General features: G+C 34.1%; 13 protein-coding genes across 32 annotated transcripts; 10 read left to right on the forward strand and 3 right to left on the reverse strand.

Annotated features, from left to right (window-relative positions):
- Positions 1–429: 429 nt before the first annotated feature.
- On the forward strand, positions 430–10,088 carry LOC100247720 (peptide chain release factor APG3, chloroplastic). Its single transcript, XM_002269848.4, has 15 exons — positions 430–673; positions 822–878; positions 3,545–3,625; positions 3,756–3,813; positions 3,905–4,008; positions 4,552–4,603; positions 5,834–5,883; positions 7,292–7,357; positions 7,438–7,602; positions 8,011–8,083; positions 8,176–8,308; positions 8,492–8,549; positions 8,912–8,959; positions 9,502–9,585; positions 9,696–10,088. The coding sequence occupies exons 1-15, from the start codon at positions 539–541 to the stop codon at positions 9,765–9,767; spliced, it is 1,236 nt and encodes a 411-aa protein (XP_002269884.1). The 5' UTR covers positions 430–538; the 3' UTR covers positions 9,768–10,088.
- A 755-nt stretch (positions 10,089–10,843) lies between these two features.
- Positions 10,844–17,921, forward strand: LOC100256270 (uncharacterized). Its single transcript, XM_002267067.5, has 15 exons — positions 10,844–11,212; positions 11,446–11,518; positions 11,631–11,652; positions 11,763–11,841; positions 11,951–11,983; positions 12,555–12,703; positions 12,858–13,014; positions 13,927–14,167; positions 14,772–15,013; positions 15,627–15,890; positions 15,988–16,098; positions 16,621–16,845; positions 16,938–17,141; positions 17,236–17,412; positions 17,511–17,921. The coding sequence occupies exons 1-15, from the start codon at positions 10,931–10,933 to the stop codon at positions 17,709–17,711; spliced, it is 2,460 nt and encodes an 819-aa protein (XP_002267103.2). The 5' UTR covers positions 10,844–10,930; the 3' UTR covers positions 17,712–17,921.
- A 1,194-nt stretch (positions 17,922–19,115) lies between these two features.
- LOC104879785 (uncharacterized) lies at positions 19,116–20,317 on the forward strand. Its single transcript, XM_010653857.1, has 3 exons — positions 19,116–19,340; positions 19,415–19,927; positions 20,042–20,317. The coding sequence occupies exons 1-3, from the start codon at positions 19,116–19,118 to the stop codon at positions 20,315–20,317; spliced, it is 1,014 nt and encodes a 337-aa protein (XP_010652159.1).
- A 1,627-nt stretch (positions 20,318–21,944) lies between these two features.
- Positions 21,945–23,150, forward strand: LOC100257975 (transcription termination factor MTERF8, chloroplastic). The gene has a single exon (XM_002269773.4). The coding sequence runs from the start codon at positions 21,945–21,947 to the stop codon at positions 23,148–23,150; it is 1,206 nt and encodes a 401-aa protein (XP_002269809.1).
- A 2,747-nt stretch (positions 23,151–25,897) lies between these two features.
- LOC104879767 (transcription termination factor MTERF6, chloroplastic/mitochondrial) lies at positions 25,898–30,885 on the forward strand. 3 transcript variants are annotated; one of them, XR_786160.3, is made up of 3 exons: positions 25,898–27,391; positions 30,326–30,539; positions 30,611–30,885. XR_786160.3 is itself a non-coding variant. In XM_010653753.3 (2 exons), the coding sequence occupies exon 1, from the start codon at positions 26,182–26,184 to the stop codon at positions 27,367–27,369; it is 1,188 nt and encodes a 395-aa protein (XP_010652055.1). In that variant the 5' UTR covers positions 25,898–26,181; the 3' UTR covers positions 27,370–27,391; positions 30,326–30,885. The 3 variants fall into 3 exon arrangements, 1 of the variants encoding a protein (XP_010652055.1); XR_786161.3 differs by having other exon boundaries at positions 30,326–30,501; XM_010653753.3 differs by having other exon boundaries at positions 30,326–30,885.
- Positions 30,886–32,967: 2,082 nt separating this feature from the next.
- Positions 32,968–37,332, forward strand: LOC100245941 (transcription termination factor MTERF15, mitochondrial). 3 transcript variants are annotated; one of them, XR_002030456.2, is made up of 3 exons: positions 32,969–34,404; positions 35,691–35,867; positions 37,272–37,332. XR_002030456.2 is itself a non-coding variant. In XM_019221134.2 (2 exons), exon 1 carries the CDS (start codon positions 33,186–33,188, stop codon positions 34,380–34,382), a length of 1,197 nt encoding a protein of 398 aa, XP_019076679.1. In that variant the 5' UTR covers positions 32,968–33,185; the 3' UTR covers positions 34,383–34,404; positions 35,691–35,920. The 3 variants fall into 3 exon arrangements, 1 of the variants encoding a protein (XP_019076679.1); XR_009465996.1 differs by lacking the exon at positions 37,272–37,332 and adding an exon at positions 34,649–34,778 and having other exon boundaries at positions 35,691–35,920; XM_019221134.2 differs by lacking the exon at positions 37,272–37,332 and having other exon boundaries at positions 32,968–34,404; positions 35,691–35,920.
- A 1,734-nt stretch (positions 37,333–39,066) lies between these two features.
- LOC100240848 (transcription termination factor MTERF15, mitochondrial) lies at positions 39,067–54,347 on the forward strand. Of its 14 annotated transcripts, XM_059737856.1 has the most exons (9): positions 44,971–45,379; positions 47,322–47,359; positions 48,318–48,381; positions 48,586–50,074; positions 50,164–50,273; positions 50,425–51,828; positions 52,732–52,753; positions 53,538–53,580; positions 53,793–54,347. In XM_059737856.1, the coding sequence occupies exons 6-9, from the start codon at positions 50,609–50,611 to the stop codon at positions 53,867–53,869; spliced, it is 1,362 nt and encodes a 453-aa protein (XP_059593839.1). In that variant the 5' UTR covers positions 44,971–45,379; positions 47,322–47,359; positions 48,318–48,381; positions 48,586–50,074; positions 50,164–50,273; positions 50,425–50,608; the 3' UTR covers positions 53,870–54,347. The 14 variants fall into 14 exon arrangements, 8 of the variants coding, with proteins under 8 accessions (XP_059593843.1, XP_059593844.1, XP_059593839.1 ...); XM_059737857.1 differs by lacking the exon at positions 47,322–47,359 and having other exon boundaries at positions 48,586–48,987; XM_059737858.1 differs by lacking the exon at positions 47,322–47,359 and having other exon boundaries at positions 48,586–48,747.
- LOC109122921 (transcription termination factor MTERF6, chloroplastic/mitochondrial) lies at positions 45,373–46,653 on the forward strand. The gene has a single exon (XM_019221138.2). It carries the CDS (start codon positions 45,406–45,408, stop codon positions 46,585–46,587), a length of 1,182 nt encoding a protein of 393 aa, XP_019076683.1. The 5' UTR covers positions 45,373–45,405; the 3' UTR covers positions 46,588–46,653.
- Positions 54,348–54,871: 524 nt separating the features above from the next.
- Positions 54,872–59,265, forward strand: LOC100266539 (transcription termination factor MTERF2, chloroplastic-like). The gene is made up of 3 exons (XM_059738801.1): positions 54,872–56,444; positions 56,524–56,546; positions 58,981–59,265. Exons 1-3 carry the CDS (start codon positions 55,252–55,254, stop codon positions 59,160–59,162), a joined length of 1,398 nt encoding a protein of 465 aa, XP_059594784.1. The 5' UTR covers positions 54,872–55,251; the 3' UTR covers positions 59,163–59,265.
- A 1,772-nt stretch (positions 59,266–61,037) lies between these two features.
- Positions 61,038–74,168, reverse strand: LOC100244195 (metal tolerance protein 2). Of its 2 annotated transcripts, XR_786167.3 has the most exons (13): positions 73,564–74,168; positions 73,162–73,231; positions 70,242–70,339; positions 69,908–70,062; positions 69,376–69,491; positions 66,802–66,898; positions 66,013–66,097; positions 65,370–65,432; positions 64,018–64,123; positions 62,683–62,825; positions 61,831–61,910; positions 61,639–61,730; positions 61,519–61,537 (listed from the first exon to the last, which is right to left on the reverse strand). XR_786167.3 is itself a non-coding variant. In XM_002269442.5 (12 exons), exons 1-12 carry the CDS (start codon positions 74,050–74,052, stop codon positions 61,375–61,377), a joined length of 1,677 nt encoding a protein of 558 aa, XP_002269478.3. In that variant the 5' UTR covers positions 74,053–74,151; the 3' UTR covers positions 61,038–61,374. The 2 variants fall into 2 exon arrangements, 1 of the variants encoding a protein (XP_002269478.3); XM_002269442.5 differs by lacking the exon at positions 61,831–61,910 and having other exon boundaries at positions 61,038–61,537; positions 73,564–74,151.
- Positions 74,169–74,701: 533 nt separating this feature from the next.
- Positions 74,702–87,227, reverse strand: LOC100249358 (homeobox protein LUMINIDEPENDENS). Its single transcript, XM_010653752.3, has 13 exons — positions 86,858–87,227; positions 86,490–86,517; positions 85,811–85,941; positions 85,275–85,624; positions 85,092–85,185; positions 84,909–85,002; positions 83,906–84,035; positions 83,755–83,806; positions 83,621–83,664; positions 83,440–83,528; positions 79,520–79,951; positions 76,628–77,220; positions 74,702–75,970 (listed from the first exon to the last, which is right to left on the reverse strand). Exons 1-13 carry the CDS (start codon positions 87,029–87,031, stop codon positions 74,945–74,947), a joined length of 3,237 nt encoding a protein of 1,078 aa, XP_010652054.1. The 5' UTR covers positions 87,032–87,227; the 3' UTR covers positions 74,702–74,944.
- A 4,852-nt stretch (positions 87,228–92,079) lies between these two features.
- LOC100261361 (cullin-1) lies at positions 92,080–101,418 on the forward strand. The gene is made up of 20 exons (XM_002265995.4): positions 92,080–92,251; positions 93,227–93,399; positions 93,519–93,618; positions 94,847–95,032; positions 95,212–95,259; positions 95,341–95,544; positions 95,646–95,723; positions 96,460–96,549; positions 96,649–96,729; positions 96,814–96,873; positions 98,867–98,896; positions 98,975–99,061; positions 99,145–99,294; positions 99,385–99,440; positions 99,560–99,680; positions 99,858–100,019; positions 100,108–100,251; positions 100,339–100,557; positions 100,674–100,841; positions 100,980–101,418. The coding sequence occupies exons 2-20, from the start codon at positions 93,260–93,262 to the stop codon at positions 101,079–101,081; spliced, it is 2,226 nt and encodes a 741-aa protein (XP_002266031.1). The 5' UTR covers positions 92,080–92,251; positions 93,227–93,259; the 3' UTR covers positions 101,082–101,418.
- Positions 101,419–102,514: 1,096 nt separating this feature from the next.
- On the reverse strand, positions 102,515–114,604 carry LOC100254466 (cysteine-tryptophan domain-containing zinc finger protein 3). 2 transcript variants are annotated; one of them, XM_010653750.3, is made up of 14 exons: positions 114,017–114,604; positions 112,990–113,062; positions 112,759–112,889; positions 112,224–112,619; positions 110,708–112,062; positions 110,024–110,475; positions 107,960–109,935; positions 107,707–107,864; positions 106,471–106,631; positions 105,102–105,262; positions 103,826–104,664; positions 103,562–103,722; positions 103,332–103,452; positions 102,515–102,780 (listed from the first exon to the last, which is right to left on the reverse strand). In XM_010653750.3, exons 1-11 carry the CDS (start codon positions 114,185–114,187, stop codon positions 104,470–104,472), a joined length of 5,229 nt encoding a protein of 1,742 aa, XP_010652052.1. In that variant the 5' UTR covers positions 114,188–114,604; the 3' UTR covers positions 102,515–102,780; positions 103,332–103,452; positions 103,562–103,722; positions 103,826–104,469. The 2 variants fall into 2 exon arrangements, with proteins under 2 accessions (XP_010652052.1, XP_059593847.1); XM_059737864.1 differs by lacking the exons at positions 112,990–113,062; positions 114,017–114,604 and having other exon boundaries at positions 112,224–112,654; positions 112,759–112,875.
- Between the last annotated feature and the right edge of the window lie 7,594 nt (positions 114,605–122,198).

Consider the following 122,198-nt stretch of genomic DNA (forward strand, 5'->3'; position numbering starts at 1 on the left):
ACTAGAATCACTACCAAACGGGCTCTAAAAAAAGAAGAGAAAATATTTTTATCAAAACAAGGTTAAAAAATAATATATAATTAAATTTATAAAATTGAGTTTTCAACCATCCTTTTAATTACAAACCCTTTTCAATAACACTTTTTAAAATTATTTTTATTTTTTAAGATCTATCTTAAAAAGTAATTATATAAATGTAAAGTACAATTGAAAATAAAATATTACATGTAAAAATTATTTTTAAAATATATTTAAAAATATAAAATAAATTAATAATATTATCAAAATTTCAAAAGAGCAAATTTTTTCAAAATCCTTATTAAAAATTAAATTGTAGAATTATTTTTGAAAACACAATGGACCAAAAGATATTTTTAACATAAGTTCGTGAAAATACTTTTTTTTTTTTCATTCAAGTGGCATATTTTGGCCCAAAACTCTCATTACTCGCCACAGCCTCATTCTCTGTTCTCTTATCCAGTCTCCCAGTCTCCAGTTCGTGTCCTCTTCACAACTCTGCCGTACCAAATCCAAAGCAATGAACAGCTTAACGACGAGCTTCGCAGCTCGGTTCCCTGCACGTGCAGAGCAAGTGTTCTGCAATCGAGTAAGAAGCTTTGCCCTCTTCCGGCCTTCTCGGACCCACAGAACTCCGAGAATCGTTTGCATGGCGGTGGGTACAGTTTCCGATGAAAATACTCATAGGAATTTTATTTTGTTTGAAAAATTTATTTATCTATTATCATTTGGGCGAACTTTTTTGAAACATGTTTTTCGGTTTGAGTAGATTGAAATCTGTGTTGTCTGTGATGGCATTGCAGGAGCCCTATTTGATAACAAAACTGGAGTCTGCCGAGAAAACGTGGAAAGAATTGTCGGTATGCTTTTGGTGATAGAATTAGGTTTTCGAATTGGTAGTTGTAGTTATTATTAATTCTTGAGGGTTTGGTATTGTTCTGATAGTGGAAGCTTGAGAGAAACATACATGCATAGTCATAGTTCAATTAAGGAATGGTAATTTGAGATTGTACTTGAATTAGTTTTTCTAATATACTGTAAGGCTATGTTTGGTTTGGGGGAAATTGAGGGAAAATGGGAGGAGAAGTAAGCGAGGAAAAGTAGAAGGAAAGAAAAAGAGAAGGATAGTCTGGTTCTGGATTTTTATTTTAAATAAAAAATAGATTTAAAGTTTTTTAATTTTTAATTTTGAATAAAAAATAGATTTAAATTTAATAAAGTATTTTTATATGACACTTTAAATTCATTTCACTTATTTGAACTCTTTTATAAAGATTAAATAATTTTAAAATATATAAATTTCTAATTGATTATAATCAAATTTGATTTTCTTTCATATTTTTCATAATAAAATTAATTATGAGAAAATATTTTTTTTAAACATTTTTTTCTTTAATATTTTCCTGGTACCAAATGTACATAAGGGTTTTTGATCTTCGAAGCAGTTTGTGTTGCAAAATTTAACTGTTACACTTGTTGTGCCAAGATTAGAGCCATCTTTCAATTCATAAGTCTCATTGGCATTGTTTATAATCAATTGGCTTCGGAGCCTACTGTCACAACCTGCTCAAATGACCCCGTAGGGATGTTCGTCTGTTTGGCCCGTGTCTGCATGGGGGTGGAGCTATATAAGTATGAACTTCTCGTAACCCTGTAAACACTTTTTTAAAGCCCGTGAAAGTCCCTTTGGATCCAAAGCGGACAATATCTACACCGTTGGGAGCGACTCGTTACAAGAGATATAAGACAAAATTGGCAAATAGAACAATCAAACTCGCATAAAATGAAAAGGCATATGCAGCACAAGGGTGACTTATTAATTGAGAAATTACAAACTCTCTTCTAAAGCTCCAATGACCTGAATTTATTCTTGATTGATGAAAGAGACGATCCTTTTCATCAAGGTCACGGCCCTTTCACAACTAGGCTTGAACAAATGAAACACATGCCCCTCCCCCTCTGTCTCCATAATCTCCACCTCTCCACTCCAACCACTCTTACCCAATGTCTCATAATAAAACCACCCTCTTTCTCTCAGCCCATCCTTCTCTGCAACACAAACCAGAACCTTACTGCACCCTAGCCTCCATAACCTCTCATCAGCCGCCGGATTGTACCTTGGGTCATTGAACCCACTAGTCGTTGGACACACATAAAGCCACCTGTTATCCACACCGGGCCTCACATCTGGTCAACCACCACTGGTTTTGTCATCAGCCTTGCCAACATCATCTTCTGATTTTCTCCCAAAATATGGATGAACTACACAAATTCCTTGCAGCTTCACACCACCCAGCCCTTCAACCCCGGCTTGTATAGGTGAACTTATATAGGTGAGCTGGAATCTCTAGGAGCAATCTACACTTAGCCATTGGTGGAAGAGTGTGGAGGATTTTGGAGAAAGCTAGAGACACCAACACATCTCTACATAAGGGATGGAAGAAAAGAGTGGAGTGTTATAGAGAGTTCCAGATCCATCATGTAAATACTTGTATATAGCATTTGTATGAAGTCTTCTAGAGAACTATAGGTTAGTGGGGAGCCTTTGTGGGTTCTAGAGAGTTCCACTGGTGCCTATAAATAGGTGAGGACCTCATTTGGCCAAGGCACCTAACCAACTAAGCAAGTGAAAGCTTCCTAGAATTATAAGCTTACTTGTGTAATAAAAAGCTTTCTTTCTTAAAGTGTTGTCTTTGGTTCTCTTAGCTTCCAAGTCGTGTGCCTAACACAACCCAACTAGCTAAGTGCGAGGGAAAGATTGACTTAGCAACGTCAAGTGTCTTGAGTTGTCTAAATGTCGCGCGTGAGCTTAAGAAAAGCCTAAGTCCATGACACTACACTCAAACTTAACAGTATGGTCCAAAGACCAAGCAATAGATTTGTAATGGCTTTGAATAGGTAGGAAGAACTTAACAAATTTGAAACCTAGAATATTAGTGAAGAATGTGAGAATGAAAGTAAGAAGGATCTATGGCAAGTTTTGGGCTTGACATAAAGAGTAGTAAACTATATGTATATGGATTTGGACTAGAAAGCCTAAACTTACTCATCATAATGCAAAAGGTGAAGTCTCAAATTGTAAACCTTTTATATTAGCTATATTTTCCTTAATGCATTGAGGTACATAAGTTGAAATGATAAATTACTAATTAGGAGGCAGTCATGTAGAAATGAATCCTTAAGGTAGTATTTAAAAGTAAGAGAAAGAAGCAGTTAAAAAACACACAAAAATGCTAGAATTTTGTTTGATTTACTACATCTAACGTATGGCAAAGACATTCTCTTTAAGTCAACAAAGTAGGTTTAGATAGACTATTAGACCCAATCCAAAACTAACTAGCACATTAGTCGATGTCCTCTTTAAGGTTCTCTAGTTGTTGAAAGTTAATTTTTTGAGGCATTAGGTAGTTAATTTACAACAATGCAGGCTCCCATATTTACCATATGCTATTGTTATTGGGACTACTATGGTAGCTGATGCTGCTATTTATGTATAAGACATGAATCTAAGCAATGACAATTGTAGGTCAAGTTGGCTGATCCGGATATTGTCTCAAATCCTAGTGAATACCAAAAGCTAGCACAATCCATGGCAGAGCTTGATGAGGTACTGCTCCTACAATAAAATTAAGTCCATTGTTCATTTTTGTGCTTTTTAATGTTATTTGCGAATATCCTGCTAGAGTGAATTATGATTTCATTAAAATTTCAATCTCCACTCTTTGAAACGACAACAGGTTGTCTCAACCTTTAAGAGATTCAAGGATTGTGAGAAGCAGTTAGAAGAAGCAAAAGGTTTTTTCTCATTTCACCCCTTCTAGATATTTTGAGAGAGAAAGGGTTTGTGTTAATTATCATCTCTTGTACCTCAAAATCTTTGTGTCAGCTTTAGCAAAAGAGGATGGCATTGATGCAGACATGGCTGAGATGATAGCTTATGAAATTGGAACTTTAACGAATCAGCTAAAAGAACTGGAGGAGAATATTAAGGTTTTTACGTTTATCTATACTTGTATAATGTTCATAGTTTTAACTCTTAATGAATAATTCTGCTTTCTCTTGACTAGTTCAAATGCGTGATTTGTTTCTATGGATTCTCTCCTTTTAACCAGTGTTGGTTTAGCTAGATCTTTCTTGTTTGCTGATCTAATTCTGAAAGAGCTTGGGATGATCTTTGATCTCTTATTGAATTGCTCATGCAACAGGCATTAAATATTATGACCTGAAAAGGACCTGAACCCCAGCCTTTGTTTGTCAGTCTTATCATTATGTTATTTTTAACCTCTTCAAATCATATTCTTGTGCATAATTGTGTTTGGGCATTGTTTTGTTTTTCGTTGATCTTTTTTTACCTTCCTATTCATATATACAATTGAATTTTGCTTGACATCCATATTGATTTATTTATTACATACGAGTTTGGGTTGTTATCTTGTTTTTCATTTTCTTTGATTTTTAGCCTTTCCATTTGCCAATACCTCCCAACCCATATTTTTGTCTCTCTAGTTATGATATCATTTCCGGCTTTGGTAGGTGTTATTGCTTCCAAGTGACCCCCTTGATTCAAGAAATATATTGCTTGAAGGTGAATTCTCTCCCTTTAATAAATTGTACTATATTAAGAAGTCAATTCCTGGTTTTTCTTAATTAAAGTTCTTGCGGATCTAAGGATGGTGTGTTGTACCTCATTAGCATTCTATAGGTTTATCCTTGATAGAATTTACATTGACACCCTTCTAACGAAATAGAACAGTTCATGGACTACCTGGGATGATTACTATTTAATCTGAAGTTCTGCCTGATCATTTCTTTTAATCTAACAATTTCTTATTGCACTTTTCAGCCAGGGAACACAAAATTCACTCTGAAAATTGGAATTTACAAACAGTACTATTTGATAATATTGCATTTACATACCAAATCTTTCATATATACAGGGGAATGAAATGATAGAAAATTAGAAGTTAGAATACCATCTTAAGTCAATTCAGCCATCAAAGCTTGGCCTGATTTGGGATAAACAACTATTGGATCTGAATGCATATGAACTGCTCTCTCCTTTTTATGGATACTTTGGCAAGTTAGGTCTTATTTGGATTGGCTTCTAAGAAGTCAAAATTTCTTTCTTGAGCTCAATGAGAGCTCTTGGATTTGTTTGGGTAATCCCATCAAACAATATCACTTCTTGTTGAAGCCTTTTTTAACTTGTGCAGAAAGTTGTTTCATGTTTAATCATACTTTCATCATATCATGATTGTCCTTTTGAAGTTATGTCTCTTGCTTTAGCTTCTAGCCAAAGCCAAAAACAAAGTTCTCTCCCAAACAAGTCCTTAACATGTTGGAGATATATCTATGTTTGGTTCCCTAAAAATTTGAGGGAAAATGCGATGGAATGAAAATAGAGAGAAAAAGTAGAAGAAAAGAAAAAGTGAAAGAAAATAAAAAATTGAGTTAAAGTCAATAAATTATTTTTATATACTTCAAACTCATTTCACTTATTTTCCTCCATTATATAAAGAGTAAAGAATTTAAAAATGCATACATTTCTAACTAATTTTAATTATATTTGATTTTTTTTTTTTTTGTATTTTCCAAAGTAAAACCAAACATGAGAAAATCATTTTTCTTAATTTTTTTTCTTTTCTTAGTACTTTATGGGAACCAAACATAACCTAAAGTTTTAATGCTGCAGACTTTGCTTGGCGTCGTGACAGAGAAAAGATATTGTGCCAATTTACACATGCTTGATAGATGATGCTATGTTCTTTATGCTCTGTTAGTTTTGACTGAGAAGATTATTTCTTCTCTTTTGCAGTAAGGGCAGGTACTGGTGGTGATGAGGCTGGAATATGGGCTGGTGATCTTGTAGGTACATGTTTCTTTTTGCCTTGCTAATTTATGGTATCTTACCATGCCTGATGCGAACCTCAATCGACACACTTTGAGACCCAACAAGCAGTATTGGAATAATTACCCAAGAAAGCTAAAATATAGATTTTTGATAGAACCCTAACCCAACGTTTATAAGTAAAACGCGAACCAAAAGTATAAGTCACAGACCTTGACCCAATGATTACAATGGAATCACAAACCGAAGGTATAAAGTTGAACGCCACAAGGAAGAATCCCTAATAAGTTCACAGTTCTTGAAAAACCAAAAGAAGAGCAAAGCCTCACCTTTGCTGATTGTTTTATTCAATAAATATTATCCCCTATTACAATGAGTGCATGCTATTTATATGTCATGAAAAAAACTTACTAAATATTAAAACCCTAAATAAAAGTTGATTTGGTCTGAAATTAGCAGATCCAAAATAGGAAAATAGCTAAAAAAATGTACTAAATATTAAAACCCTAAATAAAGGTTGATTTGGTCTGAAATTAGCAGATCCGAAATAGGAAAATAGCTAAAAAACGTTTTAAATAATAAAAGCCTAAAATTAAGGTAGATTTGGCCTGAAATTAGAAGCTCTAGAATAGGAAATAATTGATATGAAGCTGGAAAATCAATCAGTCATTAATTCACGCCATAAATCACGCTCAATCAAGCCAGATTAGCCCTCAATAGCTTGGATTAAATTTATTACACCTTCATCTTCCTTTGGGCCAAACTTGGAATGTCCTGCATTAGAACCAACCCAAATCTCTTGAATTAGCCCATTAAGTGCTTCTTTGATCTTCTTGGATCTTGCTTTAGTAATAGGCCCAACTGGAACATGCAATAGATCCTTGAATGCTTGTTGTTTTACTTGTTGACAAGATTATGACAGTAGAACAGAAAATAAAGATATTTTCATTGAAACTAGATGAGGGCATTAAAATCACAAAGTACAAGGAATATCCTTAGTTCTCAACTTATAGATTGCAACCGTATTTTTAACCACTTATCTATCTCTTGTTCCTGAAATTAGGCCTTCCACCTTATGTTTCTTGCTTTGGTATCTGATGCAACTCAAATATTTGCAATCAATTTATATGAGAATCAATATTCTGTCATAAGCTCGAACAACTGTCTGTTTTGGCTTAATTGTCCTCAATAGATAACCTTAATGACAAAAATGAGCATTCCAGAGTTTAAAAGCGATCTTTTTTGTGAATTCAGTTACATGCTCGTGCATTATTTTTCATCCTTTAGTCTTCCTCTCAACTGGAAAACTGGTGAATTGGCCAAGAAACCATTCTTGTAGCAAAATAAGTTGCTTCCAAGGCATTGTTAGATACCCTTATCGCTTTGTTTGCATACTAAGTGACTGACCTTTTTTAAGTGCTTTAGGTTCGCATGTATCAAAAATATAGTGAGCGGAATTCTTGGAAGTATGCTCCAGTTTCAAGCTCTGAGGTATATATATTTAACATACTACTTAAATATGTCCACTATCAACTTCAATGTGACTAATAGAGTTTTCCTCTCTTGCATAGGCTGAAAAGGGAGGATTCAAAACATATGTGTTGGAGGTGAAAGGAAATTGTGTCTACAGCAAATTAAAATATGAGAGTGGTGTTCACCGGGTTCAACGTGTTCCTCAAACAGAAACACAGGGCCGTGTGCACACTTCCACTGCAACTGTAGCAATCATGCCTGAGGTACAGACTACATTTTGTTTCCCACACAAATCATGCTATCCTCTATTTTAATTTGGAGCTTGGGGTTCAAATTTTTACTTATCTAGGGGTACACTGGCCATTTTGTACTCGATAAATTTTTATGGAGATTTGCGCTACTGAGCTATATTTCTTAAATTCCATCGATTAATCACCCTACTGGCCCCACCCCCAGATATAGGATTGTGGTTTCCAATTTGTAGACCATGCTGTTAAGTCTGCTGGGGCAGGCAGGTATCCTGCCTATTCATATGAATGCAATATAGTTTGTTTGCCTAAAAATGACATGGGAATTAGGTTTCCTGCTGTTCTTTGTCACCTCTATCTTTTCTAATGAAGAAATTATTTCTTTAACCTGATTATTTGTGCTTTTCCTATACCTGGTTTCAGGCTGATGAAGTTGAGGTGGTCATAGATCCAAAAGATATAGAACTTACAACAGCTAGGTCTGGGGGTGCTGGAGGTATCAATCAGCAAATGTTGGAATCATATTCTTATCAAGTGAAAAACATCTCTTTCTCATATGCTGATCTATTCCTTGTGTATATTATGCAGGGCAGAATGTCAACAAGGTGGAGACAGCCGTTGATCTTTTCCATAAGCCCACTGGAATCCGTATATTTTGTACTGAAGAAAGGACTCAGCTTCAGAACAGGAGCCGTGCTCTCCAGTTGCTGCGGGCAAAATTGTAAGGAATATTTAATATTTAAAAAAAAAAAAATCATTTCACTTCAGCATGTTCTTGTTTGTTCTTTGGTTACTGTTTATTATATGTATTAGTTAGTTTTCTATAGCCTAAAATTTTGCAAGTACCTGTTTCTAGCTCACATATTTCTTCAGATAAATTTATGTCTTATGAACTTGCTTGCAGGTATGAGATCAAAGTAAGGGAGCAGCAGGAGTTAATAAGGAATCAGCGGAAATCGCAGGTTTGACATCTTCACTTGGATGATGTGTAGATACACAAGGTTGTAACCTCGAAAGATTGAACTAGGTCCGATTGGCATGCCAATTTGCATATAACCTTGTGCATACGCACAAGCACAATGTTATTTCACAAAATCTTTTATTGGGTCTTGTTTTTCAAATGGTAGATTGAGTTTTAAATTCAAATTATTCCACAAACACTAACAAACTATTTTTAGTAACTTAATTGTATATGCACACTCATTCCACTTTCTGTTCTCACATGATTGTTTCAGTCTCAGATCCCCCCATTTTTATTTTCTTTCGGTCCTACTGTGCATTTATGCATAGAATTTGAGCATGTTGTGTGGCGTTATCTACACAGGTAGGTACGGGTGCTCGTGCAGAAAAGATTCGGACATATAATTACAAGGTACCTTAATAATACTTTATTTAGATTGAACTTATTATGGTTGCATACAATTATGAAGTACTTAAGCAATATTTCATTTACACCGACCTTAATATGGTAGTAGAAACCGGTTCTCTTTGGAATTAGATGCCTCTTTATTACCTCCAAAGGAGTTTGCCATAAGTTCTTTATCTGCAAATTTCATAATGGGGAAAATGTGGGAAATGTGTCAACACCTGAATATCATAATGGAAGAAAAGCAGGGCCAATCATTTGTAAGAGAGAAAAATGGCCATTTAATCGTAGTTTTGAAGAATAAAAAGATTTCATGCAACTCTTGAAATATTTTGAGCCATTCAGTACAATCAACACGACAAACCAATTTCAGGTGGGTTATAACATTGTTTGGTTGGCTTCAAAGTTACACAACTTACAGCCAGCCCAGGGTAAAGGAGGAGGAAGGGTATTATGGTTGTTGAGCAAGTGGGAAAGTCCCATTTCCTATTCAGATTATAATTGGTAGTTCTTGTGAAAGTTATTAACACCTGTTGTTATTTTATCAGGACAATAGAGTTACTGATCACCGGTTAAAGATGAACTTTGAACTCACATCTTTTCTTGATGGTGATATTGAAACAGCAGTTCAGGTAATTCCTCATAGCTTGCTTCTTCTTTGCCTCTATTTTCAGACATGTAAAATTTCCAACATTCTTCTCAAAAAGGATCTTCCTACAACCTAACCACATGTTTCTTGCAGTCCTGTGTTGCTATGGAGCAGAAAGAACTCCTGGAAGAACTGGCCCACTCTGTAGCCACACCAGCTGGCTGATCTTATAGCATCTTGACCACAATCTTTTTGGAAGCTTTAGGCGGTTGATCAAGCGATGGGGGCTAACTTTCTTAGATTATTGGGACAAAGAAACGAAACGATGTGTGGGCTTTTCTGGGTATACCATTTTTTTCAGGACATTCTCTCAGGAAAATGGGTGATTATGTTTTACCATTTGTAACAAGAGACGCAGTGGGTATAGGGCTCAATTCTATCACAATGGAATTATCATCTTGTCGATTGAACCCTTAAAGTTAATAATAGGACATAGAAAAGAACATGGGAAAGTTTAAAATGGGGAGGTTAAGCCCCGTTGAGCAACTGTTTTTTAGAATAATTTTTTGTTTTCCACTATAAAAGAAATGGAAAATACATTAGATAATTAAATAATTGATTTTTATTTTCTGTTCTTAACAACATAAAATAAAATATTTTTAAATAATATATTTTAATTATTTTTATCTATTTTCATCTTTTTTCGAAAATAGTTACCAAACATGGTTTAAGATTGTTTGAAAAGTATTTTAAAAAATAGTTCTAAAAAATGGTTTTTAAAAACCCTTTTTAAAACTTCCTTTTGGTAATTTATAAAATAAAAAGTCTATTTAGAATCTTAAATATTTTTATTTTATTTTTTTATATTTTAAATATGTTTTAAAAATAATTTTTGTATTGGTATTTACTTTTAATAATTTTTTATTTTAAGATATTTTTAAAAAATGAAAATAATTTAAACATGTTTTATGAAAATATTTTGTTTTTTTATTTAAGAACAAAAAATTATTTTTTTATTTTATTTTTTGTTTGTCAAACATTTTTTTTTTGTTTTTTAAAGAATAGAAAATTATTTTTAAAAACTGGGCCAGACCTTAACTAAGCTCGCATGCCAGAAATGGGCTTGGTTCTGAGGGCCCAAGTAATGTGAGAGTCGGCCCAGCTCAAGGTCGTTTTCCAACCCATCTGTGAGACTCGTCCAGTTGCATCACCAACGTCCAAAAGCTAATTCAACGGTCCAAAGGCAATCCTCCAACGAAATCATCCCTAACCTACGTGGCAACGTTTTAGCTTTCCCAACTGTCGACCTATCGTCCGCACCACATGGCAGCGAGGACTCGCCACCACCGGACCGCTCCTCCAATCCCCCCTCCTCCTCCAAAATTTCAATGGCAGTACGCTTCAAATCTTCTCTCTCCACAGCCCTCCTCTCTTCTTCTTCTCTCAATTACTTTCTCTCTGCTTCACGCAAACCTTCGTTTCGATTTTTCCATCTCCGCTTTTCCTCACTTTCTCGTACTTTACCGCTCTTTCCTCGCCGCCACGTTCACACACTCAAGGTCCTCGCCATGGCTGAACGGAGCATGAAGACAGCATCGCATTCTCACAAGTACACCAATCGTCTCGCTGCCGAGCACAGTCCCTATCTTCTTCAGCACGCCCATAACCCTGTGAGTAAAACTCCTATCTTTCTCTCTTTTGTTTGGTTGCTGAGAAATGATAGGACAAGCAAAGAAATTCTTGAATTTCGGATGTTTTAGGAATTAGTGGGACTGTTTGGAAATTGGAAGGAGATAAACACAGGATTTTTCTTTTTCTTTTTTTCTCAGCTACCAAACTGGGAGGATTTGATTTTTGATTGGGATACAATTTGTGATTTTTTTTGTTTTAATTTAATTTGAAGGTTGATTGGTATCCATGGGGTGAAGAAGCTTTTTCTGAATCACGAAAAAGAGACGTGCCAATATTCTTATCAAGTAGATTTTCTTTCCTTTTTCTCTTCTATTTACTTTCCCTATTGCCTGTTTGGTTTTTTCTAATGTATCAGGAACTTATTTCTGATGTATTCGGTTATGGTTTTGTCTGAAGTTGGATACAGCACCTGCCACTGGTAAGAATTTTTGCTCCATGTGAATTGCTTAGTTTTGGTTTTTTGTTTTTTGGTCTTTTAAACTCTGTGCAGCATTTCATGGTGAGTGATGGGTGGAAACCATTGGTTAGGTGTCATGTGATGGAGGTGGAGTCTTTTGAGAATGAAGGGGTTGCAAAATTGCTCAATGATTGGTTTGTTAGTATTAAGGTGATCATCAGATTTAGTTGTTTCATATATGTTCTTGTGTGTGATCTCATTTGAAAAAGCTTATGCAGTATTTGATTCTTTCTTCTATTATAACATCTACCTGTTACAGGTGGATCGAGAGGAGCGGCCTGATGTTGATAAGGTAAAGTAGTAAAATAGTGATACCAATAATATGAACTATGAAGATGTCTTCAGCATTTGTTCTACTGGTTTTTTCTCTAACTTTCTGTTGGGTTTTATTCAGAAAAAGAAAAAGATACAAGTTAAGCCAAAAAAGTTTAAAATATTAAAAAGGACAATCATTCTTTACATCATTTGTCTACTTTCCTGACTCTATCCATGACCCAAAATAAGAAATATTTTTAATTCGGAGAACTCTCCTTGTATATTTTGATTACAATTGTGCAGTAATTAGTAGATTGTTTTGACTTGTTTGAAGCTGCTAATAAGAGAGAAGGTAGGATTCTCTAGTTTAAATGCTGCTAAACTGATTCATGATGTAGATTGAGTTGTTCTTCAGAGGGGCACCTGAGTTTGTCTTAAATATAGTTTTTAAAGTTGAAGTTGAATCCAGTTTAAATCAATCAAACAAGGAAATAATGAAGATCTGTTTTGTTTCGTTTCTTTTGTCACTCTTCAGTTTGCTAACTTTCAAAATTGTTAACTGCTAACTGTTTTCAAGTAAGGCTGAGAAAATTGTTTCATCTCTCCAGGTATACATGACATATGTGCAGGCTTTATATGGTGGAGGGGGTTGGCCATTGAGTGTCTTCCTTTCACCTGATTTGAAACCTTTGATGGGTGGAACTTACTTTCCCCCGGATGATAAGTATGGAAGACCTGGGTTTAAGACTGTTCTTAGGTGAGGACATTTTCGTCCCTAAACTTTAATTTCTATGGTTTTGAAATTTTAGTGACAGTGGATATTCCTTGATTGTTATGTGAGATTTGTAACTTTGTAGAATGTCAATTTTTGTGTTTGTCTTGGCCATTCTCTTATACCTGTATTCTTTCAGAAAGGTGAAGGATGCTTGGGAAAATAAGAGGGATGTTCTTGTTAAGAGTGGAGCCTTTGCCATTGAACAGCTGTCAGAAGCATTGTCTGCAACTGCAAGTTCAAATAAATTGGCGGATGGGATACCACAGCAAGCATTGCATCTATGTGCAGAGCAGGTGGGGTTTTACTGCAGTTCACAAGTACTGCAGTTCAGTTGTTCTCTGTCTCTGGTGTTAAATTTTTTTTATTAATTGAATGTGAATATGTTTCAAGAGACATACAAGAAAATGATGTATAGGACAGAAAAAACAACTGTCTTGATCCCCATCAGAAAGAAATATTAGCTTTCTTCAGTTTTGAGGTACTTATCTAAAATGCTTTATAGAACTGTTGTTTTAAATGCAAGTCAGAGCCTTAATAGAACTGTTGTCTGCTGGTTGCTACGATCTTGAATATGCTCTTGTGCTGGAATAGCTCGGCTTACTTACCTTTGGGTGAAAATCTTTGAGTAGGCCAGGCTCAAATTTATTCTGCACATTCATACTGTTCCCAGATCAAAGTTCCATGTTCTTCCCACATGCATGCTATGTGAGCTTTGTTTTTTCCCAAGCATGTGTAGATCTCTCTCTCTCTCTCTCTCTCTCTCTCTCTCTCTCTTCTGTTCTCTATTTGGTTATTTTGGGGATTCAAGATGGATTATAGCTACTGAGATTCTTCCATAAAGGTCTTCTGGAGCTCCAAAGGATAATCTAGCTTGGGAACCATCCCATTACTTGAGTGAGTTCTAGCTGATCCCCTGTTGGATGGTGGTCATGGTGTCTAAACATGCTGAGATAAAATATATTGTAGCATGACGAAGACAGTTTTATGAGCTTATGTTTCAAATACAAGAATATTTTTGGCTGATGTGTAAAAATGGAACTTTGGTTGATCTTCTTAATCCATACTGTTGCTCTTGTGGTGCCATCAGTTTTCATCCACTTTTTGTGTTGTCATGGACTTCCGTTTCACTTTTTGTTGATAATTTGGTTGTTAATGCTTTCCGTAATTTCCATCTTCTTAATTGTCCTTTTTCATTTCTCTTATAGCTGGCTGGGAACTATGATCCTGAGTATGGTGGGTTTGGATCTGCACCAAAGTTTCCTAGGCCAGTTGAGATTCAACTAATGCTTTATCATTATAAAAAGTTGGAAGAATCTGGGAAATCAGGTGAAGCAAATGAAGTTTTGAAGATGGTGGCTTTTAGCTTGCAATGCATGGCAAGGGGGGGTGTTCATGATCACATTGGAGGTGGTTTTCACAGATATAGCGTGGATGAGTGTTGGCATGGTCAGTTTCTTTGAAAATAGTTATCTCCTGAAGAATCTTTTTGATATTAAAACAATGTTACATCTCTTCTACTGCATCCAATTATTTATAGATCATGTTAGCTACAATTTGGTATTATCTCTCTCAGTCTCTCTCCTCAATGCCCTCCTCCACTCTCCTCCTTTCTCCCCAATGAACTTGGTCTAATAGAGTATAGGATTTTGTTGTTGGGAGCCTGTTGCTGAATTGCTTCATTATAGTTTCTTAGGTCTTAACAATTTAGGCATTATTCAGTTAAAGATGTTACAACTCAAGTGGGTTGCCAATATTTTAGCCTCAAGATATAGATCGTGACATCTTATTTTGAGGAAGTTGGTCCTACATTTATATTTTTGTGCTGCATTGCTGTTGAAATTAAGAAGCATCAGCCCTTTTCTCTTCTCCTTGCAGTCTTTCATGATGTATATGAGAATATTCTTCTTACCTGCTGTATGCTCACTAATCTTGTTGAACTTGTAGTTTGTCCTTCCTTTCTCATTTTTGTTGGATAACTGGCTTTGCTCTGTAGCATTTATCTATGGTTATTGTTTTGTGATAATAGCTAAAGGTTGGTGTTCTGTTGCAGTTCCACATTTTGAGAAAATGTTATATGACCAGGGGCAGCTCGCTAATGCTTATCTAGATGTTTTTTCCATCACAAAAGATGTCTTCTATTCATGTGTGTCTCGGGATATCCTTGATTATTTGAGGAGAGACATGATAGGACCAGAAGGTGAAATATTTTCAGCTGAGGATGCTGACAGTGCTGAATCTGAAGATGCTGCAAGAAAAAAGGAAGGAGCCTTCTACATATGGACCAGTAAAGAGGTTTGTTCCAGTTAGGTACACTGCATTGCGGACACTATATGAGGAGAGAAATTTCAAACTTTAATTTGATTTGTAATCATGTTAGTAATGATGTGACTTCCGATGATTTTTCTGGCAAGAAATCATGGTTTCTTCTTATCTTAATAGTTAGGTTTTTCAAAAATTCCATTCAAGTTGTACACATACAGACACATGCAAATATTATTGAAGAAGATTTGCTGCCAACTTTTGGCAGTTGTGTCATGCTGAAAACAAGAAAAAGAAAAAAGGAAAGGATACAGTGGCATCCTCAGCTGTAAACTCTTATTATTGAGGAGTTAGGTTTTCCAAAATTTCCAGTCTAGTTGTACATACACAAAAACATACAGGCATTATTGAAGAGAGTTTGCTGTCTAACTTCTAGTGGTTGGGTCAGATTTGTTGAAGTGCTGAAAAGAAAAAGAAATAGAAGAAAATAAAGAAAGAATGCCAATGCTGAAACTTTCTAATGATACTTTCTATGATAATTTTAATCATGAGCTGGGAAATCAAAATTTAGAATATTGTTTTTGGGAAATTATTTGTTTTTCTATTAGCTATTACTGTTGTCTAACTCTGATTTTTGTCTTTTAAGGTTGAAGATGTCATTGGGGAGCATGCATCTCTTTTTAAGGATCATTATTATATAAAACCTTCAGGAAACTGTGACCTTTCTCGAATGAGTGATCCTCACAATGAATTTAAAGGAAAAAATGTGCTCATAGAGAGAAATTGTGCGTCTGCTATGGCATCAAAACTTGGTATGCCTGTTGAAAAATATCTTGATATTTTGGGTACATGTAGGCGAAAGCTTTTTGATGTCAGATTGAATCGTCCAAGACCGCATTTGGATGATAAGGTAACATCTTAAACAACCATCTTTTCTGAAGAACTTACCTGATACTCAACCTTCCTCTTACCTGTCATGCACATTTTAAAGATCAGGTGCTTGCTAGGTAATTGTATCATGGAATGGACTTGCTATTTCATCTTTTGCAAGAGCTTCTAAAATTCTCAAAAGTGAAGCTGAGGGGACTAAATTCCGCTTTCCTGTTGTGGGTTGTGATGTAAGATTCCAAATCTTTTGATTTCTTGCATGGATAAATTTTAGAATGCCCAAGGTATTTATGCTGCCTCTACCATTCCACAATCTTTGTATCTCTCCATGCATTCTATATCTTGTTGTCATAAGGGCTTGTTACAGTGCTCTACTAATGTAGAAACACTTGGATGAAGGCCAATGAGCTGGAATGTGCACATCGAATCATTGTAATTGTCAGTTTGCTACATCTTACATAGTGGTTACCTTTTTTTTTTTTTTAATATATATATATATATATATATATTTTTTTTTTTTTCTGGTTTGCACATATTTGCATTTTTTGCCGTAATCATTCTAAAAAACATTATTATTTTCTTGATTGGATGGCAATGCTTTGTTTAGACTAAATAACCTAGCAATTTAAGTTGCTTCTGCCACAAGTACATGGGTCTAGATAGGAAGGTAACAAGTCTATTTTAATTATGTCATAACGTTTTATTATACTTTTGTTTTGATCTTTTTTCACATGATGTTTCATAAATTCTAGCCCAAGGAGTACATGGAAGTTGCAGAGAAGGCAGCATCTTTTATCAGGAAGTGGCTTTATGATGAGCAGACACGCAGGTTGCGACATAGCTTTAGGAATGGCCCATCTAAAGCCCCTGGCTTTTTAGATGATTATGCTTTCCTAATCTCTGGATTGCTAGATATTTATGAGTTTGGTGGCAACACCAATTGGCTGGTTTGGGCAATCGAACTTCAAGACACCCAGGCATGGACTTTATATCCTGTTCCTTCTCCAATATTGGGAGGTCATCAATGGCTCTCTTGTGATTGTGCCAATTTACTTGAATAATTTTCCAGGATGAACTGTTTCTTGATAAAGAGGGAGGTGGCTATTTTAATACTCCAGGGGAAGATCCCTCAGTTCTCCTCCGCGTGAAAGAAGATCATGATGGGGCAGAGCCCTCAGGGAACTCGGTGTCTGTGATCAATCTTGTAAGATTGACCTCCATGGTTGCTGGCAGTTGGTTTGAGCGGCACAGGAGGAATGCAGAGCATCTTCTGGTGTGTTTTGTTTCACTGAAAGTGTTAATCTGTCAAATTGAATCTGAATTTGCAAGAATCCTTGACTTGTCCCCAATTTCTAATGATGGTACAGGCCGTTTTTGAGACGAGATTGAAAGATATGGCTATGGCAGTACCTCTGATGTGTTGTGGAGCAGACATGTTCTCTGTTCCTTCCAGAAAGCAAGTTGTCCTAGTTGGTCATAAATCTTCTGTAGAGTTTGAAGATATGCTTGCTGCTGCTCATGCACAATATGATCCTAACAGAACTGTGAGTTCAAGACTCCTATCTCGAGCCCATAGAACTGTCTGTTCTTTATCTTTTCTGCTAATCCATATGTTTCTCTTTTGTGCTGCTAATAATGACAGGTGATTCACATAGACCCCACCGAAACCGAGCAGATGGAATTTTGGGAAGCAATGAATAGCAACATAGCCCTTATGGCAAAGAATAATTTTGCACCAGACAAGGTGGTGGCGCTTGTTTGTCAAAATTTCACATGCAGCTCTCCTGTCACAGACTCCACCTCACTCAAAGCTCTGCTCTGCCTGAAGCCCTCTTCTGCTTGAATCATGACACAGAAATTGTACTCATGTACATGGAGTTAATATCTGCTCTTCATATACAGGTTGGTGACTTGATGTGTAATAGTATTTGGTGCTTTTGTATTTAATAGAGAGTAGTGATCCTTCGGTACTGGACTTTCAGAAGCTCATGGGCTGTCTATGAAGTTGTGCATTAGTTGTTGGAATGAATGTCAGTTTTGAGTTAGTGGTTCAGATTCTATGCAAGTACCTGAAACGCGCGCACACACACACCCTGTGATTTTAACTGCAGTAATTTAAAACCCAGTGCCTCTTCATGAGAGGTATTTAAGGGGCGAGGAAACTCTTTGATTGTCATGGGAAAGGGAAGGGAACGTGTTGAACCACCACCGCATCATCTGTTTGCCTTCTGTATGTACCCATACACTCTCCATGCCTCAAATCCATCACAGTAATAGATGAATTCAACCCACTTGCAACTCCTCTTTGGTTCTCCATCTCAACTCTGTAACTTTCAATTTTGGAGTGTGTCAAGAGAGTTTGATTATATAATCAATTCTCAACTCTTGAAAATCTTCCTGGAAATTAGTTTCTTTTCCTATCCTGTCCTTTTTCTAGACATTCAGACATTCCATATTCTCTTCTCCAGCCTTTTTATGTTTCTCCTCTCCTTACATCCCTTTAATCAATAATGCGGGGCATCCCATTCAGTTTCCAAACCCATCTATGTAATCCCACCAAAATCCATATTCATTTATGCTCATCTCATAATTTCATCCTATTCAAAGAAGTAGGCACCCTTTTAGGATATTGGGGTGTTAGTTCTTTACCCCAAGGCTATGATGGAATTTATACTAAAATTGTCGATGAAGTTAATGAAATGGAATTAGATCTCATGAAGCATATTGGCAATATATGCCATTGCAGGTAAGAGTCATAAGTTGATTGTATTGGAGGTGGGGTTGGTTCAAGAAGAATATTGTACTGGTAATTTGGTATCAAGGAAGCAAGCACACATTGTATTGACTATCAGAGAAGAAAATAATACAAGACCCCATGACCCAAAAATTGAGTGCTATTCTAGTGAAATTACTCAGGAGCAAGGGAAGTAGTGTTTGTTTGGATACTTACTACTTTCTATTTTTAAAATAATAAATAATAATAATTTCTATAAAAAGCTTGATAATTGGGAAAAATATGCCGCTCCCTTTGAATAGTAAGAAAGAAAAAATAAAGAAAAATTAAAAATAAACAAGGGAAAAAAAGAAAAGAAAAAAAAAAAAGGAAATTTGTAAAATTAATTTTTTGGATTGCGGCGTTCTGGTAGGAAATAGGGTTTTAAGAGTGGCTTCCAGTTTTGCAAATCTTCAGGGCCATTTGAAGTTTGTCGGTCAAGTCCTGTGATTTAGTTCCAAAAATTCACTCAAGATGTTTGATTTCCTCAGTAGAACACTTCGTCGCTCGGCTCCGAATATTCAGAATTCGTCCTGTTTTCGTGAAAATGTGTCTCTGGTTCTCGTCAGAGGCTTATCATCGTCCTCAAACAAGATATCAAAAGCGGCGGACCAACAGAAACAACACTCTTTTACAGTGTCTTACCTTGTAAATAGATGTGGGTTGCCTCTCAAAACTGCTACCTCTGCATCTCAAATGGTACATTTTGAATCCTCAGAAGGGCCGACTCGGTCCTGGCCTTTCTGAAAAACCATGGATTCTCAGATATCCAGATCGCCAAACTCATCACGAGGCTCCCCAGGTTGGTTTGTTCTGACCCTGAGGAAACCCTTCTCCCCAAAATTGAGTTTTTCAGTTCTATAGGCATTTCAGGCCATGATTTCACTAGGATTGTCACTCAGAATCCAAATATCTGGTTCCGGAGTGTAGAGAAACGATTCGTTCCTTGTTATGATTTTATCAAGAGTATGGTTCTCTCGGAGGATAAAGTGGTTACAACTTTGAAGAGAGCACCTAGGATGCTCATGTGTGATATGCAGACAAGTATTGCTCCCAATATTGCATCGTTGAGGAAGTTTGGAGTGACTCAATCGACTGTGTTGTTTTTGGTGACTGATTATCCCAATATACTGCTGCGGACAAGCGCCAAGTTTGAACAACATGTCAGGGAAGTTGTTGACATGGGATTCGACCCGAAGAAATCAGAATTTGTCCATGCACTGAGAGTGTTTGCTGGGATGAGTGAGTTGAGTCGAGAACGTAAAATGGCGATTTTAGGTGGTTTGGTTGGTCGGAAGAGGAGATTCTGTCGGTCTTAAAAACGCATCCCATGTGTGATATTATCGGAAAAGAAAATAATGGATGGGTTGGATTTCCTGATGAATAAAATGGGTTGGCAGCGGGAGGCTGTTGCAAGAGTTCCTTTGGTTCTTTGTTATAGTTTGAATAAGAGGGTAATTCCGAGGTGTTCAATTGTGCAAGTTCTGCAGTCCAAGGGTTTGTTAAAGGAGGCAGATTTTTATTTATCTAGTGTGTTGATACCTCCTGAGAAGGTCATCTTGGCCAGGTTTGTCATCAAATATGAAGAACAAGTTCCTCAGCTGTTGAGTGTCTATAAAGGGAAATTGGGTCTTCCGGAGCTAGGCTTTGGGTCTGAGGGAATGAAACAGTTGTAGTGTATTTTTGACTGCTACAATACAATGACTTCAACCTGGCTCTTTTGTAAGTAATCGTGATTATTTAATGAAGGGGTGTGTGGATCAGTAGCAATACTCTTTCAGAGTTTCTTACTCTATCGACCCATGAGGCTTGTCCCAGAAAATGCTAAATTATGCATGTGAAATTAAGTTCATTATTCAAACCAATCTAAACTTATCAGGTATTCACATAACTCCTTTTGGCTAAACTTGAATTTTGTTTTTTCTTCTGACTTTTGTTCTATAGGGTTCCCTAGGGCTGACCTCTGTTTGCCTCCTGTATACACTCTCCATGCCTCAGATCCATCACAGTAATAGAGGAATCCAAACCACTTGCAACTCCTCTTTGGTTCTTCATCTCAACTCTGCAACTTTCAATTTTGGAGTGTGTCAAGAGAGTTTGATTATGCAATCAATTCTGAAACTCTTGAAAATCTTCCTGGAAATTAGTTTCTTTTCCTATCCTGTCCTTTTTCTAGACATTCAGACATTCCATATTCTCTTCTCCCCACTTTTTGTGCTTCTCCTCTCCTTCCATCCCTAAATCTACCTAGCTTTGTAACCGATAAACCCTAAGAATGTGGTGCATTCCATTCAGTTTCCAAACCCATCTATGTAATCCCCCCAAAATCCATACTCATTGATGCTCATCTCATAATTTCATCTTATTCAAAGAAGTTGGCACTCTTTAGGGATATTGGGTGTTAGTTCTTTACCCCAAGGCTATGATGCAATATATACTAAGATTGTTGATGAAGTTAATGAATGGAATTAGACCTCATGAAGTATATTGGCAATACATGCCATTGTAGGTAAGAGTCATAAGTTGATTGTATTGGAGGTGGGGTTGGTTCAAGGAGAACAGCAAGCACATTGTATTGACTATCAGAGAAGAAGATGATACAAGATCCCATGACCCAAAAAATGAGTGCTATTCCAGTGTAATTGCTCAGGGGCAAAGGAAAGAGTGTTTGTTTGGATATTACTATTTTATATTTTAAAAATAAAAATAATAATAATTTCTATATTTATAGTTATTCTTATATAAATAGTATGAATTTATTTTGTATTTTAAAAATTATTTTTAATATTTTTATACTTTCACCAAATACTCTATATCATGATCATTTCAAATAAGTGAATTGTGTTTTAGTTTTACATTCTATTAGATAATTTTTTTTTATAAAAAAAAACAAATACAAATGTACCATTATTTTTCTATTTTTAGGTAATTTTTCTAAATTAATCTAAAATATAATTGGGAAAAATATGCTACTCCCTTTCAATAGCAGTTCCATTCCACCCACCTCTTCATATTTCCATTTTCTCCTGTCAATGAATAGGGTGAGGATGTGGCATCCAGCTTGAATGGGGGTATTTTTCAGAAAGGGTTGAAGTGTTTTAGATTCAAACGACGCCGTTTAGTTGTCTCTGTGCACTACAATCTGTCAACCGTTGAACCCTCCGAAACTATATGGATTGCGGCGTTCTGGCAAGGAAATAGGGTTCTAAGACTTAAAAAGTGGCTTCCGGTTCTGCAAATCTTCAGGGCCATTTGAAGTTTGTCGGTAAAGTCCTGTGATTTAGTTCCAAAAATTCTCCCAAAATGTTTAGTTTCCTCTGCCGAACACTTCGTTTTTCGGCTCCCAATATTCAGAATTCATCCTGTTTTCTTGAAAATGTGTCACTGGTTCTCATCAGAGGCTTATCATCGTCCTCAAACAAGATATCAAACGCGGCGGACCAACAGCAACAACACTCTTTTACAGTGTCTTACCTTGTAAATAAATGTGGGTTGCCTCTCAAAACTGCTACCTCTGCATCGCAAATGGTACATTTTGAATCCTCAGAAGGGCCTGACTCGGTCCTGGCCTTTCTGAAAAACCATGGATTCTCTGATACCCAGATCGCCAAACTCATCACGAGGCGGCCCAGGTTGGTTTGTTCTGACCCTGAGGAAACCCTTCTTCCCAAAATTGAGTTTTTCAATTCGATAGGCATTAGAGGTCCTGATTTCACTAGGATTCTCACTCAGAATCCAAATATTTGGTTCCGGAGTGTAAAGAAACGATTGGCTCCTTGTTATGATTTTATCAAGAGTGTGGTTCTCTCGGAGGATAAAGCGGTTACTACTTTGAAGGGAGCACCTAGGATGCTTATGTGTGATATGCAGACAAGTATTGCTCCCAATATTGCGTTGTTGAGAAAGTTTGGAGTGAGTCAATCGACTTTGTTGTTTTTAGTGACTGGTTTTCCCAATTTACTGCTGCGGACAAGCGCCAAGTTTGAAAAACATGTCAGGGAAGTTCTTGACATGGGATTCGACCCGAAGAAATCAGAATTTGTTCATGCACTGAGAGTGTTTGCTGGAATAAGTAAGTTGAGTCGGGAACGTAAAATGGCGGTTTATAGCAGGTTTGGTTGGTCGGACCATGAGATTCTGTCGGTCTTAAAAACGCATCCCATGTGTTTGATGTTATCGGAAAAGAAAATAATGGATGGGTTGGATTTCCTGATGAATAAAATGGGTTGGCAGCGGAAGGCTGTTGCAAGAGTTCCTTTGGTTCTTTGTTATAGTTTGAATAAGAGGGTGATTCCGAGATGTGCAGTTGTGCAAGTTCTGCAGTCAGAGGGTTTGTTAAAGGAGGCAGATTTTTATTTATCTAGTGTGTTGATACCTTCTGAGAAGGTCTTCTTGGCCAGGTTTGTCATCAAATATGAAGAACAAGTTCCTCAGCTGTTGAATGTCTATAAAGGGAAATTGGGTCTTCCGGAGCTAGGCTTTGGGTCTGAGGGAATGAAGCAGTTGTAGTGTATTTTTGACTGCTACAATACAATGACTTCAACCTGGCTCTTTTGTGAGTAATCTTGATTGTTTTTCTACTTGTTCTTTAAGATCAAGGTGATCATGTATTCAAGATTGTGAAGCATTTCTGCGACCTAATTGTGTTCTCTTTGAACTGTATCTCCTTCCAAAACATTTTCACTGAAGGGTTGTGTGGACCAGTGGCAATACCCTTTCAGAGTTTCTTACTCTATTGACCCATGTTGCTTGTCCCAGAGCCAGCTAAATTATGCATGTGAAATTAAGTACATTATTCTAACCAGTATGAAGTTATCAGGGTACTCGATTTGGCTGAACTTGAATCTTTTTTTTTTCTTTTTACTTTTTGTTCTAAATCCCTAGGGCTGACCTAGCAAGATTTTCTCTTCAAATCCAAGGAGTTTGGAGGACCAGCTCATGCCCCTGGTTCTTCTTCTGAGAAAAACCGCTCCCAACCGTGTAGATATTATCCGTTTTGGACCCAAAGGGGTCCTCACGGCTTTAAAACGCGTTTACTTAGTTAAGAGAAACCTCAACATATATAGCGTCGGAACTTTCTCCCCTATCCGATGTGGGATGTCACATATCATTTGTTTGATTTTCTTCAAATGTATAGCTCTTGTGGTGAAAACTTCATACTCGCTTTGAAGTGCTCTGGAGGGTTTCAATAGTGGATCTACATGAGTACTGCTCCCAGCACCTGTTCTGAAACAGCTTGGGAGTGTCTCAGTCCTCTATCTCGTTTTCTCGTATGCTTTCGTGGTTGTTATCACAGTGAAGTGCAGCAAAAGTCACGACAGGTCTCATAGATGTTTCAAAGAGCTTATTGAAATAGAATTCAATCTGTTAGGGATGTGTTTTTTCCTGCAATCCTGGTATATTCTGCAATGATTTAAGTAGCCTAAGAACACAAGATGGAGGTGTATAAAAGAAAGTGAGTTTGGTCTGACCGGCTGACAGAGAAGAAGTATCAAATGAGATGGACTTGCTGGGGAACAAGATGGCTGGATACTGTCATCTATTGTCAGTTATCAGGATGAATTTACAGAGGAGGATAGTTCTTAGCTGTTCTGTTACCAAAGATCTTCTCCTGAAGTTTTTGATTTGTTTCTGGGTATTTTTCTCATTAGCCTTATTCTTTGTACTGCAGAAAGTCTGAAATTTCAATTGAATTTCAGAAAGACAACTTTCAATTGATGTTATAAAAAGTGTGGTGTATTTGGAATTAGTTTTAAAAGTGTCATATTTTAATAAATATTTTTTAGAACTATTATATTTTTTTTTGCAAAAAAAATCCATGGGATGGGTGTTTCTAATAACCCATGAGCAGAATTTGGATTTTCTTTTCTAAATGGACCTTTATCAAAACATCAGAACTGTTGTGTTTCGTATCTGAACTGCTGCTCTTCCTTGATTGTTTCTCTTCTTACATTCTTCTGAGTAGAAAAGCTTTAGGGGGACTGAATGGTTGAAGTCATTAAAAAAATGTCAGTTTACTTGATAGTGATTTTAGAAAACGTTTTTAATATTTGTAATACTTATTTAATTTTTCAAGTATTAAAAAACTTTCTCAAAATCATTACTTCAATAGTTGAAATGGGCAAAAAATAGATTGAAAATATTTTTCCTCCTGTTTGATTTATGAAAATATTAAAGAAAAAAATTATAGTAAGAAAAATTATTGTGTGTTTTTCCTTTTTCCTTTTCTAATTTGAATTCCATGGAAAAATGACGAAAAAAAACAAAAATGCAAGGGCTTACTTGTGTTTTTGTTACATGTTTGGTGATAAGAAAAATAGAAAACAAAGTATTTTTCAAGGGTATATGTAATTATTTTCATTTGTTTTTGCAAGGTTATTTTAAAAAATGATGGGTAAAATATGAAGAATAATTGAAAATATGACACTATATATAAAATTTGTTTTTTTTAAAAAAAGAAAAAGAAAATAGGTTAAAAATATTTCAAATTATTAAATAAATTTTTATTTCAAAAATAAATTTTTATTTTTAAAAACATGGGAAATAATTGAAAATTAATATTAAACATACCCTTTCTCATTACTCATTAGATTCTTCAATTCTTTGGAAAAATATTATGAAATTTTCTTATATTTTTTTAATGAAATTTTTTAAAGCCAAACATGGTCTCATTAATGTGGGAAGTTTTTTCATCAAATATTTTTTTTTCTTATAAAGGAAGGCTTCTAATTCATTTAAAATTAAGAAATTTTTTATATCACCTATATAGTATTATATCAAAGTTCCATATAAGATTAATATTATTAGGGTGGTATTAAAGGTTTATAAAAAAAAAAAAAGGTTTTTCTAATTTAAGTTTCTAAATAAAATTTGATTTTTGAAATCAATTAAGAGACTAAAATATACTTTTTGAATTGAAATTGATCGAGAGGCCTAATCATAGTTTTCAAAAAATTGATGATTGTGGATTAGATTTTATTCCTTATGTTTTGGATGTATATAATTAGGGCATAATTAAGGTCTTATTTGATAATTATTTTTGAAAATGATATTTTATTCTTTAAAGTAAAATAAGAGAACAATGCGGAGAATTATTAAAAATAAAATATTATAAATAAAAATTATTTAAAAAAGAGACAATTTTTTTTTGAAGTTACGGAATAAATGTTTATTTTACAAACTATTTGAAAATATTTTTCAAAAAATATTCCAAAAACGATTTTTAATACCAAATATACCCTTGGTTTTTTCGAAAAGTCTGCAATTCCTTCAGCATGTATACATTTTTCATAAACTTCGGTGGAGTAGGAAGAGAATCTCCGGGCTCTATTTGTTTAGAGAGAAAATGGGCTTTGCTTAATCTTACCCTTCTTTTGGTACGGTGATTCGTATGGAAAGCTATCTAGCTGCTGCTGATTCGTTGATATTTGGCTGCCTTGGCGATTGCTCTTCTGCAATTGATACTTACAGAGGAGGGCTGATCAAGTTTCGGAGCTTTACGATCTTCAATAGTGGTGAGAAACGCTAACGTCATTTACAAATGAGTACTGATCTCCTATCTAAAAAAGTAATGTTGATCTCAAATGTAAGGAAGATTTTGGGAAATCCAAGGACCCAACTGCGTTTGATTGAAAATAGACAACTGTTTATCTTCAGATCTTTCTGTTCGCCCAAACAACAATCTCTCTCGGTGTCTTACACAAGTGGGTTGTCCCCACAAAGTGCTCTATCTGCATCAAGGAAGTTACAGTTTGAAACCCCAGAAGGAGCAGACTCCGTCCTCGCACTCCTTAGAAATTATGGATGCACTAATACCCATATCGCCAAAATTGTAAGCAAGTATCCGGCCCTGTTCACAACCGATCCTGAGAAGACCCTTTTGCCGAAACTTGAGTTTTTCCGTTCTGTAGGCTTTTCAGGGCCTGACATTGCAGGTATTCTCTCTTCAAACCCTTATATCTTGAAAAGGGGCCTACAAAATAATCTCATTCCTACTTATACTTTCCTCAAGAGTGTAGTGATGGTCAATGAAAATGTTGTGAGGGTTTTAAGGAAGACACACTGGATTACAGTTCAAAGTGTGCAAAAAGCCATCACCCCAAATATTGCAATTCTGACAGAAATTGGAGTTCCCATGTCAAATATTTTGTTTTTGGTGACATGTCACCCTAATGCAGTGATCCAAAACAGGGAAAAGTTTAGTACAAGTGTCAAGAAGGTTGTTGAAATGGGATTCGATCCTTTGAAAGTTAGCTTTCTGAAAGCAGTCCAAGTGATCTGTGGAATGGGTGAATCAATCTGGGAGCAAAGAATGGAGGTTTATAAGCGGTGGGGTTTGACAGATGATGAGATTATGTCGATGTTCAGATTGGATCCCTTATGTATGAGGTCATCGGAGAAGAAAATAATGAGTGTGATGGATTTTTTGGTTAATAAGATGGGTTGGGAACCTGCAACTATTGCTAGATATCCAACAGTCTTTATGCGCAGTTTGGAGAAGAAGATCATTCCACGGTGTTCAGTGGTGAAAGTTCTTCAAATGAAGGGGTTGGTGAAGAAGGATCTGTGTTTGGGTATTTTAGGCTGCAGTGAAAATAATTTTTTTGATAAGTTTGTGCTCAAATATGAGCAAGAAGTTCCTGAGCTTTTAAATGTTTATCAAGGAAAAATTGGTATTTTGGAACTTGGCTTTGTATCTGAGGAGATATGGGAGAAGAAAGAGTTGTAGCATCTCAACTTTACAATTCCATGTAATTATCCTTTTTGTCCTTTTTCCTATTTGAAACTTGGTTTGCAGGCATGTTAACTTCTCTTTGCTCTGTTTTTAAGTTGATAATATAATTGCTTCAACCAGCTTCAGCTGGGGGTTAATTTTGATTGCTTTTTTGTCTTGTTTAGGATGAGTAATGTAGGATGCCTTAAAGTTCATGGAGATGTATATATTCTGGGGTGAAAGTTGAAACAAGTGTGTAGTCAATAAGAACTGATTATTTTGCATTGATGGTCTTTTCAAGCCCAAATCCCCATAATTTGGTTTGTGGAGTGCTTCAATTTATCCACAATCCCTTTTTCCTACATGGGAAGTTGCAAGCTGCATCAAGACTTAAGAATCAAAATAGGGTCTAAAAGGCTTACTCTGTTATTGGCCAAGCAATATTTGAAATGTTATAAATTACTGAAGTATTATGAACTTGGCATCATTTTCTCATTTTCATAATATTTGCAGTGAATTAGTTACCTGATTTTCAACATACTATTGGGGGTTATAGGGGCATAGTTTGTTCTTTATTTTAAATAAAAGGAGGACATCTCCAGATCGTGCAAAATATCCCAACTCCAAGTTGTGGGTAGTCCTCCTCTTTAATTCATTAATGCCTCCTTGCCTAGCACTAAGACCTCCCTTTATCGTTTACCTGTCTTTATTGTTTATCTTCATATTTTTGTGAAGAAATATGGTTTCCTCTGCAAAGCACTTCGATCACTACAAATGAGGAGCGCGCCAATGGATTAAAGCCACCACTGAACTCTACTTTCTTCAGACCATGTAACCTATCAAATCTTTCTGATAATCACCAAATGAGGCATGGTTCAAAGTAGCAAAAGATGAACAATATTGATCTTTTATAGTTTGTTTTGGAGAACTGCGCATCTATGTTTGTTTTGGATTATTTATCTCAGGGGAGCTGTAGATACTCCAAAGATATGAAGTGTAGAAAATCAATCACTCAAATTTCTTTCATCCATACTGCATGCCCTTGGTCTAGCAATTCCCTTGGCGTGGGATTTGTCATTATTAGATTTCATTTACTGCTTCAACTCTTGTTTAGAGGAGGGTGTTCCTCGTTTGTTTGCCTTTCTTTGCCGCCTTTTGGCACCTTTTATACTCTTCCAATGTCCTTGTGTCTTGCCCCTCTTTTGTTAGGCACTGCTTAATAATTTTATCTTTTCCAACTTCAGGCTCATGTTTACATCCCCTGAAACTTCTATCTCTACTTCCAAAAGGCATATTTTATTTAATCTTCAGGGGACCGGACTTGGTTGTCACCATCTTCAGTAACCATTAATTCACAAACACCCATATCCATGAACCTTACTATTTACTAATGTTGATTAATTTCTAGTGTTACAGTTTAGTTTACTGGAATTTTGTCCTTCTGATGCAACAAGCAAGTTTCTCAGTGATTTTAGTTCTACTTTCTAATTTTCAGCACTAATTATGTTTGTAATTGACATTGTTATGAATGTGGCAATGAGCTAATGACTCTAGTTTGTTGCATAAAACATTATTATGAATCATCCCTCATTGTTTCACTTTACTTGGGATTTGATGTATGGAACATTATTTCTTAGATTGCATCTTTCCAGGCATTGGTTGTTTTTTCCCTTCCCATCCCAATTTTATTTGCACCATATCTCCATAATTTGGTTTTTCTGACTGTTGTAGGTCCTAGATGAAAAATAGACAAGCAAGAAATCTGGACTCTTTTATGTTTTGAACTTTTGGAAGTGATGGTTGTATTGTAACATTTCTCTTGCATGTGAAAAATGATGGTAATTTTACATTCCTCTTACATTTCCCCCTTCCATCTTCTGCCTTTCATGGTTCTTAAAGTTCTGCTTTGAAATGGTGAGTTTTGGATTTTTAGTGGAAGAAAGGAGAAATACAAATGGCAAGGAGATCTCCTTCAAAAAAAAAATCAAGAAAGCATATAGAGATTAAGCATGATGTGAAAAAATGAAGAGAGCATATCAAGATGATTGTGCTGTAATTTTAGCAGGAACTAAGTCAAGAAGAATTTTTGCTAACCCATAAAACTGAAAGTTCAACATGGTTAGGTGATTTTTTTTTTTCTTTTTTTGGATAGGTAAAATGGAATTAAATTAAAAAGCCAAAGAAGGCAACACTAAGTACACATGAAGTATACAAGTGAGCACCAAGCAGAAACAAGAAAACCCTCCCCTTACATGCAGCCTAACTAATTGATGAAATCAATCATAAACAAGGAATCAACCCTTAGACCTCCTTTGGTCCAATTTAAAAAATTACACAAAAAAAAAAAAACTTTTAACTCTTAGTCTGAAAGCTCAACATTACCCTTCTAGTTTTCTCTTTCCAAACAGCCCAAGGCAAAGAGGAGCGACATTCCATGCTTTCTTTCTCTTCTTTCCAACACAACAACCATGCCAACCTAGGAGCATTTCTTTGACTGAGGAATGCACCACCTAAACCACTCCAAACAAGTAGAATATCAACTGCCATAACAAACTTGCCTTGGAGCAGTGGAGAAGAATGTGATCACAAGATTCCTCTTCACCATTGCAAAGAAAACACTCATCATCAGATGCAGCATTTTTCTTGAATTATTCCTCTTTTGCATGGATCCTGCATTCCCGGGGCATCTGCTAGGTGCTTTCTTCACATCCTCCCTCCCTGATATTGTTGAATTGTTCAATGTCTGTCATGGGATAATAGGTTTCTGGATGGAAACAATTGCGAGTAATTCGAGGTCCTCTATGTATAATCAAAGGATTCTAGGGGGACATCATCCCTTGATCGGTTCTTGTATCTTCTTCTGATTTGTGTACCAAGTACTTGATTGATTATTGTTAGAATTCCCTTAGTTTTTATTTTTACACGGCTTTGCCTTGTCATAGCATATTTCTTTTCTGTTCTGTTGTTGCAGGGCCTCTGTTCTTCCAATGCCCCTTGTTCAGTTCCTTCTCACATGGAAAGGAAAGTTCTTTCAAATCTTCCCTGACAGTTCTTCCAAAGCAGGATGTGCAGTAAGAATCATATAGGGCCTTCTACTGAGTGACCCCAGGAGAGGAAAGTCTCCATTGCCTTGGGAGTAAGACTTTGGTATGGATTGGATGTTTCTGTTTGATGAGGAATAGAAGGTATGTAACCCATAGGCAGACTTTGTTTTTTCTTTTCTAATCTGATTTGGTTGGCAAATGTATTTCTACAGGGGCAGGCAAACCTTTGAACCCGAGTTGTAGCTTGCCCAGAGGCCTTCAAATAAGAATGAAGTTGGGTCCCTTGCTTATAGCTCGCAGGAAATGAAATGGTTCTTCCTCAAGCATTATCATAATATCCCAAGTGTTGGGTCTTGGAACTTACCTGGCTTTGCCTGTTTCTTTCAAAAACTGTAGGTTATTGGATCAAAAACCCATAGGTAATGTTTGGTTATTGGGAAAGTTATCAAGGAAAGAAAAAAAATACAAACGGAAATGATTTTTCTTGTATTTGGTTGTATTATGGAAAATAAGAAAGAAAATCAAATATAATTAAAATTATTAAGAAATTTATTCATTTTTAAATTATTTAATCTGTATATTAGAAAAGTTTAAACAATTTAAATGAGTTTGAAGGAATATAAAAATTAATTTATTGACTTTTAATATATTTTTTATTTTCTTTTACTTTTGTTTTTTCTACTTTTTTATTTATTTTATTTTCCTTTAATTTTTTTTTGAAAATCAAACATAGCAATAATATTTTCTTATGGTTGATTCTAAAATCTATCAATAAAAAAAATGGTCGTGTTAACTTTTCGTAAATTAATTATATTGGATTTAACTTTTTTCTAATTTAGAAAAATATATATATTTGAGAAAATGAATTTGTTAGGATTTTAGTTACATTAACTTAACGTAATCTCTAGGAGGGTGAATAGGGCGGTCACTTTCTGAAGAATTAAATTATATGAGTGCAAATGATAATTATATGTGATTATATAATAAATATAATGAAAAACAATTGTATATAAAATAAAGAGAGTAAGGAACAAACTCAAGATTTTATAGTGGTTTGGGGCAATCCGATCTTTGTCCACTTTTCTTAAGCTTCTAACTGTATGGAAGTTTCATTAATCTAAAACTTTCAAATATAAGATTTTTAAACACTTTACATTTGAATTTTTGCTTCTAGGAGACTTTCTACTATCCTTAAGAAATACTTTATTCTTGAACAATTCTTTAAGTGACACCTTACATTTAAGAATCCTAAGTGATATATTACATATAGATTTTTTTTTTTTTTTTTCAAGTGATACTACACACTAAAACTCACAAATTGAAAGGAAATATAATTTCACAAAATCCAGTATAAATTTAAGTTGAAAAAATACCAAGAAAAACTAGGATTGAGGTGGACTAAATGGATATGTAAGTTTTGAATCAAAGTGCATTCACTATTTGTTAGATACAATCTGGGTTCAACTAGTTGATTAGCCAATTGAATCAACTGCTATTTGTTGGACATTAATTGCACTAGTAGAGGACCATTAGGGTGTTAGGACCTCAATTGGTTCTCGATTGGTCTAGGCTTTACCTCAACCAACCAAACATATGCTACTAGAAGTGTGTGGCAAAAATGCACTTAGATTGATCAAGCCCAACCAGTTTCTCACATCCTCAACCAATTACACAATAAAATGCTTAAGTAACTCAATTTGAAGTGTAAAACCTTCAACAACTTATGTTTAGCTTCTCAAAACATTTTAAAACAAGTTTATAAAAGATTTGATTGAAGGTTTTAATTAAAACATAAAATCATTCAATTATAAAAGAATTTAAAACAATTTAACATTTGGATGCTTTTTGGTGCTTAAGTAAGAATTAAATGCAATATGAACCTGGTGTATTAACAATATTACAAACAGATCCTAGAAAATAAGTTTTGATTTATCTTCTTTTTGAAGTTTCCTTCTTTTTCATGATTTTCTTTTGGCTTGATTCATTTTTGTGATTGTCACTTTAAAAATCATTTTGTCTAAATATACTTAAAATAAATTATCAATTTCAAACCTTATTTCATTATTATGAAAACCGAGATTAATGAAACCTTAGTTATAGAAATTATTATAGATATTTATTTCATATAATCTTTTGTTTTCATTTGTATTAGCAAAAGAATTTGAAATATATGTATGTATATAAACCAAGGGTCATTTCTTGGATTAAAACAAAAAATCCAACAAATATAAAAATTAAAGGTCTAGATTAATCTATTAAAAAAAAAATTAAGTGGAGAAAGATAAAATGCTTACTCCTTTAATTTTTTTAATATTTTAATAATTTTTTCAAATATTTTGAAAATTTTCTATCTATTAAAAAGACAATAAAATTAATTTCTTTTTTAAAATAATTAATGTCAATTAATTCTCAAGATAAAATTCAAAATTAAGAAAAATTTAACATATTTAGTTTTGATCATATTTATAGAAAATAATATACAATGTGGAACTAAAATTTTAATTTTAATTCATTAATTAAAATGCAAATAACAAAAGATAATGTGATTTTATTTTTGTAATAATAAAAGAAGAGAGGTGAGTAGGGGTTCTGTTTGTTTCGATAGAAAATGATTTGGGGAAACATCTTTGGGCAGGGTGGTACATTTCCAAATCGACGTATCTGCTTCTGATTTGTCGATTGTTCGCTGCCTTGCTTTTCTGCAACGGATGCTACAAATTAGGGCTGATCGAGTTTCGGAGCTTTACAATCTTCAAAATTGGTGAGAGAGACGAACATTCTCTAGAAATGAGTACAAGTTTCCTCTGTAAAAGAGTAGTGTCGCTCACAAATGTGGGGCAAATGTTTGAAATTTCAAGGACCCAAATGCATTTTCTTCAAAATACCCAACTTTTGATTTTTAGATCTTTCTCTTCGTCCAAACAACATTCTTTCACAGTGTCTTACCTCATAAACTCATGTGGGTTGTCCCCAGAGAGTGCTTTATCTGCATCACGGAAGGTACAGTTTGAAACCCCAGACGGAGCAGACTCCGTGCTTGCACTCCTTAGAAATTATGGATGCACCAATACCCATATCTCCAAAATTGTAAGCAAGTATCCGCTCCTGCTCATTGCCAATTCTGAGAAAACCCTTTTGCCCAAACTGGAGTTTTTCAGTTCTGCAGGCTTTTCAGGGCCTGACCTTGTCCGTATTGTCGTTGGAAGCCCAAGTATCCTGAAAAGGAGCTTGGAAAACCATCTTATTCCTAGTTATAATTTCCTCAAGAGTATGGATATGGTCCATGAAAATATTGTGAAGGCTTTCAGTAGGTCATACTGGCTTACCGGTAAAAGTGTGCAAGATACCATCGCTTCAAACGTTGAAATTCTGAAAGAAATAGGAGTTCCCATGTCAAATATTTCGTCTTTGGTGGCAATGCACCCTTGTGCAGTGTTCCAAAACAGGGAAAAGTTTAGTAGAAGTGTCGAGAAGGTTTTTGAGATGGGAATCAATCCTTTGAGAGTTACGTTTCTGAAAGCAGTTCAAGTGATCTGTGGAGTGGCTGAATCAATGTGGGAGCATAAAATGCAGGTTTACAGGCAGTGGGGTTTTACAGATGACGAGATTATGTTGATGTTCCGATTGGATCCCTTATGTATAAAGTCATCGGAGAAGAAAATAATGAGTGTGATGGATTTTTTGGTTAATAAGATGGGTTGGGAACCTGCAAGTATTGCTAGATATCCAACAGTCTTTTTGCGAAGTTTGGAGAAGAAGATCATTCCACGGTGTTCAGTAGTGAAAGTTCTTCAAATGAAGGGGTTGGTGAAGAAGGATCTGTGTTTGGGTATTTTAGGCTGCAGTGAAGAGAATTTCTTTGATAAGTTTGTGGTGAAATATGAGCAAGATGTTCCCGAGCTTTTAAATGTATATCAAGGAAAAATTGGTATTTTGGAACTTGGCTTTGTCTCCGAGGGGGTAAGGGAGAAGAAACAGTTGTAGCATCTCAACTTCACAATTCCAAGTAATCATCCTTTTTGTCATTTTTCCTATTTGAAACTTGCTTTGCAGGCATGTTAACTTCTTTTTGAGTTGATAATATAATTGTTTCAACTAGCTTCAGCTGGGGGTCAACTTTGATTGCTTCTTTGCCTTGTTTAAGATGAATGATGTAGGATGCCTTAAATTCATGCATATATATTTATATATATTGTGGGATGAAAGTTGAAACAAATGTGTAGACTATAAGAACTGATTGTTTTGTATAGATGGTCTTTTGGAGCTCGAATCCCCATAATTTGGTTTGTGGAGGGCTTTGGTTTATCTACAATCTCTTGTTTCCTACATGGGAAGTTTCAAGCTGCATCAAGACTTACAAATCAAAATAGGATCTAAAAGGTGTGCTTTGTTTTTGGGCAATCGATATTTGGAATGTTATAAATTACTAAAGTATTATGAACTTGGCATCATTTTCTCCCTTTCAGTATATTTGCAGTGAATTAGTTACCTGATTTTCTACATAACTGAACTGAAGTTGAACTCCTGTTGAAGGTTTTAGGGGCATGGCTCTTAGCTTTGTTTTAATTTTTAAATGAAAGGAGGACAGCTCCAGAACAAATGTCCCTACTTCAAGTTGTGGGTAGTCCTCCTCTTTAATCCATTAATTCCTCCTTGCATGGCACTAAGACCTCCCTTTATTGTTTATCCTCATGTGGTTTCCTCTGCAAAACAGTTGGATTACTACAGACGAGGAGAGCACCGAAGGATTAGATCCACCACCAAACCCGACTTTCTTCAAACCATGTAACTTAACAAATCTTTCTCATAAATACCAAATCAGGCATGGTCCAAGGTAGAAAAAGATGAAGAATATTGATCTTTTATGTTTGTTTTGGATTATTTGTCTTGAGAGAGATGTAGATACTTCAAAGATGTCACATCTACAAAATCAATCACTCCATGTTTCTTTCATTCAAACTCCGCTCAATTGGTTTAGAAAGTCCCTTAATGTGGGATTTTTCATTATTAAATTTTATTAACTGGTTCAACTCTTGTTTAGAGGAGGGTGTTTTTTGTTTGTTTGCCTTTCTTTGCCACCTTATATGCATTCCGGTGTCCTATTGTCTTGCCCCTCATTTGTTAGGCACTGCTTAATAATTTTATCTTTTCCCACTTCAGGCTCATGTTTACATCTCCTGGAACTGCTATATTAATATCTGCTAAGAATTAATTCTTGCTTAGTTTGCGTTCAAATATCAGGAACATGTTCCTCAGTTGTTGAATTGTTCAATGTCTGTTCTGTTGTTCCAGGGCCTCTGTTCATCCAATGTCCCCTGTTCAGTTCCTTCAGACATGGAAACTGCTGCAAGACCTTGGATCTTCCCTGACAGATCTTCCAAAGCAGAATGCTTGGTATGCAACATGTTGAGCCTTCTACTGAGGGACCCCTGGAAAGGAAAGTCCCCATTGCCACAGAGTAATGCTTTGGTATGGATTGGATGTTTCTATTTGATCAGTAATATAAGGTCCTGTTTGGTAAAGTTTTCGATTCAGTTTTTGAAAGTTGTTTTCTAATATTTTGTAAAATAAATGTCTCTTTAGGAACTTGAAATGTTTTTAACCCGGTTTCTATGTTTTTAAATATATTTTATAAATTACTTTTATTTTTAATCATTCTCCATATTTGTATAATTTTTTTTAGGTGAAAACAATTAAAAACAACTAAAATTACGATCTTTGAAAATATCATGTTTTTTATTTTTTAGAATAAAAAACTGTTTTCTATTTTTTGATTGTTAAATGTGTTTTTTTATTTTTTTTGTTCGGTAGAATTGAAAACTATTTTAGAAAATAATTAAGACTTAGGTTTGTTTGAAGGGTTTGGGGTCCCCATAGCCCATAGGCAGACTTTTATTTTTCTTTTCCAATTGCTTGTTTGTTTCAAAAACTGTTGGGTCTTGTATCCAAAACCCATAATATTTCTTTTACGGTAGATGCTAAAATCTATCAATAATAATAATTAAAAAAAATCCTAAATTAATTATATTGGATTTAAAAAGAAAAAGAAAAAATATAGGGTCATTTCTTGGATTACAAATAATATTAATAATAATAATAATAATAAAATAAAATAAAAATAAAAATCCAACAAGTATTAAAATTAAAAGGTCTAGAATTGTCTAAATTTCAAAGTGGAAAAAAAAAAATTAATTAAACGGCAATTCTTTTTTGGCATATTTTAAATTAGTTTTTTCAAATGAGCTTTTATTTTTTATTTAAAAATTTAACATATTATTTATAAATTTGGATTTTTTTCGTTTATAAAACCAAAAGAATAAGAGGATTAATTTCTTTTTCAAAATAATAAATATAAATTAATTTTCATGATAAAGTTAAAAATTATGAAAAATATAACATCTTTAGTGTTTATCCAATTTATAAAAAATATGTTTATTCTTGTACTATAATTTTTTTAAAAAAAAAATTATTCATTAATTAAATATTTATATTTGTAAAAATAAAAATATAAGATTGAATGACATTTTTTCAAATTTTAAGAAATTTATTACGTACCTCCTATGGGGTCCATTCTTTTCTAATTTCTCTATTTATTACAAATTTAATTAAGGCAATTTTTTATTAATGATATTTACTTCAATTGTACTAAACTTAAGTATGATTTATATTTTAAAAAAATTAATTAAATGAGATTTTAAATAAAAATGTTTATATGAATATAAATATTATATTAAAATAGATCTAACTAATCTTATTTTCACATTTTAAAAAAATTTAAATGAAAATAAATAAATAAATAAATTGAAAAATGGCAAAAAACCTAAATCAAATTTTAAATTTTTGACCAAATATCTCTTTCCTTTTTCACTGTAGATTGCAGTCTTTGTAAGAAGAGAGATGAGTCCGGGGAGCTTTGACCCAAAATAGTGCGTTTTAAAAAAAAATTCCAAAAAATAAAATTGTTTTTAAAATAATGCCCGATCTAATAATGCGTCTATGTCATATAAGCTATCATGTCATAAAATTGTAGTCGGTGACTACGGTTTTATTTTTTTAAAGTGGTTAGAAACCGTAGTTACCAACCACGATTTTAACTTTAAGTTTAAAGCCGTAGTTGGTGACTACGGTTTTGACTTTTTTTTTAAAATGGTCAAAGCTGTAGTCATCAACTGCGGTTTTAACTTTATATATATATATATTTATATATAACTTTAATTTTTTTAATAAAAATATTATATTATTTTGATTTTAAATATACTTATTTCATTATTTTAAAAATAATAATATATGAAATTAAATAATTGATATTTTTAATTTGATATAAATATATTTTTAAATTTTATTAAAATAATATACTCTATATTTAATACAAATATATTTAGTTAATTATATTTAAATATAAATAAAATATAATAAATTATGAAAGCCTATTAAAAAACAAATAATATAAATTATTATATTAATTAATAATTTTTTATATACTATATGTAAGTGGTATATAATGTCACATGTATATAAGTTCAATTAAGTTTAAAATTTATCATATTTTAATTTAAGTTCATAATATTATATCGATATGATAATAATTTATTTATATATTTAAATAAATATGTTAAATTTTAAACTTAAATTAAACTTTTATATATATATATATATATATATATATATATGTATGTATGTGTATGATATTATATACTACTTACATATAATATATTAAAAAATTATTAATTAATATAATAATTTATATTATTTTTTTCTCCAAATAGGCATTTATAATTTATTTATTTTAAATAAACATAATTTATTATATTTTATTTATATTTAATTTTAATTAAATAATTATATTTATATTAAATATAGTGTCAATTGTTTTAATAAAATTTATTTATATATTTAAATAAAAATGTGATAAATTTTAAACTTAAATTAAACTTTTATATATATATATATATATATATGTATGTGTATGATATTATATACTACTTACATATAATATATTAAAAAATTATTAATTAATATAATAATTTATATTATTTTTTTCTCCAAATAGGCATTTATAATTTATTTATTTTAAATAAACATAATTTATTATATTTTATTTATATTTAATTTTAATAAAATAATTATATTTATATTAAATATAGTGTCAATTGTTTTAATAAAATTTATTTATATATTTAAATAAAAATGTGATAAATTTTAAACTTAAATTAAACTTTTATATATATATATATATATATATATATATATATATATATATATATATATATATATATATGTGTGTGTGTGTGTGTGTGAGGTATTATATACCACTTATATATAATATATAAAAAATTATTAATTAATATAATAATTTATATTACTTTTTTATTTTTTTAAATAGGCATTTATAATTTATTTGTTTTAAATAAATATAATTTATTATATTATATTTTAATTAATTAATTATATTTATATTAAATATAGTGCCTATTGTTTTAATAAAATTTAAAAATATATTTTTATATCAAATTAAAAATATTAATTATTTAATTTCGTATATTATTATTTTTAAAATAATGAAATAAGTATATTTAAAATCAAAATAATATAATATTTTTATTAAAAAAATTAAAGTTATATATAAATATATATAAAGTTAAAACCGCAGTTGGTGACTACGGCTTTGACCATTTAAAAAAAAAGTCAAAGCCGTAGTCACCAACTACAGCTTTAAACTTAAAGTTAAAACCGTGGTTGGTAACTACGGTTTCTAAGCACTTTAGAAAAATAAAACCGTAGTCACCAAATACGGTTTTATGACATAGCAGCTTATGTGGTACAGACACATTAGATCGGACATTATTTTAAAAACAATTTTATTTTTTGGAATTTTTTTTTAAAACGCACTATTTTGGGTCAAATCTCTGAGTCCGGGTTCTGTTTGCTTGGAGAGAAAGTGAGTTGGAGAAACATCTGGGCATGCCGTGGTACATTTCCAAATCTACCTATCTTCTTCTGATTTATCGATTGTTTTCTGCGCCAATGCTTTTCTGCAACTGATGCTACAAATTGGGGCTGATCGAGTTTCGGAGCTCTACGATCTTCAGAATTGGTGAGAGACGCGAACATCATCTAGGAATGACTACTACTTTCCTCAGTAAAAGAGTAGTGTCACTCAAAAATGTGGGGCAAATGTTTGAAATTTCAAGGGCCCAAGTGCATTTTCTTCAAAATACTAAACCTTTTAGGTTTAGATCTTTCTCTTCGCCCAAACAACACTCTTTTACAGTGTCGTACCTCATGAACTCATGTGGGTTGTCCACAGAAAGTGCTCTATCTGCATCACGGAAGGTACAGTTTGAAACCCCAGACAGAGCAGACTCCGTCCTCGCACTCCTTAGGAATTATGGATGCACCAATACCCATATCTCCAAAATTGTAAGCAGGTATCCGCTCCTGCTCACTGCCAATCCTGAGAAGACCCTTCTGCCCAAACTGGAGTTTTTCCGTTCTGTAGGCTTTTCAGGGCCTGACCTTGCCAGTATCGTCGTTTCAAGCCCAATTATCTTGAGAAGGAGCTTGGAAAATCATGTTATTCCTAGTTATAATTTTCTTAAGAGTGTAGTTATGGTCAATGAAAATATTGTGAGGGCTTTCAAGAAGACATTCTGGATTTCGGGTCAAAATGTGCAAAACGCCATCGCCCCAAATATTGCAATTCTGGAGGAAATTGGAGTTCCCATGTCAAATATGAAGTTTTTGGTGACATGTCACCCTAATGTAGTGTCCCAAAACAGGGAAAAGTTTAGTAGAAGTGTCAAGAAGGTTATTGAAATGGGATTCAATCCTTTGAGACTTAGCTTTCTGAAAGCAATCGAAGTCAGCTGTCAATTGACTGAATCAATGTTGGAGCATAAAATGGAGGTTTATAGGCGGTGGGGTCTGACAGATGATGAGATTATGTCGATGTTCAGATTGGATCCCTTATGTATGAAGTCATCAGAGAAGAAAATAATGAGTGTGATGGATTTTCTGGTTAATAAGATGGGTTGGGAACCTGCTGCTTTTGCTAGATATCCAACAGTCTTTTTGTGCAGTTTGGAGAAGAAGTGGTGAAAATTCTTCAAATGAAGGGGTTGGTGAAGAAGGATCTGTGTTTCGGTTTTTTATACTCCAATGACAAGAATTTTTCTGATAAGTTTGTGCTCAAATATGAGCAAGATGGTCCTGAGCTTTTGAATGTATATCAAGGAAAAATTGGTATTTTGGAACTTGGCTTTGTATCTGAGGGGGTAAAGGAGAAGAAACAGTTGTAGCATCTCAACTTCACAGTTCCAAATAATTATCCTTTTTGTCATTTTTCCCATTCGAAACTTGGTTTGCAGGCATGTTAACTTCTCTTTGCACTGTTGACAATATAATTGCTTCAACCAGCTTCAGCTGGGGGTTAACTTCGATTGCTTTTTTTGCCTTTTTTAAGACGAGTCATATAGGATACCTTAAAGTTCATGCAGATATATGTATTCTGGGGTGAAAGCTGAAACAAATGTGTAGACAATAAGAACTGATTGTTTTGTATGGATGGTCTTTTCAAGATCAAATCTCCATAATTTGATTTGTGGAGTGCTTCAGTTTATCTACAAACCTTTTTTCAGACATGGGAGGTTGCAAGCTGCATCAAGACTTACAGATCAAAATAGGGTCTAAAGGGCATGCTTTATTTTTGGGCAAGCAATATTTGGAGTATTATAAATTACTGAAGTATTATGAACTTGGCATCATTTTCTCCCTTTCATTATATTTGCAGCGAAATAGTCACCTGATTTTCTGCATAACTGGACTGAAGTTGAGTTCCTGTTGAGGGTTGTAGGGGCATAGCTTTTAGCCTTTTTTTAAATAAAAGGACAGCTCCAGAGCATGTGAAATATCAAATATCCCAACTTTCTATCTAATCTCATTTTCACATTTTAAAAAAGTTTAAATGAAAATTAATAAATAAATAAATTGAAAAACCCTAATAAAAATCGATGGCAAAAAACCTAAATCAAAATCCCCCCAATGGGAGGGAAATGAGTTGGAAAAAGAGAAAAATTAAATTTTTAGGAAAATAAAAGAAAAATAATAATGTCTTAAATGGTCATTTTCTTAAAGAACCAACAAGGAGGTCATTCTTATTTCCTGGAAGTATTTTAAATCTTTTGACCAAATATCTCTTTCTTTTTTCAGTGTAGATTGCAATCTTTGCACGAAGAGAGATGAGTCCGGGTTCTGTTTGCTTGGAGGGAAAGTGAGTTGGAGAAACATCTTTAGGCATGCCGTGGTACATTTCCAAATCTACCTATCTTCTGATTTATCGATTGTTTTCTGCGCCATTGCTTTTCTGCAACTGATGCTACAAATTGGGGCTGATTGAGTTTCGGAGCTCTACGATCTTCAGAATTGGTGAGAGACGCGAACATCATCTAGGAATGGCTACTAGTTTCCTCTGTAAAAGAGTAGTGTCACTAAAAAATGTGGGGCAAATGTTTGAAATTTCAAGGGCCCAAGTGCATTTTCTTCAAAATACTAAACCTTTTAGGTTTAGATCTTTCTCTTCGCCCAAACAACACTCTTTTACAGTGTCGTACCTCATGAACTCATGTGGGTTGTCCCCAGAAACTGCTCTATCTGCGTCACGGAAGGTACAGTTTGAAACTCCAGAAAGAGCAGACTCCGTCCTCGCACTCCTTAGGAATTATGGATGCACCAATACCCATATCTCCAAAATTGTAAGCAGGTATCCGCTCCTGCTCACTGCCAATCCTGAGAAGACCCTTTTGCCCAAACTAGAGTTTTTCCGTTCCGTAGGCTTTTCAGGGCCTGACCTTGCCAGTATTGTCGCTGCTAGCCCACAGATCTTGAGAAGGAGCTTGGAAAATCATGTTATTCCTAGTTATAATTTCCTCAAGAGCGTAGTTATGGTCAATGAAAATATTGTGAGGGCTCTCAATAAGTCATACTGGCTTAATGGTCAAAGCTTGCCAAACATAATCGTTCCAAATATTGAAATTCTGAAAGACATTGGAGTTCCCATGTCAAATATTTCGTTTTTGGTGACATGTCACCCTAGTGCAGTGTCTCAAAACAATGTGAAGTTTGCTAGAAGTGTCAAGATGGTTATTGAAATGGGATTTGATCCTTTGAGAGTTAAGTTTCTGAAAGCAGTTCAAGTGATCGTTGAAATGGCTGAATCAATGTGGGAGCATAAAATGGAGGTTTACAGGCGGTGGGGTTTGACAGATGATCAGATTATGTTGATGTTCAGATTGGATCCCTTATGTATGAAGTCATCGGAGAAGAAAATAATGAGTGTGATGGATTTTTTGGTTAATAAGATGGGTTGGGAACCTGCAGCTATTGGTAGATATCCAACAGTCTTTTTGCGCAGTCTTGAGAAGAAGATCATTCCATGGTGTTCAGTGGTGAAAGTTCTTCAAATGAAGGGGTTGGTGAAGAAGGATCTGTGTGTGAGTTTTTTAGGCTCTGGTGAGAAGAATTTCTTCAATAGGTTTGTGGTGAAATATGAGCAAGATGTTCCTGAGCTTTTAAATGTATATCAAGGAAAAATTGGTATTTTGGAACTTGGCCTCATACCTGAGAGGATATGGGAGAAGAAACAATTGTAGCACCTCAACTTTATAATTCGAAGTAAATATGCCTTTTGTCATTTTTCCTATTTGAAACTTGGTTTGCAGGCATGTTAACTTCTCTTTGCTCTGTTTTTAAGTTGATAATATAAACACCCATATCTCTGAACTCAACTATTTACTGATATTGACTGATTTGTAATGTTTCTGTTAGTGTTACTGGAATTTTATCAGTATGATGCAACAAGCAAGTTTCTACAATGATGTGGTTCTACTTTCCTAATCTTCGTGTTATGTTTTTAATTGACATTATTGTGAATGTGGCAATGAGCTAATTATCCTCTTTTGTTGCATAAAACAGGTTGTTTATAGTTAGAGGTATTTTATGGGATGAATACCTCAGGTAGTTTCTACAATGATGCTTTCTAATTATCATCATTGTTGCACTTTACTCAGGATTTTTCTTAGAATTGCATTACTTTGTTTCTAGGTAATTGGGAGGTGGAGGTGGTTGAAAGATGAGGTTCCGTTTAGAAAGCATCCTTCACATGCGAGTTATTAAATAAGAACATTGTCACTGGGATGGTTTTGGGGAAAAAAAAAATGGTTGGTAAGCAACTGGCATTTCTGGAGTTTCAATGGTTCTATTTCAGCAATAGGATGGCCTTGAGTTGCTCGATTATTAAAGTTCTGCTGTGGAAGGGCTTTGTAATGAAAACTTCTTGCTTAACTGCTATACTAATACCTGCTAAGAATTAATTCTTGCTCAGTTTGTGTTCAAATATTAGGAGCATATTCAAGTGATTGTTGAGTCGATGTCTGTCACGGGATAATAGGTTTCTGGATGGAAACAAAACAAGTGATTCAAGGTCCTCTATGTATAATTGGAGGATTCTATGGGGATATCATCCCTTCATCATAGCTCGTATCTTCTCCTGATTTGGGTACCAAGTACTTTGATTGATTATTGTCAGAATTCCCTTTGTTTTTATATTTACAAGGCATTGCCTTGTGATAACATTTTTCTTCTGTTCTGTTGTTCCAGAGCCTGTGTTTATCCAATGCCCCTTGTTCAGTTCCTTCTCACATGGAAACTGCTGCAACACCTTGGATCTTCCCTGATGGTTCTTCCAAAGCAGAATTCACGGAATGCAACATGTTGGGCCTTCTACAGTGTGACCCCGGGAACCAGGAAAGTTCTCATTGCCACAGAATAATGCTTTAGGATGGATCGACGTTTCTGTTTGATGAGGAATATGAGGCACCTAACACCCATAGGCAGATGTTCATCCTTTTCTAATCGGAGATAGTCTGCAAATGTATTTCTACAGAGGCAGGCAAAGCCCTTTGAACCCCAAGTTCTTACTTTGCCTGGAGGCCTTAAAATAAGAGCGGTGTTGGGGTCTCTTGCTTAAAGTGGTTCTTCCTCAAGCATTATTATAATACCATAACTGTTGGGTCCTGGAACTCTTTTGCTTTGCTTGTTTGTTTCAGTTCTTCTGTTCTTTTGATGCCTGGTTCCTTTGGAATCAAATGGAGTCATTCCTTTCCTTGGATTCAATGGTTCACTTGAAATTTTAGAGCAAAGAATGCATGGTTCCACACATTTTTGTAGGAAAATCATTCCCCTAAATTTTTTACACTTACATGTTGGTATCTTCTCATAAGAGAACATATTGCATATTTCAATATAGTATCTATGCCCTAAAAAAAAGTTCATATTACTTGTATTATATTCAACTCTTTCTAATTTATAAAAAATATTAAGTTTTAGAAAATTAAACTATTATAAATTTTATTTCGCTTCAAATTTTTATTTTATGATTGGATGTATTAAAAAAATTAAAGGTAAGTTATTCAATTTAAAAGTAAAAATAAATCTAGCAAATTGAAAAATAAAACATAGAATTATCCGTTTAACTAAACTTTAAAAGAAAAAATAATAATATTTTAAATTTGCTTTTTAGAAATAAAAATATTTTATCATAACTCTTAAATATTTTTTTATACATAAAATACCCAAAATACCCTCACCATGCTCATATTCAAAACCCTAATTCTATTTCTTTATTTTTCCTTCAAAATCTTATTTTATTTTGTATTTTTATTTAAATTAGGGTACAGAAAACACTTTTCCCCTTCTTTTTTCACTAGAAAGTGCAACATTTGCTGGAGAGATGAGGTTTTCTGGGCCCTGTTTGTTTAGGTAAAAAATGGTTCGAGGAAACATCTTTTGGCATGGTGGTACATTTCCAAATCTATCTAGCTGCTTCTGATTTGTCCATTGTTCGCTGCCTTGGTCATTGCTTTTCTGCAACGGGTGCTGGAAATGAGGGCCGAGCGAGTTTCGGAGCTTTACGATCTTCAAAATTGGTGAGAGACTCGAACATTATCTAGAAATGAGTACTTGTTTCCTCTGTAGAAGAGTAGTGTCACTCACAAATGTAGGGCAAATGTTTGAAATTTCAAGGACCCGAGTGCATTTTCTTCAAAATACCCAACTTCTTATGCTTAGATCTTTCTCTTCGCCCAAACAACACTCTTTCACAGTGTCTTACCTCATGAACTCATGTGGGTTGTCCCCAGAAACTGCTCTATCTGCATCACGGAAGATACAGTTTGAAACCCCAGAAAGAGCAGACTCCGTCCTCGCACTGCTTAGAAATTATGGATGCACCAATAGCCATATCTCCAAAATTGTAAGCCGGTATCCGCTCCTGCTCACTGCCAATCCTGAGAAGACCCTTTTGCCCAAACTGGAGTTTTTCTGTTCTGTAGGCTTTTCAGGGCCTGACCTTGCCAGTATTGTCGTTGCTGGCCCACAGATCTTGAAAAGGAGCTTGGAAAATCATGTTATTCCTAGTTATAATTTCCTCAAGAGTGTACTTATGGTCAACGAAAATATTGTGAGGGCCCTCAATAAGTCATACTGGCTTCATGGTCAAAGCCTGCAAAACATCATGGCTCCAAATATTGCAATTCTGAAAGAAATTGGAGTTCCCATGTCAAATATTTCATTTTTGGTAACATGTCACCCTGGCGCAGTGTCCCAAAACAAGGAAAAGTTTAGTAGAAGTGTCAAGATGGTTATTGAAATGGGATTTGATCCTTTGAGAGTTCCATTTGTGAAAGCTGTTCAAGTGATCATGGAAATGGGTGAATCAATGTGGGAGCATAAAATGGAGGTTTATAGGCGGTGGGGTTTGACAGATGATGAGATTATGTTGATGTTCCGATTGGATCCCTTATGTATGAAGTCATCGGAGAAGAAAATAATGAGTGTGATGGATTTTCTGGTTAATAAGATGGGTTGGAAACCTGCTGCTATTGCTAGATATCCAACAGTCTTTTTGCGCAGTCTTGAGAAGAGGATTATTCCATGGTGTTCAGTAGTGAAAGTTCTTCAAATGAAGGGGTTGGTGAAGAAGGATCTGTGTTTGAGTTTTTTAGGCTCCAATGAGAAGAATTTGTTCAATAGGTTCATGGTGAAATATGAGCATGATGTTCCTGAGCTTTTAAATGTATATCAAGGAAAAATTGGTATTTTGGAACTTGGCTTCGTGTCTGAGGGGATAATGTAGGATGAAACAGTTGTAGTTTCTCAACTTAACAATTCCAAATAATTATCCTTTCTGTCGTTTTTATTATTTGAGACTTGGTTTGAAGTCATGCTAACTTCTCTTTTGCACTGTTTTTGACTTTGATTGCTTTTGACCTTGTTTAAGATGTAATATAGGATGTCTTAAAAGTTCATGGACACATATACATTCTGGGGTGAAAAAAAAAATGTATAGAGGATAACAACTAATTATTTTGTATAGATAGCCCTTGTAGACCAAAATCCCCATAATATGGTTCATGGAGTGCTTCAGTTTATCTACAATCCCTTTTTTCTACATGGGAAGTAAATCAAAGAAGGGTCTAAAACTATACTTTTTTTTGGCCTAACAATATTTGGAATGTTGTAAATTACTGAAGTATTATGAACTTGGCATCATTTTCCCCCTTACATTATATTTGCAGTGAACTAGTGACCTGATTTTCTACATTAACTGAACTGAAATTGAGTTCCTGTTGGGGGTTGTAGGAGCATAGCTTTTAGCTTTGTTTTAATTAGAAGGACAGCTCCAGAACATGTGAAATATCCCAACTCCAAGTTGTGGGCAGTGCTAAGATCTCCCTTTATGGTTTATCCTCATGTTTTGGTCAAGAAATATGGCTTCCTCTGCAAAACACTTCAATTACTACAAATGAGAAGAAGCACCAAGGGATTAAATCCACCACTAAACTCTTTTTTCTTTTTTCTTTTTTATAGGTCTAAATCCACCATGAACTCTGCTTTTTTTAAACCATGTAAGTTTTCAAATCTTTCTGATAATCGCCAAATTAGGCATCGTTCAAAGTAGCAAAAGATGAACAATAATTTGTTTGGTTTTTCCCTTTCCATCCCATTTTTCTTTCCACCCAGATCTCCATAATTTGGTTTTTCTAGTTGTTATAGGTCCTTGATTAAAAATAGACAGGCAAGAAATCTGGATTGATTTGCGTGTTGAACTTATGGAAATGATGGTTGTGTTGTAACGTTTCTCTTACATGTGAAAATGATGGTAATTTTACATTTCTCTTGCATGTCTTCCCTTCTACATTCTCCCTTTCATTGTGGTCAAAGTTAGTACTGGGGATACCCAAAGTTTCTTTTGAAATGCCAAGTTTTGGGTTTTTAGTTCAATAAAAGAGAAATACAAATGGGCAAGGAGATCTCCAAAAGATCAAGAAGGTATATAGATATTAATTATGTTGTAAAAATATCAAGAGAGCATGTCGAGATAGTTGCTGTAATTCTAGCAGCAACTAGTTCAGACTTCAGAGTAATTTCCTAAATAATGCCCCATAAAACTAAAAGTTAAACATGGTTGAGTGATCTCATCATCAGAAACAACTTTTGTCTTGAATTATTCATCTTTTGCATGGCTCCTGGGGGATCTGCTAGGTGCCTTCTTCACATCCTCCTTCCCTGATACTGATAGTAGCGTTACTAGTGAGATGATCAATTTACCAAATCTTAAGCCTATATATGAAAAAAAGAAGGTTGGTAGGCAGCTTGCATTTCTGGAGTTTCAATGGTTCTATTTTTGGAATAGGACCGTCTTGAGTTGTTCAATTGTTAAATATCTGCTGTGGAAAGGCTTTGTAATGAAAAATTCTCGCTTAACTTATATATTGATATCTGCTGAGAATTAATTCTTGCTTAGTTTGTGTTCAAATGTCAGTAACATGTTCATCAATTGTTCAATTGTTCAATGTCTGTCAGGGGATAATAGGTATCTGGATGGAAAGAACAGAAGTAATTCAAGGTTCTCTATAAGCTAAGAAAGGTACTGTAAGATCAAAGGTTCTATGGGGGCATCATCCTCCCATCATTGCTTTTACCTCGAATTGGGTACCAAGTACTTGATTGATTATTGTTGTGATTCCCTTTATTTTTATTTTGCAAGGCATTGCCTCATTGGTTTTGCCTTGTCGTAACATTTTCTTTTCAAGCCTGATGCTCCATAATTCTGCTCTGCTGTTATTCCAAGGCCTCTGTTCATCCAATGCCCCTTCAGTTCCTTCTCACATGGAAACTTCTCAAGACCTTGGATCTTCCCTGACAGTTCTTTCAAAGCAGAACGTGCCGTATGCAACATGTTGGGCCTTCTACTGAGTGACCCTGGGAAACTCCCGTTTGCCACAGAGCTTTGGTATGAATTGGATGTTTCTATTTGATAAGGAATACAAGGCAGCTAACCCATTGGCAGACTTTGGATTTTCTTTTCTAATCTGTAATAGTTGTTGGCTAATGTATTTCTACAGAGGCAGGCAACCCCACTGAGCCCCAAGTTCTAGCTTGCCTAGAGGTCTTAAAATAAGAGTGGCGTTGGGGTCTCTTGCCTACAAATTGCAGAAAATGTGGTGGTTCTTCCTCAAGCATTATCATTCGGGTTGGTCTATGGTACCGAATTTAGGGCGCTACCTTAGAATTTTCCATATCATATTCAGACTTTAAAGCCTCTTGTCACAAGACTCACAACCAGCAAAGAAATTAGGGTCATGGGACTAGACGATAACCAATCTTTATAATCTATAGGTAGATTGAAGGGCAGAAAATTCATTTCTCTATCATATGTATGGAAATTTAACTATCAAGATAAGTTGGTTTCTTTGCCATTTGATAAATTGTGTAGTTTCATCGCATCTAATTTGTGATGTCCCACATCGGATAGGGGAGGAAGTTCCTGGCGCTATATATGTAGAGGCTCTTCTTAACCAAGTAGACGCGTTTTAAAGCCGTGAGGGCCCTCCTTGGGCCCAAAGCGGACAATATCTACATGGTTGGGTGCGGGTCGTTACAAATGGTATCAGAGCCGATCCCCAACCCCGGTGTGGGGGTTTGTTTGGCTCCGTAAGGGGTGTTTGTCTGTTTGGCCCCACAATCCCATGGGACACAACGAGGACGTTGTGTCTGCATGGGGGGGTGTTTGTGATGTCCCACATCGGATAGGGGAGCAAGTTCCTGGCGCTATATATGTAGAGACTCCTCTTAATCAAGTAGACGTCTTTTAAAGCCGTGAGGGCCCCCTTGGGCCCAAAGCGGACAATATCTACATGGTTGGGAGCGGGTCATTACATAATTTGTACATGAAAAGCAGTTCCAAAACTTTTTTCAAAGAAAAGACATGAGGAATGGGAAAAGAACTTCGAAGTTTTTAAGAAAAGTGAATAATTACAATTAAAAGGGATGAAATAATTCTCAAATTTGTAAATCTCATTTCATACCTAATTTTTTAAAAACCTTCTTAAAAGTATTTTGGGCATTTACGATCGATAAAATGGGCTCATATTCTCTAGAACAATATACAAACTTTCGTTACCACATCCAACCAGATATGCAAAGTTTGTCCACTTAGAGAGGCTTAGAGCCATTATCAACCCCATCTTTCCATCAAATAGAATTGTCCCTAAAAGTAAGAAAGAAAGAACACTACTCTTTATAAAATCGTGTTAGAATTTCTCTCCTTTTAAAACTATGTATGTATAAAGGTTTTTCTCTATGGGTTTTTTTCTTTGGAGAATATACAGAAAGAAGTTATAGTATTTCTCTCACATTTCAAAACCAGGAATGCATGGAAAAGGGTTTTTTCTATACGGGGCTTTCCATGTTTGGAGAACGAGACAGAGAGAGGAGAGTCCATATGAAGTCTACTTGCTAGTTGCTGCCACGCAAAAGGTATTTTATAATTTGAGTTCGAATAATTTAGTTCTTTTTTTATTTTGTATTTTTAATTAAATTATGGCACAGAAAACATTTTTTCCGTTTAGTATAAATGCAATAATATTTGCTGGAGGAAAGATAGATTTTCCGGGCTCTGTTTGTGTAGATAGAAAATGGTTTGGGGAAACATCTTTGGGCATGGCGGTACATTTCCAATTCTGCCTAGCTGCTTCTGATTTGTCGATTGTTTGCTGCCTTGGCCATTGCTTTTCTACTACAAATTAGGGCTGATCGAGCTTCGGAGCTTTACGATCTTCAAAACTGGTGAGAGACACGAACATTCTCTAGAAATGAGTACTAGTTTCCTCTGTAGAAGAGTAGTGTCACTCACAAATGTGGGCCAAATGTTTGAAATTTCAAGGACCCCGGTGCATTTTCTTCAAAATTCCCAACTTCTTATGTTTAGATCTTTCTTTTCGCCCAAACAACATTCTTTCACAGTGTCTTACCTCATGAACTCATGTGGGTTGTCCCCAGAAAGTGCTTTATCTGCGTCACGGAAGATACAGTTTGAAACCCCAGAAAGAGCAGACTCCGTCCTCGCACTCCTTAGAAATTATGGATGCACCAATACCCATATCTCCAAAATTGTTAGCAAATATCCGCTCCTGCTCACTGCCAATCCTGAGAAGACCCTTTTGCCCAAACTAGAGTTTTTCCGTTCTGTAGGCTTTTCGGGGCCTGATCTTGCCGGTATTATCGTTGCAAAGCCAAGTATCTTGAAAAGGAGCTTGGAAAATCATGTTATTCCTAATTACAATTTCCTCAAGAGCGTAGGTATGATCAATGAAAATATTGCGAGGGCCCTCAGGAGGACTTACTGGCTTACTGGTCAAAGCGTGCAAAACACCAATGTTCCAAATATTGCAACTCTGAAAGAAATTGGAGTTCCCATGTCAAATATTTCGTTTTTTCTGACATGTCACCCTAGTGCAGTGTCCCAAAACAAGGAAAAGTTTAGTACAAATGTCAAGAAGGTTATTGAAATGGGATTTGACCCTTTGAGAGTTACATTTCTGAAAGCAGTTCGCTTGATCTGTGGAATGGGTGAATCAATGTGGGAGCATAAAATGGAGGTTTATAGGCGGTGGGGTTTTACAGATGATGAGATTATGTTGATGATCAGATTGGATCCCTTATGTATGACATCATCTGAGAGGAAAATAATGAGTGTGATGGATTTTTTAGTTAATAAGATGGGTTGGGAACCTGCAGCTATTGGTAGATATCCAACAGTGTTTTTGCGCAGTCTTGAGAAGAAGATCATTCCATGGTGTTCAGTAGTGAAAGTTCTTCAAATAAAGGGGTTGGTGAAGAAGGATCTGAGTTTGAGTTTTTTAGGCTCCAGTAAGAAGAATTTCTTCAATAGGTTTGTGGTGAAATATGAGCATGATGTTCCTGAGCTTTTAAATGTATATCAAGGAAAAATTGGCATTTTGGAACTTGGCTTCATATCTGAGGGGATAATGCGGGATGAAACAGTTGTAGTATCTCAACTTAACAATTCCAAGTAATTATCCTTTTTGCCGTTTTTTATTTTTTGAAACTTGGTTTGAAGGCATGTTGACTTCTCTTTTGCACTTTTTTTAACTTTGATTGCTTTTCACCTTGTTTTAGATGTGTAATATAGGATGCCTTAAAAGTTCATAGATACATATACATGCTGGGGTGAAAAAAGAATTTATGGAGGATAACAACTGATTATTTTGTAATGATAGTCTTTGTAGGCCAAAATTCCCAAAATTTGGTTTGTGGGGTGCTTCAGTTTATCTACAATCCCTTTTTCCTACATGGGAAGTAAATCAAAGAAGGGGTCTAAAACCATACTTTGCTTTTGGCCAAACGATATTTGGAATGTTAGAAATTACCGAAGTGTTATGAACTTGGCATGGTTTTCTCCCTTTCATCATATTTGCAGTGAATTAATTACCTGGTTTTCTGAAGTGGAGTCAAGTTCCTGTTGGGGGTTATAGGGGCATAGCTTTTAGGTTTGTTTTATTTAAAAGGACAGCTCCAGAACATGTGAAATATCCCAACTCCAAGTTGTGGGTGGTGCTAAGACCTCCCTGTATTGTTTATCCTCATGTTTTTGTGAAGAAATATGGCTCCCTCTGCAAAACACTTCAATTACTGCAAATGAGGAGAAGCACCAAGGAATTAATCCACCACTGAACTCTGCTTTCTTTAAACCATGTAAGCTTTCAAATCTTTCTGATGATCACCAAATTAGGCATGGTTCAAAGTAGTAAAAGATGAACAATAATGATGGTAATTTTACTCAGGATTTGACATATAGAACATTATTTTTTAGAATTGCATTACTTTGTTTCTAGGCATTGGTTGGTTTTTCCCGTCCCATCCCATTTTTCTTTCCACCCAGATCTTTATAATTTGGTTTTTCTAATTGTTGTAGGTCCTTGATGAAAAACAGACAGGCAAGAAATCTGGCTTGTCTTATGTGTTGAACTTACGAAAGTGATGGTTGTATTGTAACATTTCTCTTTCATATGAAAATGGTAGTAATCATACATTTCTCTTACATGTTCTCCCTTTCATTGTGGTCAAAGTTAGAGCTGGGGATACCCAAAGTTTCTTTTGAAATGACTTAAGTTTTGGATTTTTAGTGCAAAAAAAAATAAAAAAAAGAGAAATACAAACGTGCAACGAGATCTCCTCCACAAAATCAAGAAAGCATATAGATATTAATTACGTTGTAAAAAAATCAAGAGGGCATATCAAGATAATTGCTGTAATTCTAGCAGCAACTAATTCAGACTTCAGAGTAATTTCTTAAATAATGCCACATAAAACTAAAAGTTCAACATGGTTGGTTGATCTCTTCATCAGAAACAACTTTTGTCTTGAATTATTCATCTTTTGCATGTCTCTTAGGGCATCTGCTAGGTGTCTTCTTCACACCCGCCCTCCCTGATTGTAGTGTCTGATCACTTTACCAAATCTTAAGCCTTTATTTGAATTAAAAAAAGAAAAAAAAGGTTGGTAGGCAGCTGGCATTTTAGGAGTTGCAATGGTTCTATTTTTGGAACAGGACCGTCTTGAGTTGTTCAATTGTTAAATATATGCTGTGAAAGTGCATTGTAATGAAAAACTCTTGCTTAACTGCTATACTAATATCTGTTGAGAATTAATTCTTGCTTAGTTTGTGTTCAAATGTCAGTAACATTTTCCTCAATTGTTTAATTGTTCATTGTCTGTCAGGGGATAGCAAGCATCTGGATGGAAAGAACAGAAGTAATTCAAGGTTCTCTATAAGCTGAGAAAAATCAAAGGATTCTTTGGGGGCATCATCCTCCCATCATTGCTTTTACCCCAAATTGGGTACCAAGCACTTGATTATTGTTGCGATTCCCTTTACTTTTATTTTGCAAGGCATTGCCTCATTGGTTTTGCCTTGTCATAACATTTTTCTTTTCAAGCCTGATGCTACATAATTCTGTTCTGCTGTTGTGCCAGGACCTCCGTTCATCCAGTGCTCCTTGTTCAGCTCGTTCTCAAATGGAAACTGCTGCAAAACCTTGGATCTTTCCTGACAGTTCTTCCAAAGCAGAATGTGCAGTATGCAACATGTTGGGCCTTCTACTGAATGACCCAGTAAAGTCCCAATCGCCACATAGCGTTGCTTTGGTATGGATTGGATGTTTCTATTTAATGAGGAATATAAGGCAGCCAACCCATAGGCAGACTTTGGATTTTCTCTTCTAATCTGTGATAGTTGTTGGCTAATGTATTTCTACAGAAGCAGGCAACCCCATTAAAGCCCAAGTTCTAGCTTGCCTAGAAGCCTTAAAATAAGAGTGATGTTGGGGTCTCTTGCTTACGGATTAATGAGGGGGTTCTTCCTCAAGCATTATCATAAATCTTGAAACTGTTGGGTCTTGGAACATTTTTTTGCTTTGCTTGTTTGTTTCTTGTGTTCTTCTGATGCATGATTCCAAAAAGGGAGTCATTCCTTCCTTGGATTCAATGATTTACTTGAAATTTTAGAATCAAAGAATGCATGGTTCTACCTTTTTTTTTTTTTTTCTTTTTTGTTGGAAAGTCATTCCCGAATGATATGACTTTCCTATTTAAAGGGTGTTTGGCACATGAGAATAGGAATAGAAATAATATAGGAATGGAGCTGAATTATACTACCTTGTAGAAGAGAAGAATCATATCTGTAATGTGAATGAGAATTGGTTTCAAGAACAATGAGTTTTTTTATTGATATTTTAATTTTAAAAAACAATACAAGTATATTAATAAGGACCTTTTGGTTTGTTTTTTGAAAATTGTTTTTAAGTTAAAAGAATATAAAATAGCTTTTTAGTATTTTATAAAGATAAAGGTTGTTTGGCATGTTGTTTTAAAGAAAAAAATAAAAAATAAAAAACTTGTTTGGATAAGTATTTTTTAAAATAAATTTTTTATTTTAATTTTGTAAAAACAATGAATATTGGATTAATTGTATATTAATTTTTATTCAAAAATATATGATATTAATTGGTTATTTTTTGAGTTTTAAGTTATTTTAAAAATTATTAAACCTGTCAACCAATCTAATGCATTTATTTTGAAGTAAAAAATTTTACAAAAATATGATTATATGCCATGAAGAAATTAACCAAATTATTTAAAATAAATTTTGGTTTATTGAGTTTCACTTTTCCCGTTACTTTTTTCACTAGAAAGTGCAATGTTTGCTGGAGAGATGAGATTTTCTGGGCTCTGCTTGTTTAGATAGAAAATGGATTGAGGAAATTTTTTTGGGCATGGTGGTATATTTCCATATCTAACTAGCTGCTTCTGATTTGTCGATTGTTCGCTGCCTTGGCCATTGTTTTTCTGCAACGGATGCTACAAATTAGGGCTGGGCGAGATTCGGCGCTTTACGATCTTCAAAATTGGTGAGAGACACGAGCGTTCTCTAGAAATGGGTACTAGTTTCCTCTGTAGAAGAGTAGTGTCACTCGCAAATGTGGCGCAAGTGTTTGAAATTTCAAGGGCCCCGGTGCATTTTCTTCAAAATAGGCAACTTCTTATGTTTAGATCTTTCTCTTCGCCCAAACAACACTCTTTCACGGTGTCTTACCTCATGAACTCATGTGGATTGTCCCCAGAAAGTGCTCTGTCTGCATCACGGAAGGTACAGTTTGAAACCCCAGAGAGAGCAGACTCCGTCCTCGCACTCCTTAGGAATTATGGATGCACCAATACCCATATCTCCAAAATTGTAAGCAGGTATCCGGTCCTGCTCACTGCCAATCCTGAGAAGACCCTTTTGCCCAAACTGGAGTTTTTCCGTTCTGTAGGCTTTTCAGGGCCTGACCTTGCCAGCATTGTCGCTGCTAGCCCACAGATCTTGAGAAGGAGCTTGGAAAATCATGTTATTCCTAGTTATAATTTCCTCAAGAGTGTAGTTATAGTCAATGAAAAAATTGTGAGGGCCCTCAGTAAGTCATACTGGCTTAATGGTCAAACCTTGCAAAACACCATTGCTCCAAATATTGAAATTCTGAAAGAAATTGGAGTTCCCATATCAAAGATTTCGTTTTTTGTGACATGTCACCCTAGTGCAGTGTCCCAAAACAAGAAAAAGTTTAGTAGAATTGTCAAGATGGTTACTGAAATGGGATTTGATCCTTTGAGAGTTAAGTTTGTGAAAGCAGTAAAAGTGATCTGTGAAATGGGTGAATCAATGTGGGAGCATAAAATGGAGGTTTATAGGGGGTGGGGTTTGACAGATGATGATATTATGTTGATGTTCAAGTCAGATCCCTTATGCATGGCAGCATCTGAGAGGAAAATAATGAGTGTGATGGATTTTTTGGTTAATAAGATGGGTTGGGAACATGCAGCTGTTGTTAGGTATCCAACAGTCTTTTTGTGCAGTTTGGAGAAGAAGATCATTCCATGGTGTTCAGTGGTGAAAGTTATTCAAATGAAGGGGTTGGTGAAGAAGGATCTGTGTTTGTGTATTTTAGGCTACAGTGAAAAGAATTTCTTCAATAGGTTTGTGGTCAGATATGAGCAAGATGTTGCTGAGCTTTTAAATGTATATCAAGGAAAAATTGGTATTTTTGAACTTGGCTTTGTATCTGAGGGGATATGGGAGAAGAAACAGTTGTAGCATCAACTTTGCATTTCCAACTTCCAAGTAACTATCCTTTTTGTCATTTTTCCTATTTGAAACTTGGTTTTGCAGGCATGTTAACTTCTCTTTGCACTGTTTTTAAGTTGATGATATAATCACTTCAATCAGCTTCAGCTGGGGGTTAACTTTGATTGCTTTTTTTCCTTGTTTAAGATGAGTAATGTAGGACACCCTAAAGTTCATGGAGATGTATATGTTCTATTGTGAATCGAAAGTGTAGAGGAGAACCCAATATTTGTACAGATAGACTTTTCCTGCCCCATAGTTTGGTTTTCAGAGAGGTCCATTTTATCTGTCATCCATCCCCTCCCCCCCAACCCCATTTGCAATGTTCCTCTTCAAGACTTAAAAAACAATGTAGGCAGTGTTTCACCCAAGCAACATTAGGAATGTTATTAATTATGGTAGTCTTCTGAACTTGCTGACATTTTTCCCTTTCATTATATTTGCAGTGAGTTAACACTTCATGTTTTCTCAACTGAAGTTAAGCTCCTGTTGGGGCTTATCAGGGCCTAGCTTTTAGCTTTGTTTTAAATTGAAGGAGGGCTCCAGAGCATAAGACATGTCCCAACTCCAAGTTGTGGATGGTCCTCCTCTTAATCAATGAATTCCTCCTTGCAGTGCTAAGACCTTCCTTTATTGCTTATATCTATTCTAAGGAAATATGGTTTCCTCTGGAAAACACTTCAATTATTGTAAATGAGGAGGGTGCCTAGAGATTCATTCACCACCCAACTCCGCTTTCTTCGAACCATGCTACCTGTCAAATCCTTCTGAGAATCTCCAAATGAGGGGTGGTTCAGAGTAGCACAAGATGAACAATAACTATCTTTTGCAGTTTGTTTTGTGGCTGTTTGTTTTGGATCATTTGGTAGGAGAGAAATCTTAAATCCCTAGAAGATGTGGAGCATATAGACCCCTCAAAGTCCCTTTCATTTTTATTCCACTCCTCTGATCTAGAAAGTCCCTTGATGGGGGTCTCTCTGTCATTATTAGATTCATTTCTTTGCCTTTCTTTCCCGCCATTTGGTGTTCTCTATAAATTTCCTGTGCACCATGGTTATGCCCCATTTTTTGTTTGGCACTGCTTAATAATTTTATCTTTTCCTATAAAAAAAATAAATAAATAAAGTAGCTTCCACGGTTTCCCACTTGATGCACATGTTTACACATCCTCAATCTCCTATCTCTACTTCAAAAAAAGTCATATTTTATTTCATTTAAGGGGAACAGACTTGGTTGTCACTATCTTCAGAAACCTTTAATTCATAAACATGGTACACTCATATCTCCAAACTCGGTCTGCTTTCTGATGGTTACTTATTCCTTGTGTGTCAGTTAGTTTTCAGTGGAATTTTGTCATTATGATGCAACAAACAAGTTTCTAAAATGCTTGTTTTTTTTTCGTAATAGGTTTTATAAATGACACCTATCAAAAAGGGGGGGACACTCAAGTACACAGGAAGTATATGATAAATGGAGGCAATAACAAAAGGACAAGAACTCCAAAGCTTCTATAATGGTCGATTGTTTTACATCCCTAATTTTCAGCACTTTATATCTTTTGAATCAGCATTGTTGTGAATGTGCCAATGAGCTAAGTATTCTCTTTTGTTGGATAAAACAAGTTGTTTACAATCAGAGGATTTTTCTAGAGAAGTGCTCATTGTGTCACTTTACTCAGGATTTGATGCATAGAAATATTGTTTCTTGGAATTGCATTGCTTCGCTTCCAGGCAATGGTTGGATTTCCCCTTCAATCCCATTCTTCTTTTCTACCAAAATCTACATAATTTGGTCTTTTTAATTGTTGTAGGTCCCTGGTTAGAAATAGACAAACAAGAAAGCTGGGCTGTTTTTTGTGTTGAACTTGAGGAAGTGATGGCAGTATTGTAGCAATGGTAGTTTTACATTTCTCTTACGTGTTGCTCCATCCATGTTCTCCTTTACATGGTCCAAATGTGAGGTTTGGTTTAGAACCATCAACATCTGATTACCAAAAGCTAAACCCCCATTTCCGCTTCAAGATTAGGCTCAACATCAGTGTGAGTTCATTCCTCTGTTTTGATGGAAAATGATTTTGTGGGGCAATTTAAGAGGAGGGATTTCCCAAAACCTGGCTGCTTCTGAACTGTTAAAGTTTTGGATAGCTTGCCCATGTGCTTGGTCTTCTTGAACTCTTACTACATTTTACATTCTTTGCAAATGACTGTAGTTTACTCTGTAAAAGGCTAGTTTCACTGCCACATGTGAGGCACATTTTGGAAATATCAAGGACCCAAACTGCATTTTCTTCAAAGTACAAAACTACTTTTATCTTGAGGTCTCTCAGCTTATCTAAACAACAGTATTTCAGGGTGTCTTACCTCCTGAACTCATGTGGGTCGTCTGCAGAAACTGCCATATCTGTACCCAAAATACAGTTTGAAACCCCAGAAAAACAAGACTCAAGTCATAACCCTCCTCAGATCCCTTATGTATGAAGATATCTGGGAAGAAAATAATGAGTGATCGATTTTTTGGTTAATAAGATGGGTTGGCAAGCTGTAGCTATTGCCAAATATCCACTGGTTTTGCGATATAATTTGGTGAAGAGGATCATCCCTAGGTGTTCAGTGGTGAAATCTTTGCTACTGAAAGGGGTTGGTAAAGAAGGATTTGTGTTTAAGTATGTTTTTTATGCTCAATGAGAGGGATTTCTTGGATAAATATGTGATCAAATTCCAGGAATATATTCCTCAGTTGTTGAATATACATCAAGGAAAAATGAGTTTTCTGGAACTTGGCTTTGAGTCTGAGGAGAAATGTGGGATGAAACGGTTGTAGCATATCCAATTCACAACTCTCCAAGTGATTCATCTGTTTTCTTTCTTCTATTTGTGCTTCTCTTTCAAACACATTAGATTGACTTGATTTACACTTCTTTAAATGTCAGTAATATTATTGCTTTAGAGTTTGTTTGGCAATGATTTTAGGAAGCGTTCTAAACTTTCTATCATTTGAAAACAACTTTTTTGATAAAAAATTTTAAGAATGGCTAGAGGTGCTTCCTAAAACCACTACCAAACAGATTCTTAACTTGCTTCATCTTGGGTACTTATAATTGCTTTCTGCCCTAGTAGTCTTCCCTCCTGGTTTATGTAATATTGGCTGCCCCAAAGCTCATGGAAGTGGGGAGGCCAGAGCTCCAATATGGGGCATGGATAGTCTTTTCTACCCAAATGTTCATAGTTTAGTTTGCAGGGTGCTCTGGCTCCTTCCCCACATGAAAAGTTGTGAGTTGTTTCAAGAGTTAAAAATCAACATGCAAGTCTGATGGGAAGAGTTGATTCCAGTGGCAGACAGGTAACACATAGAAGCCTGCCTTGGGAGGGGAACAACAGCTGAAAACATTTGCTAATGCCCAGTAAGCTGAGAAGCATGCAAGGAGCTAAAGGTGCATTTTGTTTCAACTAGTGAATGTACTTTCAGGTATGTTTTAATTTTTGGTGGTATTCTTAATCTGGCTACATTTTGTCATTCATTACGTTTCAGTGAGTGTGATGTTTAGAGCTGAAGTGGTTTAAATTCTTATGAAGGGTATTGGCTCATGGCTTTTAGGGGTTTTGTTTAATAAAAGAACTCTTCAAGTTGTAGATAATCATCTTTGATTGATAGTCCCTCCTTACAGAGAACAAATACCTCCCTTGATATATAATCAGTTGCTTTGAGCAAAGACAGTTCCTTCTGCAAAATGCTCCCAATTAGAAGGGGGCATGGCATGGAGATATTTGGCTACCACCCAACTCTGTTATCACACTATGTCACCTATCATATAATTCTGATCATTTCCAAAGAAGAAATTGTTCAGAACAAATATCTTTCATAATTTCGTGTATTGGATTCTCAGTTTGTTCCTGAAATTTCTATCTGTATACTACCAAGAAGGCATTCTTCACTCTAAGGGGACCAATATTTGTTGCTCACCCTTTTCAGAATCCATGGATTTACAAACACATGTGCTCCATCTCATCTGTGTGAACTCAATGCTGATTTTTTGCTAACTTTGAGGAAATGCAAGCCTTTACACTACTAGAGCTCAATTAACTATGGCACCCGGTGGAGAAACTATAGGCGAATCTTCTCTTTGACTTGAACTTGTAAGGAGAATACAAATACTGCCTGGATTGCCTCTTTTGCCTCTAAATATTTGACAAACCAAATGAAGATATAGCAAATAATGTCACATTTTGTGTCACAAGGATCTGAGGTGATGGCTTGAATACCTAAGTGCCAGAAAGATAGCCAACAGATTGAGGGGTAATCTTGAGACCAGAACTAGTTCACTGGTCTGAGTTACAGGCATCTAATACATTCCTATCCTAGTGCTTTGGAGTAATTTGAACAGACTCTAAAGATGGAGGTTGATTGCTGCTGCTGCAGCTGCTATGTAAAGCTAGGAGCTAGAGTGACTATGTGCTTGCCTTCAACAATTATAACATGTCACAATTTGACTAATCTTCTATTTGAATTTGAGACCTTTTCTAACACATTCAAATTCCAACATCAGTCAAGCAAGTTTGACATGGTCAAAATATTAAAAAGTAATTAATAACAAATTAATATTGTAAGCATATCAGAGAAAAATTGAACATCAATATTTTAGGAAACTGACTTTTCACAATTTTATCTAGCATTTCAACTACAACCACAGCATAGTAATTTATTGGCAAACTACAGCATTATTTCTTTTCTTGCCCTCAGATTATGCTGCTCTTTTAGTGGGTTTCAACTACAACTACACAGCTCTTCCTTATAGCTGGTAAAAGTATCTCTATTGTGCATAAAGTTTTAAATGCATATAGCACAGCTGCAGCAAAAAGGAAAACTTTATCTAACTGGAAATGATGCAAAACTTTCCAATTATGGGCGGGTATTCTGGCCTTTCTCTGTGTTGCATTCTTGTAATCTTTGGTGAAGCTCTGGAATAGGTTGTCCCAATCGTAGTAGAATACTGACTCGAATAACATCAGAGGCTACTTTCAAAATTTCTTCCTCTGCTTCTTCTGCCACCCTCATTGCATCTCTAAAATGACAATGAGGAAATAATAAAAACTTCATATTATTTGCATTGCTCAAATAAGCATGAAAAAAAAAAAAACAAAGTCTGATTGTCTGGGCTCTTACCGAATCAAAATATGAGGAGGCATGGAAACCTCAACTTGGAGCAGAGTCTTGCCTTGCAACAAGTGCTGTGTTATGCGCTCAACAACCATTTTCTGAAACCCATTTAAAATTGTTATTGTGATCGGTAAAATATGATTAATACATAGCTGCCAGCAAAGAATAACAAAATGGAATTGGCTTCAAAAAACCTACTTGTGCTTTTTGTATGCTGCCATGTGCTTGGGCACTGCCCTTTCTTTTTGTAGGCAATTTTTATTAAATTCTTTCTTTGCCTATATGAAGAGAAAAAATAATTGGAATATTCTTTATAAGCATTTGAAATAGGATTTTTTTTTTTTAGGGTACCCAACCTGACACTCCTCATTCCCAACTCGATCCAACAAATTAAAATGAGTAGTTCATAGAGATTACTGGAGACTCATTAGAACCTTCTATACAGGTCTCTTTTCCTAAAATATTATGCTGTAATCTGGACACTGTTTCTACACGAATCCAGGGTATTCAATACTTGAGCATATTCTACACAATTTCTGAAGTTCCTGAAGAATTCCCTCTATCTCAAGAAAGTTTCTTTGAGGGTATTTGAGAAAACCTTTGCAGTTTTTCAAGCAGACTGATTAACAAGGATGGAAAATTTAAGGCTAATCAATACAACCAAATTACCATTTAATACTTATAAGTTCTATCAACCTGGAATCAAGTTCCTAGGTCCAACTTCCTTGGAAGCATTATGCATTACAAACCAAGGGCTACTGAGCATCAAAACTGAATATATGGAACTAGAGAACAGTCACACCTAGGATATTTTCTATGGAAAAAGTCTTCATGATGGGCAAATAAAATAATTTTAAGTACTCTAAAAAATTTTTTAAAAAAAAATGAGAAAATCAGATGTTTCAAGCATGCTAGGTCACTGCCTTAAAGACATGGAGTGTGGAGGTCATAGACCTTCACCAGGATCATTCTCCATTGCATAAATCAAAAGTTTCCAGTAGATCATATCATAAACTTCATGCTATAACTTTGGAAAGAGAAAAAAGATACCTCTGAGAACTTTGAAGAGAGAACATTTGAAACAATTTCAACCCCATTATGCTCTGAGGAAACATTCCTCTTTTGATAATTCATTTCTTTCAAATTTTCTTGCTGCTCCATTATACTGGGAGAAATTTGTGAAATTGCAGGATCTACAAGGACATTAACAACAAGCAAATGGCACATGAAATGAGATTTGATAGGATATGATAAGAAGTCGGAATCTCTTGTATTTCAATGTGTACGTGCATGTGCAACATGGGCATATTAAATGAAGAACATAAGGGGGCGAAAGAGGGTGATCCATAAGGAATGAAACAAAAAGAAAAAAGACAAAAAACAAAAAACAAAAAAAAAACCAAAAAAAATAAGTAAAATGATGAAGTTCAAGAGGCAGCACATGAAATTAGTGGCAAAATATTTGCTTTAGTTCAATAAATTATCAATCCTTAAAAATCTGCCCTGATGATCATAACCAAATATGAGACAAAGCAGCAGTCCACCAACTTTACTAATTACAACATTGAGGAAAAATAACTTCAACAAAAATACAACGACTATGAACCACCTTTCTATTATGTCATGTTAAGAGAGAGTACAGGACTAAAGAAGAAAAGAGAAAGGATGGGATGGGAAGGAAGGAGTGTACCTTGCAGAATAGCATGTGCATAAGAAGGGTGTGAACAAATGCAGCATATGCAAAACAACAATTTAATGCTAAGTGAGATGGAGAAGTATGAGCTGTGACCTATTTGTGGACTGTTACCAGGCAAGAGCTCAGGGCATGCAAGTGAATGAAAGCATAGTTTAATTGTGGAAAGTGTAGTTTGCAAACAATTCTTAGCAATGGTTCACAAAATACTGATTGGCTGCAACAAACTTCTGATGAAGGCTGAAGCAAGCATAACCAAGGTAAGATTTGACCAACTTCAGTTTGATCAACTGTCCTTCAATAAAACTATCTAAATAAAATAAAATAAAATAAAAAAGAAAAGAAAATGCCAAATATTACCAAAGCAACATCCAAATCTTTACAATATCCCTCAAATGAGCATTGAAATTCACAATGCACCACCAAAAGACAGCTAATTGAGAAATAACTCATAATTACAATGCTCATACTCTAGCAAGGAAATAGCTCTTTTAAGTACTAGGCATTCCAAGTGGCATGAACATCAAGCAAGGAAATCTTTCTACCAACAATTAATCTGTGTGAACTTATATACGTCCATCTCTGTCATTCCAAAATATCTTTAGCATTAATGCTTTCACAGTACCTATGACACTAAAGTCTAGTGTAGATGGTCATGCACCAAAAAAAGGGCCCAAAAGCAAGTATAGTACCAATGTGTATGAAAACTTCAGATACTCCAGGATGGGACTTGTGAATTTGATGACGAACATTTTCACCAACATTATGTGCAGCACTAACACTAGAAAAAGGATCAACCTGCAAGGAAAAAATAGTTAGCAGACCTTTGTTAAGGAGAAATGGCATCAGCTCCAGTGATCACATGTAGATGCAGTTTACAGGCAAACTGAGGACTTTTCACAAGAGTACGGTAATTAAAAAAAATTATTCTTAAATTACCGTAGCAGAAAAAGTTATTCCAAATGTATGGTAGTTTTTGCTAGGTAGGAAAGAGGGGCACGGATAAAAAAAAAATTTAACTAAAATCGTCTTTTCAAAAGTCGATTTTAAAAAAAATTAAATGGAAATCCAAAAAAAAAAAAAAATTTAAAAGGGAAATCATCTCTTTAAAAAAAATTAATATGAAATCCAAACTAATTTTAAAAAAAAAATCAAAGGGGAAAAAAAAAAATCAAAAGGGAAATCGTCTCTTCATTTCCCTTTGAATTTTTATTTTTTTTAATTAGTTTGGATTTCCATTTTTTTTTTGTAATATTAATTTTTTTTTAATTTGAGATTTTATTTTATTTTTTAAAAAAAATTATTTTTTGTAATATTAATTTTTTTTCCCTTTGAATTTTTTTTTTTAAATTAGTTTGGATTGCCCTTTTGAATTTTATTTTTTTTAAATGGGAAAATTGTCTCTACTATTTCCCTTTGAATTTTTTTATTTTTTTTAATTTAGGGATTTCCAATTTTTTGTAATATTTAATTTTTTCTTTTAATTTGGGATTTTTTTAAAAAAATTTACTTTTTGTAATATTAATTTTTTATTTAATGGGAAATCGTCTTTTCAAGAGACGATTTCCCTTTTGAATTTATTTTTTTTAATTTGGGATTTTATTTATTTTTTGTAATATATTTTTTTTATATTAATTTTTTTTTAATGGGAAATCGTCTCTTCAAGAGACGATTTCCCTTTTGATTTTGATTTTTTTTCCCTTTGAATTTTTTTTTTTTTTAAATTAGTTTGGATTTCATATTAATTTTTTTTTAAAATGGGAAATCGTCTCTTCAAGAGACAATTTCCCTTTGAATTTTTTATTTATTTCCATTTAATTTTTTTAAAATCGTCTTTTCAAAAGACAATTTTGCTTAAAAAAAAAAATTTATCCGTGCCCCTCTCTCCTACCTGACAAAAACTACCATACATTTGGAATAACTTTTTCTGCTACGATAATTTAAGAATAGTTTTTTTTAATTACCGTACTCTTGTGAAAAGTCCGGCAAACTGAAGGCTTGACAAAATTTGGTGCAAAACAATGTAATATTCAGGATGACCTACCTCAATGTGTACATCAAGATACAGTGATGAACCAGCCCTCCTTCCCCTTAACCGATGGCATCCCTAAAAATAATTTGAGGAAATTCTTAAGCAAGCATGCCTGAGAGACAATTCAACCAGACACTACCTAAAATTTTCAAGTTAATCAGCAGCCATGAGCAAATAGATGGCAAAGTATGATTTACAGAATACAAATCCTCAATAAACTCCTAATAGATGAAGAACTAGTCATGCAAATCCAGTCCACTATATCCAGTGAATTAGAACAAAAATAAGAGGCATTTAAAAAAATTATAAAAAGGAAAAGAAAAAAATAAGAAAGCAACCATGAATATGCATTTGAGAAGAATAATCATGCCTAAAGTGATCAAGCTGCAAACAAGAAACTAGAAACAGAAAAGCTCCATCCTTGCAATTAGGATAGTTGATGTCTTTCTCACACAAAGATGTATCCATAAATTAAATAATATGGAGAAAATGGATGACTAAAGAAAATTGTCAAGTAGAGGTTGTGTTTAACAACAGAACTACAAGGAACAATCGAAATGCCCATTAACAGGGGGAGATAGGAAGGCCAAATATCAAAAGCTGAACACAAAAAATGGGCTAAGCATTGGTGAAAGGGGAAAAAACTAAGACTTACTTTGACTCCATCAACTTGCAGAATTGTTTCTTTAATAGGATCCAATTGTTGCACAGGAACTGCAGCATCCACCAGTTCCATTACACTATCAAGTTAAACACATGCCAAATCCATGTTAACAAGTTCTCATCTTATATTAAGTCAGATACTAATAGCATTTTTAAACACAAATTTGGGATCAAAATTATTATGGAATTCTTGACCACCAAAAAGCTCACCATGGGCAATCAACACCTCATTATTTTGGGATCATGAGAATAACATCATATTTCCTTTGCAATGATTTGCTCTCCACTTACTCACATGTATCCTTGTTATACTGCCTTAGGTCATTAGATCAAATGAAACTTAGAATTTGTAAGGGAGTGAAGCAACCTTGCTTTGATGCCCTTGGGAGATATGGGCTACAATGAATAACTTTCTTGATCCACCAATTAAGAAGTATTTACTTAAAGTCAAAGACTGACTGTATGAGCAAAGCAATGCAACAAGAAGAAAAAGAAAAGAAAGATTAAAATTCTAGACCTTGAATATGTTTTGACATGGAGACAGTCTACAAGGGCAATAAATGCAGTTCAACCCCTTCAACCACTGAACTAACTAAAACCACGTGAAGTGATCAATAAAAATTTACAAGAGCATCTGCTTAATTATACATGCCTAAAAGCTATCCACTTGGAATAAAAAGCTAAGCCTATCCTACTGAGCATTGAGTCCTAAACTAAGTGGCACAACAATAAAAGAAAACCGATTTTTTTTTGATAAGTTAAAGAAGACCAAATTAAATACCTCTGGTACCCAGTTCCAAGTCCAGCTTTTAGGATCATGCCTGAGACAACTAGTCCAGCAAGGGGATCCAGAAACTTAACTCCAAGGATGGAACCTCCTGAAGTCAAGATGAATGAGCCATGGTTAGTGAATGTTTGCAACATTGAACCATATTTAATGGTACAAGAAAATCACTTTTAATAGCGAAAAAAATATTTTAAATATTAGCCCTGTACCTTCATGGCATTTACACAAATAACTGCAACAGAATTAAAGACAAATGGAAAACATAATAGAACATCAAAACCTTGCCATCATACATATCATCACTGCAATTAAATAAAGATGGGTAAGGCAAGAACAGAAGTTTCAGTTTGACAATTAATGTTGAACAAATTATAGTCCAAGTATCTCACCTCAATCAATTACTAGGTATTAAAAAAAAAGATTTTAGCACACTTAAATTAACCCAATCTAACAACTATATATTCCTTTTTTGTTGGATTCTATTAGGAAGCCTATTGTCGAAGCAAACCAAAAGATCAACAGAATGGACCCAGTTTGACCAAAATATTGGTTCAAAACAAGCAGTGAATTGGTTCAGAAAGTATATCAGACATTCTTTAATAACTGCACTTCATTTTTATTTTCCTTTCTGAATACAGCTACTCAGTTGAAATGTTGAAATAGAAACTACCCTCTTTTACATCAATTATTAACAGACTTTAGCAATGAATTTTGTAATCCGATCATTGTGAATGAGTGACTGATACTACAGGTTTTAATGGTATTGCCCATCAGATGTAAATGATGAATCACCTTCAAGAATGTGCACTCATTTTCCTGCACAGGAAACCCCATAGTCTCCCTTGTTTCATTCTGTCAGCACCAACCAAATCATTATAACCTCTTTCCCTGTTTGCTGCCCTTCACATCTACCATTTCTTTTAATTTTCAACTCTCATAGGTCAGTAAGTGGACATGTGGTCAATTTCATCCCACCCTGTACAATACTAATCACATACATCGTAGCCATAAATTTTCTTATTGCTAAATCCCCAAGTGCTTATTGTATTAAACTCAAAGCCAAGCAACTCATATTGATACTGGATGGCACACAATCATAGTTCGGTGAAATGTTGGAGAAGATAAAGAACTGTAAAGTGGGAAACCCATAAGCTATGCATTACAATGAAACCGATTTATTTTCTGCCATGGACTATTATTCTCTAACAAGTAAAATCATGAACCATCATGTTTGATTCACAAGAAGCCAACATTCAAAGCACAATCACTAAATTTCCCCAACGCCATTATTTGCAGTAAACAACAAACTGAACATAAAAACATAACTGTTTAATATTACAGACTGTTTTGATATATAGTTGCATATCTCTGCCATATATTTGGTTTGCCATATTTATATTATGGTTCCAAATCCTAACAACTTAAAACTTTTGGAAAAATTGATTGTCTAGCATGGAATCAAAGCCTCATTTAGCAGGCGGTCATGAGTTCAAACCTCACCACATGTTTATCCCCAATGCTTTGAGTCATGTGCAAAGTCCAAAGGAGACTTTAGGTGATTCATTTGCCTGCAAACCTGTTTGTCTCTCTAAGTGCAGGTATGAAGCTGAACGTAAGGAAGGGTATTAAGGAGCATAATATATATTATGAGTCCAAATCTTAATAGCTTAAGTTTTTGGAAAAATCGATTGTCCAACATGGTATTAAAGCTTTGTTTAGGGGGAGATCGTGAGTTCAAATTTCAACACGTGTTTATTTCCTTAATTTATTGAGTCCATGGGTATGCTGGGAAGGGCATATTTATTTCTCCATGTAGGGATATGGAGCACATGAGAAAGAGGATGTTGGAGAGCCGAATATAGATTGAGCCTAAATCCCAATGATTTTAGCTTTTAGAAAAGTTGATTGTCCAAGAAAATTTTAGGATGTTTTATATTATTTCTTGCATATTTTTTAATGAAGATCTAAGGACTTCTATTTGTTTTAATGTTTTGAAAACCCCTAACTTCATTATTCGTTTGTTTGTTTGTTCATTTTTTTAATTGATAGGTAAACTTTTGTCCAGATTAGGACTTGAACCTAAAACCTCACATGCCCTTCCCAACACTTCATCACTTGTTTTTAATGCACAACTTGTGATACACATTTCGTTTTCTATAATTAATGATTCTCTTATTTCCAGCCTACTTCAATTTGATTTTATCATAAGCACGATATTGTGTTTTCCCATGATTCCTTCCTATGGTTCCTTCTGTTTTTCTTTTTCTTTTCTTTTCTTTCCCTTTTTTTATGTTTGTGTTATTTTTTTTATTTTTCTTTTGAGATTTCCATTAGTAATTAGTACTATATATTTTATGTCTGCAATAAAGCATTATACCCAATATTATTACAATTTTACAAGTACTTCTAAGATAAATACATAAATAAACTATTATTCCAACATTATTTTAAGTACTGATGAGTTGTAAACAAAACAACCTGATTAACTAGAGATTGGAAGACCATTAATGGAACTATATTTAACCTTATCAGAACTGAATGTTCATTGCAAGAACCAAAGGTTCTTACCAACCCCAATGAGAGCAACTACAGATGAGATAGCATCTACACGATGATGCCATGCATTTGCCATCATCAGTCCACTACCTTGCCTTTCGCCAGCTCTTTTTGTTATCCAGTAAAGCCTGTGGGCAAGGAGAAAAATGATGATGAATCCAAAAGAATAGCTATATCATATGAAAAGAGACAACAGAAGTCCAAATAAAGCATGATTATCCCAGGCAAATCATAAAACCTAATCACATGAGTAAAAGCACAGAGTTACAGAAAGTAGTGCCTATATCTACTGACCATGATCAATTCATCAAGAAAAAACCTCATCCAGTTGAATTCTCAATTGACTGAACTAAAGTAGAAGTGTGTAGGGGGAGCATGAATTAGTAATTACAATGCAAAGGACAATAGTGTGCAATAAACAAATTACAATTGTCGAACGGAGATAATACATAAAATAGAAAATCCAAGCAAAGATAAATTGATCTTAAGAATAATAGAATAAGAAAAAAAATATTTAGCTAAAAGCTAAAAATGACAGGTATACCCTTCTTTAATAGCTATAGATACGACAGTCATACTCAAAGCTAGTACAGGATGATCCACGTCGATTCCATGGTGATGTCCACTATGGTGATGGCTATGCACATGCTCATGTGCCAATGAATGATTAATTACTTCAGGAGCTGCTGAGAGCACGCCCTGCAGATGACAAACAATGAACTCTGAGGAAGGAGAGTGAACGTAGCAGACTCTACTACTTTCTGAGACTTAGTAATTTGTGTTGCTTAACAATTATTCATAATTTCTTCAACTCCTAGATACTGAACCAGATAGATGCCCCTTGGAATGGGAACAGAAGAAAGAAAAATAGTTCATACCAGTAAAACATCTACAGCATGCCATGCAATACCTCCAGCTGTTGCCAAAAGCATACAAGAAATACCAAGGGCTCCTAGAGTCTCAAACTTACCATGTCCTGAAAGATAACAAGAGATAAAAGCAATTAAAGATGTAGAAGCATCAAGCATGACAAGCACCATGATCTCTATCATGGGGGAAGATAGCATTAAATGATCAATACAATATTAACAACCATAACAATTTTATGCCTAATAAAAGAGGGATTTCTGGGAGACAATGAGGAACATATAGCAAAAGGTTCTCTATAGTCACTTATCTTAAGGGAATAAACTGTGATGGAAGTCATGCTCTTTAGATGATGATAGCATCAAACCGGCATATAGCACTAGATGGTGAAGCAGTTCGCCTTGTTTCATCTATTTGCCGTTAATAAAATATTTATTTTAGTTTTGGGGCCAGTTTGACTTCTCAGGTGGAGATAGCTCCAAGTTAGTGGGTTTTTGGTAAATTAACTTAATTACTTAATATGACTTAATGACTTAATTTAAGTCATTAGGTAGATTAAGAATGTTTGATAAAATAAATTAATATTACAACTAAGAGTTAAAAATAACTTTAAATATTAAGTTAAAATAGTTAACTTAGTGGGCGTTTGGTAAACCAACTTAATAACTTAAAGTGACTTAATAACTTAATTTAAGTTATTAAGTAAATTATGTATGTGAGTGTTTGGTAAACCAACTTAATAACTTAAAGTGACTTAATAATTTAATTTAAGTCATTAAGTAAATTAAGTATGTTTGGTAAAATAACTCAATGGTATGACTTAAAGTTAAAAGCAACTTTAAGTAATAAGTAAAAACAATTCACTTATTCTTAAATCTAAATTTTCAGTTCACCTTTTTACTCTCATTTGCCCTAGTTACCTGCATGATTTCCTTTGCTACTCCACAACCTCCACTATTACTCAACTTTTTTTACTTTAGTTATAATTTATGAGGATAAATATGTCAATTTGATGATTTAGAATTAGTTTTTAGTTAATTTTATCAAACAACTTTAATACTTAAAGTAATAATTAAGTAATAAGTTTTTAAATCAACAATTTAAAAATAATTTAACTTAAAGTCAACTTAAGTCATTAAGTAACAAGTATTAAGTTTTACCAAACACCCCTTATATTTGGTAAAATAACTTAATAGTATGACTTAAAGTCAAAAACAATTTTAAGTAATAAGTAAAAACAATTAACTTATTCTTAAGTCCACATCTTTATTTTACCTTTTTACTCTCATTTGTCCTAGATACCTCCACGATCTCTTTTGCTACTCCACAACCTTCATTGCTACTTAACCTCTTTTGTCCTAATTATAATCTATGAGGATAAATATATCAATTTGATGATTTAAAATAAATTTTAAATTAATTTTATCAAACAACCTGAATACTTAAAGTAAGAATTTAGTAATAAGTTTTAAGTCAACAACTTAAGTATAATTTAACCTAAAGTCAACTCAAATCATTAAGTAATAAGCATTAAGTTTTACCAAACACCCCCATATTCTTAATCTCAAGATTCTTTTACTTCATTTACCCACACCCCCATATTCTTAATCTCAAGATTCTTTTACTTCATTTACCCATGTTTGATGATTTTTTTTTTTTTTAATAAGTAAACAGTAACCATGTATTAAAAAGGGAAGCACCAAAAAGCACCCAAAGTACACAGAGAGAGTATACAAAGGGTGCCAAACCATGCCAACCATGTTTGATGAAAATATATTTTACAACCATGACTCTACATTTACAACTAATATTTTATAGTAAATATTTTTATAGTTATCTCATGTTTCTACAATACTTTAAATATGACGGTTTAACAAATAAATCTATTACTTAATATTATTGAAGATATAAATATTAGTTGAGATCAACGAAGGTCAATATCTCAATTTGATGATTTATAATAAAATTTAAGTTAACTTTACCAAACAATCTTAATACTTGAAGTAAAAAATAAGTAATAAGTTTTAAGTCAACAACTTACAAACAATTTAACTTAAAGTCAAATTAATTCATTAATTAATAAGTAGTAAGTTTTACCCTTTGGTGGTGTTTGTTTTTTGGTTGAATAGAAAAAGCCAAATATTTTGGTTTTTTCTATTCAGATAAAAGTAACCTATTGATATCATGTAACATAACTAAAGTGAATTTGTTATCAATAGGTTCAGTTTAGTTATATTGGATGATGTCAACAAATTACTTTTAGCTGAATAGAAAAAGCCAAAATATTTGGCTTTTTTTATTCAGCCAAAAAACAAATACCACCTTAGAATATAACTTAATGCATGAGCGAATGAATCCACCTTGGGTTGTAAAAAAAATTTACTTCCAAGAAGACAATGGCATCTGAGCCTAACCATCCAAAACTATAACTTCAGATAAAACAGAACCTTTTCTCCATCACTGCCCTTTACATCGATATTTACCCCTTCATATAGAGTTATTCTCAAATTGATGACTAACCCAGTATACACTTGCAAGCTGCAAAGACCCAAAAGCACACTAAAAACCCTAAAAAAACCTTCTAAAACAGACTTCTAGGAATTGTATTTGGTTCTGCTTCATGAGTGAAAGCAACTTCCTTACAGGAATTAATCAGTTTACTTCATTCTTTTCACATAGCAAGAAACATCCAAAGTAGCCTACGGAATCATCATATATGTGGCTTCTTCAAAACTATGATAGAAAGATAAAAACCAGGAACAACTTTTACAGGGTCAAAGGGCATAAGCAAACCCTTGATAAGAATAAACTACTCTTCACACTCTTCTACCTTATTAAAAATATCAATAACAATAAAAATGGCAGTAAAGTAAGGCTAAATATGCATAATCAAATCAATGGAGTAGCTCGTAGGTACAAATAAAGAGTGACCATATGGGTGTTCTTTGTCCTTAGGAGCCTTTGCAACTTTATACGACCATAATGCGACACCGCTAAGAACCTGAAACATACAGGAAGTAATGCTGGTGAGCAAAATCAACTTAGTAATTACCACCACAAAAAAAGACCTAAAATTAGAACAAAGAAAAACCTGATCCCAAAATTCTTCCAGCACACAATTCAAGGGAACAAAAGATGCATTAGGTCTACCCAATCATCAAGATGATATTACATTAATACACTCCATCATCAAAATGATTTTGATGAACAATTAAGGAACAATCAATCAAGCAATCAAATCCATACAACCCATTTCAAATCGCTGAATTAAGGCATCGTTTAACTGAATTGAATTCCTAGCAAATTATAAAGAAGAAAGGCAAATTGCATTACCACATCGGAGGCAGAATGCGCTGCATCGGCGATAATGGCGGTGCTGCCAGATAAATAGCCGGTTAAAGTTTTCCCGGTTACCAACCCGATGTCGGCAAAGAGACCCAGCCGAAAAATGCTCTCTCCAACCTCGCTGCTGTGGTGGTGCTGGTGGTCATGGTGGTTGTGGGAGTGGCCAAAATGCCACCTTCTGGGGACTCTAAAAATGGGGTTGTGGGGAAAGATTGAAGAAGGGTCATATGATTGAGGAATGAAGGATCGAGTAGTGGGGTTTGGAAAATTAGGGGTTTGGAGAAGGGTTCCGTGGGTGTGACTTGAAATTCTTGAGACGAGGGTTTTGTGAATGGAATTGAGATTTTGGAACCTGAAACCCATTGCTGCACAAAATCTCAATTGGAAGAGAAAGTAGTTTGCAGATACAGGAGGGCAGAGATCTGGTGCTTCTGTCTTACGATAAACCAGTGCAACAGCCAATGTCTGTACATGCATTGGGTTTTTTATTTTCTGTTCATTTTAACATTTTTGGGCTAAAAATACCAAATTAGAGGTATCGTATTGTAAATAAATTTAATTTCTTTCATTTTAAATTTTGTTTACCAAATTCTTTCTTCTCCTTTTTTTTTTCATGATTTGATTCTAATCAGAACATGGTATTATATATAAAAGCGGTTTTTTCTTAATTGAAAAAAATTTCATGGACACAAATTCGATATTTTGTGATCCACAGCTGTCACTCTTTTTACTTCACTAAGGATTCGAGATCAATTGAGAATAAAGTAAAAGGTCTCAGAAATGGAATAAAACATTGATATATTCCCAAAAATAATTGAATGTCCACTTCATAATTGAGTGGGTATCTGCTCTTGGGCCAGCTCCCAAGCAACTCAGAACCAGAAGATGTGTCAATGGACCCAAGATCCCATTAGGGCCTTAAGTCCAACAGACAAGTCCAGGGTATATGTCCAACCCCCATTAAGTCTTTGAATTCATTTGGTATACTCAGAGGTCAAGCAACCAAGAATGTGAGGTCCAATTCATATTCTTTACTTCTATATTTATCAGTGTTCCATTTAAAGCCATCTGGGACCAACTTTCCAATGAAGCCCAAAGCCCAAATTTTCCCATCAAGAGAAAGATATAAGAAAATTTTTGCAAGTTTTAAATGCTTTTACCAAATGAAATCTCCAAAGAAGGTATTGAATATCCTCACAGTTGCAATTGTAGTTTAAGGAAAAAAAAGGGCATAATCAGCTACTCTTAAATGCTCTCCCATTCAAAGGCTTGAGGCAAAGTTTCATCAACTTTCCAACTCCATTTCTCTGTATTCTGGATACAGCCCTAACCTTTGAGACCCAGTTCCCAAAACACATCTACATAGGCCTCACCGCCTCCGGTCGCGCCACCTCCTGTTTCCATACTTATTATTATGGTCCCGGTACCCAGACGAGTTCCGGTGCTGGTGTCTCAGTCGCTCAGGCCCATAGTTCCGCCCGGAACTCATTCTGGGCTCCAAAGGGTTGTGGCCACCCAACATGTACTCTGGAGTCCTGCTAGGACTGCCCTCAGGACTCCATGTTTCAAAATCATCCTCAAACACATATTCATTTCGTTCTCGGGAAGGAGCTGTCAGCGGGGGATGCTGCAAAGCTCCTCCAACCGGTAAATTATAATTGTTTTGATTAAGAGGATTCGAAGCCAAACCCTGTCTACCTCTCCAGGAATCCGGCACAGGGCCTAGATTTCCCATTGGCATAGTATGGTGTAGAGGATGCGGAGGCTCGGGTGGTAACATGGATGATGGCTGTTGCTGTGTTAACGGCCGTGTTGGCCTTGGCAGCATTTGTGGCACTGAGTATGAAATCGGCCCTCTCTCCGGTGCATTCATTACAACAGATCCGGGTTTATGGTTGCTTAAGGTTTCAACTCTCACTGAAGGTGCTGCGGCTGCCAATAGGCGTGGCAAGGGAATGCCACCAGCAGGGAAATTGTTCATGTTGAGGACTATTTCCGGGGTGGTTGACTGCAAAACCGAAGAGTTGGGAGGAGGGTTCTGGTGTAGAGAGGGGACTGTTGAAGGCAGTCGCTTTTCAGGTAAGACAGAAGTTGTTTGAGGGAGTGAAAATGATGGCAGCATTGCCGAGGGAGGCGGCTGTTGGGACAATGGTGGGAAATTTGCTGGTTGTTGAGGCGGTGGGATGACAGCCGGAGTTTGGGGCGGCAGAACCAAGTTGGTGGCGGGAAGCTGCCTTTGGGGTGGAGGCCCGGTGATATCGATGTTGGCCATTGAAACTTGTCGTGCAGGTCCGGTGAAATCAACTCCTGGTGAAGATGCATACATATCTCTGCTGTTCACCGTTAAACCTTGCCGCGAAAAAGGGTTCTTGGCAAATTCTGGTCTCCATCCACTCTGTAAACAAAACCCCAAGAAAATTTTCATTAATAAATAATTATTATTGATCCATATTAACATAAAAAAAAAATTAAAATTTTCAAATTCGGTTATTCATCATCCCCTCGTCCTTCACCACCATTTATATTTTCCAATGAGATGATTGAAAGGTAATTAAAAATGAAAGCAAAGATGGTCAGTGATCAGCATCAGTCTTGATAACTGTTTCAATGGCACCGCGTATACGCCATTCAAGCTTTAACACAATTCCAGTGACCGGAAATTAACAAAAGCCTCGAAAAATCCCAGTGACCGGAATTTACTGAAACCCATATTTTTCTCTGCAAGTTAGTGGTGGGTTTTGGGCATGGAGAAGAAAAAAGTGGGACCCACAGTCTAAACCCATCATGGAACCTTCACCATTCCAAGTTCTTCAATGGCAGACATTTCCCATTTCCAAAATCACAGTGGTGGTTACCAACAACTCATGAAGAAGAGACCAAAAGACTTGTTAAACAGTTCCATGATGGGCCAAGATTTTCAGGCTTTACCACTTCAGTCGATTTTCACACGAAAATTTTGAAAAGGATGGAGAATGAGAATTTGATTCCAAGAAAAAAGAGAATTGTATATAATATCTGACAAGTGTTGCAGTGTGAGCATTAAGTCACGCACCGGTACAGGTACAGGATTGCTTGATGGAGTGGGCGATGGAAGGGAAACCTCAACCTTCTCCTCCGCCTTTCTACCCAACCCATTCAAAGTACCCAGGGAGCCAACCCCATTTGCCTTGATCATGTCCAACAGCCTCACTGTATCCTCACTTGATAGGCTACCAGCTTGGCCATTCATCAAGGCAAATACTAGTTCAGGGTTCTTGAGCAGCACACTTAGCAACTCAAAGTCTGGTAGAGCTGCAGAACTAATATTACTGCTACTTGCGTTGCCAGCATGTGATGAAGAGCTGGGCTCTGGAGCAACAACAGCAACTGCAATTTTTTCAGTCTCACCCGGGCCAACCACAGGCTCGGGGGGAATCGGTGACTCAGCAGCAGAATCAGCATCAGGGGGCTGCTCAATTGGGATTACAGGAGTCAAGGAGTCATCATAATCCATCTCAAGGTCCCAGGGCTCCTTGGGATTGGGTGGAATATCTTGGAGGGCCTCATACACAGTTTCCTTCTCCCGGCGGATTCTGTTTTTCTGAACTTCCACCTCCTTACTACTTTCTCCCGTGCCCACCCTCCAGGCAGGATTGAATCTTATTTCTGCAGAAACGACAAGGGTAGGAAAAGGCTCAAATTGCAGACAACATCAAGTAACTTCATCCACAACAAAAAGAACTGCCACAAGAAATCAGGAGAGGGAAAGAAACAGCAAAGTAAAGACAGATAGAGCTTTTTGCTTTCACATATATACATGTTCCTGGGTTCTGGATGGTTAGTTTATTACAGTTATTCACAACTGAAAAAACAATTTGGATATGCCTTCCTCCTACTTTCCCCCATAGTAGGATTCCGAGGGCTAATATCTCCATCACAATATACAGAGCCCAGTTGGTAAATTTGGTAATTTTTTAAATTGAAACCAACAAGGTTGGGTCCTCTCATTTATCAAAATAACAATAATACACAAGAAATAACAAATAATAATTTTCAAAAAAGCCCAAAAACAATCAACACTCCGGACATAGTGGGCAGTAATCTGATGCCCGTGTGCCACGTTGTGAATGAAAATATTCAATAGAAGTCTTTTGAGTTGGTCATCCTGAATTCAGTCACAAATTTTTTATTTAAAAAAGAAATTTTCATTTAAAAAACAATAAATAAATATATAGAGAGAGGTCCAATCCATATTCAAATATACAAAATTTAAAAAAATAAAAAAAATAAGTCCCTTTACTTTCGCGTATTTTCTTTATCCAATTTTCTTTTTCTCTGATAGAAGATTTCCAATCTATAAGGCTATATCCATCTGATCAAATCATTCTTGAAATTTGACATCTAACAGAAGTCTAGAATGCTAAGATCTCTAAGACAATACAGTTCTGAACTCCCACAAAACCACAGAACTCTTGCATTTCAGCATTCCATAAAACTTTAAAACTTTGAAGTCTTTACTTCTCAGCAAGTTTCACCAATGTCCATCTAAATTATAAGACTTTAAAGTCTATCCAAATTATAAGACTATAAAACTTTGACGTCTTTCACTTCTCGCAAGTTTCACCAACGTCTATCCAAATTATAAGACCACAAACGTCTATCCAAATTATAAGACCACAAAACTTTGACATCTTTCACTTGTCACAAGTTTCACCAACGTCTATCCAAATTATGAGACTTTTCCATCTCATAAAACTCTACAACTTTATCAGATGTGAAAAACTTCATAAATTTAATGAGACAATAGGCTTTGCAAAGTTTTATGAGCAGTGGAATTTGTAAGAAATTCCCCAAAAATATTACAATATTATAGTAGCCACAATGCCAGCGTTCCATCTGCTCCCCTCCAGCATAAAGAGAAGAAATTCTCAACTTTCTCCACATCAATCTCCTAATGGTTAGATATCAAACTCTATTTTTAAAGACCATCACTCACTTCTACATGATTTTAAAAGACAAAATGGAATGATTCTCGTGGCATAAAAACACCCTCTTTAACTCCTTTCTTTCTTTCTTTTTTCTTTTCTTTTTTTCTTTTTTTTTTTTTTTTTTTGTGCCTCCAAGTTAATGGGCATTCTTTAAAAACTGCCAAGGATTCTATTTCAGCCAAGGCAACCCTTTGATGTAGCTTTGACCCATATCACCAGAATTCTGAGAACAGATCGCTTGGTGAATATTACATGGTTCAGGAGCATCACAATCCCTACCTCAACTGCAGGGTATGGATAAATATTCATGTAGAATTCCAATGGAAGAATGCTGAAAGTTTAAGAACCACATTCAATAATATGATATCTTTTGCATGAAACTCCGAGAAGTATATGATCTTATAATCTGAAAATTCCTTATTTTAGAGTATTGGCTTGATCTGATGAAATGAGATACTATCTACCACATTACCATGGGGCCCAATTATAGAATGCAGTCTGAAAAGTCTTTAGATCTGATAGTTTGCTAATTATTATGATAAAAAGGGTTTCAGAAATCCTGGTATCGTGGCCCAAGCAATCATAGTATCCCGATTCCAAAAAAAGCCAAAAGACACATTTGTATGTTATTAATTGTTCTGGACAATTGTCGTGTGAAAAAATAATTTGTAACTGAACCATTGCTAACTCTTTCCAGGAGAAAAGGAGTTCAATGAGTCATTTCAATACTATTCACCAAAATAATGGGAAAAGGACAAGAAAGGAAAAGAAAAGAAATTTCAGCTTCTCAGTTTTCTGGGAAGCAATTGAATCTGCCTCCATGTATATGTTGCCAAGTATGCAAAGGTTTTCCCTCTTTTTCATTAAATTTCAAAAAGTTTCTTAAAATGGTATTTTAATTTCTATCATTTTTCTACACTGAAATGTGTTCAAAAACAGCAAGGAAACCAATCAACAAGCACTAAAAACAAATGTACCTGGTGGTGCCTGCCATGGGATCTGAACCTTCTTGCACTTCTCAAATAAAGTTTCCATTAGCTCCAACTTTGGCTGTGGCGAGGCTTCCACTTTATTAGAAGCTCTGGGAGGAAGTGTCACAGGTTTCTTGTTTTCCTCAATTTTAGGCCGACCATGAGCTTTGGACACTGAAAGTAAAGTACTTGTTTGTGAAGAGGAAGATTTGCTACTAGGGCCTTCACTATTTGCTTCATGCTTGTCCTTAGAAGATGAACCTATTTTTCCATATTTGCTCTGCATGAATTGCGCACGCATTTTTGCTTTCTGTATATCATCAGCTGACATGGGGCGGCCATGACTCACAGGGACTGCTCTTCCAGGCTGCAGGATCCTGCCTGCTGTTTTTTGGCCTGGCTGTTCTACTAGCTGAACCTTTCTGCGTTCTCTGGTTTCTGTAGCTAGCTAAGGCAATGAATTCCAAATTCTTCCATACACATAACAGAGAATGAAGAGTTGCATATGCATCATTCAGAAATCTATTAAACTATCTAGACATAAGAGCAGAGTGAAACTGCAGAATTTCTAAGAGATATACAAGTCCAGTTGGAACTGGGAATCTTAGAGAACTAGGAATTTAAAATTTTCACATGTATTCTTAAGCATCAAATTTAAAATAAATTAAAAAAATGCTATGTTTCATAAGGGACCTTTCAATTCCACTGGAAATAACATTTCCAAATTTCACCCTTCAGACCTGGTAAAGAATTGGGATAGGGATGTAGGAGATCCCAGGTTTGAATCCTGGCAAGGAAGAAAAAAAAATTGTTGCCAATCAAAAACTTGGAAAAAGGGAAAAAAAAGGTAAAAAAAATATTACCAAATTTGCTGAATTATCCTAGTAGTCAGCTGTAGGACTTAGAACTTTCATTGAAAATTGCCTAATTACCCCTAGTAATCAGAATTATGACCTAGATGTCACAACTTGCTCCAAATGACCCTCCCTTAAGCTTATATAGGGAGTAGGAAGCTTTTGGAAGCTTCTAGAACCCCCTGAAGCAATCTACGTTTAACTACTAGTGAAAAAGTGCAGAAGCTTCTAGAGGAGCTTAGAGATGTCCACACATCTCTACATAAGAATGGAAGGCAGAGGAAGAGTGTGGGGCATTCTAGAGAATTCCAGAGTACTCTTTTACATATGATGTATATAGCCTTTGTATATAGAATTCTAGGATAGAGTGAAACCTTTGTGGATTCCAAATAGTTCTACAGGTGCCTATATATAGGAGGTGGCCTCATTTGGCCAAGGCACCAAACAAGTTGAGAGCTTCTAGCCTTGTAAAGCATTTTTTTTGCAATACAAAACTTTCTTTCTTAAGTGTTGCCTATGTTGTGCATTCCAACTTCTAAGTCATGTGCATTACTTAGCCTACGTTGATTCTCTCACGAAAGTTTTTAATAATATCTTGATTTTTTAAAAAGAATAAAAAAACTTGCTCAAGTTCAAAGCATTCTCAATCATTTCCCATGTCAACCACGATGGAGATCACAACATTGTGATCAAAAGTGAACTTAAAATAGTTAGAACATTTTTACTTCTTTTATATATCTTTTTTTATATGCATTAGGACATTTTTATTAAAATTCAACAGCCTTTAACACATCATGATTTTGAATTAGTTCAAAAATCACACAATAGGTTTAAGACAACCACTAGAGAGAAGTCCAAATCAAGCTCCATATGAATTCATTGGCAATGATGCACAGTTAGGTTGTATAACAAAACGAAATTTTGAAAGATGTGGTGGGAATCTGAATGATAAAGCTTTGAACAAAAGCAGGGGAACCTTGTAAGTTGCTTATCCTCATATTCATCTTCTTTCTAGAATCAAAATGCTACTACAAATAACATTTGCCTTAACTGCTCTCTTAGAATTATATGTAATCATTAACTTCTTTAACAGATTCAAAGTTGGGGACCTCTTGAATATAATCGATTGTCCAGGAGCTTACTTTCTCATTTACTTATACAAATTTCTACTGATTTGGTCAATTGCTAATGTGATGAGGACTTCAAAAGCAGTCCCCCAAAATTGAAGAGCTAACATGAACAAAACCTCATAAAAAGCATGAGGTCATGACATGTGACAAGCCGACAAAAGCAAAACTTGACTTCCCTTCAAGAACAGCCATAGTGGAATTCCATTCATTCAAGTCATGGACATAGATGTAAACAAACTGGTCTATCAAAATAAAGAATAAGAAGATGTCAACAAACTGACATGTCTTTGTTTCGCCAACTAATTCCTTTACTTAAAAATTATCTTAATATTAGAAATTATACTTGACAAGAAACTGTTAATTATTTCTCATGATATTTGCCTCCTTCAGTCCATATCAGGATAATTAGAGTATCATATATTCTCATCTTCTTTTGATTCAATCCTTTGTGGTTAGAATGATAAAACAAGGAGAAGAGAACTTTCTGGGCTTGAGTTAGTTCCAAACATGGTTATTTGGGATGCTCAAGCTTGTTCTTTTCTCATCCTCCACAATGCCAACATACACATACACTCCGACCATTAGATTTCGAGGCACCAACTTCCCTCAGGATGGAAGGTGTTTATTGGTCAACATTCCAGGATAAAACACAGCATTTTTGAATTAGAAAAATAATATCATGACCACTTGTAAACACCACATCCAGCAATAGCATTGTCCATCACTTTTGTTTGTAATGGATTTGCCAAAGGAGTGTCTCTTCATTTATTTGCTCAAAACTGGTTAGCATATTCTTAAAGTAACATATTCTGGGTAGTGGAGCAGCAATGTTCAGAATAAAACTAAATAGCGCATTTTTTCCCTTAGATATAGATAACAACCGCATATAAGTAACGCAATGCCTCTTTAAAGCTTTGTTCCATCCACACCTTTCCTATACAAGGAAACATACTAGCAACTATTTTTCCACATTCACCCTTGAGATTTCTTAGATGTGGGCAAGGAATGAATTAGAAAAATACCAACAAAAAGGAGCAAGAAAACAGCCACTGCAATACTCAACATTCAAAATAATCAGTTTGTACAAAGTAACCAGGGAGAATCTGACGACAGTAACAGTACATGAAAGGTAACAATCAAAAACATTATAGACTACTAATAGAGTTAATGCTGAATCTTTCCAATGAAATTAAGGATAAATAACTGTTTCAAAGGATTAGGGTCCAAATGATTCAACTTGAGACTTCTGACGGCAACATCCTCTATATGACATTTCATAACGCTGATAGCAAGGTCATTACATAATCATCATAATCAATTACCTTGCATTTGAAGAAACTTTTTAGTTGGCAAGAACAAACATTACTTTTCAACCTCCTACAAGGAATTGGAATCTTATCACTCCAATATCAGTTTTCCCCATCACACTCTTTTCTACCAAAAAAAAAAGAAAGATGCTTTATTCATAAGGAACAAAAAATCTCCTTGTGAATTTCAGAACCAAGAAGTCCTGAGACAGTTTGTAGCCACTAGACGGCTAGTCTAGACTACAGAAGAGCAGCATGTTTTAGTTACAGTTTTATCTAAGGTCCCTACCCATAAGTCTAAATCTTCAAACAGGTAGAGGAAAACTAGCACATAACTTCCCTAATTTTTTGTCTTTTTATTTTTTTCTACTGGTCATGGATCTGTTAATGGCAGAAACTAACTTGTATCTTGTCACAGTGGTTTCCTCTAGATTTTCATGCTCTCGACCTCTTATTAGCCATAAATTGCATCTTATTGGGATGATATTTTTGTTCAGTTCATCTAATAAGGTTTCAATGAGTGGTAACAACTCAAGTAAAATTTGCCACCTCTTTTTATTATAAGGCTTGTAAGCTATAATTTCCTTGTTTTCAAAAATGTATGCATTTATATATGTATATATTTTGAAGGATACGGGATGAAGATACACCTCGAATGCTTTTCCTATTTGTATCTTCTGCAGATGATGGGAGTAATTTCAGTGCCTGCAGAGGCTCCAATTTCCTGGAAAAGAAAATGATACTTACTATCTCCATAACAGCAATAGAAAGATTTCCAATTAAACTGAATATTGACTGACAAAAAAACATACACACCTGACAGTTTCTGAATTTTCACAAAAGGGAGCAAGAGCCTGTCCCTGTACAGCAGAAGAGAGAAGATTAAGAAACACAGCACTGACATATATACATGCTTCCAACATGAATCATTGATTTTCTGAGACACTTACAGGAATATTAATTTCGGACTTCCATGACTCATCACCCATAATTTCACCAATACTGCAGATGATTAGGTGAAATAATGAGAAACTTATTAACAGGAAGAAAGAGAGAGGAAAAAAAAAATTGCAGGTAGAGGAGATAAAGATATAAGCCTGCCTCTGCTTCATGATTATCTCTCTTTGTGCATCACTGCTCAATTTTGCACTATTAGATGTCTTGATAGGTTGGATTCTGGCAAGCATTTTGCTCCATCTTGATAGCAGAACCCTTGCCCTGTTTGATATGTCTGATTTTCAAATCAGATAAATAAGTTTCAAAAATATCCCGGAGGCATAAAAGCAGCTAAAGCAAAAAGATCTTTTAGTTTTCATGAAAACCCCCACAATTCACCAAACAAGCAGCAATTATGAAAGAAATAAAAAATGATACAAATATCCTTAAACCATGCTTTCATAAATCTACCTTTTTCCAACCAAAGTTATCTCAAGTAAACCAATGTAAACATGTGTGTGAATATTTTTCTTCCTCACTTCTCTAGTGTACCCTCAAATATTGAGGAGAATACATTTGATAGCAAAAAAAAAAAAATGAGACTTTGTTTCTATCTTCAAAAAGTAAAGTAAAGATCATATAGAAAAAATGATCCATAACAAGCTGGTTAAAAAAAAAAAAAAATCCTAAAAATAGGTTATTATTTTCTTAAAACATGAGCATTAACATTTTAAACACATTCATTGTTTTCATTCACAAACAAGGCCCTTAAATTCCAAAGCATCTCCCCGTATTCTAATCCCTTGTTTACCCATGCTCTAGTTTCAATGACCAGAGCCACAGTGCCAGCAAACAGCATACCATCATCCTCGATGTCTCATCAGTTCAACAATGAAGTACATTCATCGGTATCAAAAATAGAGTTCACGCATCACTATGTCATCATCTTTACAAAGGTTCTCCATACCGTATACCAAGCATTATTTTTTTACTTACAGCTTTGCATATGACCAAAATGCCAAAATCTCCAATCAGGTAATAAATAAACGATACTCAAAAGAATCAAGAAAAGTGGACCCTCAAGTAATCTTGTGTTCAATGATTCAACCATATAGAAGAGAGGCACAGGAAACACAGAAGATGATAAGTATCTGCAGCAAAAACACACCTGATGTCCTGTAAAAACGAAGTCTATTAACACTATGCAGTATGGCTGACATATGTACTGGGAGAGCTTTATGTAGTGGTAGGTGACAAAGAACCTGCACAATGACTAATCAACCATCAAAATCCAGTGCAAGTTTATAAGGTAAAGCATGCAGTTAATCAACATTGCAAAATAACTATATGCCTTAAGTATGACAAGAAGAACGCTAGTTTGCTCTTCGTTAGCGGCTTGACTCAACCATGTTGCTAAAATCATCATTCCACCTTTACTTAAAAACCTGCAAGCATATAAGAGAGTAGTTGTGTCAGGGAAGAGGCCCCGTGATATTACATAATCCCATGCTCATGACAGTGATAAAATGAGTACCAATTTAATACAGAAGAGTTTTGCATCTGCAAAATCCACTCCATCAGTTCCACTTGCCCAGAAAATGTTTCTTCTTTCCGCATCAAAGTAAAGATATTCTCCAGGAAATACCTCTCTGAGTCATCTAACCCATGTAAAGCTTCAGCCTGTGTTGAGCAAGAAGGTACTTCTTCAGCACTGCTAGGGCCTATGGAGTTTAGGGGAGCCTGATCAATAGGTATCATGGGATCAGAGGGTATTAGGACCCCATCCTGGAGTTCTTTGCATACATCAGACCTAACAGATTTTTCCCTGGACAACCGGACAACCTTCCTGACCCTTGAGCGTTGACCAGCAAAAAATTCCCGAACCTTAAATAAATAGAACACCAAAATTTAATCAGTCACTAGCTTACAAAGATAGACTCTTGAAATTCCTAGTTCACAAAGTAACTCTATCATGGGGATACCAAATTCCATCCACACAAGAGAGAGCACTGCCTTTCCCACTTTTTACCAAGAAAGATAGTAAAGACAATAAGTAGGAGTAAAATAAACCTGTGTGACTGTAACACCAAAAAGAGCACTGATTTCACGTGATTCCTTCTTGCTAATTGCATCTTTAATGGAGAAAACTGCTTGCATATACTTTACAGCCTTAGGGTTTAACAAATCCCTTGGTCTTTTTCCTGAAATGTGAAGAACACAATTATAAGGTGACCGCAACAAAATTCAAAACTTACAATTCAACCCTGGTTCTCATAATTTGTCTGATTTTAGAAAATGGGGGGAAAAAATATTCACAGAGGATAGAATATTAACAATATCTATGACATGTTTGGAGAACTTGACTTGTATTACAGTTGGCTGAATAAATTAGACAACACCACTTGAATCTTGAGAGTTGGCTAGATAAGTTTGGTATCCCCACAAATTGATGGTCTAGGGTTTGATTATATATGCATACATCTAAACCAACATATACCCACCTGTATAGGTACAGATAGATTAATTATGAGAATAAAAGATCAAGGATTAATAAGAAAATAAATTAATGTTGTCTTTAGATGTCCAGTGGAAATTGAATTAGCTCGTACAATTTTATACACAATCTAAAGTCACGAAACCATAGGTCCGGAATGAATAAATAGCATTCAATTTTTAGGAACTGAGAACTAATGGAATCAAACCCACTTAAGCATCATCTTCAAACATAATTTCATTACCAGAAACTTACCAATTTTTATTGACAAAGCACCAGCTGCCTGCACATATGAAAAAAAAAATTAGTGGAAGTGGCTGTATATTAAAAACAATTCGCGTAAGGTTTACAAATATATCCAAAAATATGGATTCATAATTTCTAAAAATTAAAAATGCCGCTCCAATTAATTGTGTTGAATCCTGTGAATGTGGGTTTAATGTCTCAGTCCAGACTGATAAAACCCTAAGATTTCAAAAGTTTAACTTCCCTTTCAGTCTCTTTATCGGAAACCAACAATAATTTTTAATTTTAACAAAAATGAGATCAAAAAAACTCATTCTTTTCTATTACTTCCTTTCTCGTCAACCTAACGGAACAAGAATGTGTATCCAGTAACGCACCATTTCTTGAGACAGAGGATTGACACCGGTGAGTTCGCATTGCTTGAGAACGATGCTGCCGAGCTGGTCGACCTGACTGTTGAAAAGCTCGTTCTGCGAATCCACGAACTTCTTAAATGACGCCGTAGAGGTGCCAATGTCGATTTCCGAAATATTCTCTTTCAACACCTCCATTGACAAAGCTCCAGTTTTTGCTTCTCAATTTGGCACGATTCATGCATTTGAACCCAAACTGGATTATTAACAACCCAAAACAAGATCTATCGACATTATTCTCCGGTTCAAATTAAGGGGTTAATTTAGGGTTAGGGTTTCCAAACTCTACAGAGAATTGGGGCGAGGAGGCTCGAGGGGGTTGGATGAGATCCCACGTGAGAACTCGCACGTTCAATATTTATACTCTTTCGTGACCCGCACGTAGACCCGGTTTGGACCGCTTTACAGTGGGCGGCCGGCCCATGGGTTTAGAGTCTTAGGTAATATAATGAGTGGGTTTTAAATATTTTTAAATAATTATTTAATTGTAATTTATTATTTAAGTTCGCATAATAGATATAAATTATAATTAATTTATAATTATATTTTGATCATGAAAAATGTCGTATAAAAAGAAAAGAAAAAAAACATACTAATTAATTTATTGTGAAGAATACTCGGAAATATAAATTATAATTATTTTATATTTTTTAAAAACTTTGTTTTCAAAATTTGTTTTCCAAAAAAACAAAACCAAGGTTATATTTGGTTTCCAAAAAAATTAAAGTATGAGAAAAAAATAAAAAATAAAAGTATACAAAAATATAAAAAATTAAATTAAATTAAAATTGATATTTAAAATTTAAAAATTATTTTTATATACTACTTCAAATATATTCCACATATTTTAACTATTTTATATATAAATATTAAATATTTAAAAATACATAATTTTAGCTATATTTTATTTTTTTCATAATTTTTATAGTAAAACACAACATGAGGAGATAAATTTTTTAGCATTAAAAAATTTACATAATAGGTAGGTTTTTGAGTTTAAAAATAGTTTTCAAAATTAGTAATTTTGTTTAAAAAAAAATCTTAATACATCTAGTGATTTAAATTTTGGTTGTAATGGAAAATTTTGGGGAAAAAAAAAAGTTATACAAAGATGAACAACAAATCATTCAAGGTTGTTTTTTAATCCATAAAATTGTGATATTAATTTGGTTGGTTATTGATCTTCAAATTATTTTTAAAATTATTCATACTCTTTAACCAATCAATTGACCCACATTTTTCACATGGTTCCGACCGAATATAACACTCATTTTTTATTATAGAAAACTAATTTTTGAGATCTTATTTTTGTTTATTTTTAAATGAAAAATAAAATTATAAGGGGACTCATTTTTCAATAAAAAATAAAATTTATGAAAACTGAATCAAGTTCGAGGTTAGATTACTTATCGAACAAAATACCATTGGATAACATCTCTCTCCTAAAGAGATTTATATTAAGCAACCGGGGGAAATTAAGATAATTGGCTATTAAACCACGGATACCAGTAAACCATAATTGAAATAAAACCAAACATGATAACGAAAACGAGAGCATGACATATAATAACAACAAAACCAAACAAATCAAGGAAATAATAAAATGTTCCTAAAAATTGCCCAAAATAAGGCAATGCAATTATATAAAAAAGAATGTGCTAGTGCACAAATATAAAAAAATTATCCAACATCAAAGCAAGCATCAATCAATATGTATAAAATATATATAATTTAAGTCAAATATAAAAAATAATTAAACTAATCGGTAAAAAATAACTAAGTGGTGTTTGTTTTTTTGACTAAATATAAAGAGTCAATATTTTTATTTTTTTCTATTAAACTAAAAGTATCTTATTTATATAAATCAATATAATCAAATTGAACTTATTGATAATAAATTAAATATAATTATGTTGATTAATATCAATAAATTATTTTTAACTAAATAAAAAAATTAAATATTTTGGTTTTTTTTTTAATTCAATAAAAAAACAAACTCCGCCTAAATCATATAAAGATGCTAAAGGAAACATAATAGGATAATATACATGCAGTTACAAAATAAATTTAAAAGTGTGTTTGACAGTGATTTTATGACGTGTTTTTAGTTTTTTTTATACTTTAAATATAAAATATTTTAAGTGTTAAAAATACTATAACACTCTATAAAATCATTGTCAAACGTGTTTTAAATAAAATATTTATACAAACCAAAAACTAAAGACGGGTAAAAACATACTTATTAAGACTAAATCAACAAGTTATGCAAAATGTATAAAAACTGAGTATCCAATGAAAATTTATAAAATAAATATATTTAAAATAATTAGAGATGAGATAAAAATAAAAAATAAAATTCTAAAAATATATAACATGTCTAGATTATATTTCAAAAGACAACAAAAATCTAAACATGAACCATATAATACATATTTCATCGAACATCTAAAAACTCATAGATATGACTGCATAACTTTCATAAAAGTTGAATAAGTGGTGCAAAAATATCATTTATCATAGATTTTAAAAATTCTATTTTGATCATGAAAATGTCATAGGAAAAAAATAATAGAAGGGAATTCCAATAGCCTGAAATATAAACTATAATCGCTCTATATTGTTAAAAACTTTGTTTTTAAGTTTTATTTAACTATTCTTATATAAACTATAGAAGAACAAGGAAAATTGCAGTAATGTATTTTATTCGCTTTTATGATTTTTTTATTTATTATTATTTATAAAAATTTATATTTTCTAAAATATTGTTGTTTTTATCTTATTTAACAAATTGTTATTTGCCAAAAAAACAAGACACAAATATTTATTTTAATAAATATTATTTTCAAAACCAATTTTCCTTTGGTACCAAAAAAAGTAAAGTAAAAACAACCCCTATTTATTTTCTAAAAATTTTTATATTCTATCTTCTTCACGTTTTGTTTTTTTTTTTTTTTTGCCTTAGGCCATACATTTTAAAAATCAAATATTTACTCAAAACCAAAAATAACAATTTCTAGTGACAACCATTCATGCAACTTTGTTTGACTTGCTTGTTTATATGGAGTGGGATAGAAACTTGCCTTTTAAAGAGTAATTTAAATAGCTATTTTGCAATTGTAATAAATTTAAATTTTAAATAAATGATTTTACTAAAAATACAATCCCGAGTATAATATTATTAAAAAAGTATATTAAAACTTTACAACTTATCATGAGTTTAAAAATAATCTTCTAAACTCTAAATTACTCTTACAATTGTCATTTTTTTTTTTATAAATATGTTATTAAAACATTATAAAAATATATAATAAAAAAACCCTTATTTAATTGGTCATCAAATCAAATTCAATTTCATAAGCTTACAAAATGCATTTAACAAGGATATGATCTTGAAAGATCGCCGATAAAAGCTATTTTATAGTTATATAAGAAAACCAATTTTATTTGTGTTTTATTCCATGAAAACTTTTATTATGTAACATTTTATATTTTTTATTTATTTTATCGAACATATCTTTGAATGAATATTTTTAATCATTTTGTTTTTCATATAATTAGAATACATTTGATGCTGATTTTATAAAGTATTTTTAACATTTCTAATAATAATAAATTTTTTATTTTTAAGTATTATAATTATTAGAAACACTTCATAAAATCAATGCGAAACATATTTTTAAAATTCGTTTGACAATTATTTTAGAAAGCACTTTTAATCTTTCAATATTAAATTTTTTTTCTTAAAATAGTTATTTTAAAGTGCTAAAAATATTAGAAATGTTTATTGAAATTATTACCAAATGATGCATTTGAAATTGATTCTAACATTTATAAAGCTTTAAATTTTTGATGTTTCAAGTATTAAAAAAACTATTACCAATTGTTTATTTGATAGATATTTTAAAAAACGTTTTTAAGTTTTATAACACTGAAACTTGTATATTTCAAATATAATAAAATATTAAAAACACTTATTAGAATCACCGTTAAATGTGTTCTTAAAATATGTTTGACTGTAATTTTAGGAAGCCTTTCTAACATTTTTAACGTTTTAAATTTTTTATCATTCAAGTATTACAAATATTATAAATATTTTTCAAAATCAGTTTCAACACACTCTTAATCAAACAATAAAACTACATAGTCTAAATAAACTTTATTATTTTGTTGCATATTTTAAAAGAAACCTTGTTATAAATATCGGAAACTTCACTTGTAATGGTACTAAAAGGAAAAGGATTTGATCAACTATGGTTTCAATAATATTAATAAATTAATATTTTTTTTTTTATAAATCTAATAAATTGGGGACCTAAATATATATTTTTTCAATTATCATATAAAATGAATATTTAATTATATTATTTGGATACATTTCTTATTTTTGGTTTTTAAAGAAATCAAAGATTTTCTTAAATATTATTAAAATGCAATAAATCCAATAGAATTATATTGAAAAGATAATAATTTTTATAACTTATTAAAAAATTTGAGGTATTACAAGGTTTTAGTACCTGGATTTAAAATTTTTGGAAATAATTTATAGGAACATAAGGAAAACAAATATATTTTATATAAGAGTTTCTATTTTTTGTTTTCAAAATAATAAATAGAAAATATGTCCCAAGGACTAAATATATTTATTTTTATTTAAAAAAAATTAAAGTAGACATATTTGTGGTAATAATTTCTATATATGTACAAGAATGTAAGAGAAAATAAATTTTAAAGTATAAGAAATTAAAGACGTTTGGGCATGTTTTGTAAAACTTATTTTTTATTTTTTAAATTTAAAAATAATTTAAAAAATATAATCAACTCATATTTTTCTTTTTATTTTTAAAAACTAATGAAAACATTTTTTATTTGCTTTATAAATATTGTTGTCTATTTTTTTTTAAAAACACTATTTTTAAATCATACGATCAAAAATACTTTAAAAAGTTTTTATAAATCATATTTAACAAATATTTAAAAATAAATTTAAATTGTCAAATTGGATGAAAAAAATTTATTTATTTTATTAAACAAATAATTTATAAATAATGAGATTTCAAGAAGAATTATAAATTTATAACTAGTAATTTCTAAAAATTTAGTATTTTATTTGAAATAACTTTCCTAATTAGAAATCCCACGCATATACGAAATAGAAGTCAAATCCAAATACAGTAATAACAATTGAAGTAAATTTCTAAATTCCGTCTATAAAAATTAAAAAGCCCTCACCGGAGTGTATCCCACATATTTCACTGACTTGAACATCTCCCCTTCAAATCATACGTGCCAATTTCCTCTGCGATTCTCTTTCCAATCTCTAGGTTTCGAATTTCTCTCTGCGCACCAGGTCAAAGCCAGGTACAGCGTTCAATTTCGCCATCAATTACTTTCGTCGTATTGTTTTTTTTTGTGGGGTGGGGGTGGGTGTTTATAGTTCGATCAATCTCTGAATGGTTGTTTCATTGAATTACTGTTTTATTTCGAAATCCGGAGTTTCATTGTTTTTCCGTTCGTGTTGGTCGGCCTTAGTTCCGAGGGATTGGTTTGGTGATTTCAGTTATCTGAGGTGATGCCTGCATCCGTTCATGTATTTGAGTTTATTGTGTGGGAGTTGTGTTCCGCGTGGAATTTGGTCTGGGTCCTGTTTTGGGCGTGGATGTTGATGGAAAAGCGGGGAAAATTTGGGTTTTTGGGTTTGGAGTTTTTTCTCAGAAGCCTAGCAAAATGAAAAGGAAGACAAATTTGAATTTTATGTTTTACTGTGTTCTGGGTTTTGGAACAATGACTGAAATGTGTAGCCTTCTTCTTTCGGCCTTATTTTTAATGTCTAGCAATTCTGTTCCTAATTCTGGCCACCATGTGCTGTCATGTTATCTATTCAAGATGAACTTCTCGTCTCTCTGGCTACTGAGAAAACTGAGGAAAAGAAAGAGAAAATAAAATTTTAGAACCTATTCATTCTGAAATAAAACATAAAAGATCTGTGTCAACTGAGCTAGACAGTTGGTTTTGGGCTTCTTTGATTTTGATTTTTGATTTTTTAATTCTTTTATTCTTTGTTTTTATTTTTTGTTTTCCTCAGTAACTTAACTTAACTGTAGCCGAACTTCTTTTAGTACCCTGTCACAGGGCTTTTGTGTTTGCTTTGTCATGTTTTATAAAATTTCTGAAATTCATTAGGATGGTTATTTTACTACTAATAATGATTTTTCCCCCCTTTCTTATATACACTATTTGCATGAAGAACATGAATTGGGTTCTTGTTATCATTGTTTTTTATTTTTTAAATGCACTGTTGGTGGGATTGTAATGCTTTGTTTTGTATACATGCAGATTATTGGTTGAAAAGGAATTTAGAACGCCAACATGACAATAAATGACAACAAAATAACCGACTTAGATCATGGATGGGATTATATGCAGAAGGGGATCATAAAGCTGAAGAAAATTCTGGAAGGGTTACCAGAACCACAATTCAGTTCGGAAGATTATATGATGCTTTATACGTATGCTTCTTTTATTCCGTTGCTTGACCGATGCTTTCCATTTTTGTTTCAATCCCATTGTTTGTTAGGAAGGCACTATTGTTTGCATTGTTCTGATTTGTGATCAATTTTGATTGCAGAACAATTTATAACATGTGCACCCAAAAGCCCCCTCATGATTACTCTCAACAGCTTTATGAAAAATACAGAGAGGCATTCGAAGAATACATTACTGTAACTGTGAGTATTATTACTATTCATGTATGTTCTTTTCTTTGTCAATGTTCATTTTAAAGTTTTGATTCCTGCTATGTTATTATTTGTCTGCCTAGACATTTATAAATTATCTTTTACCAAATTTAAATTGAAAATTCCCTTGAGGCAATATGAATATTGACCATGGGATTGCTAATGTTTGGAGGAAGACTCATCTAGTCATGTAGCCATGTGGGGGCAGAGATGGAATAGACTGGTTTTTTCTTTAGACACAGTACAAAATAGAAAAGAATCATTGATTCATATCTAAGCACCCATGGATTTGGAAGAAGGTAATGGACCAGTGAGTGAAAATAAATCTGAAATAATAAGAATCTGGTCTATGATTTATTGATTGTGTGTGTTTGTGAGAGAGAGAGAGAGAGAGAGAGAGAGAGAGAGAGAGAGAGAGGAATGGTGAATGGGGAATGAGTGGGCGAGGGAGATGATAGAATTTTTTTTCTTGGATCTAACTCAAACTCACCACTCCATCCTTTTTACCACTTAATCCAAGGTCTAGATCTACCTCAACCTCACCTGTGACATCCCACATCGGGTAGGGGGGAAAGTTTCTGGCGCTATATAAGTATGAACTTTTCTTAACCAAGTAGACACGTTTTAAAGCTGTGAGGGTCCCTTTGGGTCCAAAGCGGACAATATCTACACGGTTAGGAGTGGGTCGTTACAAATGGTATCAGAGCTGATCCCCAACCTCGGTGTGGGGTTTGTTTGACCCCGTAAGGGTGTTTGTTTGGCCCCACAATCCCGTGGGACACAACGAGGACGTTGTGTCTACATGGGGGGTGTTTGTGACATCCCACATTGGATAGAGGAGAAAGTTCCTGATGCTATATAAGTATAGACTCCTCTTAACCAAGTAGACGTGTTTTAAAGCCATGAAAGCCCCTTTGGGTCCAAAGCGAACAATATCTATACAGTTAGGAGTGGGTCGCTACATCACCACTCTACCCTCATATGTTATTGAGTTCTGTGAGGATTATTGGTTGGACATTATGTATGAGGAATAGAATATATTGTTGAAAGACAAATTATTAATTTTTTTTTTTTTTGTATATATGTCTATGTGTGCTTTGTCATGCAACATTTTGGACACATGAGGTATGTTTCATTGATTTTTTTACTTGATTTTGAGTTTCTTCACTTTTCTGATGCTGCTATGTCTGTTTTTATTTTTTATTTTTTTATTTATTAGGTATTGCCCTCTTTAAGAGATAAGCATGACGAATTTATGCTCAGGGAGCTTGTGAAGAGATGGGCAAATCATAAAGTTATGGTTAAGTGGCTGTCACGGTTCTTTTATTATCTGGATCGCTATTTCATTGCTCGGAGGTCACTTCCTGCACTGAATGAAGTTGGACTTGCTTGCTTCCGGGAACTGGTTTGTATGAGTTCTTATGTGTCACCACATTTCTTATATTTGTATGGATATAAAAAGCCTAAACTACAGCAGCTACTTTGGGCTATGATTTGGACTACTGCTTATGTTTCAATCTATTTGCTTTCCCTGCTCCAAAATCTTTTTTTGAGTAATTCTAAAATTTTCTTTTCTGATTACAGGTTTACCAGGAGGTGCACGGTAGAGTCAAAGATGCTGTAATCAGTCTTGTAAGTTCTTTGAGTCAACTATCCAACATGATTCTTTGCCTTTTACAAATTAAGGTTTATTAACCAATGCTTGTGGACCAGATTGATCAAGAACGCGAGGGAGAGCAGATTGACAGAGCTTTGTTGAAGAATGTTCTGGATATTTTTGTTGAAATTGGAATGGGAAAAATGGATTATTATGCAGATGACTTTGAAGCAGATATGCTTAATGATACTGCTGCTTATTATTCTCGGAAGGCATCAAACTGGGTGCTGAAAGATTCTTGTCCAGATTACATGTTAAAGGTAAATGTTTGCATCCATTATGCCGCTTAATTGTTTATTTCTTCTCCTGTAATTTTTTATCAGCCTGAGTGGGTTTACACCTCTGGTGGATGTGCATATAGGCTGAAGAATGCTTGAAAAGGGAGAGGGATAGAGTTTCTCATTACCTGCATATAAGCAGTGAGCCAAAACTAGTGGAGGTTAGTTTTTTCTCAATATGTGTGCATGTATTTATGAATTTTCTTATGCATATATTTCTAATAGTAGTATAGATTATTTCTTGTTTATCCAGAATAGATGTTCAGGAATTCACTTTTGTATGATACATATTGCGATGTTTAGAAATAGAGTTCTTTATCTAGTAGTTTAAGTTTCTTCTCAGCAATGTTAAAACATTAAGAAGTTAAAAAGTAGAAAATAAAATAAAAGAAAGGATTCCTATCCCACAGAAAAACAAAATAGAAGAAGTATGATAAATAAGCTTGGGTTGATGTTTATTTTTTTTTAACATTCTTTCATTCTTAGATATAATTGTATGCTTCTCTTATATTTGAGTTCCTAGGGCATCATATGCTCTATTTTGTGCTTTCATAAAAAAAAGGGTATAAGCTTATTCTTTACAAGAATATATGTTTGCAGGAGAAATTTGAGAGGGGTCGTTTTTAAAAAATGAGAAAAGATTTCATCTTCTATCATTGTGGTCCATCATTTTGACTTTATATTCACAAATGCATATCATCTAAATTTAGTACAGGTCAAAAGACTGATTATGCATAGTTTTGCTAGTGTTTTCATAAGCTTTTCAGTTCAAATGTTCTTCTTTGAAATTCTAACTCTGATTAATGGATGCTATAAATACTTGATATTTTAGGTTTCAGTAAGCTTCTTTGGGTTTTCAATTTCATTAATGCTATTTGTTTTTTTCTTTTTGTGTAGAAAGTGCAAACTGAGTTGTTGGTGGTATATGCTAACCAGCTGCTTGAAAAGGAGCAATCTGGCTGCCATGCCTTGCTCAGAGATGAAAAGGTATTTTGCAGAATCCTGTCAGTTTATTTTTAAAAAAATTTGTGCTCTGGAAATTTTCAAACAAATCATATATAAATTGTCCATTTATTTTTGTATTAGGTGGATGATCTCTCCAGGATATATAGGCTCTACCACAAAATACCTCGAGGCTTGGAACCTGTTTCTAGCATATTTAAACAGGTTGGTTGGTTTATTCTTCAAAAAGAGCATCTGCTATATGATCATTTTGACTTGCTGAAACTTTTGAGAATTTCCATGGTGCAGCGTGTCTCTGATGAGGGTCTTGCCTTAGTCAATCAGGCTATAGATGCTGCTAACAACCAGGTTCAGTATCTTGATCCATCTTCCTTCAATCCAGTAAATTTTGCATGCACTTATCTCAAGATATTCTGTCATCTTTTTAATTTGATTCTATAAGCACAAATTATTCTTGTGTGGATGTCGGTGAATACATTTTGCTTTCGACATTTAGTGTTAAGTTGAAGATCATTCATAAGTGTTCAGGGATTTTAATTTTGTTCTCAATGTGATGTAAGAAAAATTTTCAACTAATTTAAACCAAATCGAGGAGTATTGGGTTGAAATTGAGAACATGAATACTTTAAATTTTTTTCGTAGATATATTTATTTTAATTCTTTATCTTATTGTGATGTCTGCCTAGTAGTCAGCACGTATCAATTGATAACACATGCCAAGCGTAAATTATTGGTCCTTAACTTCCACACATGAGTTAGCTATATTTAGGTGGCATTTGGTAAAAATGAAAAATTAGTGTTTGAAGTCTTAAGATACTTTAGTTTGAATTTTCCCGAATTTGTTGATTTAATGAGCTGATTTTAAAAGTCACGAGACAGATTGCTTGCAACAGCTTGGATCTATGTGAGGTAACTTGCATAATATGCTAACTAATTAAAAACCTTAAATTTTTTGCTAGAAATAATACAAATTTTAGAAAAATAAATACAATTAAATGAAAACAAATTAACAAAAACGTTTAGCACATTTAACACTATTTATGTTATCATAAAAGCACTCATTTGAATTATAGTATGTAATAATATTAAGAATTCAAAATTCTACTATTTTAAATAGAATTATTTTTCTACTAACAAACACATTTTATAATCAATTCCACATTGAATGGCGCAGAGGTTCAAAGTCATCTTTGTCAGTCTCATGAGGATTGTAGAAATCGGATGGTGCTTCCCACAGTAAAAATATGATTTAAAAAATTATCTTAAGCTCAAGTCCCTTGGGCAAGATCCAGAAAATATGGTTTTAGAGGCTGTATGAGCTTGACACCATCTTGTAACTGGACTATGGTAGACAGTACTAGCCATGACACTGTCATGATTAGTACACCAGCCATGACTCAGTTTTATGGACTAATTTATTGTTGGAATTTGAGAATTTTGTATTAGATCTCAAATTTGTCTTCTCATTGCCATTTTAGATTTACTAAGTCAAGCTATATAAAATTTGGGCAATACTGTAAACCTTAGATGAGAGTGAAACAAGGGAGGAAAGAAACAATGGTTGTAGCAGGGAGCTGATGAGAAGTTGAGATTTTTGAGCAATGAGGATACAAAACTATTTTGGATTCAGAAAAAAATGATTTCTTTTAACTTATTACTTTAAGCTAGTTTTGACCGTAAGGATGAGTCTAGTTCATGGGTATTTTAATTAGGGAATGTGTATTTTATATTCAAATATAACATTACTATGTTTAGGTGCTCATACCTTAGGAAGTTTTAATTTCTTGAATATGGAATACTCTCAAAATTGGAAAATCTCATAACCATGGAATGCTTGGTATTTTTTACATTCCCTTTGTTAGGAAATAAAGATAAAGGAAGTTGTCCACCTATTTTTATTTATGACTAGATCCAATATTTATGAAATATTGTTTGAGTGATTGGTATGTAAATTTTCATGAATTCCTAAATAGCCAATCATTATAATGAAGATAAAATTAGTAGAAATTTCAAATTCCAAACTTTAACCAAACATTAAAATTGAACTATTACATTGATTACATTCCATGACATTATTTTCACTTGTGATTTCAATCCCTAAGTTTGGATGCCGGTGAACCAAATGCACTTCAAGTGGTATCATTATTTTTCCAAACATACTTAAGATGCTTAATGACTTAAATTAACTCATGAAGTCATATTAAGTCTTTAAAGTCGGTGTTACCAAATGCCACCTTTATGTTTTCAGCTTTTAATATTACATCATAGACTTTGCTGTTGTGTTAGAACTTTCTTTTACCAGTTGTTATGCAAAGTCCTTACAAGTATTATTTTTCCACAGGCAGAGAATGTGCGCAGTGTGCATGAACAGGTAAGCCTCTTGAGCTGTAGTTTCAAGAACTCATAAGGGTTGGAAAAATTATAAATTGACAATACTGTGTGCTTTCAGGTACTTGTCAGAAAAATTATAGAGCTGCATGACAAGTATATGGTGTATGTGTGCAATTGTTTTATGAACCAATCTCTCTTTCACAAGGTTAGCCTATGTCATATCTAGTGTTTGTTTGGTTCTTGAAGTATTTTTTTTGGTCTAAAATTTCCCTTTTGGCTGTTTTCTAGGCCCTGAAAGAGGCTTTTGAGATATTTTGCAACAAGACTGTTGCAGGCTGCTCGAGTGCAGAGCTACTGGCTGCATTCTGCGACAATATTCTGAAGAAGGGTGGGAGTGAGAAATTGAGCGATGAAGCCATTGAAGACACACTTGAGAAGGTTATGCATCTTTCATGAATTTTTTTTATTGAGTTTCAGTTGATGATTACTCCTGGCATTAATACTAAACTATGATCTTGTTTTTTGAAGGTGGTTAAACTGCTTGCATATATCGGCGATAAAGACCTTTTTGCTGAATTCTACAGGTAAGTCAATTTTTTAAGTGCATGCTACTGTTTTTTATTATTATTTTAATTCTTTTTTCAATTTAAGGTAATGTTCAAATATGAATTGTATGTTGTCTGACTGCTGTCACTTTTGGCAGGAAAAAGCTTGCTCGTCGTCTCCTTTTTGACAGGAGTGCTAATGATGAGCATGAAAGGAGTATTCTGACAAAGTTGAAGCAGCAATGTGGTGGACAATTCACCTCAAAGATGGAGGGAATGGTGAGTTGGCATGAGATATTTTGCTAAGATCTTCAGTCTGTACTTATAATTCTGACATTTATTGAGGCTTCTCTATAATGAAGAAAAAAAGGGGGAAAGATGGAGAGAGAGAGAGAGAGGGAAGAAGAAGAAAATTGATCAAGATAGCATTTGACATGATTTTTTTACTCCTTCCAGGTCACAGATTTGGCGTTGGCAAGAGAAAATCAAGGCCACTTTGAGGAATACCTTAGCAATAACCCAATTGCAAATCCTGGGATTGATTTGACGGTTACTGTACTTACGACTGGATACTGGCCAAGTTATAAATCTTCTGATCTCAACCTACCTGCAGAGATGGTAACATATCAACTTTCCTCTGCTGTTCTGAAGTTCTACATTAAATAAAATGTTTTGCCTACTCTTTTTTTCCTTTTTAAAATTTCAGGTAAGATGTGTAGAAGTTTTCAAGGAATATTACCATAGTAAAGCACAGCAGAGAAAACTTTCTTGGATATACTCATTGGGCAATTGCAACATTAGTGGCAGGTTTGATTCAAAAACAATTGAATTAATCGTGTCAACCTATCAGGTAATTTATTTTATAAACTACTATCCGTGGGTTGAGATTTTTTACCGAGTTTGTGAATCTTGAATTTCTATTATCTTTATTTTTCAGGCCTCTGTCCTCCTGCTATTTAACAATTCAGACAGGTTGAGTTTTTCGGAAATCATGGATCAGTCAAACTTGGGCCATGATGACTTGGTTAGAGTGCTCCTTTCTCTGTCATGTGCAAAGTATAAGATTCTCAACAAGGAACCAAACACAAAAACCATCTCTCCAACTGACTACTTTGAGTTCAATTCCAAGTTTACTGACAGAATGAGGAGAATCAAGGTTTGAAATCATTTGAGAGATCCCACACTCCAATCTATCTTTCTTAACTGCTTAATATGATTATAGTTTTTTTAATCCAGAGTATGATAAAAGTTAATGAAATTCTTCCACTGTAGATTCCTCTTCCACCTGTTGAGGAAAGGAAAAAGATAGTTGAAGATATTGACAAGGACAGAAGATATGCTATTGATGCCTCAATTGTGCGCATAATGAAGAGTCGGAAAATCTTGTCTCATCAACAGCTGGTCACAGAGTGTGTTGAGCAGTTAAGCCGCTTGTTTAAGGTATGATATACTTTCTCGAACTTTTACATGACAACTCTCTTGCACCTAACTAAACTGTTGGACGACCCCTTGTAATTTTTCTGAATCTTTCAATAGCAGTAATGGATATAATAATGATCTTGGAATGTTGATGTGCAGCCTGATTTTAAGGCAATAAAGAAGCGGATTGAAGATTTGATCAGCCGAGATTATCTAGAAAGAGACAAGGAGAACCCCAACTTGTATAGGTACGTCGCCTGATTAAATCTGGTGGATGTCCAAGTGAGAGACCGAAAAATTTACACGCCATGGGGTACCTCCTTGGAATATATACCAAAGCCCTCTGAACATACCAAGAAGTTAGACAGCTTAAGTGGTTTTTACTTTCTTTCTTTTTTCCTCTTAGTCATTTGCATTTTTATAAGAAAAAAAGGCCATTTTTAGCCAAATTGTCATCCTTTTTGGATGGGGAAAAATATTAGGAATTGCAACTATGTACAACACTTATTGGGCATGCTGCATTTTTTATGTCAACATCAGCAATGGCCCATACATAATTTTCTTTTCCTCTTTAATAGTAAGATCTAATTTTTGGGCATTCAACTTCTATATAGTATATATAATACCCAATTGGCAGGATATCCTGATGGTTGTGGGTCTTATTCAAACTTCTCTATGTGGCCTTCTGTCAAGTGGATAATTTTATCCTTTGTTTACAAACAAAATGACAGCTCCCTTCTATTCACAACCAAAGTTGGATTTCAGAAACAAATGGCAGTTTTGATAGGTTAATGGGTTTGAACCAGAGTTGAAATCTGATTATTTATTGGCCTTTGCAAAATCAGCTGAATATTAAAATATGCTTAAAAAGTAGCCAAGTATTGGCTTATAAACTCTTAATAGAGACTTCCAAACCTTTTATGCAGGAAAAGATAAAATAACAGAAGTAAACAACAAAGCAAGAATGTCAAGAGTTTATTGCATGATGTCATTAAAAAATTGTTTTTGGTTTTTAAAAATGAAAAGTAGTTTTTGAAAATTTATAATATTATTTTACCATATTTTTTTGTTAAAACAAAATGAAATAAAAAATTATTTTTAGAGAATCCATTTTTAAAAGAATAATAAAATTCTCCATGATTTAATAATGGAAAATCTTCAAATATTTTTTTCTTTAAATTAGACTGTCATTTTGAATTTATTTTAAATCCTCTAAAAGTTTTTATTAAGCAATTAAATTTCAAATCAAATTATACTTCATACATAAAATTTATTAATTTTTAAGAATAATTAAAAATTCAAACACTCATATAATTAATATAAAAAGTTATTTTTTTCATGCATATATCATATATTTATAATTTTTTTCACTGAACAAATAAGTTTCAAATTAAAAAAGACTTAATAAATTAAATTTATTAATGAGCCTAATAATTTTTATAAAATTTAAATCAATACCAAGACTTTATAGACAAAATTAGTCTAAAATAACTCCTATATAGAATCTCATTATTTTCCTATTTTCTTCACTAGAAAAATGAACTTCAAATTAAACCATGCTTAAAATACTAAATTTTGTAGAAACTTCAAGTCTTATATCATATTGTTTTCCTTTTTTTTTTTTTTTTAATTTAAAAACAATTTTTAAAAACAAGTCTAAAAAAACCTGACTGGGCTCTAAGAATACAACCACATTTAATAAAAACGATTTCAGAATTTTATTATCAAGATTTATCAAATGTTTCTCCTGCTAATACATGTATATGATAGGCAAGGTCAGGGCGGGATCAAAATCTCATTGAGAATAGAATGTTGTAACAATTTCAAAAAATAGGGTTAAAGAGAAAAAGGGGATTAGCAAAAAAGAAATGGAAAGAAAAAAAGTGAAAAATCCATCCAATCCATTTATTTACTAGCTGATGATGATGCTGCTGCCGCCATACTCGTCCCATTACTCAACCTGAGACAAGAACCCTCCATTAGTTAGCACTTTCAAATCAGACTCCCAAATCTCTAAGTATGCCTGATAATGCTTACTAACAAGATTTGATAATGTAGCCAAAAAACCCACAAAAAAATATTGATTGTAGGATTCCCCAAGCAACAAAATACCAATTAGATTTCATAAGGAATGGGTTTTCTAGCCACATATTACACGATCAGACCATTTAAAAATTAAAAAAAATGGCAATCCATTCCATATTCTTTGTAATTCCAAAAATTTTCTCCAATTTCAACTTTCAATAATCTATTTTTTACTCTTGGAATTTGGGTGCTAAGATGATGATGATGATTAATAAGGCTCTGGTTAGATTTTGGAAACAAGGGGAAGAAAAAGGATGCTGAAAATTGCTTTTAAATGGATTCATTTCTCAAGCAATTAGCACAAGTTTCATTCCCTATGGCATCCATTCTGACATACAAATGGAAGTTTCAATTAAAATAGCTTAATTTTAATTAAAACTTGTACTATTGCTGTCTGAAGTTCAAACAAAGATGTGAAAAATGTACCTGTTAGATCCCCGCACCTACAAGGTTAAGGTGCAGTGTGACCCCTTGATAAAGAATTAAACTTATACTATTCCTGCCTTGAAGTTCAACTCAATCAAACGTATATGTACATTGCTGGCCACTGCCCAAAAGACACGAGATATAATAATAGTTAGTATGGGTTAATATTTAAACACACTTTGTGGCAAACATAAGCAAATTCTTCACAAGCATCTCAGAATTGAACGAACCTCAGGGAAGAATAAATCAGGCAGCCCCATCAGTGGTCAGCAAGCAGACTATAATCTCTTTTTAACTCTGTATTTTTTTTTGTTAACTACATTCTACTTGTCTCTATCAACAACAAACGGCAAATTTCGGAACTGCAATAACAGAAGCCGTAGAAAACAACCTGCATATGTATAAATAATAGAATTAATAATCAGGAAGACAAAAAGATCAAAAGAAGGCATGCACAAAGATAAATAACGAAATGAAATGAAATGTGAGCATACCAGATACTTTACTTGGTGCTTGAACCAGAAAAGTTTGTGCAGTCTGGTAAAAGTGAGCTCGACAGATTCACGCAACTCTCATCCTCAAGTATCATCCCAAGAGATTTTAAAAATACAAAAAATAACTGGACAGCAGAACTTAAAACTCCCTCATGGAGGAAAGCCCAGAAGACAGCAAGCAAAGGGCATCAGCATTAACCTCCCCAAGCCGATCTAACTTTAGGCTTTTGGAATTCACATGAACTTTTTTCCCACTTCAGACACAATCCTGATGGCCATATATCCCGATTTCTCAACCAGCTCCCACTATTTTCAACAGAAGCCTTGCCAAAAAAGAATCATATTCCCCCAGTATCAATCCAAATATTGTCATTCCAAATGTTTGACCTTTATCCAAACCAGAGAGCATCTGAATCCACAGAAAGAGTATACTGAAACAAAAAATCAACTTGTATTCTACACATGTACAGAGAGCACTGAGCTGGCAATAATCTGTCTCTTAACTGAAGTATCATGTAGTGCAATTGAGAGATCCAGTTTGGCTTCTTTGTACCCACCATAGAGGCCCAATATCCAAGGAAACAAATCAAACCAAACAAAATATCATCTCAGGTTTGACATCATTTCTACTAGCGCAGGAGCTTTTAACGGCTAATGGCCTCCATGGCAAGCCGTACCAGACGTAGTAATCCCTCTACATCATGGAAGTTATAATCAAGAGCCTGTTTAATGGAAGAGATGCCTTCCTTGTGTTGAGTCTCTTCCAGGTTTGCATTAGCAGCTGCAAAAGCAAGCCGTGATTTCCTTGAAGCTTCCATTGCAGAATTTACATCATTTGCCTGTAAACAGTCATATTTTTTAGATTTCAACTCCTCAAAACAATCACATAAACATAGTTACAAAGAACAGAATATGCCTAACTATGGAGAAAAAAATTAACCCAACTATTTTATGGTTAACATGAAAACAATAAGCTTGATCTGCTTAATGAAAAAGCAGTGTTTCATACAACAAGTGACCCGATATAGGATGCTTTTTGCTTCTCAGGGACATGGGCAAGAAAAAAAAATGCATTTGATTTAAATGTTCAACTTCAACCTTCTTGATAACCCTAGATGGTCACCATTTTCTCCCACAGAAGACAAACATTGATTGAAGGCAATTTGTTCCAAAATGTGCAAAGCAAAGAACAAGATTAAAGGAATGCCTTCAAGCTGGATTATGAAGAAGATTACAAAACAGAAAGCAGTTCTCATTAAACTATAAATCTACTTACAAAACTGAGCAGCCGTACAAAGTTGGGACGTTTTTGGGCAGCTATAACATGGTTTCCAGCAACTTGAGGAGAACCAACACCCTTTGCAAAAGCAACCTTGTCCACCGCTACAGGGTGGTTTAAGTTATCAACATCAGATGCGGATGAAGAAGGAGACTCGCCTAACCAAATTAAATAGAGGGATTACAATCAAGTCAACAACAGTGTAGCCAAAAGCATTCAGCTCATTTAACATCAGCACAAAGACACCATTTTCAGTGTAACACAGCATTGCATAGCTTGTGTATGCCACACGTTGGATTTTATAGAAAATTAATAGCCATAAATGATTGAATGCTTGCTAAGTAAACTGCATGATTAGCAAGTTTTAGCTAGTATAGCAAGATACTGTTGATGCTTTTGTGCACCCTTCTGTTAGATGCTGTTAAGATAATTGATCTTTACCTATTAAAGAGAATAGCAAGATACTATTCAAGAATCAGAGATCCTAGTGTTCACATTACCACAGCAGTCAATTATTAGGATTTTATTTTTATTTTTTATTTATTATTATTATTATTATTTTAATTTTATTTTCTTGAGTTATAGTTTTAGCCTAACTAGGAGAATTTTCTTGGGTCCCAAAAAGAGCCAATTAGGAATTTTACACAATTTCTGCTACTAAGAAGTTCTAGTTTTATTTGTTAAAACACAGAAAATCATGGACTGAATAAAGTCAAGTTAGTTTTATGAGTTGCTTGTCTAAGAAATCCTAGGGTTAGCTAAGTAGTCTCTCTCTGTTACTCCATCTAACCTTGTTCTTTTTCTCTTGTTTTTCTCTCAAACAATCTCCCTTTCACCTCCTGAATCTATTCTCCTTGCATTTTGACAGATCCCACCACCACCTCTGCAAGACAGCCTAGCCTGAGGCTTGGAAAGTCACCTTGCATCAACAGTTTTTCTTCTCCCTTCATAAACATGCCAAAATTCATATTTGACGTGAAAGCAAAGCAAGAAATCCGTGCCTTAACAGTTTCCCCATTCTCCATTAGTGAATAACTGGGGTGAAGTTCATATAAGTCCCACAAAACCAACATTTGGCATGACAATCTATACCATAAGCTGAAGTTCTGGAGAGAGAAAAATTCATCATTTGATCATTACCAGGATCTTAGTCAGATTTTGAACGGTTAAAAATGTCTTCAGCACTGGAATTTTTGTAGAACTACCATTAATACAGTTTAGATTTGAAATTTTTGAACAATATCGCTAGGAGAATCAATAGAAGATTCAAGAATCACAATGCCACAAGCATGCATGTAGGTCAGAATTTCTGCAATCATGTATATGTTTGTATTCACCCCATATTCTGTGACTTTAATTGAATTACCTGGAGGAACCATTTGTAGAGCTGTCTGCAATTCATGTCGATCTCGGTTTGCACCATTATGCGAGGAATAGATAACCCTCATGTATGCCACCTCCACGCACTTGTAGGCTAGAGCAGCAGCAGCCATGTCTTTGTTTTTCTCATATTCATGAGCACAATACCTGCAAGTTTAAATTGGATTAGTAACAAGATATGGATATGGAACCATACAAGGTAATTCCAATTTCCACAAGAAGAAACTATCTATAAATGACTAGCCAATTCGTAGCATAGAAACAGTTGGGTATCGCCTACCAGCAGTTATCACATCAGGCCTTTAACCCATAAGTAGAAATAAACTAAAAGACAAGAAGGCAGAAAATAATAAGAAGGATAAATCGCCACAAAGGTCTCAGTACACAGACAAACAACCCCATATCCCAGAAACAATTTATTAATAATTTGTTCACAGTGCTGTGGAACATTACCATACTGAGAACCCAGTGAGTAAACCAGTTGGGGAAAAGCAACAAAGAGATGAATCAGATGAAAAGACTCATAATAAGTTTCACATGAGTCCCCAAGGGAAGAATAAGAACAAGAAAACAATCCGGTCAAATATATATCAGTACATTCCTGTAAACAGTAACATAGGTAGTAATAACACTAATAATAGTAGTATTAGTAGCAGTAATAAGAGACTATGTATGCTATGCAAAAAGGCAAAACAATAAAGCCAAAAGATTAAAATTGTGGTTCCATGGAACCCAACAGTTTAGCTTTGATGAAACTCATCAAAAAGGTTGCATGATAAAAACCAATTAAACTTGTTTAGCTGATGGTAAGTGATTCCACATAATATTTCTCCATTCATGGAGACAGAAATCCATGCCCCTGGTTAGATAATCCAGTGAAAAGGATGGGTTTTGATAGATTTGCAACCACTTAGGAATCATAAAGTAGGGAAGCTAAAAAATTTAGAGTCAAATTTGTGGAAAACCATGCAAGGTGGAATGGCATCAAGGTCTTTTAAGCCCAAAATTCCAGTTAAAATAAAGGCATACTTCTAGTGTCTGATTTGTACCTTTGGCTGTTCAATGGTGATCATTAATAAATTGCAAGCTCAACAAAATACCTTAAATAGGAGGATAACAAGTAAAAACTCCCAGTCCTTCAAAGCAAATCAGAATGTAAAAGCATGTCCCACAAAAAAGAAAAAAAAAAAGTGTCCTTCAAAGAGCTTTAGTTTCTACTTACTCGCATAACTTTGCAGTGCTACTGTACATTTGCATCGATTGAATCATCTCATGTTTAGCATTCTCACTGTTGCTGGATTCTAATAGAGAGGCTCCATGAAGAAACTTCAGGGCAGCCTGGAAATAAAACCCCATGCTCTCAAGATTCGAACCAGAATGCTGCCAAAGACAACAAAATTGTGCCAAGAGTTAGGATGAAAATAATAGCAAGATAACAACTAGCATCACACCAAGAGTAAAATGAATCTAAGAACCTTGAGTCGATCAGCCAGGTGTTTAAGATCCTTGGCTTCTTTCACAGCATTGGTAGCAGCCTGGCTAGACGAATCCCTTCTAACTGGACTTGGGGCATCAGGGTCCCGGATTCTGTGCCCATTAGGTGTGGGATGTCTAGAACTAGTGTGCAGAGATCCATTCTGGTTATCAGTCTTCCTAATCTGTTTTGATACCTTCAACGCCTCATCACCTTCAGAAGCATCAACTGACAAATTGTCTGCTCCATTTCCTTTGTGTGATCCTGGAGTTGGTCGGGAGCCATGAGCCAACATCTCATTTTGAGCTCCAGAGGGTGGTAATGGTAGTAACTTCCCTCTCCCAGAGACTATTTCCACTCTATCAGTTTTTTCAGAAAGGATCCTCTTTGAGGTCCTTTCACCATCACACTCCTGCAGCAGATCCTGTTTTGGAGTGGACATTTCATCCTGGCCGCAGGTAGCCTCCACTTTAACATCATGACTATCATGCCCTCCAAATTTCGCATGATTATCCTTTTTACTAGTCTCAGTTGAAAATTTTCCAGCAGAATCTTTCTTACTAACAGGATTTTTCTCAACCCTATCAGATTTGCTCCCAAACTTCTCCTGAAACTTGTTTTTTGCATCCCTTGGTTTTTCTTCATAGGAAGGCATGTGATTCTGGGATTCATTAAAAGAATCAGAGATCTTGATCTTATCCTCATCACACGTAGATTTAAAACTTCGGTTCTTGTCCTTGGATCGTGAAGAGGACCCTTTTCCTGACTTCTTAGGACGAGACCCATTAGCACGGTAATGGTTGTTGTCTTTTCTCTCTTCATTGCGACCTCGATCTGAAGCCTGTGGTTCACTAGGATAACGAGGAACTTGGCCCAAGGTATCAGCTCCAGCATCCAGAAAATGGCGATTTGTGAATTCTGGAGAAGGGACAGGCTGAACTTGTACTTTACTACCTGACAAGTGACTAAAATCCCTCTCTTGGAAATCAAGTACAGAGGAGTCCAGTGATCCACGATGAGTGACAGTGAAAATTTTGTTCTTCCTCATTGCTCCAGATCGCTCACTCCCACCATCATCTTCACCATCTGAGCATCTTCTTGGACTCATGGCAAAAAAACCAACATCCCGAGAATCATCTTTCCCCATGAGGTTCCGTCTCACAGATGTGTGCTTCTCTGGATTTGAAATCCTTAGTGGTGATGAAGAAACAGATTCCACTGGTGAACCTCTCACTTCCTGGAAGTTGGTTTTGGTTTTATGGGAGCCAGAAACCTTAGAAGAGCTTGAAGTAGCTGCCACAGCGACCGAAGGCTGTACAGAACCCAAATCCCTTTTCAAAGAATCCACACCATCCAAGCTCCGCTGAGACAGAACACTGCCAAGATCTTGACCCTGCTGCTGGGTCCTCATACTACTGACTTTTTTATCTGTTCTACCACTGGATTTACTTGCAATAAACTCTTTCCCCTCAGACTTAGATACCCTTGCTTTCTTTTCCTTTCTGTGGTCACTCTCGCTGAACTCCTCTTTTACAAAAGCTCCACTGTCCTCGAGATGATGTCCTGTGCTTGGGAGGGAACTGGAATAAATTTCAGTATCTTGACACTCCTTCACTTTCCTCTTTTTTGCAACAATATCTCTACTGTCATACTTTCCCACATTCAGTGACCCATCATCTGAGGAAACCCGGACTTGTTCTTTTGGTTTTCTAACAGTAACTTGTATGTTGTCCTTTGCTTCGTACTTTGTGTCCTTAGAAGAAGTGCGTTCACTGTGTTTGAAGTGATTGTTTGACACCACGTTAGCTGGCAAACCATTGCTTGAGCTCAGATGCACCTTTCCATTGGTTCCACCATGGTCAGATGTCCAATCCTCATCAGTAGAATGCATACCCTCTATCTTGATTTTCTTAGAGGCTCTAACACAATCTTGATCAGTTCCGCTTTTGTTTTTCATCTTTGAGTTCTTGGTATCACCTGTTGAGATGTAAAAGAAAAAGGCATTAGATATTTCCTAATTAGGAGTTCCACAAGCACAAGAAAATGTCAGGTTGAAAAACAATACCTCCATCAGAATAGCATTCAAGTGGTTTGTGCTTCTCTTTCTGCTTAAGTCTCTGTTTCTCCAAAGCTAAGTCACTAGACTTGCTCAGATGCTGAAAATCAAGTTCATTCGCTAGAGGAGACTGGTTCACATCGTTTAAACTTCTGCTTTTAACAGATGTCTGCAGGTTCTTCCTCAGAGAGTTTGAAAACTGTGTGGGGCCATCATGGTTGGTTGCATTTGATATTTCCTTTGATCCATGCTTCCTCTTTCCACTACTAAGCATGGTATTGGAACCAAGGATTTGGTGATTTTGTTCGGGGTGCCCAATGCCAGCCAGGGTTACTCCTGATACAACACTATCAGCACGACTCTGCAGATTATGTTGACTCTCAGGAGCAGGGGCTTGGTAAAGTGCAATAAGAGCTTTTGTTGTCTCCTCTTCACTGATACTACAACGATTCATTCCAGGCCTAAACATGTTCAAACAGTGAAGAAATCAAGCATCTAACCGAGAGAGACATAGGAATACCAATTTTTAAAGTTCACTACAATTTATCTTTTTAACTATAGCTGATGTATTCACTTAGGTGGACCATCATGACTTACAAAACATATGATGTTATTTGATTGGGTATGTGAAACCATCATGCTATGAACTTCCACAAGTATCAAACATTAAAATGCCACTGGAAGGGAACTTACAGCCAACTAAGCATGCTACACAGCCACTTCTCAGGGAGGTGATCGGGATTTATACCAATTGGGAGCAGCCGCCATTTCTGACACTTGTCACAACAAACCCAATTTTCTTCTATAACTACAGGTGCTACTGCTGCAGGAGCTGCATTAGAATTTGGCCCATTTCCAGTTGGAGGAAGTGTATTGGTAGCTGCTTTTGGATACGCTCCTGATGTAGGTGGCTTCCAAATTTTCTTCCCACTTGATCTCTCCTTCAGTGCATTGTTTAATGCAGATGTGCTTTTTTCAACCATGTCAGATTCCTTCAACCTATCATCAGAAGGCATTTCCAATGAATCGATTCCATTCTCTTCCTGTTCTAAATTAATATCCCCAAAGAAATCTTTATATCTATCCTTCGGCTTTCCAAACTCCTTCCGCAATTTTATGTCTTCCAATTCACTTTTAGGTGTATAATTGTCAACAAGACTGCTTTTCTTATTCTTGTGGATCGACGAAGAACCAATCTTTCCAGAATTTGAAGAGCCAGCTTGGGTGCCATGATTTTGACTTCCCTTTGACTTCTTTTTTGCTCCAGAAGATGTGTGCTCCTTTCCAGAAGGTAATTTCACACTATCTTGTTCATAAGGTGTGGCTTTCTGACCAGCCTTCAGCTTTGGAGGCTCTATGAGTTCGGCGTTTAGCACTTTACCCTCTTTAGAGGCATTTGAGTCAGCTTTGATTGAATTATAAGTCTTTTCCCCTTTGCGATTGCCATCTTTCCTCAGGTAAACAGACGCATCATTAAGAGAATTTGCCTTTTTATCTTCCCAAACCTTCAAAGATGAACTAACCTTTCCATTTGGCTTGTCAACCCAACCAACCTCCTGGTTGGCTATTGGCTCCAAGAGTTCCTCTTGCACAGTATCAGAGAACAATTTGTCCCTGACTACACCCTTGTTAGATTCCCTCAATATGTCAGATGCTCTACCAGTACCTTTGGTTGAGTCACCAAATGCATTTGATAAAAGTGGAAGCTTCAGTGCATTAGAAACTAGCTCTTCGCAAGCCAAAACATCAAAGTCCATTTCCTTCTTCGGTATCACACCAACACCATTTTGACCTTCCTTGCTACTGCCATTCTTCATATCTACTGAAAAACTACTTTTCTCCACTGATTTTGTTTTTTTCTCTCCTGACACTTTTCCATCACTCCTTACAGAATCAGATCCAAACATGACCAAACTTTCTCGGCTGCTCTTGTGGACAGGCCCAGATTTGGTGTCCCTGAAAAGCCTTTCCTTTTCAGTCAAGTGAATTAGATCATCAGGAAGAGGTGATAGCAGCAGGTCCCCAAGCAATGGAAATGATGTCATGATCTGCACCAACAATAAAAGGAAAAAAAAGGACTAAATAAATAAAATTAAAATTAAAAATTATTTTTTAAAAAAGAAAGGAAAAAGAAAAAAAGAAGTCTGATTTCTTCAGGTCCATTTGGAACAAAAAGTATGAGAGAAGAAGAGATCAAGGAGATTTTCACCTGAAGAATACTAGTAGGAGATTCATCTGGGCCATCTTGAGGGTCACGAGACAGCTCATCACTTTCTGATAGACTGTTTTCCAATGATGAAGATGGAGATCCATCAAGGCCAAGACCACTGTAAATTTCTGCATTTTTCCGTGCAGACAAGTTATCGGAACCCACTTTAATTCGAACTTTCAATGTTTTCTGATCTGGCTGATTTGCAGACTTATTTGCTGATTCCCTGGAAGTGAATTCCTCAGCACGAGTAGATGCAATGTATGCATCTCGTTTGACTGAATCACTCATAGATGTTGCCTTTAAAGCAGGCAGCGCTCCAGCACTAGCAGAAGTAGCTCCAAGCTTCACCGATGAAGGTGCACTTGAAGAAACGGCAGAGCTATGACGGCCACCCTGTATGGCATCATAATTCAAAGTGCTCAAGCAAGCTAGAAATTACCAAATCAAGCAAATTCCAGTCATAAATTTCATCCTATATATGGAAAGAACAAATAATAAAAGCAAATTAAGCACTGCATTTAAAAATATCTACCTCCACCAACAAATTATTTGGGGATCTGGGTGTGTTGCAGTTTTGAACCTTTGCTGGCGTCCTCGGCTGGGACCAAACAGGAGAACGCTGATAAGTAGGTAAAAATGAACCATACCCACCAAATTTTGCCCCTGCCAAAATGAATAAATAATCACTTTCACAGTCATAACTCCAGAACAATGTGGCTCTTCAAACTGTATAAGATCCTTATTTCTGTTGTCTTTGACTTACCCAAATTCTCTGCTGAGACGCCACCTTCAAAATCCTTTTGAAAGTGCCCCAGAACATCTTGGAGTTTCTCATCCTTCAATGATTAAAGAAGAAGAGGAGGAATAAGGAGAAGCACCAGAAGTAACATGTATACATAAGATATCCCACAAAAAATGAGGGGGAAAAGAGAAAAGAAAGAGTTGATAGCAAGAGGCATAACTTAAGCATTGTAAGATGCGGAAGTAAGTATTTCAGGGATGAGATAGACAAGTGGAGATACTCAGAAATGCTATTCAGTAATATTCAGTTGCAGTTATTTGAGGAAACGATTACACTTCAACAACACATTTTCTTGAATCTCAACTTCCATGTTTGAAAAGTTCCCAGCATGGTTTCTAAATAGTAGTATATAGATGTAGACTATCCTTACCCTTAAAAAATAACACCGTAGATTCCACAATACCTCTTCAACCACAATACCTCTTCAATGTACGAGGGCGGAAGGAAAGTCACATCAAATCACTAAAATCTAAAATATTCAAAACACCAACCACGCTGCACTAACAATTCACTATATTAAAAAACCACAACCAAGAAATTTGCAAACAATTTATTCACACTGTAGCCATTTAATTTTTTTCCCTAAGAAATTACCATTTTTCTTTGATTGGACAATTCTCTTAGGTTCTTTCCATTCTCTAAAAATAAGTCCAAGCAATGTTCCAATCAAATTGAGAAAATCATATGGACATATATACATTTGTAAATGCAACAAAAGCCAACTACTGAACGCGGTTTCCTCGCATATCTTCTATTTCCTTCAAAATCCTTGAGATATGAATCAAACGATGGCTTAGTGTTCCTAAAAAAATCAAAGTGATGCTCACAATCCAATTGAATTTTATAGGTTGGATCTAAAACATATAATACAAGTCAACTAAAAAAAATTCAAGAAAGCAAAGACATTTTTAATCAAAATTCGCAAGAAATTGAATCAAAATACAAAAAGATCAAACTTTTTTCAAGTAAGGGCAATAGAAACCCTTACGATGTAAGAGAGAGCAACATCAGGGTCGATGCTCGCACCATCATCATCATCGCCATCCTTATAATAATAAGCCTCACCTTCTTCAAGCTCGGCAGTGTCTTCCATCTCTCTTCCAACACCAAACCCTAGCCCTAACCCCTTCCTCCCATCCCTACTCCCCACCGAAATCATCAAAAAAAAATCCCACCTTTCAAACCCTCATACCCACTCCAGCTCTCCACAATCCCACATCACAACCCAAGAATCCCTCCGACCCATTTCTCAGAATCCAAAACCCACCAAGGAATTTTCCTCAACCGATCGAGATCGGACCCAATCACAAACCCCGTGGATATCACCAACCCCCAATAAACAACCCAAGGTAATCAAATAATTCCAAATCAAACTATATACCCGGATGATCGGCAATCATGACCGTTGGATTTGAAGACCATTCGGAAAAGGATCCTTTGATGCGATCTCCAGAGCTGGGAATTGATTAGCAGAGAGACTGGTTTTGTTGTGGTGAAGCAGCCGCGTTTTCTCTTTCCTTCTCTTTTAATTTTGGAGAGAGAAATTTTATTTTATTTCTTCATTTTCTCTTATTTTATTTTATTTATTTATCCTGTTTTTGTTTTGTTTATTTATTTATTTATTTATTTTATTATTATTATTATTTTAGTTTTCTAATCCACAACCCACATGGAAACATACCGATCCAAACGGAAGACAGAGCAAAAATATAATTTTGTATTTTTACAGTTTTGACCCCTGTATTTTCTGTTTTTTCTGTAATGGCAAGTTTTGAAAGTCAAGGCAATAGCCAACCTCACGCCCCTCTTCAACATGTGGAAGACACGTTTCATCTCTTGGGTGGCCATAAAGTGCTTTTCCATGGTCACTTCTTTGCTTGTTTGGTAAGGGGATTTTAAAAAATTTTAAATTATAGATGATCAAACCTTTTTAAATGTGAGATTGATAATTTAATATTATTTCAAATATTATAAATCTTTAATTTTCAAAAATGTTTTTAGAAAACATATTTTTAAATGTTCTATCAAGCATGTTTTTGTTTTTCTTTTCTCACGGACAATAAGAAAATGGTTTTTAAATTCTTTACAAATAATTTATTGAAGTTTTGAATTTCAACCAATGAATAAAACCAAAGCAAAAAAAATTGAAGTCTCTAGTAATGTTCGAATATTTATTTTTTTTCACACACTCATTTGTTTTTGAAATATATTGTATTAATTCATTAACAACTTAAAAGCAAGGTTTTCTCAATTTTGATGATTATAAAATAAGTTTTAGAATTAATGGTTTTATCTTGAGTATGTTTAGGCAACCAAATTTTCATCAGGACAATTGTAAAGACAAATCAAGTAATGAAAAAAATCTCAAAAAAAAAAATTAATTAAAACATTATGATCTTTTTGTAAGGTTGTAGTTGTACTAGGTTTGTATTACATTGCATTTTTTACTTAAATACCTAAAGTCATGAAAGTGCAAAATTATTTTCAATTATTTTATAAATTGAATGACTTCATATTTTTGTTCAAACTTTAAGTCAAACTCTTTTAAAAATTGTCTTAAAATGTTTTAATAAATTACACATAAGTTGTTAGAGGTTTCATACCTCAAATAAGATGATTTAAGCACTTTACAATGCAAATGGTTATGGGTATGATGAAGCAGTTATGCTAGTTAGGCTTGACCAATTGAGGTGCCCTTTGCACCCTCTTACTTCTAGTGGTATACGTCTAGCTAATAGAAGTAGAACCTTAATCGATTGAGAACTATTTGCTCGATCGATTGAGGTCTAAAATCCAATAGTCACTTATTGTTGCATTTAATGCATAGTTATTGATCAATCAATCAAACTCAATCTATATCTCATGACTAATATGATTTTCCAACTCTTATTCAAATGCTCCAAACTTCTTATATTGATATGAAAAATAGTTCACAATCTTCAGCGATTATTATTTGAGTATTAAGAGAGTGTTTTAGAGTGTACTTGTATTTTAAACTTGCATTTTCATCTTAGTGCATTTTAATTATAATTTTTCTTTATAACATTTGAACCTAAACTTGTACTGTGATTTTGTGAGTTCAGTTTTTCCATCTAATTGTAAAATTGTGAGGTGAGTTTAAGCGTGGGATACCACTTGAGAGAAAATAAAAATAAAAATAAGTGAGACATTGTAAGACATCACTTAGGATTTGTCAAATATGAGGTATTATTTGAAAAGTTTAAGAGTAAAACATCTATTGAGGAAAATTTGAAGTGTCTCTTAAAACTGGTTAATTCAATTATAAATGTTGAAAGCTTGACCAGAAAGCATTGGTACGAGGAATCTCAAACTTAAAATTAAAGTTAAAAAAAAGTGGGTGTAGGTCGGATTGGATTAAACCACTATAAATTGAAGTTTGCAATTCCTCTCCCTAAAATTATTTATTTATTAAATTAATATAAGTATAAATATTTAAACGTGAAAAATATAATATAAGTAGAGAAAAATACAAGTATCATCACATATTGGAGGACCACGTGCCACAATAACCGATTAGCATAAAGTGTCTCCATTACGTAAAATACAAGTTCCAAAGACACTTGGCTGAAGCACTTTTGTGAGAATGGACGAGACGCTGACAGTGGGGTTCAACGCCGGGAGCGCGTGGATAGTGAAATTCTCCTACGCTGAAGGTGGGTGTCAGGTGACGGAATCCAGCGTGTTAAATCTTACCCGACATGTTTTCTTTTCTTTTTTCTTTTTTTTTTAAAATCTGTTTTCAAAAATCAAAATTTTGTTTATAAAACAACAAAAACAAAGCAAGCAAAAATGTTTTTGAAAAACATAATTTGGAAATGGGACAAAGGGAAGTTACCCCACTGCTTGGTAAAGTGAAGCTCTTCAAACATATTGAGTTGACGAGTTGACCCAGATACCCTCGTATTGACGAAATTGCCCCTTTGTATGTGTGGTTCTCGCCGGAGCAGCCGAAGCGGAGTGGATGGCATTTTTGGTAAATTACATAAAATTTGTTTTATTTTTTTTTATTTAATTTTTTATTTAATTATTTTTCGCCACCTTCAAAGTTTGGAATAATTCAGTGCATGTCCCCGTGTACGAAAAAACGTTCGCAAAATGCTGGCCTTTGTCATATCCCAAAATCACAACCGTCGAAATACATTGTTCGGCCATGATCATCAGACGTCGACATGGACCTTACTCCACTGGATCAGACCCCCCCATCTTTTTAATATTACTACAAGTTAATTATTTTAATTAAATTTAATAAAAATTTCGCACATCCTTATCCAATACTCTTTGCTTTCCATGGACAAGCATTAATTTCAATGATGCATATAAGAAAAAAGAGAAATGAAATGGAATAAAGAAAATTTTCTATAATTTTTAAAATAATAATTTAACATGGGAGCCAATTTTTTCATCACATCATCATTCCAAAATCTTCAAAAACTTATTTTAAATCTTTCAAATTTATTTATTTATTCAGGTATAACCTCTTAGACTGTAACTATTTTTAGGAAAATCTTTTTTAATAAAGATTTTTAAAAACTATTTTTTAATATTTTATAAAATAAATGTTTGTATAAGAATGTGAAATATTTTAATTTGTTTTATATTTTTTAAGAATATATTTTAAAAATAAATTTTATATGTAATGTTTTATTTTTAATTATTTTTTATATTCGTATAATTATTTTTTTAAATAGTTTCAAAAAAAATAACCGAAAACAATTACTTTTTTTAAATACCTTATTTTATGTTTTTAAGAACAAAATATACTTTTTATCTTTTGCTTTTTAATTATCAAACATATTTAACTAATTTAAAAAACAAATACCAAATAAAACCTTAATTACTTAAACTTATGTTAAGAGTGTGTTTGAGAGTGATTCTAAAAGACATTTTTAATATTTATAACACTATAAATTTTTATAATTTTAAGAATTAGAAAGATTAAAAATATTTTTTAGAATCACTATCAAACGGGTTCTGCATTTAACAATGATTTTAAGAAGTGTTTTTAGTTTGTTTAACACTTAAAAATATTTATCTTCTTAGAGTATGTTTGATAATGATTTTAGGAAATGTTTTTAGTATTTTTAATACTTGAGAGGTAAAAAAAATTTAAGTGTTAAAAATTTTAAAAACATTTTCTAAAATCATTGTCAAACGCACTCTTAAAGTACGTTTGTGATTGATTGTAGAAAGTGTTTTTGACATTTTTAACACTTTAATGATAAAAATTTTCAAGTATTAAAAATATTAAAAACGCTTTCTAAAATCACTATTAAACATGATATTAAAAAGACGATAAACACTTTTTAAAATTACTATCAAACACATTTTTTTATTTTTTTATTTTTTTTTTTTTTTTAATGCATACCATATATTCTAAATATCTTCCATTTATATTTTTGCACTTTTTTTTTTAATAATATTTTAGAGCAATAAGATGATATATTTAGTAGAAGTGTTTTCTTTAAAAACGTTTTTAGGAGATTCTTATCAATTGTTTTTTCATAAAATACTATAATTGATTTTTCAATATTACAAATAATTTTTTAAAATTTTAAAAGTATTTAATAAAATTTGTCAAATATTTAATTTTTTTTTTCAAAAACACCTTTTAAATTAAAGTGTTTTCTAAAATCACTATCAGAAACCTTAACATGGAATCGATCATCCTAATAAGAAAAAAAAAAAAAAAACTATTTCAAATCAAGAGATTGGAAAAAAAAAATGTTATTGGGATTAAACCAAACAAATAAAACAGAATCAATAAACTCAGATTAACTCAAACTTAAAGCAATTCAAAAAGTTGTAGCCCTAGTTATTTATTAAAAAAATGTAATAACATGCTATAATACTAATATAAAAGATGTAATAATAATATGGTCGGTTTGTTTGGACTGAAGTAAAATTCAGACAGAAATGAAGGAAACAACCTGGAAAAAGTCATGGAAAAGGGAAGAAAAATAATGTCACGTGCGGTCTACAACTTTCTATTTGTGGTTTATCTTCAATCCTACCTTTTTTGACTTCTCACCTTCAATTTATTAATTTAAAATGCTATCAAACTTGTGATGTAATCATATGAAATAGAGAGTAATCTAAAATAATTTTAAAACTTTTAGATATGATAAATTTTAGGTTACCCTAATGATATCATTTTAAAAAAAATCAATAAATGTATCACATCTATAGGTAATATTTTATTATTTTGTATTTTAATTTTATTAATTTATATATTAATTTTATTTACTATCTTATTTATTTATATCTTTATTTAATGATGGAGATTTCCCAATACGTGTTAAATAAGAAACATTAAAGTTTGATACAATGATTATGAATTATAATTTTTTTCTAAATTTTATGATGGTTAATGTTTTCATAAAACGTTAGTGTCGTATAATTAGTGTAAAAGAGTTATCAGTTAACTTCTATACAAACGATGGTAATATCAGAATTGATCCTTAATCCCAGTATGAGAGTTTGTTTGATCATATGAGGGGTGTCTATCAGTTTGGTCATAATGCAAGACATTGTATTTCTATAAATGGTGTTTGTTATATATTATATCGGATATGAGAAAAAGTTTATATCCGAACGGACTTTTCTTAACTTGTAATTATATTTTAAAGCCGTGAGGCGTTGTTAAATTTTGACCCGCAATGACAAATATTCATGTTGTTGTTTCTTTAACCCCAAAGAAAAAAAGAAAAGAAAAAGAAAACGGATGTGGAGAAGAAAAAGGATCCACGTGCGTTTGTCTTCAAAGTGATCCTCTTCTTTCAATTGTCATTGGGATTTGAAAACCTTTAGGAGTAAGCTGCTGTGACTCATGGCGCACCCACCACCATTCCACAAATTTACAATTTGAAATTCTATTATAGTATGAAGACCCCAATATTAATTATTTATTTTTGTTATCTTTTTTAATTTTCTGAAAGATGGTGTAAAAAAGAGAGACAATTTTAAATTCCATCAATTCTTCAAATAATAATAATAATAATTTAATAAAATTTAAAATTTGAAAAATTTTCAATTGGTTCTTCCAGAACAAAAAATAACTATTTTAATTTTTCAAAAGAATTAAGACCACATCATTGTACAACATTTGTAGACAAGGATAAAAATATTGAAAATTGATGAAATATTTGTAATTAGATTTTTAAGGGAAATTTGTCTCTATAATTTTATCATTTTTAGCCTCCATATATATTATTGTTAAATTAATATTATAATAACAAAAAGTTAATTTTTGAAACGAGGAAAGGTAAGACGATTGCTTTGCATGGTGTGGATTAGAGTAAATATACTCAATTTTTTCTCACAGTTTAAAGATGATGCAATTTGGGATGAAATTTTGATGATCAACTTTTTCAATATAGGAGTTTTGTTTTAACATACGAACTATCATTTAGCTCAATTCAAATAAACAACATTGATATGTACATTCGTATATGGATAATATTAAGAGCATTTTGATGTTAGTATTCTACTTTTGTGGTTCATATAAAATATTTGTCGGGAATTATTTATGTCTTGTAAATGGTTATATCTCAATCACAAAGTTCTCTTTCACATCTAGACGGAGTATGAGTGATGCATTAACATTGAATATTTAGAAAATTTGGTAATATAATATTGTTTGATTTGGCAAACATGACAAGTATAACTTTAATAAGATCGAGATTAATATTAATTGTATCTTTGTGTTGAAACCTTTGATTGAAGTGGTATGCTATAAAATTGAAACACTATCATTCAAAGCTTATAGACTATCAAAAGGATAGTTGTTATTTTTGAAGTTGTTTATCTTTCTAGTTGTGCTTATCACCTCAACAACTTTTGTACTTTTTTCAATGTATTCTAACATTAGATCAATGGGTTAGATTTGTTCATCGATTTTGAGAAAGACTAATGCCTTTAGAACAACACTATGAAATTAATAATGCCCGACTTAATTAATTATATCCATTCACCACAATATGGTAGTATTTCCATAGGTTTTTTATTTTTCTCTTTGAATATGATGTAAACTTTCATTCTCTTGTACCCGGAGATGAAGCTGGCATATCGTTAACTACAATGTTAACATACAACAACAAAAGAAGTAAAAATTACTATAAACATATACAAACAAGAATTAGAATTATTTATTTTGTTATTACTTAATATTAATTGTTCAATTATACTTATTGCTTATTACGTACTAATATCATGTTTTTTAAGAAATCAAATAATACCTTCTATGGAGGAACATTTTCGTCTATGAAAAATTTGCTTATCACTCGTCCCATGGTTACTTTGATTGAACCAACTTTGAATAGATCTTTTAGTTTTAACATAATTTTTTTTCTCACACCAAATGACTAGTAAGGAGATGGTGTAAATGATAGTGGTGGATTCATGTTGTTGTTTCCTATCTCATTCAATAAAACCATAAATTGATAGGCCTCTTGTTAGTCAAGATGCACATTAATGGGGTAAAAAAACCCATTAAAAAAAACCTAAATAGTATTCCATTTTGTCATTTCTATTCCATCCGTTAGAATATATTGTAAAAAAAAAACCATTTTGAACAAAAAAAAATTGTAAATTTTGTAAGTGTGATTTATCATCTCCTATTGCTTGTTGCCTCTCATCACTTACCGTAGATGATTTGCCGATGACTTTCTTCATTTTGATGGATGTCGATGCATCCTAATTTCATAACATTAAAAAAAAAAAAAAAAACCCCTATTATTTTATCTTTTATTGTATAATTTAATACTTATTATTTAATAATTTAAATTAATTTTAATTTAAATTATATTTAAATTATTAACTTAAAACTTATTTTTTTAATTCTTATTTTAAGTATTAAGATTATTGAATAAAATTATCTTAAAAATGATTTTAAATCTTCAAATTTATATACTTATCTTTATAAATTATAATTAAGATAACAATAAACTTAATGAAGTGTAGCAAAAAGTGACAAAAAAAATAGTCGTAAAAATAATTAAAACAAATGGAGATAAAAAATAAAATAAAAATATGAAATTAAAAATAAATTAATTATTTTTATTTATATTAAGTCACCAAATTTATTACCAAAGCACGCAAGAATAAAAAAGGACACTGGAATGTCTAAGATTGTTTCCAAAATCAAGAGTCGT

Source organism: Vitis vinifera, chromosome 7 (genome assembly GCF_030704535.1).
Source record: "Vitis vinifera cultivar Pinot Noir 40024 chromosome 7, ASM3070453v1".
Lineage (NCBI taxonomy): Eukaryota > Viridiplantae > Streptophyta > Magnoliopsida > Vitales > Vitaceae > Vitis > Vitis vinifera.

What these genes read in the sequence shown, in the direction of transcription:
- LOC100247720 (XM_002269848.4), top strand. Translation starts at nt 539, where the DNA reads ATGAACAGCTTAACGACGAGCTTCGCAGCTCGGTTCCCTGCACGTGCA. An exon ending in CAGTTGCTGCGGGCAAAATT is followed by an intron (nt 8,309 to 8,491) that starts GTAAGGAATATT and finishes ACTTGCTTGCAG; the next exon opens with GTATGAGATCAAAGTAAGGG. An exon ending in TTCGGACATATAATTACAAG is followed by an intron (nt 8,960 to 9,501) that starts GTACCTTAATAA and finishes TTATTTTATCAG; the next exon opens with GACAATAGAGTTACTGATCA.
- LOC100256270 (XM_002267067.5), top strand. Translation starts at nt 10,931, where the DNA reads ATGGCAGTACGCTTCAAATCTTCTCTCTCCACAGCCCTCCTCTCTTCT. An exon ending in TTCAGCACGCCCATAACCCT is followed by an intron (nt 11,213 to 11,445) that starts GTGAGTAAAACT and finishes TTTAATTTGAAG; the next exon opens with GTTGATTGGTATCCATGGGG. An exon ending in GGATACAGCACCTGCCACTG is followed by an intron (nt 11,653 to 11,762) that starts GTAAGAATTTTT and finishes ACCATTGGTTAG; the next exon opens with GTGTCATGTGATGGAGGTGG.
- LOC104879785 (XM_010653857.1), top strand. Translation starts at nt 19,116, where the DNA reads ATGTTTGATTTCCTCAGTAGAACACTTCGTCGCTCGGCTCCGAATATT. An exon ending in CTACCTCTGCATCTCAAATG is followed by an intron (nt 19,341 to 19,414) that starts GTACATTTTGAA and finishes TCAGATATCCAG; the next exon opens with ATCGCCAAACTCATCACGAG. An exon ending in TGGCGATTTTAGGTGGTTTG is followed by an intron (nt 19,928 to 20,041) that starts GTTGGTCGGAAG and finishes ATGGGTTGGCAG; the next exon opens with CGGGAGGCTGTTGCAAGAGT.
- LOC100257975 (XM_002269773.4), top strand. Translation starts at nt 21,945, where the DNA reads ATGTTTAGTTTCCTCTGCCGAACACTTCGTTTTTCGGCTCCCAATATT.
- LOC104879767 (XM_010653753.3), top strand. Translation starts at nt 26,182, where the DNA reads ATGAGTACTGATCTCCTATCTAAAAAAGTAATGTTGATCTCAAATGTA.
- LOC100245941 (XM_019221134.2), top strand. Translation starts at nt 33,186, where the DNA reads ATGAGTACAAGTTTCCTCTGTAAAAGAGTAGTGTCGCTCACAAATGTG.
- LOC109122921 (XM_019221138.2), top strand. Translation starts at nt 45,406, where the DNA reads ATGAGTACTTGTTTCCTCTGTAGAAGAGTAGTGTCACTCACAAATGTA.
- LOC100240848 (XM_059737856.1), top strand. Translation starts at nt 50,609, where the DNA reads ATGAGTACTAGTTTCCTCTGTAGAAGAGTAGTGTCACTCACAAATGTG. An exon ending in TCTCAACTTAACAATTCCAA is followed by an intron (nt 51,829 to 52,731) that starts GTAATTATCCTT and finishes TAATTGTTGTAG; the next exon opens with GTCCTTGATGAAAAACAGAC. An exon ending in AAGAACAGAAGTAATTCAAG is followed by an intron (nt 53,581 to 53,792) that starts GTTCTCTATAAG and finishes CTGTTGTGCCAG; the next exon opens with GACCTCCGTTCATCCAGTGC.
- LOC100266539 (XM_059738801.1), top strand. Translation starts at nt 55,252, where the DNA reads ATGGGTACTAGTTTCCTCTGTAGAAGAGTAGTGTCACTCGCAAATGTG. An exon ending in ATATGGGAGAAGAAACAGTT is followed by an intron (nt 56,445 to 56,523) that starts GTAGCATCAACT and finishes TTGGTTTTGCAG; the next exon opens with GCATGTTAACTTCTCTTTGC. An exon ending in TGTTAACTTCTCTTTGCACT is followed by an intron (nt 56,547 to 58,980) that starts GTTTTTAAGTTG and finishes GAAAATAATGAG; the next exon opens with TGATCGATTTTTTGGTTAAT.
- LOC100244195 (XM_002269442.5), bottom strand. Translation starts at nt 74,052, where the DNA reads ATGCATGTACAGACATTGGCTGTTGCACTGGTTTATCGTAAGACAGAA. An exon ending in CTTGGAACTGGGTACCAGAG is followed by an intron (nt 66,098 to 66,801) that starts GTATTTAATTTG and finishes TTAACTTGATAG; the next exon opens with TGTAATGGAACTGGTGGATG. An exon ending in ATCTTGATGTACACATTGAG is followed by an intron (nt 64,124 to 65,369) that starts GTAGGTCATCCT and finishes TTTTCCTTGCAG; the next exon opens with GTTGATCCTTTTTCTAGTGT.
- LOC100249358 (XM_010653752.3), bottom strand. Translation starts at nt 87,031, where the DNA reads ATGGAGGTGTTGAAAGAGAATATTTCGGAAATCGACATTGGCACCTCT. An exon ending in TTGGTGTTACAGTCACACAG is followed by an intron (nt 85,625 to 85,810) that starts GTTTATTTTACT and finishes TATTTATTTAAG; the next exon opens with GTTCGGGAATTTTTTGCTGG. An exon ending in AACTCTTCTGTATTAAATTG is followed by an intron (nt 85,186 to 85,274) that starts GTACTCATTTTA and finishes ATATGCTTGCAG; the next exon opens with GTTTTTAAGTAAAGGTGGAA.
- LOC100261361 (XM_002265995.4), top strand. Translation starts at nt 93,260, where the DNA reads ATGACAATAAATGACAACAAAATAACCGACTTAGATCATGGATGGGAT. An exon ending in AAGATGCTGTAATCAGTCTT is followed by an intron (nt 95,260 to 95,340) that starts GTAAGTTCTTTG and finishes CTTGTGGACCAG; the next exon opens with ATTGATCAAGAACGCGAGGG. An exon ending in CCTCAAAGATGGAGGGAATG is followed by an intron (nt 99,681 to 99,857) that starts GTGAGTTGGCAT and finishes TACTCCTTCCAG; the next exon opens with GTCACAGATTTGGCGTTGGC.
- LOC100254466 (XM_010653750.3), bottom strand. Translation starts at nt 114,187, where the DNA reads ATGATTTCGGTGGGGAGTAGGGATGGGAGGAAGGGGTTAGGGCTAGGG. An exon ending in ATGTTGCTCTCTCTTACATC is followed by an intron (nt 113,063 to 114,016) that starts GTAAGGGTTTCT and finishes TAATCATTGAAG; the next exon opens with GATGAGAAACTCCAAGATGT. An exon ending in CGTCTCAGCAGAGAATTTGG is followed by an intron (nt 112,890 to 112,989) that starts GTAAGTCAAAGA and finishes TCATTTTGGCAG; the next exon opens with GGGCAAAATTTGGTGGGTAT.